Genomic DNA, 105890 nt, shown 5'->3' with positions numbered 1-105890 from the left:
AATACGACCTAAAGCTAAGGCTTGGAAAGCAGCAATTTTTTTCTGTTGCTGTCAATTTAGGCATCAGATTAAAGCACCTGTGAAATTATCTGGACTGTCCGATTACCATGCAGATAGGGCCAAGCAAGCAAGGAATACATTGGTGGAAGAAATAATAGCCTCTTTTTGTTAAGGATTCAGAAACAAATTTTCAAGAGATGAATGTAAGCAGCAGTCCAGTTTCGTCTTTGCTGTCATGCTAACTACACATATGAGAAATCTAGTTGACCTTACCAAGTTGGCAGCAGCAGTTATTTAGGTAACAACTGTTACATTTTATAAAGCTTCTGGGGAACCCCAAGCTTCTTGTTCCTAGTGCGCTGAAATGTAAGGTTAAGAATTCCACTGATACCCTATTTTATTGGTAAGAATTGAGTCAAGTGCCAGAACGATTAAGGAGGGATATACTTTGACTCATTGCTTTCCCTGGGTAGTCTCCAAGCAGTAATATTGAATCAGACCTTGGGTTACTAAGCCAATGAAGAACAGGTTTGTGAGCTTCAAGGAGTTACTTTGTATTTTTTTCTGCCTTGCAGTGTCATTTTGTTGGGCCTGTGTCAGCTATTTCTCTGACATAATCTCAGTTCAGGATCAAGGGGCTGGAGCACCTCTGCTACAAGGACAGGCTGAGGGAGCTGGGGTTGTTCAGCCTGGAGAAGACTCTAGGGACACCAAATAGTGACCTTCCAGTACCTGAAGGGGGCTTACAAGGAAGCTGGAAAGGGACTGTTTATAAAGTTCTATAGTGATAGGACATAGGACAATGGTTTTGAATTAGAGAAGAGCAGATTTAGGTTGGACATTACAAGGGAGTTGTTTACCATGAGGGTAGTGGAACACTGGAACCACCCTTGGACTTATTCATGGTGAGGCTTGACAGGGCTCTGAGCAACCTGATCTATTTAAGGATGTCCCTGCTCACTGCAGGGTGGGGGTTAGACTAGATGACCTTTGGAGATCCCTTCCAAACCATTCTATGACAAGGAAAATACAGAATCTGAATTCAGCACAAAAGGTAGCCTGCTTAGGCAGCTCCATACATAACAAATGCAGAACCAGGCTGGGGAAAGGATGAAACCTACAGAACTGCATATGTGTACTGGCACATGTGTGAGGTGGATTACTTATTGCTGGGCATGAACAGTTGGAACCTCTGTTGACTGAATAGCCTGAACCACTGTAAAGTAATCTCATCCAATGCTGCCTAAATTGTCATCTGTGTGCTGATGTTGTGAATGAGGACAGAAATACTCCTCTAAGTGTTTACACAAACATTCCAGCATCTAATGTGTGATTCCTACAGCATGCTGCAGGCTGATCTGAAATTAAACCATTTCGGATCTGAATCTTTGAACACCTTGGATAAACAAATTTTAGTACACAAAGTGGTTTTGAGGAAACCAGATCTCTGGGAAAGCTGATTTAAAGTTTGATCAATACCAAATAACTGCTGTAGCAAGATTATTTCTGTCCAAATACAAGACTATTATATTCTCAGTTAACTCTTGTGGTAGTCAAAATGAAGCAGGGAAGAAACTGAAAGACCATAGCATTTGGAGTATTTGTAAGTGTCCTGAAGTTGCTGTTTAGCATTGTGCTTAACACAGCTATGCTCTGCAAGCATTTTAAATAGATTACTGTTGAGAGTACAATTCAAATTTTAAGGTGGGCAAGCCAAATAGCAAGGTCTGTTTGTCGTCTTTTTTATTGCAAAAGTTTTAAGAGATTTTGGGGAATCTTTGTGTGAAGTAAGAAAAGAAGCTGATTGCATGAAAGTACTATTGACTTTGTGATGTCATAGTAGCAATGAAACATCCAGCCAAAAGCACCCTTTGTAGTAATATCTGTATCTGCACTTGAAATTCTGGAAGTGCCTACCCTTAACAACTTTGATATAAGAGATTAGAAGTAGTTTCCAAGGATGAGGAAATGCATTGTACAGCAGAACTCAAATAGCTTCAGTGCGTTTGGTAGCCCATCCATTTTATGGAAGAAAACTATATCCTGAGGATATTTATGCTGTCTCTAAACCAAATACATTTTTTTGAAAATAAATATTATTGCAATTGTAGAAGATGTGGAGTTACTACTGTGTGGTAAGCTTTGCAAATGTGTGATAAACTGAACATGTAATATGATCTCTCACTTTCTGTCCAGAGGACCTAGTTATTTAAATATGAATCAATCTTTCCTTGAAAGGAATCATTCATAAAAGTTAATCTTTTCCCTTTTACCCAAACAAGCACTCTGGAAAAGTTAGTCTACGTGAAAGGCAGAATGTAAATAGAGTAAAAATTACTTTGGTAATACTCAACAAATCCCTCTTTGATATCTCAGATGATACAAAACCCTCTGTTTTCAATTCAGACTTGCCATTGTAGTGGAAATTTCTAAGTATATTTCTAAGTAATTTCTAAGTATAACTACTAACAATTTTACTAAATTGCCTGAAAGCTATGAGTAGTCTCTGTAGTAGGAATAAAAAGAGTTTGCAACAAGAGAGACAATTAGAGCAGTCCTGTCTTGCAGGCCGGATGATTTGGGAGTGGTGGTGCTTGTAACTCTCCTCAATGGTTTATAAAGCAACTCATCAACTCATTTGTTTACAGAAACCATATTCTTACGTGCTCCACCCAAGTACATGAGGATAGGGAAAATGATCCTGATGACAGAAAGTATAATTTGTAGCTTTGAGAAATATAAAGTGGGGGCTTTAAAAAAGTGTTTGATTTTTGTCTTAAGTGTAAAAATGCAAGTAATATTTCTAACATAAACAAAAATAACTTTTTATCGTTACTAATATCTCATAGTTAAGCAAATATAATTTTACCAAGCAGTTCCCCAAAGAGTTGTATTTTCTTTGAGGACAGGAGTGAAGACTCCACTGGTAATATTTTGAGATTCCCCAAAATACTGATCTATAAAATTGATGCCTACATGGCTCTGAATAGAGTACTGAGCTGTGCTGGACTATCAAGACTCTGCTGGAGCACTGAAAGATGTTATTCAAGGAAAGAGGAAGTAATATGTTTAGCCACATCCATGATTCAACTCAATCAAGAACATTTGTAACTAAGCAGGAAGGCCACAAACCACAGAACAAGCATTGAGTTATAACAGATGAAATACCTACGTGAATCTAAAACCAGGAAGTTACATTTCCTGTGGCAGTGAATACATTCTGTCATCTGATTTGTCAGTGGAACATGTGACAATAAAACAGTTCAAATGTTTTTAAGTAGTTTCAGAGCATCCATCCTCTCTATCCCTGATACACTGATGGAGAAATTAATAGCCTGGTCTGTCTGCAAGATCATGCCAGGCCTACATTAAAATAATTCAAATGTAGGGAAGATGTATCTGAAGAAATCTAGATTGCCTTTTGGATGAAGAGAGTGACTTGAAGACCACTTTGCTTTTGACCACTGTATTTGGTTTACGTGGGATTTGGTAGCAGAGGGTTGCTTGTAATATGCCAGAAGCTTCCTCTATGTCTGACAGAGCCAGTGCCAGCAGGCTCCAAAATGGACCTGCTGCTGGCCAAGGCTGAGACCATCAGAAATGTAGGTAGCACCTCTGTGGGAACTTATTTAAGACAAGGGAAAAACAAAACAAAACAAAAAAACCCCAACAACAACAACAAAAACCAACAAACAAAAAAAACCACACCACAAACACCCAAACACCACAGCAACTGGAAGAGAACATGTGAGAAAAGCAACTTTTCAGACACCAAGGTCAGTGAAGAAGGAGGGGGGAGGAGGTGCTCCAAGCAGTGGAGCAGATACCCACACTGCAGCCTATGAAAGATCCTGTGCCAGGGCAGGTGGATGTGCCCAGAAGTAAGCCATCAGCCCATGGAGAGCACCTATTTGAGCAGGCACCTGTGGACCCTTAAAGAGGACTCCATGCTGCAGCATCTGTGACCTCACAGGGGATCCAAGCTGGAGTAGTCTATTCATGAAGGACTGCTTCTCCAGTTTGTGGAGAATTCTAGCCTGTGGGAAGGATTCAGATTATAGGAATTCATAGAAGACTCTCCCCTGTGGGTGGGACCCCATGCTGGAGCAGAGGTAGAGTGTAACAAGAAAATAGCAGCAACAACAATGTGTGATGGAATGACTGCAACATCTGTTCTCTGTCCCCCTGCACACTTTGTGGAAGGAGGCCTTTATCTCAACCCACAAGCTTTTAATTTTAATTTCATAGTCTCTTCTGGAGCTGAGGAAGGGAGTGATAGAAAGCTTGGTGGACACCTGGAAACCAAAGTAAACTACAGCTGCTTATCTTTTCAGTGTGTGAGCCTGTCATTTTCCATAAACAAGTAAGTTGTTATTCCTTTGGTCTGACAGAGCAAAACTGCACACTGAGCCATTCATATTTCCAGTATGTTTCCAGGCCGTCTGACCCCTGCAAGATTCTTCAGGGCTTTATGTCACTGCATTATATGCTGGCTGAGATGAACCTAACCAACTATTGCAAGCACAACCAGTGCTGTTCACATGTCACAGTTTGGATGGTGAAACCTCTAAAAGGCTAAGAATAGACCGAGTAATGGACATAAATTGCTCACTTACATGGTTTATGGGTAAGTGGTCCATTTCTAGCCAATACTGAAGAGTTCTTAGCTCAAATATGAAAAAAAAAATAATTTGAGTGACAAAAATATGCACTTGGCCAAGAAAGCATCAGTATTTGTTTGTGGCATTTGTGGCTTTCAAAGCCCTTACCTGACAATGAATTTGATCTCCAGTCAAAGTCTAAGTCTTCAGGAAATTGGTCTTTTGCTGTACAATTGATGTCATTGCTCTCTCTACATTGCTCAATTATCAAATTTATCACAGGAACACCGTTATGTTTTATTCCATTGTTTAGCTTTCTGCTCCTCTCTCATACAGGTTGGGAAAGCTCATAAATATTTACTGATTTTCTTTGTTATTCACTGAGCTATGTCAAGGATGCTCATTGTATTTTGAGTCACTTGCTAGCCTCACCAGAGAAAATGGTGTATCTCAGCCTGTATGTAATCTCCTTGGTATGTCAGCTATACTAAATACCCAACTTGCTTATGTTAAAGCTTGTACGCATTTGTGCAGGATTCAGTCACAGCTCTGGCTGCAGTTTAGTCATACTTAAGGCCTTTGAAGAGCCACAGCTTAGAAAATTAGTTTTTGATTGACACAACAGAAACAGTATTCTAAGCTTGGGTCAGAAGCTGAATCACAAGGCAGACTAAAACGGATAGTAACAGGCTTCAGAACTTTGAAAAAATTTACTAGACTTGAGTGATGTTTCCTAAGCACTGAGTATTTTCCTAGGCATTTTGAAAATTCTGTCTCCTAGTAAAGTGCAAGTTAGCAGGTTAGAGTGAAGTTTGAAGGCTTACCAGCTTTGGGGCAGAAGTATCTACTGATAGCAGAAATAGTTTGGCAGATCTGTGCTAGCGTTTTGGGATTCAGTGGTATTTGAGATGGAGTATGTTCTACTGGGTAAAGAAATGCACCTTATTAAGAAGGTCTTGCAACAAAGTAGTCCAGAGTGCTATGTTGTGGTGGTTTGAGCCTTACCTGAAATTTAAGAGCTTAGATGATAGAAAACTGAGAATTCCTCCCTGCTTCCCCTTCCTTTTTTTTCCCCAATAAGGAAAAAAAAGGGGAAAGAAAAGAGGAAAAGGGAAAAAAAAAAAAAAGGGGGGGGGGGGGGGGTGGGGAGGGAAGGAAAAAAGGGAAGGAGGTAAATCTACCAAAAATTTAGAGTCAGTTTGTAAGTAGAAGTAAAATTTTTTTAACTATATATATACATATATAGTAGTAGCAGAAGGGTTTACAAGAGTAAGGAATAAGGATGATTAGGAAAATATACAAACCCAAAGTTGGATGGCCTTATATCTCCCTCCATGTATGTGGATTTCAGTCCTTTAGGGAAGCATGGATGCCGCAGGGAGAAGACCAGGCCTGACCATGTGGCAGAACCAGGAGGCTAGCAGCGGCTGTTGATCCTTTCAAACAGGCAAGGCAGGAGCAAAAACAGCAAATGGTTGCAGAGTCTTCCTTTTCATAGGCTTGCTGGACAGGAAGGGGGAATGGAATAGACCACCTTTGGCCCGAGGAACACCTCCTCCTGGGAGGGGGAAACCAAGCCCCTCTCTGTTCACCTGGATCAGGTTTCTTTTTTCCCCTGGGCAACCAGGGCTCTCACAGCCCTCCCCCAGGATGGGTGTAACCCAGCACAAAGGAGAACACTCCACACGATGACATGAACTCAGCTTACGAAGTGAAAGATCAAAATAATGCCACTAACAGTACAGATAAGCCTTCATCCTGAGTGTTTATATCAAAGCATGTCAGAAAAAGATCCCTGCATCTAAGAGATCTGAGGTATTATCCTCTGTGCACCAGAAGAAGGTGTGACATTTATCTTCACTTAGTAAAGTTCTTCTTATTAAACTGTTCTGGAGAAATACTGGATAGCATCAGCTGCTGTCTATAGACATAGTTACACCCAAAGCTGCTACATAGTTGAGTGAGATCCAGTGACTCAGTACAAGAGAAACAGATGGTATCTTCATGTGGTTGCATCTTCAGCTGAACAGCCATGTGATTCCACTGCCATCATTGAGGAAGAGAAATAGTCATGGTAAAGAGAAGTCCAGCTCTTCTGTTGATGGGCTTCCATGCCTCCCAGCAGATGGATAGAATCCCTTCTTAAATACAGATGATCAGATTTTGAAGAGTAACAAAGTCTGAGATAGAGTATATGGAGCTGTAATTTGTAGTTTAAATAAGGGTGAAGAAGAGACGAATTTTGTTTCTTTTTGTAATGGGCATTACTGTTTGGCAGCCTCTAAGCAGGCATTCTGCAGTGAAGCAGCCAAGTTTCAGGGATGTGGGACGGAAGAGGGCATAATGTTAGAAGTAACACACATTTGTGATTCCAAATACTGTTCAGCATTTGTAGAAAGTGGTTGTTTGATTCTTTATTAGTGTTGCATGGTTGTTGATGAATAGCTGGGCCAAAAGAAAATCCAGCTTGTAAAAAAGGAGAACAGCTTTTATTTTTAGAAATAAATATTTTTCCTCTAAAGCAGTAGCTCAAACTCTTTGCACAGAAATCCACCTTCTGAGTTCAGGCCCTTCAGAATAGAAAGAATGTCTATATCATTACTTTATAGCTTGTATGCAGAAATGGAATTTTAAACTGTAATTAGGTTACCTGTCTCAGATTTTATGCTATTGTTCTCTTCCCCATTTAATGAGTTTTATGGTCTCAGCTCTTATATTTATGGCTTAAGCAAAACAGTTTATTCTTCAAACAATAGAATATTCAAAACTTTTTGTACAGATTTATATTCTATGTCCTCAATTCAATGTCCTAACTCAGCCTCACAAGGTGCCACCCCATCTGGGCAAGCGTCAGTATGTACTGTGACTCACCTAAAGGTGCTTGTGTCTTAGTTGGCCAGTCAGGTGATGCAAAGCATAAGCTCTGTATATATCTGTATGTTAATAGCACATTTTTTTGAAACTTGTAAAAAGTGCTTTTACCCATTGACATGTTACCAGCTGAACCAGGTGACCTCTTGAGGTCTCATCCAATCTGAATCATTTTGTGATTCAGTGTTGTTAAAATCAATTTACCAGTGGATACTTCAGCTGTTGGACTCATCCAGCCTGAATTATTTTGCAATTCAGTGCAAAAATTGGCTGGGACATTCACATATTATTAGGTGTGGAGTGGCAGGGACGCGGGCTGATGGGTAGGAATTACATAAGCCTTGTTTTCTCAGAAGATCTGACTGGTGTAACATACCCAGGAGTTGGCTCTGAGGTTGGCACTTCAGTTTTGCTATCTCAGGCTCTGCTTCTCATATTGCCAATGTTTAAATTCAGCATCTATTAGAGAAATTGGCCCCATACCTGACATTACCAAAGTGAAACCTAATGACAATATATGCAGTTATCCTATTTGGATATGCAGTTAACCTATTTGGATTTAACATAATATACCATACATAAGACAAACCATTTTTTATTTTGATGTTGTTATTTGCCTTAAGGCTGTGTTCATGTTTTCTTTTGCAGAGAAGCTATTTATCCAATGGAATAGTTTACTGGTGATTTCTCATGAACTTGTCATTAATTACCAGCTGACACCTTTTCCAGACAGTCTTTATTCCTACAACTGCGTCATATGACAAGCACATCTTAACATCCTCTGCTGTTGATGCAAGTTCCAAAGAATTCTCAGTTGTTGTTCAAGTTCCTAGTGGTTAATTCTTGTCATTATACTGTGGCAAAATCCTTCTGTCCTTTTGGACATGTTCAGGTTATCATAATAGTAGTTATAAAAAAAATATAGATTAAAAATGTTTAAAATAAAGGAGAGATGTATTCTATTAGACAAATATAGCTGGGGAGAAAATGTGCTTTTCTTTAAATATTGTTAATTGATACTATCAGTAGCTGTTAATTCTACTCTTTTCCCTTTACAATGTTCACAGGATCATACTGTGTGATTTTTGGTAGTATGAGGTTCATTTTCTTAATGAGAATAGAATAGACCAGGTTGGAAGAGACCTTCAAGATCATCGTGTCCAACCCATCAACCAATCCAACCCACCTAAACAACCAAACCATGGTATCAAGCACCCCATCAAGTCTCCATTTTTTTCTATTACTATTCTCCATTATTTTCTATTTGTTCAACACTGAAAGATGGCCCTGTTTCTTTCGCTTTGTAATTCCTCGTTTGTTTGCCAACACAGAAAAATAATTTCTTCATTAATCACAATTGTTGTTTGAAATGTCACTGGTTTGTCTGTAATTAAAAGCTGCATTCTTTTTACTGGCTTCCTGTTTTCTGCAAGTTTTGATGGACTTAAACCTACTCAATATTTTTATAATTTTCTGCCAAAATTTTGAATATGTCTTCTGACAGAAATTAATCTACTGAAGACCTTCACCTGTTGCAACTAATTCAGGCCAGCTGCAATGTATTCTGATTTTATTGGACATGTCAGAGGAGTTCAACATCTTGAATCAAAACTTTCTGTAACCTCATCTCTCATTTACCTTTGCTCTAGTGAGATTCTGGTTATTTTGTTCTGGGAAGGAATGTTTCACTAACCTTGTTAATAACAGAGATTTCCTGTCTGGTGTCTTTGTTTAGCATCTCTTCATTCTAATTTCACAAATTGCATTTGGAATTTTCCTGAGGATACACCAAGTGTATTTTATATGACAAAGTTATTTTTCACTGTAGGACCCAATTTTTAATTTGTGGAATTTCAAAAGCTTCAATGTCACTTTGTACGTCAAAGATTAACTTCAGTGTAGTTCATTTGTAGTTCCTTATTACAGCCATCTTGAGTCTCCACAGTTGCTCCAATCTACATTGTTATTACACTAATACGTTATAGATGTGTACGTGCTTAACTTTACTACCCTGAATCGTCTTCCATCCCAAGTAGTATGACAAATATTCCACATAAGCTGCTTGTTTTAATGTGTTTTGCAGTCAGAGCACCAAGAAGCAGAGGAGGGGATCTGAAAAAAAAAAAAAGGTTAGTCCAAAAAGGGCAGCCTGCAATGGGACCATAGGTGGTGGCATCATACTTATAAAAATAATTACCAAGAGCCTGACTTGAATGTAATTTCAACACAGCTTGAACAGAACTAAGTGTGAGCTTATCTGCCTTAAGCGGAATTAGATATTGGTAATTTTACTACAGAATCAGGAACTATGTCTGGGAAGGATCTTAACAGAGCAGGTAGAGCATCCATTCTCCCATAACATAATCCACTGCAGGTAACCCATTTGTGCCAGATGTTCCTGCCATCTTTTGTCTGATGCCTCCAACAGAGATTTCTCAGTCTTACTAGATGGAGCAGAAAGTTTTAATACCATCTGAAAGGCTGACAAGTGTAACAGTTTCTCTTACTATAATATACAAAACAAAGTCAACAGCCACTACTGTAGCTATGGAGAAATTAAGTAAGGATGCTCTTTTTGTGTATGTGTGTGCGTGTGTGTGTGTGTGTGTGTGTGTGTGTGTGATGGGACAGGCTTTCCTTGTGTCTAACTTATCTACCTTCTACAGTTTTAATACTGGGTGACGTCCTCTTGCTCCCTATTGACTAGAGTGTGTGACATTAGCAAGGAACAACAAATTGGGATGTTTGGGAGCCTGGGCTGCATAGAGTCTTTCCAAGGAAAACGGATACACAGAAGACAGGACAGAATGATGTTGTGGGAAGAAATGGGGATCCCATAGTGGCTGCTGAGGCCAAAATGGAGGGGCAAGCTTCAACAGGGTAATAAACCATACCATAGCTATAGACCATAATCTTGAAGGCAAAAATATGAATGATCTGGACTATAGAAAGGCACTGTGGTCTCATTTCATCATTATTGGAAGAACTGTGTTTTCTCAGATATATGTAACCTAAAGTAAAGATTCTGAGTTTTAACATAAAGGACTGCCTTTCATTTCAGTAAAGCATATCAGAGTGAGAGCAGCTCTTCCTGGAGGAGAGCAGAGATGGTTGGTGCTTCTAAGAGAGTAAGGATAGGGAGGTAACCAAAGAAATGGCAACTAAACAGTGAGAGGAAGAATGCTGGTAAGAAGAAGATAATGAAGAAACAATGGGACAGTGTTTATAGAGTCATCTGTGACGGCTGGAGAGATAATAGTGGCATCCTGTATTAATTAGAAGCGTTAAGCCTGTTTTACTGGAACTAATGAGTCAGGAGGGTCAAAGGTATTTATTTATATGACCTACTGTACAATACTGAATAGTTAAAAGTCTGGGCATTTAGACACTCGAGTGTCCTTCAACAAACATCCACATCTGGGAAAAAAAAGGGAAAAAACAAACCAACCAAGCACCCAGAAGTTTAAACCTTTATTAGCCACAAAGAAAAGAAAAAAAAAACAGGGAATGTGATTGAGGAAGATTTTTAACTCACCTTTTCTTTATAGCAGTAGTGGATATTGGGTTTATTTTGTATCTTATAATAAAGGAAGCCATTGTATTTGGCAGCCTCTTAGGTGGTATTAAAGGTAGGAATAACTGTTCTTCTTTGATGAAGATGAGGTGAAAATGATGAGCCAGACCTGGTGTTATTACTGTTGTGGTAAAAGCCTCCTCAATGATAACAGGGTGGGGGAAGTTAGAAAATGTACCTTCTGTTTCTGCTCCTGACTTTAATGTGCAGCATTGCTAGAGGAGGCTGAGCTTAGCACATAGTGACTCCAACATTTGGCTTTTATGAGCAACGAACTATTTTATGGCATTGCTTTACTCTGCCTTCTGGTTTCAGACTTGCATCAGTGCTGCCCAAAAGAGTGATCCAGCCTGCTAAGACATAAGCTGAAGATGTAGGAAGAGGTGCAGAAAGAATGTGTTGGGGAAGAAAAGGTGGAAAAGTGAAAAGATGAGAGCAAGAATACAGGTTGTCTTCCAGCAGCTACATTTGCTGAAGCTGAAGAAAGAGGCAGTATCATGCACTTACCCCTCCTTTAGGCACTGTTTTAGTCAGGGTCTGTCTTAGGACTGAGGAAAGAAGACCCATGCAGGGTCACAGCCTATCTACTTGCTTGACACACAGTATGGAATATATACAGGGTAACCATCAGCTAGCCCTCATTAATTGGGTTAGGAACTGACTGTAGGGCCGAGCCCAGAGAGTGGTAGTGAATGGTGCCACATCCAGCTGGCAGCCAGTCACTAGTGGTGTGCCCCAGGGATCAGTACTGGGCCCCATGCTCTTTAACATCTTTATTGATGATCTGGACAAGGGCATCGAGTCCATCATCAGTAAATTTGCTGACGACACCAAGCTGGGGGCAGGAGTTGATCTGCTGGAGGGTAGAGAGGCTCTGCAGAGGGACCTCGACAGGCTGGACAGATGGGTAGAATCCAACGGCATGAGATTTAACACATCCAAGCGCCGGGTTCTGCACATTGGCCACAACAACCCCATGCAGAGCTACAGGCTGGGGTCAGAGTGGCTGGAGAGCAGCCAGGTAGAGAGGGACCTGGGGGTGCTGGTTGATGGTAGGCTGAACATGAGCCTGCAGTGTGCCCAGGTGGCCAAGAGGGCCAATGGCATCCTGGCCTGCATCAGGAACAGTGTGGCCAGCAGGAGCAGGGAGGTCATTCTGCCCCTGTACACTGCACTGGTTAGGCCGCACCTTGAGTACTGTGTCCAGTTCTGGGCCCCTCAGTTTAGGAAGGATGTTGACTTGCTGGAACGAGTCCAGAGAAGAGCAACAAAGTTGGTGAGGGGTTTGGAACACAAGCCCTACGAGGAGAGGCTGAGGGAGCTGGGGTTGCTTAGCCTGGAGAAGAGGAGACTCAGGGGTGACCTTATTACTCTCTACAACTACCTGAAGGGAGGTTGTAGACAGACGGATGTTGGTCTCTTCTCCCAGGCAGCCAGTACCAGAACAAGAGGACACAGTCTCAGGCTGCACCAGGGGAGGTTTAGGCTAGATGTTAGGAAAAAGTTCTATACAGAAAGAGTGATTGCACATTGGAATGGGCTGCCTGGGGAGGTGGTGGAGTCGCCATCACTGGAGGTTTTCAGGAGGAGACTTGATGGGGTGCTTGGTGCCATGGGTTAGTTGTTTGGGTGGTGTTGGATTGGTTGATGGGTTGGACGCGGTGATCTTGAAGGTCTCTTCCAACCTGGTTTATTCTATGTATTCTATGTAATAATTTTATTTCTTACCATGAGAGGAAAATATAATTTTATAAGAGAAATCACAGAATGGTTTGGGTGGAAAGGACTTTTAAAGATTGCCTCGAAAATGCCCCTGCCATGTCAGGGACAACTTTCACTAGATAAAGTTGCGTCATTCAACCTGACTTGGAATACTTCCAATGATGAGGCATCCATAACTTCTTTGGGCAACCTGTTCCAGTGTCTCACCACTTTCATCATAAAAAATTTCATGAAAGTTTATTTCATGTTTACTTTATTGTGCCTCCTCTAGGGCCAAATGACTTTTCTTCTTTGTTCTCTGGTTTTCAAAACAGTTTACCTAGCTGGGCTTCCACACAGGCAGCCAAGCTCTGTGTTTTCTCTTCAGCCAATAGCAAATGATCCCTTAATCCATGTTTAATGATGTTTGCCATTCTATGGTCTACTTAGTACTTCCCATCTTTACCACACAATTTCAAATTTACTGCATGTCTTCTTCATACTGACTGAGCTGAACTTTTTGTACATTGAACAACCTGGGACTGATTTTGTATTACAAGATTTTAAGAAAAAACAAAGACATTTTCTGGTTTTGTAAATTTTCTTCAACTCTTTGTCGTTAGATAGAAAAGCAAAGAAAATTATTCTATTATTTTGATTTATTTTCAAAGGTCAGAGGAAAACATTAAAATTACTTTTTAGGAAACTTTTAAATAATGTAAACATTTCCCCTGTGAAATGCTGAGTGGTTTCAAATTTATTTTGCTACAAAAATATCTTTGCCTTCAACCTAAAAGTGAAAAGAGTTTCAAGGCCCAGGAGGAATTAATTGGTAACTGTGAGAAACTAACTCACTGCTGAAATTTATAACCAGTTTATTATAAAATAAAGGCAACACAGTACTGGGCGCATAGCGAGTTTGCTAGAGGCGCACCCCAACAACACGAGTTGAACTTATATAGACGGCAAACATACATATTCATATATTAAAACGTACATCTTCATATATTCCCCAGCACGCTCCCACCCCTCTCCATCAGGACTGAGACAAAACCTGCACTTTTAACCTGGCCAGTCTTTAGACCTGTTGGCGCCTCACCTTTCTTTCCCAATGCCCCACACAATACAGACCATCACCCACCAATCAGCCCAACGACCGAACCCCGCGGTCCTTGCGAAAGCCAAATATTAAAGGCAACACAATTTCTCACAGTAACTGAATAAAGGCTAAGGACTGTTGGTAATGCCCTGAAAGAAGTGTTTTCTCCAATTTAGTTGCATGAATACATTTTACCACCTATGAACTGCCAACGAGAGCAGCTGCACCCTGGAGGGAAATGGAAGGTGCTGCTGTAGGGGCAGGAAATTGCTGGGTGGGAATCTGCAGTGATGAGTTTGTTGGAGACAGATTGATGTTTCAGAAATGCACTCTATGTAATTTTAAGGGATTGTAGTCAATGATGGAGCAAGTTGAGAAAAAGGAAGGCTGAAAAATGTAAGATACATTGTGATGCAAATGCATTTTCTTTACGATGAAGTTACCATTCCGCAGTTATGAAATGCTGAGGTCCTTTGGGAAGACACAATGAGTATGAGAGAGGTACAAGAGAAATGTTTTCAGGGCACTTCATCAAAAGGTAAGGTGCTTGTTTCACTGTTTCCTCCTGGTCTCATTTCACTGCTTTTGTTTTCTTCTTAATTTGGTTACTGTTTTTCCCTCTGATTCCACCACTTGTATTCTGGTTGCTTAGCTGTCTTTGCCCCAATTTAAACATGATTTTGGATTAAGAGAGAGTTTTTCTCTACTACATTTTCCTTGGTGTAATTTCACTTTAAATATTTTTTGATGTATGAGAAAATGGAATTTTTGAGTCTATAGTATTTTTTAAATTTCCATGTTGTTTTCTCCCTTATATAAAGGAATAAAAATAATTAATTTTATTTTCTTCTTCTTTTCAAAACCACTAAAACTTAAATCAAAGCAATAGTTTTTGTGCCTTCATCTTTGACCAGCTCTTCTGCAGCATAGATACCCCAAGACACAATTTAATACATGGATCTGGTTAAATCACTGGGCCCTTTCTTCCTTGTATCTTTGTTGGTGCTGTTGATAACAGAAATCAAGCATACTGTGTAATTAATTTACAATGTATATGTGTTGTATTTTCTTTTCCAATATAATGATTTTGTTCAGAAACAACAACTGTTCCCATGCTGTTGGCATGTGCATTCAGTTTGTTTCCTGATAGACAGATGAGACGAGGAAGGGGCTGGCAGGACCAAAACAAACAGCAATCTGCATTCTGGAGGTTGCAGTTTGGCTACTAGAGAAAGCAATAAGGAAATCCATCTGCCTGAAAACTTAATTCCAACCTAGTGTTTTAGGGGTTATTACTCAATGGTTTTATATAGACATAAAGGATGGGCTTAATGTTGTGCAATTTTCATAAATCAAGACATTCCTTATTTCAATCTCAAAAGTATACACCCAAATCTAAGAAATTAAACTAGTTGCAGCTACATTTACAGTTAATATTCTGATTTTAGATTTTAATCCCAGTCTCTTCACAGCTTCCCAAATTCCCTACCTTAATTTTTTTCTCCATTTTGACATGAATAATTCCTCAGCTTCCAAGGATTCACAGAGTATTTCCAGTAAAAGAATAAAATGAAGATGCAGCTAGGTATTTTATGATGCAGCCCAGGGCTATTGGAGAGGCCAAGCATATTTGTTTGAGTATACTTGAACTCAAATAACAGAAGCAAGTTTTTATCTTCTCCATTCCAAATCTTTCAACACAAACAGCCAAGAAGCTACTTTTATTTTGTTTATGGTTTTGTTCCTGCTGCTGTTTTGCTGTTTGTGTCTTGATTTTTCTGCCAACTTACTTGTCTGCATCCCCAGAGCTTATCTTCATGGTTGTTTGTTAAAAACATGTATACGTATGAGTGCCTGCACATACACATATTGTTCTACATTCGAATCAATTCTATATCTCTGTGCTGTTTTTCATACTTGGGGAGAACCAAGCTGTTGCTGCACCGTCAGTGTGGCTTAATCGTTGTGTGACTGATTTGCTGCCGTTTTAGCCATCTTGAGCATAAGGGTCCCTCTAAATTGTTTCTCAGAATAGGGTCAATGGAAGACAATTATCATGCCAACAACTTCAGCGAAGTGCTGCAATTGCCCACAGATCAAAGACTCGTTTACTGGGAATTTAGCTGGAGAGTATTCTTTACGACTATGTCATAGGACATTGAATCTAAAGAGCAGCATTACCTTGAAGTTTGCTCCATGTAGTCCTGCTTCAGCACACTCTTCCTTGTTGTTCAAAGTTTCAAGAGTCAAAAATCCCTTTCTTGATTTTTAGATTTTGTTTTCTGATGCAATTTTAAATTTTAAAGGAAAGTCTTGTAGGTTCTTCTCTGATAGATCACATATTTGGCCACTTTTATTTGTGACACACATTTGAATGTATATTTGGAATAGTTTTCCTTCTCTAGCACAGAACACTCCTCATGGCTGAATTTACTTTTTCTCTGGCTCTCAAATGAAGTATTTTAGTTAGGGCAACTTATTGCCTAACTTAGAAGTAGCTTGAAACTGCTTAGACAAGCAGTCACTTAAACTATTTCACTTCCAGAGATTTAGCAATAAATATGAAATGCATATTGATTCTTGGAGCAAGCCTTACTTCTTTTTGATGAAGAGGTCTATTTAACTGACACCACTAAAATAACTTGTTCCCTTGTGATGTTCCTTACTATGAAATGGGCTAAGTTATACTTTTCATCCAATTATATCTATCAAGGCTAGGAAGCGTGTATTTCTGTACTTACTCAGTTTTACAGAATTTATGTTTTTTGCCCTCTGCAAAGTAATGATCATGTAGTTTTTAGATTTTGGATTGGATGTGCCTTATTTGATACATGTTCTTTTATCTTGCTAATATTAGTTTCTGGTTTTGAGTGCCACTGAAAGAGGTATTCCAGAAATTTGCTTATTGCTGTCACAGCCAGAAGCTTCTCAGCCCATGGGGAATTTATTATACACCCTGTGTCACAATTTTATGTTGTCATTATTAACTGAAATTTAGTCCCGATGGTAGGAAAAATTTCTCCACTGAAAGGGTTATCTAGCAGTGGACACACTGCCCAGGAAACTGGTTGAGTCATCATCCCTGGAGGTATTTAAAAGATGTGTGGGGTGATGCGAGGGACATGATTTATTGGTGGCCTTGGCTGCTCTGTGTTAACAGTTGGACACTATGACCTTGAAGGTCTTTTCCAACCTTCATGATTCTATGATTTCCAGGCTGTGATTGTATAGATAGTGATTTCGAACAAGGCTGATCTGGCCTACTTGTGTGTATGTGGAATACAAAAGGGTTTGGGAAGCCTTTCTTTCTTCCAGTTCTTGCTACCAGCAGAGTGAGTGGAGCGTAAGCAGATATAGGTGATAGTAGCAGAGGCAGACAAAGCTACTACTAGTTTATTACAAGCAGTTCCTATATAGGTGCTGAGGCACTTCTGACAGAGGTGGGCCAGCTAGTGCATGTGTGTTGGCTGTACCCTGGTTAGGTGCCAGATTAGGTAGCAGTAGTATGGCATACATGCAAGAATCTCTTTCTTTCCCAGAGTAGTGGAAGGATATGAAAGGGGAGAATCAGAGGACTATGGATCTAGACTAGACTAGACTAGACTAGACTAGAATTAACCAGGTTGGAAAAGACCTTCAAAATAATTGAGTCCAACCAATCACCCAGCACTATCTAATCAACTAAACCATGGCACCAAGCACCTCATCAAATCTCTTCATAAACACCTCCAGTGATGGCGACTCCACTAACTCCCTGGGCAGCACATTCCAATGGCCAATCACTCCTTCTGTGAAGAACTTCTTCCTAACATACAGCCTAAACCTCCCCTGGTGCAGCTTGAGACTGTGTCCTCCTGTTCTGGTGCTGGTTGCCTGGGAGAAGGGACCAATACCCACCCGGCTACGAGCTCCCTTCAGGTAGTTGTAGGCAGCAATAAGGTCTCCCCTGAGTCTCCTCCTCTCCAGGCTAAGAAATCCCAGCTCCCTCAGCCTCTCCTCATAGGGCTTGTGCTCCAGGCCCCTCACCAGCTTTGTTGCCCTTCTCTGGACACGTTCCAGCAAGTCAACATCTTTCTTGAATAGAGGGTCCCAGAACTGGATACAGGACTCAAGGTGTGGCCTAACCAGTGCTGAGTACAGGGGCACAATGACTTCCCTGCTCCTGCTGGCCACACTATTCCTGATCCAGGCCAGGATGCCATTGGCCTTCTTGGTCACCTGGGCACACCACTGGCTCATGTTCAGCCTACTGACAAGAAGTATTCCCAGGTCCCTTTCTGCCTGGCTGCTCTCCAGCCACTCTGACCCCAGATTGTAGCACTGCATGGGGTTATTGTGGCCAATGTGCAGAACCCGGCACTTAGATGTGTTAAATCTCATGCTGTTGGACTCTGCCCATCTGTCCAGCCTGTCAAAGTCTCTCAGCAGAGCTCTCCTACCCTCTAACAGATCAACACTTGTCCCCGGATTGGTGTCATCTGCAAATTTACTGATGATGGACTCAATGCCCTCATCCAGATCATCAATAAAGATATTGAACAGGATGGTGCAGTTCCTAGCCTACTGGTGGGAAGAATAGGTACATACTCTTCTAGCTGTATAGGTTGTGTCAGGGTCAGAAGTGTCTTTTGCTTCTTGGGAAAAAAAGAAATGTGAAATCAGGAACTGAGAAGGAAAGGGCTTTTTCCCAACAGTATGATAAATATTGCAATAGTAGCATTCTCATTTGTTCTTTCTTACCAAAGTAAATTATGCTCTGCACTACTCTTGCCTACTTTGATCTGAAGCCTCCAGGGATTTGACCTGAAGATAAAGTCAGCATTTATGTATTCCTTAAGTACTTCAGCTACCATTGTGCTCTGGTATGTTCCACCTCTTACTGCGGCATAGCCATTACATCTTCTGTCCACACAGTAGGAGTATTGATGAGGATGAGAAGGATCACTGTAGCAGCCCTTCGCTGGGCTTTCCGTACAGGGAAATTTATTTCTGTAAAATGTGATTCTTCTGGAATCATACAGACCCAGATGTTGTAGCGGCAGGGAAACACATGCTACTGAAGAATGAAATGGTGCTGTGGAGTATTAGTGTTCACTCTCCAACTAGTGCTTTCAAAAAGAAAGATATTAAATGGTGAAATAGAAGAGAGAACACAATTGAGAATTAGAATCTTATTGACATCTGGATCTACAAACATTGCACTGTAGAATGGAGGTATTCAGGGATGTGAGAACAAATGACTAACATGTGAGAACAAAATTTTCTCGATGAATTATAGTAATTTCTTGTAGGGGGATCTAAAATTGTTTCCACCTTTTCAAGTGCAGAATGATTATTTAATTGTTGAGAAGTCTCCAAATGTGTCATCCTGACAGGATGCTTCAGCTGATAGAGATGGCTGAAGACATGGTCAGGTTCCTAAAATAAAATATTAGGCTTCTAAGATTTCACTGGAAAGTTTGAATAGATCATCCTTTTCTTAGCACACATGATATATATATTAAAAAAAACTTAATTAAATCTAAATGCTTATTTTCAGCCTTTTCTACAGTGTTTGAAAATATACTTGCTACATTTTCTGCAGATTTTTATGTCTGCAGTCAGGATCAACAGGCACTATCCCAGAAGATGTCAAAACAGTCCTGAATTCACTCACTGAACTTGCAGTGCTGCAAGGCCATTTGTACCGGCAGACATTTCTGCCAGCATTAAGATTCTTGCAATACTGTGTTCTTAAGCAAGAAGTAATGTATCAAATAGAATAAAAGAAAGGAACCAGTGAAATATAAATGGTCTTACTCTGCATTTGTTTCTGTTAATATAGACAGATGAAGATGTTCATAGAATCTAAAGGGCTACATTTTTGGCTTTGCCACAAGCTGTTTTATGTATGAGCTGTATGTAATTATATTGAAAACAAACTTTGTTTCAAGAACATTTTTGGCTCCACTGTGCAATAACACAAAGGGCCTTTGTTATGCTCTCAGCAGAGTTATTTGTGGATTGCAAAGGACTTACAAAAGGACAGTTTCATCTCATGGTATTCATCCACTGACTCAAATTTTAATGTAGAGACTTATATTCATATAAGACATGAATATGATCAGCCAGACAAAGATTTCTGAAACTAGAAATGGGATTGGTCTGCAGATTCAGACCTGGAACAGCAGTACAGCTTGATGGTTCAGATCCAGGGCTTTGAGTGTGCCAGAATGGAAAATGCAACAAAAGGGTTTGCATAATTCACATCAATTATAATCATCTTCAGTTGAACTGAAAATGAGACTCTTGGTCTCATAAATGGAGGGGGTGGGGGGTGGCAGCATGTCATAGAGAGCAGAGAGAGCTAACTGGCTGTTGGAAAGATAGAAATCCCAGGGCAAAGTGAGTTTGTGAACATCTGCCAGAAGCTCATACAGGACCTTATGATGAAGCTAGATAGGGGGACTCTGCTTTCCTCTGACTCACCTAGAACCTTCACTACTTTAAAGGATTATTTGCAGAAATTCTGCTTCCCACAGATTTTTCCTACCAGCCCTGTGGGGCTTGGGAAGCATCCAACATCAACTTTCTGTTCTACTTCAAACTCAGCATGACTGTGGAAAAGCTCTTTAGGGCTGTATTCAGACCACTTGCTATCAGTACAGACCTTCGGTTTCACAACTGCTGTGGCATCTAGGTTTGAAAGTGTGCTGCTCAGCAATTCACGACACTGTTTATACAGTGGAGTATTGTGTGCGGCTCTGGAGCCCTCAATACAGGAATGAAATGGAGTTGATGAGTGGGTCCAGAGGGGGGCCATGAAACTGATCAGGGGATTGGAGCATCTCTGCTACAAGGACAGGCTGAGGGAGCTGAGGCTGGAGAAGAGGAGGCTCCAGAGAGACCTAACAACAGCCTTCCAGTACCTGAAGGAGGCCTACAGGAAGGATGGAGAGAGGCTGTTTACAAAGGCCTGCAGGGACAGGATGGGGGGCAATGGCTTTAAACTAGAAAAGGGCAGAGTTAGATTGGATATCAGGAAGTTCTTCACTATGAGGGTGGTGGAACACTGTAACACGTTGCCCAGGGAAGGAGGGGGTTGAGGCCCCTTCCCTCGAGATATTCAAAGTAAGGCTCAACAAGGCACTGGACAGCCTGGTCTAGTTGAGAATGTCCCTGCTGACTGCGGGGAGATTGGACTAGATGACCTTTGGTGATCCCTTCCAGTCTGGACCATTCTATGATTCTGTGAAGGAGGTATGTGTAATAGGCTCAGGAAACAAGTAGAGCAACTTGTTAGTTCACTGCCTACAAACTATTCCTTGGTATCATGTTGTTGTTTAGTTATTAACCAAATAATTAACTGATAATTTAATTTTTAACCAAAAAGATTGGATTCTAAGCAGCTCATAATTGTCCTGAGAGATCAAAGCCATTGTTCTGTTGTTTTCTTAGAAACCACTGAGGGGCAGCAGGTTTTCACATGGAAAATACTGTTTTTCATGTGTAAGGAAATCTTGAGCTGTGAGTGTCACACCTTTTATTATTTTAATTAATTCCATGCACCAGGTCACAGCAGATTATTACAAAAATGTACTTTGTGCTCCTGTAAATTAGTGTGATTTTTACTGGCTTATGGAAGCTTGATCACAGAATCATTAAAGTTGGAAAAGTCCTCTAAGATTATCTCGTCCAGTTGTCAATCCAACACTGCAATAATGTATACCATTGATGTATACAATACCTCTGAATAGGAAAAAGAAAAAGAAGAACATCCTGCCAGATATGTCTGCAAACCACCTTTTATAGCTGCAGGATGCCCACATGGTTGGATTCCTAAGTAAGTCTATCACATGCACCACACAACATTTAGGCAGTACTTTTAGAAAGGAGGCCAAGATATTAGGACAAAAGAATGAGAAGAGCTTTGATTACCTAACTACAAATAGGTAGCTGAGTAATGGAAGAGTCTAGGTTAATCCAAAGTCTCTTTATACTTCTGATAAATGATTGTTAACTAGACACCATATTAAAAGAAGGTCCTGTTCTAGCCAGACTCTTAAACTGAGTCACAACCAGAAAAGACATACCTAATAGTAAACCCAATCCATCCTTACTTCAGGTGTTTCTGCTATAGTTAGCTACTCTTTGTGACTATCTTCTTCTGATCCTTGCCTACTCTGCTATGCCACAGGGAAGCACACAGGCCCAGAGGTCTGAAGTGAAGTGCTTTAATCTGTCAGTGTTGAATGCTCACTTGTGTGATAGCCCAGCTATTAATAAACCAAGGAAATACTGATTTAGAGCCATGATTTTCTGCAGATATCAGTGAAAACAGAATAGTTAATTAGGTTTACAGAGGATTTCTGCATGGTTTATGCATGAAACTTTGAACCAAGGGCCAAGTTCTTGTTTGAGCAGTTTTCTGCATACAGTTTGAAGAGTGTTGGCAGCTACCATTTGGACATACTCCTACCTCCTTTTTATCCTCAGCTGAGGGCAGCTTCCTGACAGAACTTTCAATAACACCTCAGAGTTCTCTAAAGTAAATATTCTGATGAAAATTAGAAGTAAAAATCAGAGGCCAGAGTTGCTATGCTGTTGTGCCTTGGGCAGTTTGCAACAATTCTGTCCAGCGTAAATGTAAAGCATGAACAGACCAGAATTCTTTACTTGTGTAGTCCTATGCAACCTTCCTTCCATAGACTCATATGTCAAAACTGATGAACTATTTTAATTTTCCAGACAAATGTGACTGGTGTGTGAGCTGTCCAGGCCACATCTCACACTTTTGCAATGTTCCATATTCCCACATGTGGGAAAGAAGCTGGTAGGTAAGATTCAAAATTATCATCAGTATGCCACCTAAGGATTGCTTCACTCCAGGCGAACACACAGCCAACTCAGATTCTGTCCTTTTGTGCTGTTGTATCACTGTGAGTGGAATGGGGCACAGATAGCTTCAGGTCGGGTGGGGGAAAAAAAGAGCAAATTGTTTTTCAGGTCAATGGTGCAAATACTAATTATCTTTAAGAGTCCTGTCTGCCCAGCAGAACCAGCAGAACCAGTCACATTAAACACAGGTGTAGCAGTATGAAAGCAGGGTGGAATAACAATTATTTGTCTGAGTCAGGAATTCTTATGAATAAATGCATCAAGAAAGGCAGCAGACAGTTTAAAGAATATAGGTTCAATTTGCTGTCAGGTTATTAGGCAGCCTTGCTAGGATCACAGAGAGAAACATGGCAAAGTCCAGCCTGGCAGAAAGCATTTGTGCAGTGGATGTGGCACTACATGCCTGTCAAATTGTCTACATTCTGCTCTGCTTTGTGGTAGACGCAGTGCTGTACTGCACAGATTATACACACGGTGCCTCTTTGCCTCTGTGTTACTCACTGTGTAGGACTAATGCAGAATTAGGCAGATTTGAGGTGATCCAGTTAAATTTCTTAACTGCTAAGAATGGAACTTTGGAAATTCTGCACTCTATTAATGTCAGGACTTTGGAGTAGTGTTTGACTGGCGGCAAGGAGAAGGCAGGATTTAGATACAGTTTTAGTTTTGTATTTGTTAACTACCTTCCAACTTTTTTCTCCACTTGTCTGTGGTGGAGACAGGACTATTTGTGTGTCTATTTAAAATGTCTGTCTAAATTACATGCTGTATGATTTTTTTTTTTAAATAAGAAAGAGCTGAGCTGGCCATAGTCAAAGGAAAACTCCAGTCTAGCCCTTTTGTTGTGGCTGTAAAATAAAGACTGAAATGTTGCACAATTGGTGACTTAATTAGCTTTCACAGTTCTTCCAAAGAAAACACTTCCTTGTTAAGTAACAAATACAGACGTAATTAAGCCTGTTCAGAAATTAATTATTCTTCTGCTTTCTGTGTATTCAAACCTTAGAACCCATCTGAGGCTCCAACTTCCCCGATTTTGTAGGCATACAATGAGTCGCCAGGAGGCAGCATTTACACAGATTACAACAAGCCGATGTTTATTTAAAGAACAATTTGATGAGATTTCAGCATACAGGAGAAAAAAATGGGCAGAAATTATACAGTGAAACACAAGATTTTTAAAAGGCTTTTCTTTGACTTTCCACGCAGCTGTAGTACTGTGATAGCAGTGAGAAGTGCCTTTCTACAGAAAGATTTGTAGGAAGAGCAGGAAGGATCTGCTGATATAATGGAGAACAGGCAAACTTTCCTGTGTACTGGCCTTTCCTTTTACGGGAAAAGACTTCCTTTCCAAATGTGGCAGAAGAACGCTGCTGTGTGACCCAGATAACAGCTCAGTATTTTTATTCTTTTTGTTTATTTTTTTTTTTTTTACCTTGAGTGGAGCAGCCCTACTGTTTGTTTGTTTGTTTGTTTGTTTGATTAGAAATAATAATCAGTCAAGGGATTTTGCATAACACCTCTTCTAAAGCTTGCTACTCTGCCTGCCAAAAGGCAAAGATTAGCCTACTGGGCTCAACAGGTTTCATCTCTTTAGCACTCTGTTGATTTGCAGACAGATAAATTGCAAGTTTGCCTTTCACCATTTACCTATTTCAGTTGTCACTTGATCTCTTTATTCTGTTGCACCGAAGTGATGTCATTCGAATGTTTGTAAACAAATGCTACAAAACAGTCTTGAACCACCCACCAGTAACAGGTTATGCTTGTAAGGCTTTTTTTTTTTTTATGGATGGTGTTTGCTATTGTTTTGTTAGTCATGAGATAGAATCATGCTGCTTCTCCCTATTCCAAACAGACATTTCTTCAATGTAGTTTGAAATGAATTTTCTAGCAACTACCCTCTACTCTTATTGCACCAAGTAGTGTTACCCAAATTTGCTTTTCTTTTCACGTTTGCAGCTTCACTTGACACAGAGGTGAAACTGACCAAAGTATACAGAAAGTCTGGCCAGATTCTTAAAGCTGCTATGCAATTGATTGCGATCTGTCTCAAGAGCTGTGTACAAACAGAGGTATACACCATTCAGCAAATTTAGTATCATGATTCCGTAAGTGTTATGACATGTAAAACTTAGCCCAGTTGCCAAAAACCAAATCAAACCAACCAACCAACCAACCAAAAAAACCCCAAAACACAAACACCACTCCCCACCGCCAAAACATAGAGTTAGGAAACTATTGGAAAGGATCTGATGAAGGTTTATGATGGTTCATGATGAATCACAGACAGGGAAAGCATGAATGTACAGGGTAAGTTCAAGTTAGAGAGAAATAAGGAATATATGCAAATCTTCAAATGTATAAAAGACTTCAGCAAAGATAAAGGGAACAAATTCTTTGTATCTGGAATGAACTGGAAAGAAAGAACGGATTTAAGTTCCATCAAGGAATATTCAGATTAGGAAAAAAAATAAGCGAAGTAACCAGGCTAATGAGGTTGGCACAGAAGGTTGACCATTGTGTCTGTTTCCAAACAGATTAAACAAATATAGTCCCTTATGAATGGCTAATCCTTCTTTAGAGTAATAAATACAGGAATTGGCCTTCTAAAGTCCCTTTCACTTCCTGTTTAAGGCAGTCTTTTTGAAGAAACAAGTTTCCTAGGATTGCACTGTGACCCTGTCTTATTTCTTTAACAATTTATGTATTAAACCATTAGAAAGCTTTAACAAATCTAAGTTTTCCCTCACAAAGATGTTAACATGGAAAGAAATGGGAAATGAAGATTTGTTGTGTTTGCTCCTTGGGTTTTATTTGTTTAGTTGGGTATGTTGGTGATTTTTTTCCCAGCTGGTTTTTGTGGGAAGTGTGTGTTGGGGTTAGTTGTGGGGGTTTTTTTTATTTTGGGGTAGTGATTGATAAAACACTCTGCCGACTTGTTTTCATTTCACTGCCAATTTATGTCTAAGCCCAACCTGTGATATGAATCAAACAGGGATTGTATAGCTTCTGTCTTTGGTCAGGTCTCATTTTGAATGGCTTCAAACAGCCTTTAAAATATTTCTCATCACTGTCAGTGTCTGCTACAATCCATCCATCTTGAAACTGATATTAAAAATGGATGCTGATAATCATATTTGATCATCTTCTTAAATACCATGGTTCTTCAGTATTCTGTGTTGTGAATTGAAAGTCACTTCTACACAGATTTCTCAATGTTTGGACAGTTGAAAATCAGTCCAGCTGCTTTTAGAAAATATGATGGTCAAGCTGCATCGTAGAATCATAGAACAATAAGGTTGGAAAAGACCTCAGAGATCATCAAGTCCAACCTATTACCTTACACCTAACACCTCATGACTAACTAAACCATGGCTTCAGGTGCCATGTCCAATCCTTTTTTGAGCACCTTGAGGGACGGTGTCTCCACCACCTCCCTGGGCAGCACATTCCAATGGCCAATTACTCTTTCCTCACCTTGAGCCTAAACTTCCCCTGGGGCAGCTTGAGACTGTGTCCTTTTGTTCTGTTGCTACTTGCCTGGGAGAAGAGAACATCCCCCACCAGTCTACAACCTTCTTTCAGTTATAGAGAGCAGTAAGGTCTCCCCTAAGCCTCCTCTTCTCCAGGCTAAACAACCCCAGCTCCCTCAGCCTCTCCTCATAGGGCTTGTGCTCCAAACCCCTCAAAAGCTTTGTTGCCCTTCTCTGGACTCGTTCCAGCAGCTCAACATCTTTCCTAAACTGAAGGGCCCAGAACTGGACACAGGACTCAAGGTGTGGCCTAACCAGTGCTGAGTACAGGGGCACAATGACTTCCCTGCTCCTGATGGCCACACTATTCCTGATCCAGGCCAGGATGCCATTGGCCTTCTTGGTCACCTGGGCACACTGCTGGCTCATGTTCAGCTTACTGACAACTAATACCCCAGGTCGCTTTCTGCTTGGCTGCTCTCCAGCCACTCTGACCCCAGCCTGTAACACTGCGTGGGGTGGTTGTGGCCAAACTGCAAAATCTGGGACTTGAACTTGTTGAATGCCATCATGTTGGACTCTCATGTTGCCCCCAGCTTGGTGTCATCTGCAAATTTACTACTAATGGCCTCAATCCCCTTGTCCAGATCATCACTAAAGATATTGAACAGCATGGGGCCCAGCACTGATCCCTGGGGCACACCACTAGTGACTGGCTGCCAGCTGGATGTGGCACCATTCACCACCACTCTCTGGGCTCGGCCCTCCAGCCAGTTCCTAACCCAGCACAGAGTGCTGCTGTCCAAGCCATGGGCTAACAACTTGACCAGGAGTTTGCTGTGAGGGACAGTGTCAAGACCTTGCTCAAGTCCAGGTAGACTACATCCACAGCCTTCCCCACATCCATCGGGGGGGTCACCTGATCACAGGAGGAGGTCAGGCTGGTGAGGCAGGACCTGCCCCTCCTGAATCTATGTTGGCTAGGTCTGATCCCTTGGCTGTCCTGCAGGTGCGCTGTGATTGCTAGCAAGATGATCTGCTCCTTAATCTTGCCTGGCACTGAGGTCAGGCTGACAGACCTGTTGTTTGCAGGCTTCTCTATCCGGCCCTTCTTGTGGATGGGCATCACACTGGCCAGTTTCCAGTCATCTGGGACCTCTTCAGTGAGCCAGGTCTGGTGGTAAATGATGGAGAGTGGCTTGGCCAGCTCATCTGCCAGCTCTCTCAGCACCCTAGGATGGATCCCTTCTGGTCCCGTGGAATTATGAGTATCCAAGTGGCTCAGCAAGTCCCAAACTAATTCCTCATGGATTTCAGGGGCACTGTACTGCTCCCTGACCCCATCTACTGGTTCAGGAGGCCACTTGTCCTGAAGCCCTCCTGTTTTACTGTTGAATATAGAGGAAAAGAAGGTATTTAGTACCTCAGCCTTTTCCTCATCTTTAGTTAACAGTTTTCCCCTCCAGGTCCAATAAAGAGTGGAGGTTCTTCTTGCCCTCTTTTTGCCATTAATATATTTATACAAATGCTTTTTATTGTCTTTCACAGCAGTGGTCACCTCGAGTTCTAACTGGGCTTTTGCCTCTCTATTTTTTCTCCTACATGATCTAACCACATCCTTAAACGTATCACTAGTTGCCTAGACTCCTTTCCAAAGGCAGTATCTTTTGCAGCAACACCACACGCAGTTCCTAAACTGGTAAAGATTGTTCAAAATAGTTCTTGTCAACTGTAGGTTTTATTTTAAGCCACTTTATTATGCATATGTCTCTAATGCAGCATTCAAATTTGTCATAATCAAAGACCTGGGTTTTTTGTCTTAGATTTTGCATTGCTCCCTGGGGAGCCTGTTCCATTTTCTGTGGGGAGAATATATTTGGGGAGAATATTTGAGGCATAGAAGTTTCATGTAAATATGAGGGAAATTTTTTTCACTGTAACAGTGACAGAGCACTGGAACAGGCTCCCCAGGGAGATTGTGGAGTCTCTCTCTTGGAGATATTCAAAACTTGCCTGGATGTGTTCCTGTGTAATCTGGTGTAGGTGATCCTGCTCTGGTAGGGGGATTGGACTAGATGATCTTTTGAGATCCCTTCCAGCCCCTGAAATTCTGTGATTCTGTGAATATCCAAGAGGGTTTAGGATGAAAAGGAGTTTAATGTAGTACATGGATGCTTTCCAAATATTCTGTGTTTCAAAACTGTCTTTCTTGTCTCCTTTTGCTTTTCAGGCAAAATTTCCAGTTTGTATCTATTTCAGCCTGTTCTAAGCTTTGTGAAAGCAGGTGGTTTTCCGTTTACCAGTCTAAAAAGGACACCTGAAGGTCCCCATTGAAGTGATGTATAATTTACATGTTCCCTGAACTGCAACATATCAACATAAAATGCAGTCCAGTAAAAGCTTTCAACACCAACTTTGAGAATGACATTTTCATAAAGGTAGCAGCTTTAATGTAGAATGGTTGGGAATGAGATTCTAGAGGGAAATGTAAGTTTTGCTGTATTAAAAAAAAAAAAACCAAACTATGGAAATGTGTCCTTTTGGGGTTCCAAGTATAGTGATACCCTTCCTAAGAAAAGCTGTTCTCAGAACAATCAGTGTACAAATGTCCGTGGGTTTTCTTAACTTAGGTGGATTGTTCTTCTTCCAAACAGGGTCTTCCATGTCTTTATATAGTTAAGATTCTAGAGTGAATCAGCTTTTTTTTTAAAAAAAAAAGGAGTTACATTTTAGGAAGCTTCAGTTTTCAAGTGCTATTTTGAGGTAACCAAGTGTTTCCAATGACATTACCATAAATCAGCTAGGTAATTTGAAAATTAGTTGGTTACTGGCTGTATGTTATTCTATTTGAGCTCTTGTGGTTTAAGATATGAAGAAAATACAACATTATTCCATCATATTATTCTTTATTTATTTTTTAAAATTTCATAATAATCTTTTACATCTTCAGAGAAGTAAATCTTGTGTCCATGGTATCTTGGCACAAACAAATGTGAGTTATTTGACTGTCATATTTCTTTCCTAAAAGCTCTCTGAACTTTTCTCCTGCATATAAGAAATATCTGCAAGATCTCATTCTCCTTATCTCTTGATCCCAATTCTAAGGATGTGTTTTCTAGTTTACATTTATTCTCTTTAAGTCAAGAAAGATACTGTAGGTAACTGTGTGTCTGAAGCACTGGCAGCTTGCATGTCCCTGAAGCATTCCTCAACAGATACTGAGGTCTGAGGAAGCTCCTTATAATCCCCAAATGAAAACAGATTCAGGAGTGGAAGTCTGTTGATAATGTACTTATAGATGGCTGTCTCTTATCACAGATAGTTGAGCCAGTTGTTACTTTCCATGTATTTCTGTGCCTGTTCAATTAATGGCACCTAGCTAGCTTGATTACGACATTCCAAACTTCCTTCTGACTGTCTATTCTCTAAACTATTTGTCTAGAGAAATTTTTTTTTTAAGTTGGACATATTTAGGCTGTAATCACAAATTTTTTTTCAGCATTTTGTCCCTTTCATTACATGTTAACTGATAAATCAACATGATTTTCACAGATTTTTCTCATGAAGCATGAGATAGTCTGTAGAAAAATCATTCTAACATTTACACAACTTCAGCAGATTAAAACTTCTTTTTCTGGAAAAGCTCCTTCAGCTGTTGTTCACTTGTTGCTTCTTTCTGTTGCATCAGCTCCTTGCCTCCTTTGGTCACTCCCCAGCCATCTGGCTTTGACACTGAAGGACTATATGGCCTGCCTGAAGCAGGCTTCAGATTCTCCCAGTATTCTTTTCTTGCCCTAAAAAAAGAAAAGCAAATCAAGAGGTTTTCCTAGTACCTCACACTACTAAAGGAAACATGACTTAAATGACCATTGCAAAGGACTCTCCAACTTGCACAAACTGGCTTTGTATTTAGATGCAGAAGTATGAATGAAAGCATTCAGTGAAATGTAACATGCTTTAAAAATCTCTTTTCATCCTTGAAAGGAACACTGTAAGCTACTTACCATTGGAACTTTAACAGCAGTCTGTCAGTTTTTGGTCTTGACTTTCATTACTTTCACATTAATTCAGACCAAATTTTCATGTTAAAGAAGGATAAGAATTTCTGGAGCTCTTCTACTGCCCCTTCACCCCTTTGTCTGGTCCCAGATCAGATTTAGTTTTTCAAAACTACTTACACATAGAATGTTTAGAGTGATATTAAAACCTCCATAACAGTTAAGCCAGTCTGCTGCATCGACCAGTCTTTGCAAGGACTATGTGCATGTTTTCCAGGTCAGATATACATACCTTGCTCTAACCCAGGGTTTGGTATGCATGCTCAGACTTTCACCCCATCTACCATGTTTCTCAGAAGCTTCTGGATAAAATCCTCTTTCAGGAGCCAGCTCCTCAGCTATTGCTCGGACATGGTATGGCTCAAATCCACAGCAACCTCCAATGTAACGAATTCCTAAGTCATAGGCCTCTCTTGCATATTTTTGAATATCCCATCTGGTTACAATTCTTGGCTCCAGACCTGCAAAGATATTCATGTTTTAGGTTTCCACCATGTTCCACTTCAGCACATCTTTTGGTAAGAAGTCATACTGTTGAAACACTTGCACCCTCTTTGCAAAACTGGTTGTAGATGTAGATGTTTTAATTGTCTGTGCTAGAATTAATGATGCAAACTGTCAGAGGTCTGACTTACAGATTCTGCTGACTTATGCCTGTTGTAAGCCGTTTTGGCCTTGCAAAACAGCACCTAACATCTTCTGAGACAGATTAAGCACTAAGTGACATATTTGCTATTCTGCCAGAACTCTTAACTGCAGTATTGAAATACTTTTAATGTTACACCTGCATTTCCAGTATCAGTCCTCTCATCTCTGAAAGGGGAAGAAATCAGCCTACCTGCAACAGGAATAAGCCTGCACATTATTCTTGCAGAATGCCTGCTGCACTTTTCCCCACTATCAGCTAGTGGTATCCATTTGTTACACTGACAGCTGGGATCTGTAGCTATTTCTTAGCCCATACTTTAGTATGTTTACAATCTCAGCCTTAAGTACCATGCTGCCTCAAACCACTTCCGTGAGGAAAATTCTATGTTAAGTTAGGATGCAATCTTTATTTTGAACCCTTCTCTCATTTGCAGGTTGTGGTGAGCAGAGTGAAGGGATAACAGAGCTGAAACTAAGAACTTGTGGAGGGAAAGGAATAGAAAGTGAAATCAACAAGGAAAAGCACACCTCAAGGGGAAAAAGGCACAAGAGCTCTGTCTTGTGTACAGTCCTGCAGATGCAAGAGAAAGCATCAGAAATACAAATTCATTGTTTCCTTGTCTCTCACATACCATCAAGAAGGTCATGCAAAATTGATACAAAATTTTCAACAGTGCTCATTTTATACCTTTATAAGCAAGGAAACTCCAGGAGAACAGAATAGTGTGTTTCCCTGTCTTCCCCATTACCAGTGCTGACACAGCCTATTGGACCTGAGGGTGTGCATCCACAGGTCCTGAGGAAATTGTCACATGAGGCTGCTCAGCTACTATCCATCATATCTGAGAAGCTGTGGCAGGCTGGTGTTGTTCCCAGTGACTGGAAAAGGGGAAACATAATCCCCATTTTTAAGAAGGTACTCATGCAAATCATTTCGTACTGTCCTGCATATCATTATCTCTAAAATGACAAGTCATGGATTTGATGGATGGACCATTCAATGGATAAGGAATTTGCTGGATGGTTGCATTCAAAGAGTTATGGTAAACAGCTCAACACCTGGGTGAAGGCCACTGACAAGTGGTATCCCTCAAGGGTCTACATTGAGACTGGTATTATTTCACATCTGTCAGGGGCATGGATTGAGTGCACCCTCAGCAAGTTTGTCAGCTGTGTTGTGGTTGACACTCTGGAGGGAAGGAATGCCATCCACAGCAGCTTTGACAGGTCAGAGAGGCATGCATGTGTGAATCTCTTGAAGTTGAACAAGGACAAGTGCAAGGTCCATCTGACTCAGGGCAATCCCAAATATGGACACAGCATGTGTGATGAGTGGACTGAGAGCAGCCCTGCAGAGCAGAACTTGGGAATATTGGTGGATGAGAAACTGAATATGGGCTAGCAATGTGTGCTCACAGCCCGTAAAGCCAGTCACATCCTGGGCTGCATCAAAAGAAGTGGGGCCAACACATTGAGGGTGGCGATTCTCCTCTTCTACTGCTTTCTTCTCTGCTTTCTTAAGACCTCTCCTGAAGTATTGTGTACTCAGTTTAAGTAAAACACAGACCTGCTTGAGGGAGTTGTAGTTGTTTAGCCTAGAGAAAGCTCAGGAGATCTCTTAGTGCTTTTACAGTATTTAAAGGAGACTTACAGGAAAGATGAAGAGGGACTCCTTATGAGAGAGTGTGGTGATAGGACAAATTATTTTAAAATTAATCAGAGTAGATTTAGATTAAATATTAGGGAAAAAAAAATATGATGAGGGTATTGAGACTCTGGCACAGATGTGCAGGAGACGTTACAGATTCTCCCTCTCTGGAAGTGTTCAAGGTCCAGTTGAATGGGGCTTTGAACAACTTGATCTAGGGGAAGGTGTCCCTGCCCCTGGCAAGGGGGTTGGAACTAGGCTATCTTTAAGGTCTCTTCCATCCCAAGCCATTTTGTGATTCTATGATTAAAAAACAAGCAGTATTTTATAAAAAGAACTTGCCACATAGATCACTTTTTGTGTGGTTTTTCCCTTCCCAAAACTAATATTCTATTTTCCATGCTTGTCAATGCACTTTGTCTCTTGACTTTATTGAGACTTAAGTATCTATAGCTTAGTTACTTACATTAACATTTATAATAAAAAGAGATTGATATTTTAATAAATTTTTGATGAGAAAATTATAACCCACTCCTAAATTTAGTCCCTCTATGTATCTGTTCTTAATTGGGTATGCTTTGACTCACCAGGACATTTCTTTCTAAAGCACTGTCCTTGCTTAACTGGTGTCACAGGACCACAGAGTGATAGGAATTGGAAGGGACATCTGGAGATCACCTAGTCCAATTCCCCTGCCAGAGCAGATTCACCTAGGGCAGGCTACAAAGGACAGCATCCAGGTGGGTTCTGAACAACTCCAGAGATGGAGACTCCACCACCTCTCTGTCATTTCAGAGCAATTGCAATAACACAGAGAGAAAAACACACAAAACCAGAAAGAGTTCTACAGATAAATAAATACTGCTGGCATCTAGAGTCTGCCAACACAACATGGCTGGTGCTTTCATAGAAACCAAGGTCTAGCTGGCCTGTACAGAGGTTATGCACACATCAAATATCCAAATGCCAGTTTGTGCATATTGCTTTCCACAAAAGACAGAGCTAACTGGGTCAGTTTACCAATGATGTACCAAACTGCTTATCTTCCGTAAAGTGATCAGTAGTTGCTCCTGTGTATTGAAAACATTCACAGAACCAGACTTCTTCAATTGACTCAAAACTTCTGAAGGCTGAGATCTCATGAAAATATCTTATAGCACACAAGCCAAGAAACATAGAATAAACCAGGTTGGAAGAGACCTTCAAGATCATCGCATCCAACCCATCAACCAATCCAACACCGCCTAAACAACTAACCCACAGCACCAAGCACCCCATCAGGTCTCCTCCTGAAAACCTCCAGTGATGGCGACTCCACCACCTCCCCAGGCAGCCCATTCCAATGTGCAATCACTCTTTCTGTACAGAACTTTTTCCTAACATCTAGCCTGACCCTCCCCTGGTGCAGCTTGAGACTGTGTCCTCTTGTTCTGGTACTGGCCACCTGGGAGAAGAGACCAACATCCGTCTGTCTACAACCTCCCTTCAGGTAGTTGTAGAGAGTAATAAGGTCACCCCTGAGTCTCCTCTTCTCCAGCCTAAGCAACCCCAACAAACCAGAATGGCTCCTTCAATTCACTTAATTACTTTCGGCATCTCTTCTGCAACCAGAGGAGTTATAGGAAGGAATGAATAGGATAAATTAATTCCAAACATCTCAGAATATTTTCAGAACTCAGGCATGTTATTATAATTTAATGAATGCCTCAAGCTCATGCTTTATTCTCTTTCCTTTACGTAAAGAGAAATCATCATACAAGTCACATCTCACTTTCAAATTTTTTTTGCTACAAATTACATAGAATACATAGAATAGAATACACAGAATAAACCAGGTTGGAAGAGACCTTCAAGATCATCGCGTCCAACCCATCAACCAATCCAACCCACCTAAACAACTAACTCATGACACCAAGCACCCCATCAAGTTTGTAATGTTTTTTATGGTCTGATCTTGAAAAAAAATGATTGTATGATACCTAAAAAGGAAAACATTTTCTAACTAATTTGTTTAAGCTGATTTTGTCCTCTTCTCTTAAGAGCATGTGATCTTCTACACCCATGGTAGAAGAAAAGCCCTAAATACACTAGTTTTATATACACAAAATGTCCTCATTTTTCAGTCCTTGTGGAATTTCTCCTGAACATACATGTAATGACTCCATCTCCAAATTGTTAATCCAATTGTTAGCAACATCAAAGAACATATTCCCTCTTCTGGTTTATCTCTAACCTTGATAATTACACTTGCAAGGCCATAATCATGCACCTATATCTAGTTCTGCATGTGGATTGTACATTCAATTCCTACACAGGTAAACATTATAGGACTTGTGGGATAGATGTCACAACCTAGAATGATGGGAGGTTTTTGGTGTATTTGCTCTTTGGACTGTTCATAGCTGTCCTGAACAAGGTACAGCATGAGAAAGAGCTGTATTTTTTAACTGAGTTTAAGTTGTGGCACTTCAACTGTTTTGATCATAACTTCAACTTCAGTAATGTTCTGCAACACTACTGAAATACTATATGTAGTTCACCTTTAATCCACAATTGCACTGCAATCCCTCTACGAATAATGACAGGACAACTGGGACTTCAGGCTCACTAAAATCTGGGGGTAAAAAGGAACATACAGTAACACAAAACCAAAACAAACACACCCCCCTGCCTTGTCTTACCAAAGGGGAATTCTGGTAGATCAATAAAGCCTTGCTTTCCACAATCAGGTGTATGGAAGGCAAGTGGCTGGGACATTAGGTGGGCTTTCAGTTTAGCAGCCTGCAAGCCCTCTTTCATCAGTTTCACAGTTTTCAGGGAAGTATCGGGATCAAAATGGCAGTTCACTCCAACAATAGAAGCACCTAGAATAGAAGAAAATAAGTTCAAGTCACATCTCCCCAGGAAGTAGGAGGCGAAAGTTCTCAGCCACAGCACCACAGAATCAGAGCAGTCCATCTTTACACTAGTATTATGAAAACAAGTCAGCTGGACTACAGCCAGTCTCAACTCTGTTGAGGTTGATCATTCCATTTATAACTCAGTTGCACTCTTTTTACTGTCCTTATAATGAATCACAATTCTCACCCTCATACAGTTGCTTTTATCAGTGTTTAATCCTGGAATTGAATCACAGAATCACAAAACCAACCAGCTTGGAAAAGACCTCCAAAATCATGAAATCCAACCAATCCCCCAAGACTATCTAATCAACTAGACCATGGCACTAAGTACCCCATGCAGTCTTCTCTTAAACACCCCTGGGGATGGTGGCCCCACCACCTCCCTGGGTAGCCCATTCCAATGGCAAATCACTCTGAGATGAACTTCTTTCTAAGATCAAGCCTAAACTTCCCCATGTACAGCTTAAGACTCTGTCCTCTTGTTCTGTTGCTGCTGGCCTGGGAGAAGAAACCTACCCCCACCTGGCTACAACCTCACTTCAGGGAGTTGAAGACAGCAATAAGGTCTCCCCTGAGCCTCCTCTTCTCCAGGCTAAGCAACCCCAGCTCCCTCAGCCTCTCCTCACAGGGCTTGTGCTCCAACCCCCCCCCCCAGCTTTGTTGCCCTTCTCTGGACACGTTCCAGCAAGTCAACATCTTTCCTAAACTGAGGGGCCCAGAACTGGACACAGGACTCAAGGTGTGGCCTAACCAGTGCTGAGTACAGGGGCACAATGACTTCCCTGCTCCTGATGGCCACACTATTCCTGACACAGGCCAGGATGCCATTGGCCTTCGTGGTCACCTGGGCACACTGCTGGCTCATGTTCAGCCTACTGACACCAAGTATTCCCAGGTCGCTTTCTGCTTGGCTGCTCTCCAGCCACTCTGACCCCAGCCTGTAGCACTGCATGGGATGGTTGTGGCCAAACTGCAATACCTGGATGTGTTAAATCTCATGCCATCGGACTCTGCCCACCTGTCCAGCCTCTCAAGGTCTCTCTGCAGAGCTCTTCTACCCTCTAATAGATCAACTCCTGCCCCCAGCTTGGTGTCATCTGCAAATTTACTACTAATGGCCTCAATCCCCTTGTCCAGATCATCACTAAAGATATTGAACAGCATGGGGCCCAGCACTGATCCTTGGGGCACACCACTAGTGCCTGGCTGCCAGCTGGATGTGGCACCCTTCACCACCACTCTCTGGGCTCGGCCCTCCAGCCAGTTCCTAACCCAGCACAGAGTGCTGCTGTCCAAGCCATGGGATGACAACTTGACCAGGAGTTTGCTGTGAGGGACGGTGTCAAGACCTTGCTCAAGCCCAGGTAGACTACATCCACAGCCTTCCCCACATCCACCGGGGGGGGTCATCTGATCACAGAAGAAGGTCAGGCTGGTGAGGCAGGACCTGCCCCTCCTGAATCCATGTTGGCTAGGTCTGATCCCTTGGCCATCCTTCAGGTGTGCAGTGATTGCCTCCAAGACAATCTGCTCCATAATTTTCCCTGGAAGTGAGGTCAGGCTGACAGGCCTGTAGTTTGCTGGTTCCTCCATCCAGCCCTTCTTGTGGATGGCCATCACACTGGCCAGTTTCCAGTCATCTGGGACCTCTTCAGTGAGCCAGGTCTGGTGGTAAATGATAGAGAGCGGAGAGCGATCTGGCAATCTTATCTGCCATCTCTCTCAGTACCCTAGGATGGATCCCTTCTGGTCCCATGGAATTGTGAGTATCCAAGTGGCTCAGCAAGTCCCTACTTACTTCCTCCTGGATTTCAGGGGGCACTATATTGCTCCCTGACCCCATCTAAGAAGGCAAAGAACGTATTTAGTACCTCAGCCTTTTCCTCATCTTTAGTTACTGTGGTGGGTTGAGAGAGAAGGCCCAGCTTTTCCTCCCCCACTAAGAAGGAATAAAAAAAAACACAGCTAACTCAGCCGGAAAAGCAGAGGAAATGCTCTATTTACAAGCAATGGGAAAATGCAGGATATGTATGCAATATATACAGTATTTACAATATATATATATATATATATATATAAGAAATATATATATATATCTCATATATATATATATGAAAGATACAGGAACAAGACCCCCTCCTCCGGACAGAGGGGAGCTCCCCCCTGTACCCCCTTCTGTCCCCCTACCTCCCTTTTTCCACAAAGAGGGTTAGAGAGAGAAAAAGGCAGTTATAAGGAAGAAAAAGTTAGTAGGCCTCCAAGCACATGCAGGATTATTGCTTATCTTATCCGCGGTCATTCTGGCTAGATGCCCAGAAGCAGACAGTCTGGAAAGGGAGAGCAAAGATGAACACACTGAAGAAGATTCTAACTGCACTAAAACTTAAAGCTACATTCTTCCCATCAACCAATGAAATTCATTTAGAATACCATGTTTACAAAATATTCAGCCAGAGTATCCCAGCACTGTCCCTTTCTTAAAGGCACAGCCTCAAACGGTCACAGTTGCAATTTTCCCCCCCAGGTCCAATAAAGAGTGGAGGTTCTTCTTGCCCCTCTTTTTAGCATTAATATATTTATAAAAATGCTTTTTATTGTCTTTCACAGAAGTGGCCAGCTTAAGTTGCAACTGGGCTTTTGCCACTCTAGTTTTTCTCCTACATGATCTAACAAGATCCTTAAATGTATCACGTGTTGCCTCCCCCTTTCCAAAGGCAATACACCCTCTTTCTTAATTCCTTCAGGAGCTGCTTGCCCATCCAGGCCGGTCGCCTTCCCCGCTGGCTCATCTTTCAGCACATGGGCACAGCCTATTCCTGTGCCTTCAAAAGCTCCTGTTTGAAGTAGGTCCAACTGTCCTGGACCCCTTTGTTCTTGAGGGCTGCTACCCAGGGTACTCTCAGAATAAGTTGCTTAAACAAGCTGAAGTTTGCCCTCTGGAAGTCCAAAGTGAGGGTTCTGTTACTGCTCCTCCCTATTTCCCTGCATATTGAAAACTAAACTATCTCATGGTCGCTGAACCCTAGACAGCCTCCTACCATCACATCTCCCACCAGCCCTTCTCTGTTTGAGAACAGCACGTCAAGCAGGGCCTGACCCCAGTAGGCTCACTTAACAGCTACATCAAGACCTAGCAACATCCTTAAACATTTCATGGGTTACCTCTCCTTTCTTCCAGATGTGATACACTCTTTTTTCCCCCTTAATTAATTCAGAAGTTCATTGCCCATCCAGGCTGGCTGTCTGCCCCATTGGCTCATCTTCTGGCACATTGGCACAGCCTGTTCCTGAGCCTTCAAGATTTCTTTCCTGAAGTAGGTCCAGCCCTCCTGGACCCTTTGGTTTTTAAGGGCTGTTTCCCAAGGTACCTTCTGAGTTTCTTAATTAATCTGAAGTCCACCCTCTGGAATTCCAGACTGGAGGTTTTGTTGATGCCCCTCTTAGTTCAACTGCATATTGAAAACTCAATTCTTTCATGGTCACTGGACCCCAGACAGCCTCCAACCACATCTCCCACCAGCCCTTCTCTGTTTGTAAAACAAAGGTCAAGCAAAGCCTTACCCCTGGTAGGCTCACACAGCAGCTCAGATAAGAAGCTATCCTCCATTAAGTCCATGAACCTTATAGACTGCCTCCTCTCTGCTGTGTTAAGTTCCCAGCAGCTATCTGGCAGGTTAAAGTCACCCACAAGGACAAGGACTTGTGATCTTGGGACAGCCTCCAGCTGTAAAATATTCTACAGCCTCCAGCTGTAGAATAATACATCAACCTGTTCATCCTGGTTGGGTGGTCTATAACAGACTCCAACCAGGATGTCAACCCTGTTGGCCTTCCCTCTAATTCTCACCCACAGGCATTCAACCTGATCATCCTTCATCTCTAGTTCCATGGCATCTAGAGCCTCCCTGATGTATACAGAGCTACCCCTCCACCCCTTCTCCCTCGCCTGTCTCTCCTGAAGAGCCTGTTGCTATTGATTGCAGTGCTCCAGTCATGTGAGTCATCCCACCACGTTTCTGTGGTGGCAACTACATCATAACTTTCCTGCTGTAACAAGGCTTCCAGCTCCTCTTGTTTGTTACCCATATTGCATACATTAATGTAGAAGCACTTCAGTTGGGCTGCTGATTTCATCCCTGACTCGCTTACCACACTCAGTCTCATGTCTGGAGAGCCTGGTTTCATCCCCTTCCCCCTTCAAGTCTAGTTTAAAGCCCCGTCAGTGAACTGTGCCAACTCCCTTCTTAGAACCCTTTTTCCCCTATGGGATAGGCTGTTTCCATCTGTTGCCAACAGGCCTGGCCTCTTGTAAATCAAGCTGTGGTTAAAATCCCAAACACATTCATAGATGCATTCTTTGTAAGACGCTCTGGTAAAATACACATAAAAGCAAGGTCAAAACTTTAATCAGATATAACTGAGCTACCTATTTGAGATACACATCCATTTATCTCAATATTTAAGGACTTTGTGTGTTCCCTGTTTTTACCAGGTGTGTTAAAATAGACTCTTACCAGCCTTTACGAGTTGGACAGCACATTGTCCAGGGGGCACACCATGCATGTCTCCTTCTGGACCAATGCACATCGTAGCTGCAACTGGTTTTCCAGATTCTTTTAGGACTTCAACTGCCCAGACAGCCTCTTCCACATGCTCAAAATACTGAAAGAAATTGAAAGTTGGCTACTTTTGGTTTGTGCAGATAAAGCTTAAACACATTAATCCAGACTCCAAGTTCACCAGTAATACAATGACTTGACTCTTTTCTGATTCACTATAATAGAATTCAATTGAATTCACTGACCACAGAGTTAAAAAAGGATTTTTAGTAGACAGTAAGGTAGAACTAAATAAAAAATGATACTGTTATTTCAGAGTTAGAATGCCTGTACAGAAGGTTAATCAGGGATTTCTATCCAAATAACTATTTTCATATAGAAAAGTCATCTTAGGTTGATTGCTTACTGTGTCTGGGGAGAAACATGAACTAGTCAAGACCACATTCATTTATCCTCTTTTTACCAGTACAGTTTGACTTCACTGAGGTAGGAAATTGGGTTTCAATGTCCTATTCTAGGATGCTTGCATATGCTGCTGTTTATTTAAAAAAACACTTGATGCTGCTTGCATAAAAGAGTAATATAAAACTTTAGAGGAATACATACTTGTATTCCGTGAAGGAGGCTAGACATCTTGAAACTACACTGTTTGAGTTGAAGGCTGTGTACTTTATATATTTACCTCTGCAATTAGGAAGTCCACGTTCTTCTTCAAAAAGACATCTAGCTGTTTTCGAAAGACTGCTTGAACCTCTGCTTTGTCCTTGCAGCTTAAGTATGATGGTGTTTGACTAACTCCTCCAGCCACTAAAGCATCTCCTTCATTAGCCACTTCTCTTGCAATATCACAAGCAGCTTCATTCACTTTCTGACACTGTATAAATAAATCAGTTTTACCTGGTCAGAGACACGCACGTAATTTCAGAGCACAAAAATGACAAAAACAACCAGAAGGCATAATGTCTTATTATTATTCTCTTATAATTTAAATGAATTTTTAAAATAATATAGATTAGGAAAAACAGTATATTAAAAACAACAACAACAAACAAACAACAAACACTGAGAAACAAATTTCTTGCCACCTCTAAGTTATCATAGAGTCAAATACCAAAAAATCATATTACCTTTATTATGCCTTAACAAAATAGTTTATGAAAAACAAGTAGAATTTTTATTTGCTTCTTAGAAAATGAATTTGTTGTGATGTAGTGAATACTTCTGGCTCACATTTTGACGGTAGAACACAAAATATACAGCCAATGCAATTGATTTTCCATTATTTTAAAAAATTTTACTTTAGTATTTCAATAATTTTCAAAATTGAAGTTACCACATTCATACAGTTACTTAAGGCATTTTAAGAAGATCATGAATTATCTGATGTTCAAGTTATCCATTTTAGAATAGTAAAAGGAAACTTACAACTCTCTGATTGAAAACGCTCCTTGAGCATGCAGGAGCAAATTAAAGACTGAAAGACACACTCCCTCTATACGTAAATCAAGATGACTAAAACAGCTTGAAAAAGAGGTTATGCTGGGGGGAAAAACAAATTTTTTGGGGAAAAAAAAAATTGGGATGGTTAACAAATTGATTAGAGCAGGTTTCTTTGCAGCCTATGGACTGCTTAGAACCCAAACACATTTCACTCAGATTAAGTTTTCCACAGGTGCCTCAAAAGACCTAGGTGTTTTTTAAGACTACTGCTGACAGATGGTGTTCCATTTGCACTTATGTGCAGGTACATGTATGGGAACTCTGGGAGGTGGAGGTTAAAGCCTGGAGGAACCTGTTTCTAGAACTGGTGGCAAACTGATCTTGAAAACTTTACTACAATGCATTCCCAAAACCAGGTGCTCTCCCAGATTTTCTTATAATTTTGGCTGGCAGCAAGAGTTGCAGCATGACATCTTCCAGAGGCACTGTGGTTCAGGCATTTCACTGATGCATCTATTGAACGTAAAGGTGCAGCAATTCATATAAATTTGGTCATACGACATTTTGGTATGAACTCATATTTAAGCTTCAAGTGTTTTTTTTAGTATCCAGATTGTTCTGACTTGGAATATCTCCACAGATACAAAGATATTCCTTTCTGATATCCCAATGGAGAATTTTCTCTGTTCTGCAGAGGTTGAAACAGACAGTAGGACCAAAGGGGAAAGGATTCAATGGCACATCTAGTGACAAAGGAACTGTCTAGACATTCTAGTGCCAGAAATCCTGGTGGAGCTGAGGACTAGTGAGCACAGCCAACATTCTACAACTCCTTTGTGTAGGGGGTAAGAAAACACCAACATTAATTACACTTACACACAAGACAGGGAATATTGATCAGATTGTATTCCTTGGAGTTTTCAGTTGTTATTTTATGGAAGACGTGTTTCTAAAAAACATCTCATTTCATTAACCACTGGTTACTCTCTTGGATTCTTCACCATTTTTTGCAGTTGATTTGTTTTTCTAGATTTTAAAGTTTTGGGGTTTTTTTGTTTGGTTTTGGCGTGTTTTTTTTTTTTCCCCTGCTGATTTTTCTCTGTGCATTTATTCCTCCCTACACTTTTTGTATCAAAACTCCAGTAAACTCAGACGGGAAACATACGATGTAGGCATTGCTTCATCCTTGCCCTGTTTTGTTATTTTTTTTACCTTTAACCTTGTCTTTCTTGCTATTCCAAATTCTGAAATGGCCTCATTTTATTCTTTGTGCCTCAAACATAACTAAAACTATTATGACAAAATGTGAAAGTACTCAATAACCTATTAAAACCTTTGAAAATTAACCCACTTGTTTCATATCACCATCAAAACAGATTTTTACTCACACTTATTTTCTCAGCTACATAATTGCCCCTGTTCTCTAGTTTGTCCTCACTGGCATAAAAGGTGAAAGTCTGCAGAACATTGGATCCAGCTCTAAGGAATTCCCGGTGAAGCTGACGAACTACAAAGAATTAAAAGAGACAAACAAGAGATGTTTGGTACAGTTTTTACTGTTGTTATCAGAAAATAAAATGCTTATTGAAGTAATGTTGTTGTAAAATAAGCGATACTGTGTTTACTAGAAAAGCCATTTTGAGAGAGTAGAAGCATGTACTCCAGGCTGCATAAAGTTTCTTTCTTCTCACTCTCTGAATATTAGGTAGAAAACTTTGCCCTAACTTATTCTTTGCCAAGAATGAGTAGTTATTTCCATTTAGTTTATCAGCATATTCAGTATTGCATGGCACCAAGCCTATCCTCTATTTTCTTCAGTCCTTCAGACCTCCTAGTTTCTTTTTATATAACTGCATAGTGGTGTAGGAAGGAAAAGCAGGTATCTGAGAAAAGAACAAGAAAGCATAACAAGAAATACCAGACAAAAAGATTATCAAATTAAAAAGCTGCATTTTCTTAGGTTCTAGACTATGAAGAAGAAAACAGAATAAAGTATCATGGCAACAAATTGAGGGACAAGATGATATTTTTATGGAAGAATATAGTGGTCAATTGCCTCCCCTGTTTTACATTTTCTAGCTCTCTCCTTTCAAAGCTCTAGCTGAAACTAGCTCTACCTTGCTAAATACATCCCTTAATTAAAAGGTGATTTGTAACACAGACTTAATTCTTCTCTTAAGTCAGCACATGATGATTTTACTGCAGAGCCAACAGTTTTTTTAATGAAAAAGTTGGGAGTATTTTAATGCACAATTTCCCTACATTAGGACTTTAGGAGGTTCTGTAATGATAGTTTTGTCTTCATTGCTGTAAGCAGTACACTGCAATAGCCACAGCAGGAATAAAAGGCTCTAAGACCTAATAAGGACCTTCCAGTACCTGAAGGAGGCCTACAAGAAAGATGAAAAGGGACTGTTTATGAAGGACTGTAGTGATAGGACCAGGGGCAATGGTTTTGAACTTGGGAAGAGCAAGTTTAGATTAGATGTTAGGAACAAGTTCTTTACCATGAGAGTAGTAGAACACTGGAACTGGTTGCCCCGGGAGGTGTTTGAGGTCCCATCCTTGGAGCTATTCAAGGTGAGGCTCAACAGGGCTCTGGGCAACCTGATGTAGTTGAGGATGCCCTTGCTTACTGCAGAGGGGGGTTGACCTGTGGAGGTCCCTGTGATGAAAAGTACCTGTGCCCAGAATTATGCCCCAAATATTGCCCAAACTTGTCTCTACATCTTTTGCTCAACACCCCTACCTTTCCCTCCTTTCTGGAGTGGGTATTCAGCCAGAGCTTAGTAAACAAAGGGCCAGGCACCAACAAGCTGGGGTAAACAACCCAACCTACCTTCTTTGGGCGAAACAACAGGCAATGCCCACCTTATGGGATGCTTCCACTATGCTTGTGCTTCTTCCAAGTTTGGGCATAATTCTACCCATATGCTTTGATATTGGCTAATGATGTTTAACCAAGCATTTGACTATTGGCTAAATCTGAGCCTCAAGCAAATTACATTACCCAAATTGTAAATAACTCACTCTTTTGCTATTGCTCTTTTGCTCTTCTGTTTCTGCTCTCCCTCCTTGCATGTGCTCTAGCCTCATGCATGTGTTCTGCCTTTGCTGCAGTCTGGAGAGAAGACTGTTACCCAGGAAGTGCCATTGTGCCTTAGTTTACCCAGAAACCAGCAAAGAGTCCTTCATGTAAGCTGCACTGAATTACAGCTTAGTATTGTATCTGCAGCCCTGCTGGTAGGAAGAAGCTGCCACTGCACCCTGCAGGGACTGAGACCCTGTTGGTAAAGCCCAGCCAGCCAGGGAGAACTCACCTGAATCCCTTTTGGCAGTTCAAAGTGCCTGCTGCACAAAGCTGCAGACCTACGAGCCAATAGCCGGCCCATGTGCCCCCTGCTCCATGCAATTCAGAGCATCAGCTGTGCCCTACTGGGACCACTTGTGAGTGTCCCAGAGGCTAGCTCATTTCCAAGCTGAACCAGGGGGAAAGCTGTGCAGCACCACCAGCACCTGAGGGAATTGCCTGAGGGCCTGTTATAGGTGATCCAGCCTCCAGTGCACCCCTGCAGAGCTTCTACGCTGAACCCCCACAGTGGCTGGAGAAGGCTGCCTCCAACATGTCCAGAGGGGACTGCCCCTGGAGCCAGCCTCAGCACTGATCACCTATGATCCTGCCAAGCTCTGCAAGCCTCAGCAGCCAGCCATAGCAACCAGTTTAGCAAGGGAAACTATCTCTTCCAGTATTCACAGGTTTAACACCAGTTTTGGTTCTTTTTAAAATCTCCTTGTGGTATTGTGTCTATGGTTTACTAATGCAGTATCCTGGAATGCCCAGAGCCATAATTTCTGAACAAAAATTGATTTAAGTCTCTGCAACGTTCCTTAATTGTATGTGACAGATACTCAGCCAAGCCGCCAGGCATCTTGTCAAGTCGCCACCGGGTGGACAAATGGCAGAATTGCATCCTTGGTTCATATTGAGTAACTGGTTTGTCTTTTTCTAATTTGGTTCAAAATTGTTACACTGTACTAGCTTATGGGATATATCCACGAGTGTACATTAGAATCTGCATAGATATGCTGTTCAAAGGTTATTACTAATTTTAGATTAATAAATATTTTGTATTATTATTTTAAATTGCATAATTTCCTAAGTTAATAACCACAACTATCACAGTCCCTTCCAATCCAGATCGTTCTATGATTCTATGAAAACAGCAGCCGTCAACAGATTTTAAATGTAGAATAATGATTATACCAATTTCTAGAACATTGCTGATCTTGCAAAACAAAGTTAAAGTGCTCAACAGCTTATAGCAAATACAGCAATAATTTATTCCCTAGATAGTGTATACAGACACAAGAACACCACAGTCTCTGTGGCAGATGTTTTGAAAAGTTTTCCTTAAGTCCTGGTTTATCACACCTCATTGTCTGCAGACAATCTGTGTCATTAGGGAAATTCATGAAGGTGTCAGGAGACTGATGTTACTTCCTTTATCTGCAAGAAACACAGCCTTCTATGCTAGAGAAAGTCAAGCAGCAGTTGGAGTTGCTAAAGTCAATCTGTGTACACACGAACATTTCTGTTTTCTTTGAAGTAGCAGTGTTCTGTCACTTGTTTTTCTCTACTTGTACATTATTTCATTTCTAATTACAGCCTTGGGTAACCACACTCAATTTAACGCAATGCTGCTCCTCCTAGCCATCACAAAGGAACACAGATTACAGCTGAGATACAGTTCAAAAAGCCCCGAGAATATGCCTGAACTACCTGGGTCAAATTTCAGTCTTACAACCTTTACTCAGAGTCAAAACATTCCTAGGCAGGGAATATTCTTTGTCATACAGCACTGAAGTAGGCTACTGAACCAGCTAAAAGGGCTGTCTCTGTCTAGTGTTCTGTACCTCGTTTTCCTATTGTCTCTCATGAAAAATCATTAACAAAAATGGGAAAGGGGAAAAAAGAATCTGCAAATATTTTCACAAATGCTCTATGACATTTCCATAATTACCTAGTTTGTTTATTGCTATGGTTAGCTCTGTTTAAACATGGTCCTTGCATTCCTAGAAGAATGCTTGGAATTTGTGAGAAAAAGAATAGTAACATAGGTAAGCAAATGAAACATAACCAAACATATATGAATAAGGAGCTTCATATCCCAAACTATCAGATATGTGAATAGGAAACTCTTGAATTAGTCTACATTTTGAGGAAAAGAATAGTGCCTTATCAGCCCGAATATCATTCAACCCTAGGCACATTGTTTTTAGCACAATACACTGTTACTGCTATCAAGCCCACGGCAGTTTGCACTATCAAAAACCCAAGTCACCCTTTAATTTACTTCTTGTGTGACTTCCAACATGTTACTCAAGTTGTTTTCCTCCAGCATAACAATGACACGTAGGGCTAAACAATTATTAACAATTGGATGCATTTTAGGTGTCAGATGCACAGCGCTGACTTTCATTTCAATCTACCATGAGATAGGCATTTAACAGAAGACACAGGACTAATCTAACAGAAAATGAGGGCAATAAATACCTATGAATATTGCTCACTGTTGAGCAATATTTGACCTGACACAGGGAAATACTTAGATCTCATTTTTAAACTTGTCAGTCTAGCAAACTTCTCTTCTGTAATGGAAATAATGGTCTGGAGCTCACTTCTCCCCACCTCCCACCCCCTTTCTTTTTCTTTCTAAATTCCTGGTTGCATTCTTAGAACCTCTGTCCTTTTTCCTGCTTCCTTACAAAGACAAGAAGGTCTGGTAGTTGAATGTTTCTTACACCAGCTGGCTCAGCCAGTTGCTCCTTCCATTCATCACACCTGCTTTCGAAGTAACATGACCTTGGAGCATACAGGAGCATAAAAGGAGTAATGGAGAAGAGGCAGCACACTGAACAAAAATAAATGAACACAGTTCCAGTGAAGAGTGTATTTATAAATAGTTTATAAGAGATTTATGATTTTGTTTAAACTGTGATACAGAGATGAACAACACATTCTAGCAAATCAGTAGCAATGCTTAGAAGGCGTCACCGTCCCTGGAGGTATTCAAGAGGGGACTGGATGTGGCACTTGGTGCCATGGTCTAGTCATGAGGCCTGTGGTGACAGGTTGGACTTGATGATCTTTGAGGTCTCTTCCAACCTTAGTGATACTGTGATACTGACTACTGATCACTTTTTTAAAGCAAACTTGTGCACCTATTCAGCCAATTTAAACCACTGGCAATTGCCTTTGTCTTACATTCCCCAAGTGAGATCTTCACTTCCCAAAAGCATACACAGAGCAGGTCAAGAGCTTTTGAGGTGTGAAATAAAGTAAGTAGAAGTGGAATAAAGAGTATGTAAGATGGAGTGTGTAGTGGCAGACAAAAGTAGAGTGAAGAGAAACAGACAGAGTGATGATGTGAAGTCTTTTGGGGAGACTAGAGTTATCAAATTAGGTCATCACCCTTTACACCTTTGCTGGAGTTCTGCATTATCTAAGGCTGTCCATGACCCTAAGTTAGCCATGCTACACAGAGTGACACTTGAAGGCTGAGAAGGATTAGGGTGCATAAATAAAGTGTTCAACGTAATGTAATAGCTAACTCTCTCCCTCCTCTGTATAAAGGAAGATTAATTTGGAAGGGGCAACACTTAAAACAGATCAAACACATTATGTTTCCCCAGAATATTCTGAATCGGGTTTTGGGATTAACTACACATTACTACCGTAAATGCTTTCTTGTAATGAAGTACACATAAATAGATAAAAGTATCTCATTTACACTGTGTATGCTAAATACTATAATCATTATGTTGGAAGGCATGGAATGATTGCTCATTTTGTCTTCATCCACTTTAAGAGAGTTACTCCATTAAATGTTTATTGCAATTCTTAGGTTTCTAGGAGATTTATCGTTCCCTATTTCACAGTAGAGTGAGACACATTAAATCCTCCTCTTCCATTCCATTGTTTAAAAGCTTCTATTTCCATGAAAGAATCAATAAACACACTCTACTAATTTATCATGACATGAAAGTCCTAGAATGACTAAACCAACAAAATAGATAGTTAAGTGCAGATCTTTCCCCCCACTCCAAATATTTTAATTTGTAAGCTCAGGGACAGACTGGACACATCTATGAGAGAGAAATCACTGAGTGTTATTGAACACAAAGATACCATACCAGTGTCAAAATGTTCCTGGACTGCAAATGATTGAATACTAGGTGAGCATTCTGGAGAGATGTCACTCTTTACACTACTCATATTCTTACCCAGACAACTGCTTTTGGCCAGTGTTGGAGCAAGAAAAAGGGGTAAGATAAGTATCTGTTCTATAGATTCTTAGGCTGTTCTTTAGAGTGTAATTCCACAGTGTCAAGGAACACTGATAAGACAGAAACCTACCACAACTTCATATATATTTATTATTTAGCCAACCACATTTACATTCACCACAGGATTACTTTTTACCAGTAAAACTGACCTGCTTCTGGGTGTTCTACTGTTGCTTCAGGAGTCCAAGGCCCAGCCTTTACATAGCCCCTCTTTTCAAGAGCAAAGACAAAACCTCCATCTCCAATCACAATTTCTCCAGAGTCTAAGCGCTCTAAAATACCCTGAAGAAAACAGAAATAAAGGTTAATAATTGCAGTTCTTTAATTTTGTGGTCTTCCTTTGTCTTTGTTGCCATTATTACCTGTATTGGCAAAGCAGACACAAATATTTGTGGGTTACAAGAACCACCTTTGCCATAATTAGAAAAAGTATTAAATCTTTTTGAAATTCTCTTTAATGAATGGTCTTTTTTTGCAATATAAGGCTTTAATATGTTTATGTAAGTTAGATAACACTTTCCATTAGTCTGTTTTATTGAATTCCAGATACAGTTGCCAGAACTAGAATAGTCCAGTTCCATTCCTGTGAAAGTAAAATACCTCCTCAAATACTCCTGTAAAATTAATGAAACACTAATATCACTGACCTCTTTAGTAACTTATTTGCTCTTAAGTTACAGATTCAATCTTGACGGAGCCTCAGCACAAGCAGGCTGTAACTCAAATATGACACAACAGGCATCACAAATGAGTAAGCATGTAATATTTTCCTACCAAGAAAGATGCATCTCAAAATAACAGACTCCATTTTCTGACTTTTTTACTGGCCTGGGTTTTCTTACCTAGACTTAAAAAATGAAACAAAATCCTGCTTGTTTTGTACTACCCTGAAACAGTCTAAGATGCCAAATTATGAGCATTACAGCACTCTATGATTAACTTTGCATCTGCCTTGAACTTTGTGCTACTGCAAGCAAAGTGGTAATAACTTTTTGGTAAAATTTAAAAACATGAGAACAACATATAGTGATTACACCTTATATATATATAAAAATGTAGGTATTAGTTTCTTTAATTTCTCCCTTCCTATTACACTAAATGGGGCTAATTTCTGCAGATAGATTACCACTATAATTCTATTTACTTTAAAAAGTGGATGAATGCAAACCCATTCTACTAACAAAGGTAGTGGGTATAGAAAAAGATGTAGTCAAAGGTAAGACTGAAATTTCCCTCCATAGTTATCTTCTCTTGGTGGCACACTAAATGAATTTTGAGGGAGAAGGAAAAAGAAAAGCCTTGTGAGCACAGAGTGTGGGTTTCACTCTGATAGGAATGTTTTTTAACAATGAGCCTCCAACCTTTGGTAGGTTATTTTTTGTGTGTGATAATTTCTCTGTTAATTCAATTATCTCACACCATACATCCAGAAAAGACAAACACAATGTCTCAGCAGCACCAGTTACGCAAGATGAGGGTATACCTTTCTAACAAGGAGCATTGTGCCAGTTATGCCAGCTGCAGTACCACACATAGCAGTGTAAGACTACTTAGAGGCCATGAAGCCTGGCTAGACGGTAAGCATTTTTGGCTCAAGCACTGACATGGCAGCAAGGTGGCAGGTCTTCTTTCAGTCTGCTGTGCAGATATATCAGCTTTGTGAAGTGCTGGCTTGCAAATCTTTGCATCGTGTTCCACCTCCTATCACATTCTTGCCAAAATATTGACTAGATTAACTTCATAACTTTAATTAAGTATGCTGATTTTATCTTTATTTCAGCAGGACCTTGGCAAAAATCAACACCAAGACTCAGCCTCCAAAATTTTGTAATTTTCAATGAGTTTATCAGTCATGCCTGTCTATTAAGGCAATCCTGTTCTAGTGTAAACGTCAGGAGGCACTGCAAACATTGTGTTTTGCAATTAACTTGCAGATGGAGCAGAATGCCTCAAATGGAATCAGAGAAAGGCAGTCAAGGGATCTCTGGCTGAATGTCTGCTTCCTCTGCCTTCCACAGGGTCTTTAAAATGCAGAGGAGCACAGAGGAAAAGGTATCTTAAGCCTACAAGCAGCCTCAGTCATTGCTTGTTCACTGAACATTGTCACAGATACATGTTGACTTCATGTTTAGGTATTATATTTAAATGTACTACAACTAACAGATATTTTAAACTAGCCATTTCTGGAATTTAACAGTGGTTTTCCTTCATAGTTCTAGGTTTGTCTTGGTTTTTTTTTTTTTTAAATCTGCTTTTTAAAATAATCACTTTTGACAGAAACAATGTAAGACATGATATCATAGACCATAGTATCTTAATAGATAATATATTGTGATATATTAAACCTAGCATCAGACCATCCAGTATCAGGTGACATAACTACAAATCACTACAAAGTACTTCATGCAAACTTTGTCAGTTCAGATTGGCTTAAAATGGAAATAACTTTGCTTTCCAAACTTTATTAGTAGTCTCTTAATCCCATTTTTACTTTATCTATACTAGTAAAATACCATCTGGTCAAAAAGCACTCAGATAGCATATGTTCAGCATCAACATTGTTTTGTTCTGCCATGGAAGACTGTGGCTGTAGGTGTGACTCGTGGGTAACCCAGATGAAAACTGCACTATTAGGCTGTCTTATACTGCACAGATCTGGCATTAAATTTAATAAATAAATAAATAAATAAAATCCAACACTAAAAATGAACACCAGAAAAAAACCCCAAAACCAGACACGTAAGGCAGGCTTTTTGAGCCATTTCTTTCACTGCTACCATGAATGAAGTTGAACCACATAGTTCACACATCTATCCAGGGAGAGAGTGCAAATGTCTGTATGAATATATTTCCTGAAACACCTTTCACATATGTGAAAATCTAGCTTGGTCTACCTTTATCCTAGCTTCCCATAGCAGAGAGAAAACAACTACACCAAAATAAGATCTTAACTAAGCCCTCAAGAGAAGCTTGTCTCTGGCAACTGACAGGGGTGGTAGGTTGGAACTTAGGGTAATTGCCTTCTGCTAGGTGTTTGAAGTTGGGTGCTGTGAGCATACACCAAAAAAAAAAACCCCCACAAAACCCAAATACCTCTCCACCTCCTTTCTTTACAACTGATCTATCTCATAGACTTATTATTTTACAGAAGGATATTTCTGTTCTCTTACTCTAGACTTGTATGCTACACTTTAAAAAAGAGTAAAAGCAGTTCTGATAGTAGTAATTAATAACAATGATGATGTCCTCTCAATGATAATACTGTCCTGAACAAAAGGCAGAATACGTGATTACACTCTTGTATGCTTGCCTCAATGGCTAGAATGATTGATGTCTGGTTAACTTTTTATACCAGCATATTTCTGTAGATAAATGAGGGTGCAAAGGCCATGCATATATTGGAGGCTGTGCTCATATTACAAACATTCAGTCACATAAATCAGTTTGGGGCTTTCAAACAGAGCTGGAAGGATGCAGGAAACAGAAATCCTGTCCAGTGATACTTTATCCTTAATATATTTCCAGTTATAATGTGTTGCGATCAGTGCTTAGTTTGTGCATCAAATAATGTTAAGCAAAATGCTTTTGAACTTTGGTGGCTCCAGCCTATGTGGTCAGAGAAATAAAAATTCTATGAGCTGCAACACCATTAAGTTCTGTCTACCCTGTCTCTTTAGGGGTGTCCAACTGTCTTTCATGGCTCGATACTGAAGAGGTAGAGTTATTATTATAGCCTTACTTTATCTTTTCATAGTAAGAAATACCTGAAGAAATACCGAGCACCTTACTGGAGGTTAAGAAGCGCGGTGTGCGGGCCGTGCCCGTTTAGCAGCAGCTCCCCGTTAAAGTCTCCGGGTAGGGCTTCGAGGAGACGGGAGAGGAGGCAGGGCGCAGCGGGGTAACGGCCCGTCCCGGAGCCAGCCTTATTCCTGTCACTCCTCGCAGCACCGACGCCGGGCTGCCTCTCTCCTACCGCCCGAACCCGCTGCGGCAGTGCCCGCATGGCCGCGGGCGGCGAAGAGAACTGCAGCAGGGCACCTCTCTCGGGCAACAGCACGGAGCGAGCCCACGGGAAGGACAGGACCGCGGCGGAGCTGGGGTGAGAGCATTACCCGTTTGCCTTGCTTCGTGGTCTTCCTGATGGGCAGCATCTTGCTCGCCAGGGACGCCGGCTGCCCGAGTCTCCCTCGACGTCTCAGCACCAAGCTCAAGATACTTCTAGCACTCACGCCGCCCTTTTATAGCCCGGGAAGAAGGAGGGCTGTGGTGGGCACCGCTGAGCGCACCACCTCCGCCTGGCCCAGCCCCTGACCCCGCGGAGGACTCTAGCACAGCCCAGGGCTACCCCGCGCCCTCCCGCCACGGCTCCCTCCCGGCTCAAGGTCGGGAGGCGCCTGGTTGCATCTCTGGGCTGCCCTCTGAGCCAAGGGGCGGGCCGGAGCCCTTCTCCGTCAGAGTTGGCTTCGGCGACGGCAGAGAAGGGACGGGACGGGACACTGTGGGGAGAGGCGTGTAGCCAGTGCTCTCCGTCCTTGCTGCTGCGGGGTGGTGTGAGGGATGAGCGCGGTGCTGCGGGGAGCCCTCCAGCGTCTGCTGCTGCCCCGCGGCGGTGGCCGGCCCGGTCCCCTCGCCGCGGCTGCCCTGCGGCCCCTCAGCGGCGGCGCGAGCGCCCAGGGGCGGTGAGTGCGGGTCCGCGGGCCGGGCCGGGCGGGGGGCAGCGAGAGGCACGAGCGGAGGAGCCGTTACCGGTGGTGGTTGTCAGCACGTGGCCTCCGCGGCGCTCCGCGCGCGGTACCCGCGGGTCAAGATGCTTGGCGGGTGCTGCGAGAGGCCGGTGGTAATGAGGGTGGGCTCCCACCGTCGGCTTGGGGTGCTCCCGGGACCTGCGGCCAGGAGGTGCATCTCCCCGTACACCTCGCATTCCTGCGTCAGGCCTGACCCAGCCCCAGCTGAGCCGCAGGCCTGATACAGAGAGATTCCTCATGTTGTCGTCTGGGCTTTAAAAGTGAGAGAAAAATGCCTTATTTTTACTGGCACCATCAAACCTCTGGGTGAGCCGTGTAGCTCACAGGGAAGGCACTTTCTGGATTCTTACCAGGCTACAGTGTCCAAAAAGAAACGGTTTGCAACGATCTGCCAGTCCGATGAGGAAATCTCAATTAACAGCTTAAAAGAAACACAAGGAATGCTTCTGTGCTTGACCTTGGTTACTATGCACCTCAAAATTGAGTGGAGGAGCTGGCGTGTCTTCCATCTGGCTGTTAAACAGATTACTGTTAACCTGAAAAAAATTAATGTGTAATCTCAATAAAGAACGTGTGCGTGTGTGTGGTGCACCAGAGAAGTGGTGTCCACTGCCCCTAATTATTTTAGTTTTGATTCATTACCACATAGTGAACAAGCATGATGCATATTCCTCTCACATTTGTGTTTTAAGATGTCATATGATGAGATCTCCGTTCATAATGCATGCAACTACTTGCTTTGATTTCTGAGTGGAAGATAAGTGGAAGATGTTACACAGTAGTAAGCCTTTTGCCAGACAAGTTGCAAATGTAAAAGGAGGAGGGAGATAAATTTGAGTACTGATTAACTGCCTTGAAGAGATACCACAGTTTCATGATAGTGTGTACTGCTGCTGAACTGAGAGGTCCTGCCTTGTCTCATATGAGAAAAATAAATTTACTCATCTATCTTGCTGCTTTATGGATGGGGCAGTAAAGAAAAGGATCAGATGAGATGATGGAGAATGTTGCTGGCTATGGCAGCAGTTCTGGCTTATGCTGCTTTACAGTGGTTGAGAAAATGCAGTATCATGTAAGACCAGGTGTCAAGCCATTAATAAAAACGTGGGTGTGTAATTTTTACGCCATCAAAGTAGAACATGTCAAAATAGAGCATGATAATATGTATTGTTTCATTGCTTGTTAACACATACACTGATCTAGTCTGCTGACATTGGTTTTAGAAATTTATTAAGGAAACTTACTAAGCAAACTTCTTTTAATACCTGGTGTTATGTATACTGTGGCACTTCTGAGAAATCAGGTTTTGATATTGTTATTTCAGGGGTACAGTTTTATGTTGAGTAAGTGTCTACATTAAAGGTTTGTGGGAGAAGCAACAAAGAATTTAAGTTGTTAGGTGGAAGAGAGCTTACTTTGTTTCTTCCTTTTTAAAAAAAAATTTTTGGTAGTATTACTGTTTATGTATATGACCTTTAAGAGCATTAACTTTAAGGCAAGAGTTAATAGGTTAATTTTTAAATCAAAGGTATCTAGACTCTCAAGCAGGCACCAAGTTGTATTATGTTTGTAACAGTAAGCAAAAGAGATGAATAAAAGTGCAGTTGTCCATTTTTTTTTTAACTCCGTATTTTTTGTTGTTTTGTTTTTACCAGGAAAAAAACTCCATCTTCTTCCTTGGGGAAAGACAGAGCAGACACAGTGATCATTGGAGGTGGTTGCGTTGGTGTGAGTCTAGCATACCACTTGGCTAAGGCTGGCTTGAAGGATGTAGTTCTGCTAGAAAAATCTGAGCTCACTGCAGGATCTACTTGGCATGCAGTAAGAAATATATCATTAATCTCTCAGATTGCCAGCAGTTTGTGTATCTAATGGTGGTGGAATTTTCATTGCCTTTATACTCCTTGGCTTTCTAGAGATTAAATATTTTGATTATCTCATAGACACAAGCTTTAGCACTAAGATCTGTATTGCTATATGAGTTTTGAAAAGTTGGTTGAGCTATCATAGCTTAATGGAGCCATAGATTAGTTTGGGTTGGAAGTGACCTTTAAAGGTTATCTAATCCAACCACCCTACAATGAGCAGGGACATCTTCGCTCAGATCAGGTTCCTGAGAGCCCTGGACAGTGCATATTTCCAGGGATGGGACATCTGTCACCTTTCTGAACAACTTCTTACAGTGTTTCAGCACCCTTATTGTAAAATATGTCTTCCTTTTATGTTGCCTGAATCAATCTTCTTTTAAAACCATTACCCTTTGTCCCTCACTGCTACAGGCCCTACTAAAAATTCTGTCCCCACCTCTCTTATAGTGTCCCTTTAAATTTTGAAAAGCCTCAGTAAAATCTCCCCAGAGCCTTCTTTTATCCAGTCTGAGAAAAAACAGCTCTCAGCCTTTCCTTATAGGAGAGGTGTTCCAGCACTCTGATCATTTTTGTGGCCTCCTCTGGGCCACAACACATTAATATCCTTTCTGTCCTGAGGAGTCAAGAGCTGGACACTGTAATCCAGATGAAATCACTTCAAAGCAGAGCAGAAGAGCAGAATTCCCTCTGCTGACTTGCTGGCCACACATCTTTTGATGCAGCCCAGGATGCCAGCTCATGTGCTGCTTTTCATCCATCAGTATGCTCAAGTCTACAGGGCTGAGAAGGACTCAATCATATCATCCCACAGCCTCTATTGATGCTAGTGGTGGCCCCAAACCAGGTGAAGGACACTTGGCCTTATTGGGTTCACACAGACCCTCTTCTCAAGCTTGTTCAGGTCCCTGTCTGTGGCATCCCAGTCCTCAGGTGTGTCAACTGCACCACTCAGCTTGGTGTCATCTGCAAACTTGCTGAGGGTGCACTCTACCCTACTGTCTGTATCATTGATGGAGATACGAAACAGCACTGGTCCCTTTACAAACCCTGAGAGACACCACTTGCCGCTGATCTCCAGGTGGATATCAAGCCATTGACCAGTACTCTCTGGATGCAGCTATCCAACCAATTCCTTATCCACTGAACAGTTCACCCATTGAATTCATATGTCTTCAGAGAAGGATGTTGTGGGGGACCATATCATGAAGTCCAGAGAGGTGATGTCTGTTGGTTTTCCTTTGTCCACAGATGTAGTCACTCCGTCATGCAAGGCCACTAGGCAGCTCAGGCAGGACATGCCCTTGGTGATGCTATGCTGTCTGTGTTGGATCACCTCCCTGTCGTTCATGTGTCTTTGCATAGCTTCTAGAAGGGTCTGTTCCATAGTCTTACTGGGCACAGAGGAGATTCTAAGAGATTGGTAGTTCCCAGGGCTCTCCTTTCTACCATTTTTAAAACAGGTGAAGTGTTTCCCTTTTCTCAGACTCCAGGGACTTCACCTGACTGCCAGGACTTTTCAGATATTCCAGAAAGTGGCTTTGCAAATACATCATCCAATTTCTTTGGAACTTTGGGATGCATCTCATCGGGCCCCCTAAATTTATGTATGTTAAGGTTCCTCAGGTGGTCTCGAACCTGTTTTTCTCTTACAGTCGGGGGCACTTTGTGCCTCCAGCCCCATCATGTGATCTGTCCACTGGAGAGGTGTGGGAAGAGAGGTTTCCAGTGAGGGATGAAGCAAAAAAGCTGTTGAATACTTCAGCCTTCTCCTCTTCTGTTGTTACCAGCTCGCCAGTCTTGTTCATCAAGGAGTGTACACTGTCTTTCCTTTCTTGGCTAGCATACCTGTAGAAACCTTCCTTGTCCTTGCCAAATTCAGCTGCAGCCTCGCCTTGGCCTTTCTGATCTCTTCCCTACACAACCAGGCAGCATCCCTGTGCTCTTTCCAGGACTCCTGTCCCCAGTTTCACTGTCTTTAGAGTTCATTCTTGCCCTTTATTTTGACCGGCAGATCTCAACTCAGCCATATTGATAGGATAGGATAGGATAGGATAGGATAGGATAGGATAGGATAGGATAGACCAGGTTGGAAGAGACCTTGAGATCATCATGTCCAACCCATCATCCAGCACCATCTAATCAACTAAACCATGACACCAAGCACCCCATCAAGTCTCCTCCTGAACACTTCCAGTGATGGCAACTCCACCACCTCTCCAGGCAGCCCATTCCAATGGGCAACCACTCTCTCTGTGAAGAATTTCTTCCCAACATCCAGCCTAAACCTCCCCTGGTGCAGCTTGAGACTGTGTCCTCTTGTTCTGGTGCTGGTTGCGTGGGACAAGAGACCAGTCCTGCCGGTCTACAACCTCCCTTCAGGTAGTTATAGAGAGCAATAAGGTCTCCCCTGAGCCTCCTCCTCTCCATGCTAAACAACCCCAGCTCTCTCAGCCTCTCCTCACAGGGCTTGTGCACCCTCACCAGCTATGTTGCCCTTCTCTAGACACGTTCCAGCAAGTCAACATCTTTCCTATGGGGGCAAGTGTTGATCCAACCTGGTTTATTCTATGTATTCTATGTATCTGTTAGAGGGTAGGAGAGCTCTGCACAGTGACCTTGTGTGGTGGTTTAAGCCTTAACTGGGAGTTAAGAGCTCAGATGGGGGCAAGGCTGAGAATCTCTCCGCAGCTCCACCCCCCCCCCTCCCCCCAACAGAGAGGGAAAAAAAAAGGTAAAGGAGCAAATCCACCAAACAATAATTTGCAGTCGGCTTGGAAGTAGAGAGGTAGAGAGTTTTCTTTAAACAAAATATATATATATAACAATAACAGGTAAGGTTCACAAGGGCAAGGAACAAGGATGGATGGGAGGGGGACAAAGAAGAATACAAAACCAGTCTCTCTCTGAAGAGGCGTGGAGGCAGCAGGGGAAGGGTCAGACCCAACCACATGGCAGAGGAGCAGGAAGGCAGCCACAGTAGCTCTCATCCAGGAGAGGCAGGAGCCAAAAGGAGAGCTAATTGCTGCAATGTCCTGCTTTTTATACCCTAGCTGCGCAGGGAGCGGGGAGTGGAACCGACTCAGTTTCCCAGGGGGAAAATGCCCTGCAGGGAGGGCTAAGCACCCACAAGCCCTCACCCTGTTTTGTTTTTCAGAATGGGTGTTAACGCACCACACCTTGACAGGCTGGACAGATGGGCAGAGTCCAAGGGCATGAGATTTAACACATCTAAGTGCTGGGTTCTACACACTGGCCACAACAACCCCATGCAGTGCTACAGGCTGGGGTCAGAGTGGCTGGAGAGTGGCCAGGCAGAAAGGGACCTGTGGGTACTGGTTGACAGCAGATTGAACATGAGCCTGCAGTGTGCCCAGGCAGCCAAGAAGGCCAATGTCATCCTGGCCTGTATCAGGAACAGTGTGGCCAGCAGGAGCAGGGAGGTCATTCTCCCCCTGTACACCACGCTGGTTAAGCCACACTTTGAGTACTGTGTTGAGATCTCTCTTGCCTTCCTTGCCTGATTTCTTACATGTGGGGATTGAGAGCTCTTATGCTCTATGGAAAACTTCCTTAACGATTGGTCAGCTCTGTCCTGCCCCCTTGTCCCCTATGGCAGTTTCCCAGGGGGTATCACTGACTAACTCCTTGAAGAACTAGAATTTTGCTTTCCTAAAATCCAGGGTCCTGATCTTACTCTGCCTGATCCATATCCCCCTGAACTGTGAGGCACAGCCTGAATTCTATTTACCCAATGCCTATACAGAACAGTAGGTGCATAAAAAATTAATAATAAAGGTCTCTTTATTGAATAGAAAACCAGAATAATGAATTGGACAACATGGTGTTATACTTCCTCACTCTAGCTTATTGCTTATGACTATGTAATACCTCTTCATCAGTATTCATTTTCTAGTGGAGCAGAGCTCCAGAACAGCAGAGAAAGTGCCTGCACTACCTTTATAGAAAAGGCTTGCCTTGTGGCACTTGTTACAACAGAATTTGATATTAACATAGCAAGACTTCTAGTTATAGGACAGGTTAAAATGGATTACTGTTAGGTAAATTACATGGTATGCTGTCTCTTTTAATTAATTTCAGCATGCTCTGTCTGAAAAGGAAAAAGTTAAGAAATTTGTTTCAGATGATGACAAAGATCAAAACTGTGACTGTGAGTTCTTTGTTATACTAAGTACTGTGCATTCATCAGTGTTTTCCTCACAGTGATACAGTACTAGATACAGATGAAAGTTACACATATAGTTAGAATGTGAAATGGCACACAGTATATTGCTTGTGTCCACAAATATTTAAGTCTGGTTCAGACATTGCCATACTACATCATATTTTCCCTCTTTCACAGTCTGGTGAGTTCAGGATCACATTCATATAGATCATATTCCTGCTAGTATTACTCTAAAGCTTTCTTCTTCTTCTCAGGTCTGAGATAGATTTGGCTGACTTTCATGTGTGTTATTAAGACACCACATAAAGTGTGCACATTTTTGTATTTGCAGTAGTAAGAAGATATAAATTACAACAGAGTAGCTGATGCTCATTTCTGTACCTATCTAACCATTACAAAGTAGTTGTTATTATATGTGTGTAAATTAAGACTTAGGCTTTAAGAGTCCTTAAAGTTGTACTGTTCTGCAGGTCAGATCATGTGCAATCTCACTGAAACCCTCAGGAATGAACAAGGCCTATAGAATTCACTCAGTAAATACATTTGTTGTATTGTTACTTTTTAAAAAGATTTTTTCTGATAAAATATTTAGCATATTCTAGTAGCTGGTTGTGACCGTTTGACGCTGTGCCTTTAAGAAAGGGGCACACTGGCTAAATGTTTATAAAATATTTTGGTATTCTAAACGAATTTCATTGGTAGAATTGTGGGAGGTGAGGTTAGACCCGGCGCAGCTGGGTACTTTTCTCAGTCTTCCTTCCTTCGCTGCCCCTTTCGGCTGGATTCTGCTTCTGGGATTCTGGCCAACTAAGATAAGAACTAACTCCCTGTGCTTAGGCCTCTGTCTGCTGTACTAACTCCCCTTTCTTCTCGTCTTCTACCTCTTTGCGGGAGAAGGGAGGTAGGGGGGTGAAGGGGGCACAGGGGGAAGCCCCCTCTGTGGGGGGTCTGGTTTCTGGTTGAGTTCATTTGCTGTACATTCCTGTATATATTGTAAAATACCTGTATTTGTTGTGTTACATATAATCTGTTTCCTTGTAAAATATAATCTCATTTCTCCGACTGGGTTTAGCCGTGGTCTCTTTCTCAGTGGGGGAGGGAAAGCAGAGCCTTTCCTTTCAAACCACCACACTGGTACTTTTTATTGAAACATGGAGTTGATTTTTGCTGCTGACAATGAAGTACAGTACAAGACTAAAACTCCTCACAACTTGGTCAAACTTGCAAGAAGAGAGAATATAGGGTATGAAAGTGTTAATACTCTCTCCCTCCCTGAATACTGATTTACTAATGGCATAAGTATAAAATCCAAACCAGATTGGAATAGAACCAAACTGATATATAAATAGTTCAACATATAAGAATTTCAACTATAAAAATGCTTTGATATATGTGTGTCAACTCTCACAGCAAAACACCCATTCTTAAAATTATTTTCCCAGACCATGTGCATTTACAATTACAAAATCCCTCCCTTACTAAAAGTAGAGCAAAAGGAATCTCTTTCAAGTACAGGAGTGGTTCACACTGAAACTCAGGAGAGCAAGTAGACATACTGGGAGGCCCACTGGGACGGACAGGCTGCTCATGACTGAGTTTCAAAGGCAATAGAAGCAGGAAAAGGCTATGAAGGAGCAACTTACAAAAAAATGACTGCAGGTGTGAAGAGAATCTTTAGAAAACCAAAGCTCAAGTAGAGTTAAGACTTGTAAGGAGCATTGAAGGCAACAAGAGGACCTTCTGCTGCTGCATTAGTAATAAAAGGCTAAATAAAAGAAGTATAGGACTGGTGCTGAACGAGGCAAGTAGATTAGTCACGAGGTACTACTGTAAGGTTGAGTTACTGAATGCCTTCTTCATCTGGGTTTTCACTAACAAACTTTCTCAGGCCTATGTGCTCTGAGCAGGGTTCAAGGAGAAGAGAAACTACTGGTAGTGGCTGAAGATCGCGGCACAGATTATTGGGAGAACTTGACTCATCTGCATACATTGGACCAAATGGGCTGCATCCAAGAATGCCACTGGTGGCACTGCAAGGCTGCAGTTGTATCACCCTTGAAAGACTGGAGATAGATGGAAGTACCCAGCATTTGAAGAAGGACATATGTATGCCTCCTCATAAAAAACCAAAGGGATAAGCTAAAGCCCAGCTAGGCATACTTTAGTTTTTGGCAAAATCATGGAGCGGGTTTCAGTTCTGGGCTCATAAAGGAGAATAAAGGTGATTTGGAACACTCAGCATAGATTTGCCCATTGCAAATCATGTCTAATGAAACCTGATTGCTTTCTGTGATAAAATGACTGAATTCATAGGTCAGAGGAGAGCAGTTGGTGTGACTTCCCTGGATTTTGGTAAGACTTCAGACACTGTCTCCCATAATATTCCTATATTTAACTGAAGATAGAATGACCTGGATGCCTGGACAACTACAAAGCCTGTTTGGATGGTTGGACTCAGATAGTAGTGGTTAATAGGTCATACTTGACCCAAAGCTTGTAAATAAGTGGAGAGTTATGGGGGTCTGTCCTGGGACTTGCTTTGTTTGATATCTTTAATAATGTGGAGTAAGTGACTAAATGCTCATCAGGTTTGCACTTGACATCAGTCTGTGAGGACCAGTTGACTCACTTAAGACCAGTTGACACACAATGAAAGACCTAGACAGGATGGAAAGGACAGGACCTTCAAGAAATTTAACAAGGAGAAGGACAAAGTTCTGTACTTGGTCATTGTGGTAGTGCAGTCTCTGTCCTTGGAGATTTTCAGGACCAGACTGGAGAAAATCTTGAGCAACCGAGTCTAACCTCATAGCTGACCATGCTCTGAGTATGAGGTTGAATAGAAACGTCCTAAGATTATTTCATTATCATTATTTTATGATTCTATTTTATTAACTTTTTATATAGTCCAGTCAGTTTACAGCTGTCTCCAAATTCCACTCCTGAAATCAGAAACATTCATTATCTGAAGCCAAAGGCATCAGACGTCTTTGAAATTATTTTCTTTATTTAAAAATGTCAGAAGTTTCTGTTTAATTCCTACAACTTAGTACTCTTGGATGTATGTGGTTTGAAAGCTAACTTGCAAGTGATTTATGGTTCATTTTGTTTAAAACTGGTAACAGTGACCACTAAAATCTATTTCCCTATATCTGAAAATTATTTACATTTGGAAAAATAACAGAAGACCAGAAAATTTTTACATGAAAAATACAGTAGGAATAACAGCAGATGACAAAATTTGCAGGTACAGGTGAATCAGTTACTCACAGGTCATTGATTGTATATGGCTAAAGAAATGTAAACATTTCAAAGCCTAGTTTATTTCTTTATTTTACATACATAGGGGGAAAAAAGACACAAAGCAAACCAAACCCAACAAACCGAAAAAAGCCCCACCCAATCTTTAGGTCATATTTGTTAAGGAACAAGTTTTGATTACAAATGCTGCAGTGAAAGAGACATGGGCTTTAGTCTAAGGTAATTACAATTAATATGTTCACAACAGTGTAAAACCACATGTGACAAATGAGATTAAAAAAAAGCATTTAGTCAAATATCTCTGTAATGATCCAATAGGATAATAAGGAAAGGACAAGCAGTGTTTTTCTTGACTGCTTATTTATCCCATGGACTTTCTGAATCAGTGTGTCCACTTTGTGTTTAATATGGCTCTTGGTAGATTCCTCTGCCTACTGCAGGGTTGTGTGATCACTTCTTAAATTCAGATTGTTTAGAAAATGAACAATACCAAACATACTTCAGGAATCAGAGCAAAATTTATTAGTAAAACAGATACAACAGAATATAAAATATAATATTGGTAAATGATTGATTTTGCATTTTTTTCCATTGGTTTATTTTGCTATTCCAGTCATGTACTACACTATGGTATATTATATAGACTTTATGACATCAGAAAGATAAATTCTCATAAACAAAGGTAGGAAAAGATTCTAGCACTATGGCTAGCAAAAAGACATATAATCAGGAATGCCAGACATTTATCATACTCTTGCTTGGAAGATACTGAGTACCTGTCATCTCAGGCAGTGAGCATGATTTACAACTTTCATGGAACTGGTATCTGACTCTGAGCTATTTACTAAGTTAATTGTTTCTGAAGGAAAACATCTGGGGTTAATTGTGAGGCTGTACAAGGAAAGACGGGTCAAAAGAGACCATTGTTTAACAAAGCGAGGATATGGTGTCTAATTAATGCAATATATGTTGATATTTCACAAATCATGAAAATGTAACATTTAGAAGGTTCTTAACATAATTAAATCACTTTGAATTAAAATATATGTTTAATACCCACTGCATCATGATTTTGTTGTTCTCATACGTGATTATTCCACCAACTTTAAAAGATAAAGTCTTAAAATATTCAGCTCAGAGCATAGCTTGCAAATAAAATCAGGAGTAGTTAATAGATGTGCATACTAAACAACTTAGAAGGAAGCAGTCAAAACTTTGTGTATTTCTTTTCAACTTTTTATTTCCTTCTTTTTTTTTTTTTTTTCTCAGAATGGCAGTGAATTAAAAGGTGGACTCTGGTGCCTAGCTCCCTTATGGGAAGTAACCTTAATTCTGCCTTTTTAAAGTGCTAACCAACAGTTTTAAGTGTTATTAGATTGATGCTCTACTAACTGATTGATGTAGAGGAATAGTTTCCTTCAGTATACCAGAGGCTGCAGTATGTTCTTGATTTTACCGTTGCATGAACCCAAAAAAGCTTGACAGCTTTCTGAAGTCAGACTTGGTAAATGGTATGCAAAATACATATAGTAATTTCTTAAGCTTTTTCTGAAATGCAGAATTGCTTTTTAACTTCCCCAGGAGACAGCTGTTGAGAATAGAAGAATATTGACTTCCACTGGCCTACTCTTCACACCCCAGGAAAAGTAATAACTCTTATTAAGAGCTGGTCTTTGTAAAGTTTTAGTTTCTCTCCCATCTACATTTTCCAAAAGGAAAAAGGACATTTGGAGTTTCTCAGTTGATTTAGGTGATCAGAATTGGGGTTGTCTGTCTCTTACAAAAGATTTGAAAATGACAACTGAATTACTTAACAAGAACTGTAGAGGAGAATGACTGCAATAATAGCTTGACAAATTTGACAAGAAAAGACAGGTGGTAAAGCACATGTTCAGAGAATGTCATAAGTAGGGAAAGAATTTTATTTTTGCTTTTGGAGCAGTTGACTCTATCCATGTGTCGTTTCTCTTTACATTATCTTGACAGTTCCTTTTTGAATGACGCTTAGAATAATGTCAAAAAATACTGCATTTCTAATCATATCTCAATATTGTTGTTCGTATTTCTTATTTGAGGCTGGCTTAACTACTTATTTTCATCCTGGAATAAACCTGAAGCAAATCCATTCTTACAGCATCAAACTCTATGAAAAGCTGGAAGAAGAGACTGGACAGGTAATCTCCTTAACCTTTAAAATGTTAATTCATTTACACCCTAACCTTAATAAGAATCTGTCAAAAAAAAAATGGAGTTGACAAGTTGTATATGTCTGTGCATTCATGACTATCAAAATGCTCCCTTTTTATAGAAATATATTCTTCTGACTCAATATTCATGATAATCTCTTGGTTAGTTGCTAAATATTGTAGATGGTTTCCCAGATCTCTCTAATGTGTAAGGAAGTTGTTTTCCTAAAGCATCTCAGAAGCTCAGCAGACAGAGAGTCTTTAGCTTGGTATAGGAGTTAAAATAGCATCAAGGATCTGTAATGCACAGATTGAATTATAATACATTCCTGCTTTAAACATGTCCACTATATGATGTAATGCTATAGCTACTTGAGAAAACTGCTGCAGTTCTTCCCATCCCTTTCAGGAATGTGTTTTTTTAGTGGTCTAAGGAATGATTATGCAGAGAAACACAAGAGTAATCTTTATATGGCATCACTGAGCCATATAGATGTCATGTTAAATTCAGACTTGCTCAGACTGCAGCAAAAATTGCATGATCCTCGCTGTATTAGTCTACAATTAATAACTGTAATAAAATGCTTTCTTCTTTCTTCTGCACACTAGATAAAACACTACAGGAGATTATAATTTTGAGTTCCACTAAAAAAGTTATTCAGACATATTAGTATTTTGTGAGGTAAAATAGAAAAGATGAAGTAAATAGTGTATATCTGAAAGTGAGCATTCAGTGCCCAGCTGTATAAGGATTTCTCCTTTTATATTAAAACAACATAAAGAGGTATTTGGTTATTCATTGCGTCAATGAAGATGACTAGTCAGATAAACTTATTCTGCAGCATCTCAATAGAAAACTATGCAAGTGATAGACTTCATTATAAATTATTACATGTTTTTAGATGTATCTGTTTTTGAAAGCACATGAGTGCTTAAATTAAAATATCGCTCAACTATTCATATAAATAATACTATCATGATATTCAAGCTTTTTACAACTCTTTTCAGGGTAGGATTAACCTAAAAAGTTAATTTGATAAGATCTAAGTCCTGTTCCTTCAAGGACCGGACAGGAACATGTGTTTATGGAGATAAGTCTCTGTAATTCACTTTTGTCTTTGTTTTAGGCTGTGGGGTTTCATCAGCCTGGAAGCATCAGAATTGCTTCAACCCCTACTAGGGTGGATGAATTCAAATACCAAATGACTCGTGTTGGTTGGCACCCCACAGAGCAGTACCTAATTACACCTGAGAAAGTACAAGAGCTATTTCCCTTACTGAACATGGATAAGGTATGGATATTTTATGAAAAATAACTTCCATTGCAATTAAACATTGGTCTTTTGGATACATAGACATAAGGTATGTTTCCTTTATATAAAATGTACAAGAAATCGTTTTCAGTGAAAAAACTTAAATCAGATTCACATACACTTTAGAGCATACTGTATGTCAGTGTGCATAGTATTGATTATATTATAACATTAAAGCATTGCAACTTTTGATTTCATGGGAGAACTGAGCAATTTTACTTTGTTAGACAATTGTGAAGTTGGATAGCTGTAGCCATGATTCTGTTACACATTCTGAAACTTAAGTTTTCTATTTGACTCCTTAAGGTTTACTTGCACTCAAGAAATAAGGGATTTAAAAAAAAAAGTTTATTTTGATAAATTTCATTTTATTTCATTTTGTGTAATTTTACCTCTACTTAGGTTTTAGCTGGCCTGTATAATCCTGGAGATGGTCATATTGATCCCTATTCTCTCACTATGGCCTTGGCTGCAGGAGCCAGAAAATATGGTGCCCAATTAAATTACCCTGTTGAAGTGACTAATCTGAACTGCCGATCAGATGGAACATGGGAAGTTGAAACTCCACTGGGAGTAATTCTAGCAAAGAGAATTGTGAATACTGCAGGTAGGATTTAATATAAACATTTACATACTCTTCAGATTTAAAAACTAGCCAACGTGGCACGACTGTACTGAACTGTATATTGCCATAAGTAATAAATGTTTTTGAGCATTTGCTTGGTTTGAAGTAAATTGTACTTTGCACACTTTAGTTTACAGTATTGTGAATATTTACCTCTTATGTTAATTGGCCTTGACTAGGCATTACAAATAATTCTTCATGGTTTGTCTCCAGCAGTTACTAGTCAGATTCTCTTGTTAAATTTTAATAGCAGAAGAGACCTTAACTGGTCTATGGTGAATTGTGTAGAAGAGAGGCTGTTGTCTACGAATACTGTCCTCTAGAATCTTGCAAAAGCTACAGAGGAAGGAAGATGGAATGTACAAACGATGTATAAAGATCTCGCTGTTTTTTGAAGAGACTGAGGGTTTGCAGCAAGAAGTATAAAAGTGCCTATTCCAATATTACCTTTCTCTAAGATTTAACTCTATCCGTATTTCCTTAAAACATAAGGGTTTTGTTGCTCTTTGAGTAGTATTTTAAACTTGCACTTGTCTTAAAAATGCATTTTTTTCATGTAACAAAAATCTCCTAACTCAAAAGAGCTGTTATTTATATATGCTATTTTTATTCTTCATTGTGTTAAAGAAGCTAAACTGATTATTTCTGCTTCAAAGAGCTTTGGAGCAAGAGTCTTTTTAATTCATGTTTGTTTTCTAAACAAGTTGATAGGTCTAAAAATTTGTATTCAATCTAAAATTCCACTTATTTTTGTGGTGCTTTATATATGTTGTAGAAAAATACTGTTGAAACCGTTGGTGTGTCCTACATTAAATTTTTGCAATCTCAAATTGAATCACACCTGCATTTTCAGGGCATATGTTTCTCATACATCCCATTCCAGTAAGTAATCAGGGTTCAGTAGGAAACTGTGATGGCTCAAGAGGACTTTTTTTTCTTGCTCAGGTTGGACAAGTGACCTGAGAGTAAGGAAGTGTTCTTATAATTCCTTTCTACATCTCTGCAGTGAAAAAGAAGAAGAAGAAAAAAAATCTATTTCTAGTGCAGAGCAGATAAAATTGAGAAGTGGAGTGGGAAAGGAACTCTTCTTGTCAATGGGTAGAGTAACCATGTCTGACAACTGGAATTAGGAGTGAGTTGGACTTGAAGATCAATACACTGGGAGAGTGACATGCTTGAGCAAGGTTCCTGGGGGTGGCTGGGAGCACCGTCAGCAAGTGGAACACCTACATGCTGGAGGGCTTGCTGAATAAGGAAGCTCAAACTAGGAGATACTTGTTTGGAGGGCAACAGTGGGGATGAATCATGAAGAGGGACAGGGGAAAGGGGAGAAGGAGCTTTGTAGACAACAATATTAGGAGAGATTCTTGGTTGTGTGTCAGGCTGAGACTGGAAAACTGAAACTGCCTGGGAATGAAAGACTGGCAGAGTAGCAAGGAGAGGTAGATGGAGTAGTTTGAAAAGAAGAGAGTGCCAGTGGAACAAAATTTGGCAAGTGAGGGACACTGACTTGCTCACAGAGATGAAATAGGTGAAGAAGGATATAAACCTTGGAGTAAGAAGACTGGAGATTAAAACACTGGAAAAGAAGAGCAGGTGTGGGAAGAAGGATGAAGAAGATAAAAGATTGGGATGGAGAGAAATTTGGAACAAATGCGATAAGGGGGCTGAACTCTGAGAGGATGAGCTTTACTAGGTGATATCAGTTCATGGCTTTCAGGCATGAATTATGAGACAGCATTCAGTCGCAAAATCACAAGCTGTCATGCCAATAGGATATTTATGTCATTTTCTACCCAGTGTGCATATATTTGTCTAGGACTGATCCAAAATTATGGAATGGAAAGGCAGTTCTTTTGGCAATCAGAGTTCTCATTTAGACCACAAACTTCTAGGCACTTATTATTCCTAACTATTAGCTCTGCATCATATGCATGAAGTATCACAAGTGTGGCAATTTCCTTATATTTTGGTGGCATACTTACCTTACTTTGGCTTATGTACCAAGTTGGCATTACAGAAGGTTTTCTAGTAAATGCTTCTCAAAGTTTATTTGCAAAAATTACAGTGCACTCACATAAAATTTTTGTGGTTTTATTATTTAGTAAGTTATTAAACCAACAATATGTTTTGTTAATTCTCCTGTGTAGTTAGTTAACTGTTCGGTCAGAATGCACATTTGACGCACGTATGGCTTAACGTCCTGGCTAAGCATATGAAATCAATACTGTATAACATATGTCTCCTATAAATGTTCTCTCAGCTAACACACATTCTTTGCAGCCTTGCTTCATTCCACTACAGATCATGACTGGGGTAATTCAGAGCTTGTATTTTGGGCTCATGCTGCAATATGAGGAGAAAAAAATGTATCAGAAGACTCTCTACATAATCTCTCTCCCCTCATCCTCCAACTGACATCTGCTGAGGAACTCGAACAAACTGGTTTCAACCAATCTTTAGCTGTTCCTTATGTGATATTTCCATTTTGGATGGAAGCAGATGCTTAATAAATAATCCCTGACATGAACTAACTGGTTCTGTGCCTGCTGAAGTAATTTGCAGCTTATTTATAATGGAATGTTTGATTAAAGTCTGCAAAAATAGTGAATTTAGTTTATATCTACTGTATGTATTTGTATCTAAGCATGCATTTGCAGACATGGATGTATACACTTATAGATGCATAGTGATGGAAGATTTTATTTTTAAAAAACAAGATAGTCAGATAACATAGTTCAGCAGATATTCTAAGTAATACCACAATAAACATTTCAGCATCGGATGTTTGCAATCTTTACAGTTTAATCTTCACAAATGTCCTAGAGATATAATTTAAGCCTTTATCTCTGCCATGTGTGATAGGACTTGACATCTGCTTCCAATCAGAATTTTGTTTCAGAGGACATATCCATCCTTTTGCCATTTTTGTGTTTGTAATAGATTTTGCACATGGTTCAAACAAAGAAACTGTAATATTTTTCATTTAGTAAACGTCAGCTGTTGTTATTCTCAGGGATTAAATAAGCATTTACTATGTGTGATTTTTCTAGAGGTACAATATTTAGGATTTGATTTTGAGCAAATCTAACCTATTTGCCTTTAATTCAAAAGCAATTTAAAATCAGCTGTGTTTGTAAGGTACTTCTGCATATTTAATGCCTAAGAAATTTGTTAACTTGGAAGAAACAAAGTTAAGTTTCAAAGACCTAAAATGATGTCTATCATGTTAATTTTGTTTGAGAAGATTGAATATGCTTGCTTTCTGTGTTTTCCCACTGTTTCTGTTTTAATGAGTCCTATTTATTTTCCAAATATCTCTTTAAGTCAAAACAATTTTTGAAGGAAAGCAGAGATGGAATTTGCTGCTGCTTCACCTTTCCTTTGTGGATCATTAGCTGACCTTATCTTAAAACAGTTTTCTTTGTAGATGAAATGTCCAAATCAGAATAAGTTCCCTAGAGACTGTTAGCCTCCATGTAAACCCGCATTTTTATTTGTCACGTTTAATGGAGGAAAACTTTTCAGATGTGTTAGAAATTCAGCTTTGTCAGGATTTCTTGATTGTGTTTTGTATAAGGAAGCATATATCAGGTTTCAGTGAAGGATGTTTTGGTTCACTCACTGTAGGACTACAGCATGATCTTCCTGAGCCAATTGAACTTTTAAGACTTAACAGGTGTTCTGTCAATAAATCTCCTTCAAAGTGGTGAGGATGCCATTAAGAAGCCAAAACTTTACAGATGATAAATGCAGAACAACAGATACTAGGTTTTAGTATTTTCAGGGCAGAGGCTTTTAATTGAAGAGATCTCTGTCATGATCCTGGATTTCTTGCTCCCTTCCTTTAGGTGGTTATTGGCAATTGTCATGAGTCACCACGGAAAACTTTTCTCCTCAGAAACTTGTGTCTGTTAGACCCTGAGACTGGTTTGTAATATTTAAATAAGAGACTGACAGCCTTCCTGACATGGGTGAATGGCACAAGACCACCGCAGCCCAACTCAACTTTCCTAATTCCCCAGGCTTTAGGCAGTGTCAGAGAAGAGAGGATATACTCCCCAAGTTAATGTCGTCAAGCAGCATTGGCCAGCTGCTTCCTGCAGATAGGGAGCCAAGCATGGTGACAAGGCTGATGGAGCAGAAGCCAAGCCAGCAGGGGCTCTGTTGTACAGGGTGCAAGAGAGAGAGAAGGTCAGGCCCAGGCCTGGTAGCTGGAGTTGGCCCACAGTCCGTATCTACAGCCAGGTATGTGGGGATGAGGCACAGAGAGAACCATGGTGATGAAGCCAGGCAGAGGCCAAGTCAGGCAGTTGATCCAAAAGTCAGAAACAAGTCTGGTGACAGTAATCAGGATCAGATACTGCCCACCGGTCAACAGACAGAAACACAGAGAAGTAGTTCACGGATCAGGGTCTGGATCAATGAGGTCCATGGCCAAACACAGGCATGGTTGTGACAGAGCGGTAAACAGACACACCTACAGTCAAACCAGCTCAGACAAGTTCTGAATGCTCTGAGATGACCTGAAATGGGGCTTCTGGTCCTATGGGCAGTGGTGTGGGCAGAAGTCCCAGATGAGGCTGTTCAGGATTGCTAATGTCTGGTAGTGCCCTCAGGGCTCTGAGGGTTGAATTTTGACCAGGTTGTGAAGAGTATGAAATTGAAGAGAAAGATAAGACAAATATGCAGCCAAAAGGCAGAGAAGTTGTGCTTCATGTTAAGCTAGGCAACGTGTCCCAGGAGAAAGGGCAGTTACGTTAGGCAGCAAATCTTGCCGGAGATTTGCGCCGATTGGAGTCAGTTGGTTATGTAGGAACCAGGCTGACTTGCCTTCCTTTTTCAGATGGTGTACAGTACATAGCCTTTTATTTGGAAGGCCCTGATACTTCGTCTGCTTTCATTTTGCCTTCCCCCAACCCTTACTTCCAGACTCCTCAGAAACTCCTGCTTCATTAGATTTCTCCCCTTCATTTCCACTTCTAAGACCTCTTATCCTTGATGCAGAGTCAGGAGACCGGGGCTGAGGTATATTACAAGCTACACACGGCAGCTGCCATTGCAGTCAGTTTTATCTGTCTGATTTGAAAGTCTGTACGTTCTAACCTCAAGGCAGATGTGGGCTGTCACGCAGAACCCAAGCTAGTAAGATAGTCACTCCTCGAATTTGACTCAGGTACCTCACTAAGTCAATGTATCTTACCAGCTTAACCTTAACAGAGAAAAATTATATATTCTTTAATTTATGCCTAGTAGTATACATGAAGGAACTTGAGCAGACTTCAGGGGCAGGAAAGTTGTTACTTGCATTCTCTTGTCACAGTTTGTATCAGAACTTTTAACCAGCCATCTACAGGAGAGCATGCTGATTACTCACCAATAGGAACATTGTAATGAATTGATTGCTATATGAGAGCCATTAGTAATACAAGTTTTATCATGTATGTGAAAGAGGAGGGAAATTTACATTATTGCGATTAGACGGCTGAAAATACTGTCTTTCTCTGTTGGGGTTTCTTGGGAAAGCATGGTAGCTCATGTGGTTGATTGTAAATAGGATACGTTAACACCTATGGTGCAAGCTAATTTATTCCAATTTTTAAGTGTCTCTTACTTTTCTAGGGCTACATTACATTTCCCTTACTGAAATAAACCATGGGGCTTGTGAGACTGGTAATTAAATTATCTTCTAAACTTGTAGAGACCTAACTTATATTTTACCAATTATTTCTTAGATATGTGTATACTAGAATAATACAAGGTAGTATAATTAGAAACAAGGATGGGGAATTACAGAGAGAAAATTGCCTGGGTAGTACAACAAATAATGGGCAAATAAAAAGTATGGAATAAAAAATGTGGAAAGTATGGAAAATAAAAGTATGGATAACAAAGCACAGTGCTTCCTGAAAATGTGTAATTGTTATTTTACATTCACTGAAATTAGTATTTGAATTTTTTTTTTTTTATTGTTATTTTTGGTCTTCTCTAGGCTTCTGGGCTCGTGATGTAGGCAAGATGATTGGCCTGCAGCACCCTCTTATACCTGTCCATCATCAGTATGTTGTAACATCAACTATCCCTGAAGTGAAAGCCCTAAAAACAGAATTGCCAGTGATTCGTGATTTAGAAGGATCTTATTATCTAAGGCAAGAAAGAGATGGTCTTTTATTTGGTCCATATGAAAGTGAGGAGAAGATGAAGCTGCAGGACTCATGGGTGACAAATGGAGTCCCACCAGGTAGGTGCCCAGGGAGGTGGTGGAGTCGCCGTCCCTGGAGGTGTTCAAGGGGAGATTGGACGTGGCACTTGGTGCCATGGTCTAGTCATGAGGTCTGTTGGGACAGGTTGGACTTGATGATCCTTGGGGTCTCTTCCAACCTTAGTTATACTGTGATACTGTGATACTGTAGTTAAGAATGTTAAGTCTTTAAACTTGATAAGCGCTAGCAAACGTTGTAATCCCTACCCATCATGCTGCCTTATTGGATGGAAAACAAAAAGTATTTGTGGTGAGTGACTGTAATGAAGAAACTTTTTTCAAAGAATAATTGTTACTTTGAAGGCAAGAGTGAACAGAGTTTAAAATGTAACATAAAAAAAATTTGAATAGGCACAGAGTACACATCTATCATGTAGTCTTATCCTACTCTTTCAAAGGGTGCTGAAGTGTTGTGATTAGATGTAGTCACCAAATCTGTTATTTAGACATTTGCATCTGAATAGGGACTTTTCTAAGCTACAGTTCTCTCCAGCATACTGACAGGGACACTGAATTTTTGCTGTTTCCTCAGAGGTAATGTGGTTGTCAAATAGGAACACAGGTATAGCAAAGAAATGTCTTGGAAAAAATGCTGTGCTCAGTTTTAAGAGCAAGAGATTTGTAGATTTGTATTGAATTGCTGTATTACAAAAATCCTAACTATGACATGCTGCTTCATATAATAGATTTTTTAAAAAGTTATGTTATATTTAGGCTCCAGCTTTCCATTCACAAGTTATATTGAGTCAATAGTGTTCCTGTTTCAAAAAGACCAAAATGCATTTCCTGAGAAAGTGCAATCAGCACTGCTGGGCTTTGGATTGCACTGGCAAAGCTTCCTGAACTTACTGTCTCTAGCAGTTATCAAGTCTCTCTACAAAGTGATGTTCAGTAATGCTTAGAGCCCATACTGATGGGTGAAATATGTCTGGAAATTCACTAAAACCCGTGGAAATCATAAGGTGGCACAGACAAAATATTTCTTCCCCTCCTCAAGTTGATGGCTTATTGAAAAAAAAAAAAAGTTTTTATTAACTTAGAAGGAAGTTTCTGTGTTACCTCACTTCCTTTCTACTTCATTGTTAAATTAGTGTGACCTTAGGGTTAAACAAATATGTATAGAGGACAGTATAACTGCAGTGACAATAAACTTATCCTGCAGGTAACTCGGGATTTATGCATGCCCTTTTTCTTGTGTAGGATGGTAGAGGCTTGAACATACTGATGAATTCCATATAATTTTTATATATGTAGATCTCATAATTCTATTTAAAATGTAAACAAGTGTATCAGTGTAATTAAGTATGTAATGAGTCAAATATTTGTGCAGGTTTTGGAAAAGAGCTTTTTGAACCTGATTTAGACAGAATAATGGAGCACATTGAGGCTGCTATGGAAATGGTTCCCATTCTGAAAAAAGCAGATATCATAAACACAATTGCTGGTCCTATCACCTATTCTCCAGACATTCTTCCTATGGTGGGGCCACATCAGGGTGTCAGAAATTACTGGGTAGCTATTGGTTTTGGGTGAGTATATTCTTTGTGACAACTTTTAATGTCGTATTCTTAAAGTGTCAGCTAAAGCTTTGCATGTTTTGATGGGTTTGCGGCTTATTTGGCACACGTTTTATGTAAAATGTAATTGGAAATAGTCTTACTTACTGCTATCTACAGAGCACTACAGAAGCTCATCCTTCTATCTTACTTCTTCTTCATAACTCTCACTATTTTTTTCAGTTTGCTTCCTTCTTCCATTCTGGAGGCCAGTATCTGACATTAGTTACTACTTCACAAAGCACCACAGATACTGGTACTCTCTGTGTAGCAAGTTCTGGGTTTTACAATACACTTCCCAGGTAATTTTGCATAATACTTTTCATTATAGTGTGCCAACAATTGTTTTGTCTATGACAGAAATTGAAGGTGTGCAAGAATGAGTGGTACAGGGAGAACTTTTAATATGAAGTGTTAACTTTCTGGTGTAGAGTTGAAGGTACACTAAGCAAAAGGCATTGCCAGCATACTGGGTAACTGCTCTAGGGATACAAAGACAGTATTGGTCTTGGCTGTTGAAGATTGAGTTGAAAAATTATGATGCTGCATGTCAGAGAAAAGAAATGGAAAGGGCAGTGTGGCAGCAGGAAGGAGTGTTTTACTGGTCTCATTCTCCTGCCCATTGTCATATTTTCTTTGAATGCAATTTATTTCTTATGTACTCTGACTGCACTAAAGTCAATGGTAAACCACTTCTCATTACTTACCTTAATTTGACCATTGATTCAAGATGGGTAGAATGCACTAAATGCAACTTCAGATGCATGTTATTGAACACATTCTGTTTACATTGTCATTCCAATTGCCTAATTTGCTGTTCAAAATCCAGCTCAGCTTTATCCAGGTTTGTTTTAATCCAAAACAAGCAAACGCTCAGTTCATAAGATAAGGCAGTATCACTAGCATGATCTTTGAGGCCCTCAAAATAAAAAGGTTTGGTAATTTTGCAATGATTCATTGTGAAAGGTATTCACCTTTGCTGCTTGGATTTTTTTTTTTTTTAAGTTGTTATCTTTTAGTAACATTTGCAGAACTTATAGTTACAAAAGTGGTTTATCTAGTCCTTGCTCACCAGAAAGACTGTTTAAGTTCATTACTCAGCTGCCAAAGTCTGGAATCTGTTTTCCCTCATCGGTGTCAATGGGAGAAGAATCAAAGTTCCATACAGGAAAAAATGAAAAGCAGTGTTGTATGTTTAAGTTTCTTTAAACAACTTATTTCAGGAATTTGATTAATCTCTAAATGTTTAGACAGAAGTCTCAATTATGTTGCTGTGAGAGTATTGCATTGTCTGCTTTTCAGGGACTTTTGACTCTGTTCTATGCTTATGGATCACCACTGTGTTTCTACCAGTGTTGTAATTTTTTGTGTGCATTAGCAAATCCTTATCTTGTAGTCAACTAGCAGGGACATTGTGACAGAGGACTTAGTGGTGTTAGTTTAGGGGATTTTTATTATCTAAAATTAGCAGTTTGCTATGCATTTTAATGTGTAAAGAAGTTAATAAGTATAGTTGGCAGAGCTTGTGGCACTGCTTATTATTAAGGTTGCTCAATGCTTCAAATTTTCAGTTACTCACAGCTTTGAAAACTTAAACAAGTGTAGACTAGTATTTTATTCAGAAAGTTTAAGTCAAATCAGCGTAACCATTCTGAAGACTGACATTATTGGATGGTATGTATTTTTGCTGAGTTAAAGTTTTAGGGGTAAAGTCTTTTTAAAAGCTCAGCTCTCTTTTCTGAAAATGAACTCAGCTTTTGGAAGAAGTGACCTTTCTCCCAAGTCCTGTTCACAAGCCTTCATAGAGTTACAGCTCATAAATACTTCCTAGAGGTTTACTAATCATGCACAAAGATTCCTGTTTACGGTAGTATTCCATAGCCAGAGACTCAACAGGAGTTCTTCTGCAGAAAAATTACCAAACTTCAGATATAGACACTAGAAAAGGAACCATGGTGTGCAGGGTCTGAGATTTCATAGGGAAAAAAATCAGTGAGAAGCAAGGACTCATAAACTAGTAAGACAGTATGACACAAGACTAGAACAGGGGTGAAGCAGAAGGTGATCTGGCAGGGATTGGAAGGAGAGAAGTAAAACAGAGAAGGGAGTTTGCGTTCATTAAGAATATTCTCACTAAATCCACATATAAAGACTATACCACTCTTTAAAGCTGCTTGTAATAACCTTTGCCAGCACATCATGTGTTTAATTCTTGTGTAGCAGAACTATAGTGGATATATTAATACCCATTAGGTATCAATGGGTAACATTCATTTCTGAGGTAATCACAGATTTGGGGACCCTGCTGTAAGTTAAAATTTCTGGGAATGCAGGCCCAGCTAGAAGCACCCAAATCAACTGTCTGCACAGAGTCAATGTTGAAAAGCTCTGCAGAGTGCAGAGACCACTCAGCCTGTAGCAGGAATTCCACATTTCAGGGTGGCCTCCCAGGCTCTCTTGCTTCACTCTTCAGCTGAATTTTAAAAATATAACATATTTGGTCTGTCACCACTCATAGTCATGCAGCAGTTTCTGTGCTGTGTTCCCCTGTGCTCTTGGCTGCAGTGGAAGGTGCAAGGTAGAATTAAACTGGCTAAAACTTTTGAAGGTGGTATAACTGTGATCACATAAATTATAACCATAAATAACTTACAGCTGACAAGTTAAATGAACACCAACGATGGACAACTTTTCTGTAGTACTTGCAGAGTGGCAGTTTAGAGGCACTCACACTTACTCCAAGGTAATAGAAGGTTGTGCTTGTAGTCTGAAGAGTTGTGCTGAACCGCTTTAAGCACTGTGTTTGGCAGAATTACTTCATGTAATCATCTGTTTTATTTAAATAAATAATTTACAGACACAGCCCCAGTATATGAGTAATCTCACGAATATTAGGAAGTCAGGCTTTCTGAAAGAGCTAGAACTAAGTTGTCTGTATATTCTGAATTAATTCCTCCTACGTACATGAATTAGAATGGAATTAACGTGTAATTATTTTTTGTAAGATCTGTGCCTATTTAACTGAGGACATAGAATGCAGAATGCAGACTCAATGAGCAGCAGCACAGGTTTGTTTTGGCTTCACTATTCACTGAGTATCTGTCATTTAATGGCTGTGTGCTAATCTAAACTTGGTTTTGGACAGACTTGCTATTCCTTCAAGGATTTTTCTGTTGTGCTTATTGGAGCATTTCACAAACTAAGAATTTCTTTTCACATGGCAATCTAATTCACAGAGACATTAAAATAATTTTTAAAAAACATTTAGTATAAATAATTATTTGTCATTAAATGTTTCGGTGTCAAATAATTATTTGTCATTAAATGTTTCGGTGTCAAATCTGGGGTGTCTGTAGACTGAATAGTGACACATACTGCAGCACAACAAAGATCCATGTCCCCAGCTGTTGATGTTGTCCAATCCAGGTACCTTGCAGGAGCACATTTCATGCACAGCTTTTTCCCTGTGATTGCCAAGATGTCAAGGGTATTGAAAGTTTGAGTTAAATACAAAATGATTAAGTAAGGAGACCTTTATGACTTCATAACTTTTGGACATCAACCTTTCCTGTCTGATGTGGGGTCTTTAAATATAGGGTTTCTAACAAGAGATCTCCTCTGCAGTCTGATCCTTCACACACTCTTTCTGTAGAGACAGGGCAGGCTTTTGCTACAGACTGGTAGGAGAAAATTTCTATAGGTTCATTTTGTTAGCGTAAGTTTTCTTGGAACCAGTTCTTTTTGTAGATGTAGTGAAGAACAGAGAAGGTAAATCAGGTTAGAAAAGACAGCTTTCAAACTCTGGCACCCCTGGAAACAAGTTTTCTCATTTTATCCCTACTTCCTCAACATTCCCTGGTTTTCTGTGGACTGATGGTAATTCAGCCTCTTTAAAATCTCAATAGCATTGTCTTCTGACTTTTACTGCTATTTTTCTTGTCACTATAATATAAATACTCACTGTAACTGCTAGACTGTCTCAAACAGACTTTCAAATCTGAATCTGGTTTAATCAAACCTGACTGAAAAAGACTAGAAAATTTATTTAATGGATGTCAGGGTTTCAGAACTTTCTTTGTCCCTGGAAAAGACTGTTAAGTTCTGAACTTTAGGGAAAGAAAAAGCTTGCTCTAATCTCAAGCACCACAACTGCTGTGCATTAGCAGTGGAGTTGTGCTGCTAACAGTGGGACAGTAGAAATACCTGTCAGTAAAGTATGTAGAATTGGAAAACAAGACAAAACAGAACAAACAAACAAAAACAAAGGGAAAATTAGAAGTGCTTTAGGGGTGTATTAGCAGTATACAATAGTACTGATTTTTAATAACAAGACAAAAAAGACTTGTCATTGCAGTACTTTTTTTCTGGTTTTAAGGTATGGTATTATACATGCTGGTGGCATAGGAAAATACCTCAGTGACTGGATCCTTGAAGGGGAACCTCCATTTGACCTGATAGAATTAGATCCCAACCGCTACGGAAAGTGGACAACCACAGAATTCACAGCAGCCAAAGCAAGAGAGTCTTACGGTTTTAATAACATTGGTAAGAAGGCATTTTTAAAAAGAGGTTTCTATCCTGAAAACGTGTTCCATCAAAGCCTGCCTGTGGATTTCTCTCTTTATACATGTCTTCTAACTTGGTGATGATCTTGATATGCAATGGGGTTTTATCTGGGCTTTTTTTACCTCCCTCTAGTTGGTTACCCTAAGGAAGAAAGATTTGCTGGGAGACCAACAGAGAGAACCAGTGGGCTGTATGATTTGCTGAAATCAAAATGTTCAATGGGCTTTCACGCAGGATGGGAGCAACCTCATTGGTTCTACAAACCCGGAGATGAGACTGGATACAAGTAAATGAAAGATTAATTTTTCATTTTTCCCCCCAGATAAAGTGTCATGATAGTGAGGGCCAGATGAGTTACATTTAATGAGAAACATACATTTACTGTTACTTTCAGCTCAAGGTATCTATTAGGTTGGTTTTCCATTCTTGGTTTTGCCATAGTTTAGAATCCATTTCATTCTGATCATGCAGACATTTCAAAATACACATCAACATATCCTGTAACTCTTAATAGATTTAGGGTACCAGGGAGCAGTCTAGCTCAAAGAAGAGATAATAGAAGAATTTGTTCATTATAAATTTGGGGTTTTTTTTCTCCCTTTCTTCTACTGTGCTTCTGATCAAATAATAACGCTTTTGTGAAAAAGCCCATTCATCTCTGTATAATTCTTAGGAAAAGAGAAGACCATTCCTTCTTTCTTTTATTTTATTTTGTTTTTCCCTCTGTACCTGCCCACCTAGTTATGTGCTTGCACAAGGGAGCAAAGAAATGTTTTTCACCAAGGTACTAGAGTCCCAGTGTAAGTGAGGCTCATAAAGGCATAAAGAGACACACTTTGCTTCAGAAATAAGGCCTTTGACACCTTAAACTCAAATAAACAATTCATCACAAATGCTGCAAATTTACACTTGACAGACTACTACTTCTTCTAACATCTGAACAGTTCACAGTTTATTGAACAAAATGGTTGATAAAATCTCTCTCTGTGTGTTAAAGAACTTTAATAATTAAGCTATGTTAGACCAAGGAAAATATTGGGTAAGCTACCTACAACTGGTAAAGTCTATCTCTTTTGAGTGATTATTAAACTGAAGAAATGGAAGACTACTTTTTGCTGAAAAGAGCACAAAAAAATCCATATAGTGTTTTATGTGTGTAAATGCTCTGTTTCAGACCCAGTTTTCGGCGCACAAATTGGTTTGACCCTGTGGGTCGCGAGTATAAACAGGTTATGGAAAAAGTCGGTGTGATTGACCTGTCACCATTTGGCAAGTTTAAAGTAAAAGGCACAGATTCTGTTAAGCTGCTGGATCATCTATTTGCAAATGTTGTTCCAAAGGTAAATGGGACAGTGATAACTGATTTAATGTAGGATTAGACAAGAGAGATCTCTTTCAGACATGGAAAGTGAAGCATAATATTGGTCTATTTTTCAAATGCCAAACACTCAGATCCTTTGGAGAGGTTGCTGTGTCAGGAGATGTAATTCACTCTGTTAAGAGCACAAACAATGGAGTTATTACAACTGTAACTAAATGTACATTTTGGCACAGATCATTGAACCAGAGAATGGTTGAGGTTGGAAAGGGACCTCTCTAGGTCATCCTGTTCAACCCCCTGTTCAAGCATGTCACCTGGAGCTCATTGCCTAGAATTATGTTCATATGGCTTTTGAGCATCTTCAAGGATGAGGACTCTACCATCTCTCTGGGTCACCTGTTCCTCTGCTTACCTGCCTTTATAGTAAAATGTTCTCTTTCATTCAGACAGAATCTCCTGTGTTTCAAATCTTTGTCTAAGGAAGTCCAAGTGACTCTTACCTCCAATTGTTTTACAGTACTAAATAGCAGAATAGCTTGGCAACTGCCTGCCTTTGCCTGTGCTGCACTGTGGCAGCTTGAGGCAACAGAGTAGAACAATGGAAGGTGCTCTTACCTGACCACAGCTGGATGACCTATTCTTCTTGGATGCCCAAGGGTTTTGTTGCCTTTTTATGTTTGTTTGTTTTGTTTTGTTTTTCATATGACCTATGCTTGTTTTCCATCCTTTCACAGTGACTGTTTTTACAGCTGGCTGCCGGGAGCAGGGAGGGTTGCAAGTGTTCAGGATATTCAAATTTCAGCTCACACCTGTCCACAAGTGTGACTGCTCACAGATTCTCAGAATTTGATCTCATTTTCAAAACTGGCATACTGTAAAAAACTACTCCAGGTTTCTTATTCTTGGTCCTCAGCTTATAGCAGTGCTCCATGAGTCCTTTCAGGTTCCTGCTTGGGCAACCATTCTTGTGTATTGTCTTTGACTTCAGAGATAAATCTTCTGGTGTGCTACAGAGGTTTGCTCATTTCATGTCAGAATTTAATTGGGTTTGTTTGGGTTTTTTTGCTGTAGATGATGGTTCTAGCTGCTTCAGACACCAGAGGGAGGAAGTATAAGGAAGTAGTAAACTGAGGCTGTAATTACAGGGTTAGATAACTTCTCAGAGGTCAGTACCAACTGAAGGGGAGGGCTGTACACAATAATGGTATCCTACAGGTTTAGGAGAAAGAAGAACCTGAACTACCATGTGGTCTTTTTAATTTTTTTTTAATTAATTTTGTCACAGCAATACAAAAAAATTTGCCTTCTTTCTAGATTGTGCTAGAGGTAAGGTAACTGTGTCATTGGTGGCATGGATATTTATGTGACAGAGGGAAAACAAGATGAAATGGAATTATGACAACACAACGATTGTGTTCTATGGACATTAATCAGTATTATGAAGGGGGAAGCGAAATATAGATCACAAAATAAAACAAACAAAAACGAGTCCACATAAAAATCCAGCATTCACAGCAGTTGGTTATTTAATCCATCTCATTTTTGATACCATTCATATTTGTCTGCATCATAAAATAATTCAGTAAAGTTACTGAAGATAAATTTGTATCACAACTAGGCTGACTGTGACTGGCATCAGATCCTGAAAATTCAACTACGTACCAGTAATATGCCAGTCCCTACATTAATGTAATAGGACCTTGCAAAAGAATGTTAGTATCTGCAATATTTTTCCTTTTTCCCATTCATTGTCCAGAATCTGGGTACTGAATGAGTGATTGAAGAGCTCCTTAAGAAAGCCAAGTGAAGTAAAGAGAGACTGAAGTTCTACCTCTGGAACCAGATCAGCACAATGCTATGGCATATTAATATTTATGTTTCTACGAATGATATCTGTATGAACATGTATATATTTTATGGTCACAAACAAGTAACTGTTACTTGAAAGTCTGCCTCTAGAGAGGCAGATTAAAATCTACAGAGCTGCAGCTTCTCAATGAGCAACAACATAAAATATAAAAACATTCATAAATTTGTGCCACAAAGCAGAAGCCAACTCAGTATTTCTTTCTTTAAAGTAAGGGGCAAAATATATGTTATTCTTTTGAGATCTGAAAGCCTTGTTCACATGATTGAAAAGGAATATTTAGATCAATAACAGAAACTTTTCTGATAAGAGAACAAACTAAAATTGATTGACTAGAATGGAATAGAATTAACCAGGTTGGAAGAGACCTTTGAGATCATTGAGTCCAACCTAACACCCAACACTATCTTATCAGCTAAACCATGGCACCAAGCACCCCATCAAGTCTCTTCCTAAACACCTTCAGTGATGGTGACTCCTCCACCTCCCTGGGCAGCCAATTCCAATGGTGAATCAATCTGTCTACGAAGAACTTCCTCCTAACATCCAGCCTAAACCTCCCCTGGCACAGTTGAGACTGTGTCCTCTTGCATTAAAAATGCACTCTTAAATGTAGCCTGGGAACATCTTGTCTAACACAATTCACAAGTATTTATAAAGGTCTTGATTAATTTTTAAACCATCAACATTTTCTGCAAGAAAATTTGAAGTTTCCACTGTAACGCTTTAGCGTGACCCATTGTGATCTGTCCACTCATATTATGGCATAGCAGAACAAACATAAAACATTTATTTGTTGAAGACACATTTCTACTTCATAATGTTTAAGAATTCCAAAGTTTTATTTTGCATTATAAATATTTGCAAGTTTTACTCTGTAGGTGGGTTCCACAAATATAAGCCATATGTTAACACCTAGAGGAAAAGTTTATGCTGAGCTAACAGTCTCTCAACTGCATCCTGGAGAATTTATGCTTGTGACTGGATCAGGATCAGAACTCCATGATCTGAGGTTAGTTTGTTTTTGATACAGTAAGTACATAGTACTATACAGTCACATTAATATAGAAACCTGTATGCTATGTGCCAAATTCTTAATAATTACTCAACAAACTTGTCATTAAGTTCACGAGAATTCTACTTATTTATTGATTTTGGTTTCTTAGAAACTCAACTGACTTGAAACCTGAAGCATAAGCAGTTACATGTTGGATTATTGCAGATGTAGAAAAAAATGGACAATTTACTCATAGTTATGTAATACACTTTAATAGGGTAGTTCTTGTTTTGTTGTTGAACCTGTTTGTGTTTGGCATTGTATGATGGAACACAGCTTGGTTGTTCCTTTCTGTGTTTTCTCTTACGCAAAGAAGAAAATTGGCTTTAAACATGAATGAACTTAGAGGCACTGACCTGGCCAATACAGATGGGTAGTGCAGTATTCCTGATACTGTGATACTGACTTCTGCTTTGGTCTCTGAGGTCACAAAGTGAAACCACAGAAAGAAAGGAAGTAGAAACAGTTGCAGGATGACTTCATTAAAATGCTTTACATATATGAGCATTGGAAATTACATTTCTGGTGATATTAGCAGCTATACATATGCACAGAGAAACCCAGTGTTTCTTATTGGAGATTGCTGGAAAAACAGTTACTGAAAATTAATCAAGTCATAAAAGGTTGAAATTTGCTACCCCAAACACATAGTGAATAATGTACTGTTCCATAACAGTCCCATGAGAATCAGTAGGACCATTGGCACATTCAGGAACAAAATGGCAGAACCAGATTTACTTCTACGGAATTTGTACAGTCCTGTTTGATGCTCCCCTGTGCCTGAGATGTTTTAACAGTGCTTTAGAAAGTAGTACTTTGTAAGGGTCTAAAATATATTTGTAAGTATAGGATCAAACTTGGTTGTACATTTCTGTTTACACAGGAATTTATTTGGCGATCTCTTGCATTCATTGTGTTTATTCCTTATTCTTTTTATTAACACATTTTTGATCTAAAGGCAAATCAGTGTTCCATTGGTTTTGAGAAGGTGTGGGACTGGAAGCTGCTGTGAGGAATTATTCCCTTAAATTTTTTATTTAATCAGTTATTTTTTATTTAAAAAAATACTATCAATGTTGTGTTTTATGTGCAGATGGATAGAAGAGAAGGTAATGAGTGGTGGATACAAAGTTGAAATAGAAAACATCACAGATGAGATGGGAGTACTTGGTGTAGCGGGTCCATATGCACGACAGGTCCTCCAGAAGTTAACAAATGAGGATCTGAGTGATGGTTCATTTAAGTTTCTCCAGTCTAGACACCTGAAACTTTCTGATATTGCTACTACTGCCATTAGAATATCATACACAGGTAAGGAACAGAGAAAAGAGCTCTTAAGGAAAGCAACAATGACTAAAATAATAACTGTAACTATGTTGAAAACTATATCTCATCATGTATTCAGAAGCAAAAGGTTCATTGTGGTTTATGCAGTGTCATCAGCAAATTTGCAGATGACACCAAGTTGGGAGCAGATGTTGATCTGTTAGAGGGCAGAAGGGCTCTGCAGAGGGACCTTGACCGACTGGACAGATGGGCAGAGTCCAATGGAATGGCATTCAACAAATCCAAGTGCCAGGTGCTGCACGTTGGCCACAACAACCCCATGCAGAGCTACAGGCTGGGGTCAGAGTGGCTGGAGAGCTCCCAAACAGAGAGGGACCTGGGGGTGCTGATTGACACCCACCTAAACATGAGCCAGCAGTGTGCCCAGGTGGCCAAGAGGGCCAATGGCATCCTGGCCTGCATTAAGAATGGTGTGGCCAGCAGGAGCAGGGAAGTCATTGTGCCCCTGTACTCTGCATTGGTTAGGCCACACCTTGAGTCCTGTGTCCAGTTCTGGGCCCCTCAGTTTAAGAAGGACATCGAGACACTTGAACGTGTCCAGAGAAGGGCAACAAGGCTGGGGAGAGGCCTTGAGCACAAGCCCTGTGAGGAGAAGCTGAGGGAGCTGGGATTGTTTAGCCTGGAAAGGAGGAGGCTCAGGGGAGACCTCATTGCTCTCTACAACTACCTGAAGGGTGGTTGTAGCCAGGAAGGGGTTGGTCTCTTCTCTCTGGCAACCAGCACCAGAACAAGAGGACACAGTCTCAAGCTGTGCCAGGGGAAGTTTAGGCTCGAGGTGAGGAGAAAGTTCTTCATGGAAAGAGTCATTCGCCATTGGAATGTGCTGCCCAGGGAGGTGGTGGAGTCACAGTCCCTGGAGGTGTTCAAGAGGAGATTGGACGTGGCACTTGGTGCCATGGTCTAGTCATGAGGTCTGTGGTGACAGGTTGGACTCAATGATCTTTGAGGTCTCTTCCAACCTTGGTGATACTGTGATACTGTGATGTATACATGTCTGAGGAAATACAGTACATTGATTTTCAAACGTGATGTGGTCAGGGTCTGTGCTGAGTTTTCCAAACCCTTTTTTTCTCTGGAATACCCTATAGTGTAAATATTTATTTTACAGAACAAAAGGCCAATTCTGATAACCTCTGTGGTATTTGCTGCAAAACCAACGTCAAGAATTGGTTTTGGATTACCGTATACTAGTGTTTGTCAAGTGCCTTGAAAATGTAACACTGTAGTGCTGAGTATTTGGGTTTTCTTAGTTACTTTTTACTTTTCCTTCTTTTTATGCCCATCTCTACTGCAGCAGACTGAATTCAGAGCATTCTGAAGCAGCTGAAATAACTGTAATTCAGATTCTCTTTCTGTTGTACTAAGTATGATATGATAATTTTCTGCTTACTTACACTTGGTTACATTTGCTGTTCAGTGGTCACATCATCATCTATTTGCAATGCCCTTAAGCTTCATCTCTCATTTCGACTTCATTAGACGACCTTTTATTATTGGTTATTATGATTTTCCACAGAGATTTCAGTTAACATTGAATCAGAATAATAGTACCACTGTTTAAGATCTAGGGCATAATTCTTCTTGGGGTTCTTTCAGAGAATTGGTCTTGCTATATGATATCAGAATTGACTTTAGAATGTGACCTTAGAGTATTGATCCCCACCAGTGACAGGATGGTATTTATTAGGAATGTTTCATTGATGATCTCATGAAAACATTAATCTTTTTTGTATTATAGGTGAATTGGGCTGGGAGCTCTATCACAGAAAAGAAGATTCTGTAGCTCTTTACAGTGCAATCATGGAAGCCGGCCAAAAAGAAGGAATTGACAACTTTGGCACGTATGCTCTGAATGCCTTAAGGCTGGAAAAGGGTTTCCGAGCATGGGGAGCAGAGGTCAGGAAATACAACTTCTTTATTCTTATCTTTGTTTCTTATGACATTATGAATCATTATGACTACACAGCTTGTAGTCAGTTAACACATATGCCATTTATTCTGATTTCTCAATTTAGCATGAAAATAAAAATTACCTCGAGCGGGAAAAACTGCTACAATTCTGAACAGTGTATGTTCCAAATAAAAATACCTAGTATAATTCATTGCACTGCTGGCAAAGAGACACTTCAATAAACACTTATGTTTTCCCTCTTATACATAACAAAATTATGACGGTTTAGCTGATCTCTAGCATTATGAAATCAAAGGTTTGGCTGATCAATCCCAAAAATGTTTTATTTCTGTAATAAATATGTCATGAGAGGCAAATTATTCTTACTTAAGACTGTATTTCAAACTTTTTAATTTCCTGTTAATTTGTTCCTGCTGATTTTTTTTTTCACTCACAATAGAGTATATTTCTGCTTGCTTGAAATTTTTCCTAATTCCTTTGGAAATGAGAGGACTCAAGAAGGTGAAATAGTGGCCATTTAGGTGTCCTTTTTTTCCCCCTTCCCTGTGATAATTCTTTTATTTCTTGCTTCATATGCTGCCTAAGAAGTCATAACCCCTACACCTAATGGGAAGGTGGTGAATAAAATTGGCTTTGCTTTTCACTTCCCTCTCCAGTTACACACTGTCCTCTCTGTCACAGCAGACATTCTGTTGTGTTGCAATTAATGTACATACCCCAGTTACTCAATCTGCTGCAGGTTCCATTCTGCTTTGGTGAGAAATCCTGTTTCTTAGCTAAATGTGTTTACTTTGTGTATTGAAACTTAGATGAATTGTTGACCTATCTATATGTTAGGCATAATTATAGATAATTTTGTTGAAATTACAGAGTGGAAACTTACAGTCTATTAAAAAAAAAAGCACATGTGCAATGTAAAAGACTTTGACAAAGGAGCAAGTAGGGTGTATAGCATGAATAAACTCCCCAACCCAAAGGCTGTGATGATCCAACATGTATGTAGGGTGAATTTGTGTATTTCAACAGATGAACTGTGACACTAATCCCTTGGAAGCTGGACTGGAATACTTTGTAAGACTAAACAAGGTATGTCTTGGTATATTCAAAGTTTTTATTACATCCAAGTTTATTCCTTTAAGCATTTCAAAAGAAAAATACAATAGGTTTAGAAAACAAACTAAGCTATAAAAATAAATATAAGTACTTAACTGATTTGTTTAAAGAGTTTCATATTTTTCTATGTTTCTTGCTAACAAAAGTATACATTAGATCAGGAAGTTGCAAGTGTTAAATGTTATCTGCATGAAAAATAACTCTTTGTTTGAGTTGTGCCTTTATAAACAGAGTACCTGTATACAAGCTGAGTAAGCCTATTCATATTGTGAAGATGTGTTACCTGCTTATTCTTGTTAAAAGAAGATCCTTGTCTACGGGATTGTTTTCCTTGGCTACCACTCTTCTGCAGCAATTGCTGAAAAAATAATACACTTTTTATAAGAACCAGATGCTTTTTTTTCCAGGTTTGTCAGATGAAATTCTCTTATAGTCTAATAGAAACATAAATTGCTCGTAATTATCTTTTTCATTTCAAATGGATCCCAAACCAAATGTCTAAACTCTGTCAAATTGAGGACCTTTCCATGAAGCCTAGTGAAATATTTTCCTGTGAAGTTCTAATGCCACCTGTTACTACCAGTTAGCCCACCAACAAAAAAGCCTGCACAGTGGATGTGCAGTTTCTAATGTTAAAACTCAGGTCGTAGATATTTCAAGTCAGGTGCCCTAAATGAGGGGCTGTTTCTGACTTTATCTCTTTACCTGTTTTTTATCTGTGAAATAAAGTGGTAACATTTTCACAAGTGACACCAAGAAGAAAGATGAATGTTTTTTAAACATTTCATCTTTACAATGAGGTAATGTGATATAGGGACAAACCCTGTTCTTATTTATGTTCTCTTTATACCTGAAATGGTAATAAATCCGATAATAAATGACCCTTGATATTTGTTGGCATGTTATGTGGAGGCACTGTAGAACTGATAGAAATAATCACAAAATGTGAATTACAGCTCCAAATAAGCAACAGATCTTAAACTCTGGGTAAACAAGAATTTTGGAGGCATGTTAAACCTAACCAAAAAAAGAAAGACACTTTTATCCTTGCAAAACATTTCTACTGACCACAGTAGGGACAAACCCATAAAGATGCTTTTCCTCTCCAAGTACTGAACCTGTCTATAGATGTTTAAATTCTTTAACCTATACAAGATTGAAGCAAGGTGCTTTCAGGGATATCAGTGGCAGTCCCTTCATGTAGTAGAGTTACAGCTGTCTCCACTGGGTAGTACATTTGCCTTAATCAGAGTAAGAGACACATGTAAGGGAAATACATGTCTTATATTGTCTTACAGGAATACAGTCTTATGTTGTATTTACTCACCAAGGACTTTTTTTTTTTTTTCTTGATGAAAGCATTAGCAGGATTACAGGGGAATGCCATAAAAAATAATGCTACTATTATTAGTTTATCTTTCCACTTCATTTAATAAATCTGTTTATTTTCTACTTTTTAATTTCTTTAATTTTTATGAGTATAAGCAGGAAAGCAGCCATAAGCAGGGAAAGTTGCTTCTTGCCAAGATGCCCGTGCAGAACATATGAAAGCACTAATGTGCATGAAGCACTTAATTATTGCTACACACACTTCTCTACATGGTTGAAATGCAGGGTTGGAACAGCGCTCTGGAGCAGATAGTCACATTGTAGATGAATGGGCATAAAACGAATCTCCAATGTAGAAGCAGGTTCTCAGCCTAAAGCATTTGCCAGTTTTGTTGAACTAATGTGAAAAAGGAAATAATCCGTGTTTGTTTATTGACTCAAATGAGGGCAATTGTGACTCTATGTTGACACTGCAGAGGCATCTGAGCTAATTCAGATATTGGAAACAGTCTAAACAGTGTAGCATGAAGTGCAAAGTGAGATTATTTACTCTACTTCTTGGCAGTTTGGGGCTGTGAGTTCCTATTCCATGCCTGTGGTTTTGGTGTCCATTTGACATGACATAGACTTCAGAATTCTTTACAGGCCCCCACAGCTGAAGAGAAGCAAAACACTCTTTTATAACCTGTTCCTGTTTTTAGGGTAACTTTCTCCCCAAAAGGAGCAAACAAGATGAAACCTAAAAGCAACAGAAACTCAAATATTTCTTTTTGACATATTGATCTGTTCAGTTCCTGACAAGGATTATTCCTTTAAGCATGCATCCCCAACTTGGGAAAAAGTGCTGGTTTCTCTGCAAGTTGAAAATAAGCTGCACCGTTCTGTTAATCGCTATGGTGTTTCTTACTGTGTAACAAACAGCTAGAATAGTTCACAAAATAGACAAAAAGACTTCAGCAGAAGTAAGTCTGGAGTTGTACGCCATGGAAAATGTAAACGGTTTCTAAACAAATTAAAGCGAATGAAAAACCAAAACCCAGTAAAGGTAATCCAATCAAAAAGTATTTCAATTTCCGCAGAAGAACATTCAGATATCTGGGGAATAAATAAGAAGGGACGTAAATTCCCAATAAAGTCCTGTTATTTCTATGTAATTACATAATTTAGTGTATGCATCATTTTCGGGTACATACAGGCTAGTAATTTTTTTGTGATGAGTAATAGGAAACAGTCTTAAAATGATAAGTCTCTTTTTAGCTACAGTCTGTTAAATTATAGCATGACAATAAGTAGATTCTGTTTCCTCAGGATTTCTGTGCCAGATTTCATTTCATCAGTAAGAATGAAGAGATGGTTTTTATTCTAGGTGATTACCTCTAAACACTGCTTGATTCACTTTTTTTGGTCTAAGGTTTGTGTTAGTTCCTTCTTTGCTCAGATGAGCGGGGTTATCTCTGAATAAATCAAATTGGAAGGACAGTAACAGGACTGATTTCTGATTTAAAGTATACAACATTTTAATGAATTCACCAAAAAAAATGTTCATTTCTTGGATGGTCTTTTTTTTTTTTTTAAAACCCTGTTATCTTTCTTTTGGTTGCAATTATGTTTAGAAAGTTACATAACTTGTTAGATAGCCTAATCCCCTGAATAAGCACTCTGTTACTAAGTAACTGGTAGAGTCCAAATGGTCTTTGTGTCAAAAAATTCACAGTGTATTTAACTTACTGGATTTTTCATACATTGTCACAGAAGATGATAAGCAATCACCAGGTTTTAATTTACTCCAGACCTTTGTTCTATGTCAGAATCACCAACATTTGTGTTACCTTGCCATATGCATAAAAATTTTGTGTGTGAAATGAGAAGGACCTCTCAGTCATGAAGATCCTATTCCAGACTTTCTGGGCAGTGTCTTCTAGTGATTTGTTGTCCTTGTGTTAGAAAACATTATCTTGCCACACTTTAAATGTATCACTGATAATTATGTTCACTGTGGACATACAGAAAAAATAATTTCTTGTTTCAGAAGATAGCTGTGTCTTCTAAACCTGCTGGCACATGTTGTCTTGTTCTTCTGAAGTGGTTGATTATTTTTAGCTAATTCAATATTCTTAGAACAACCTATTTTTCTCCTGAGCTCAATGGAACAGATGTTCCTGTAAAACTTGAATTTAGAGTTAAAAATTTCCACGTCAGTTTGAGCTGCTCACAGAAATGAACCTTTCAGAAATGTTCTCCACACAAATCCCATAGTGCCGACAGCCATCCAGTAACTGTTCGTAGGTTTGTGACTTATTTTGCTGTATCCAAGACCGCCATCTGGTGGTCATTCCCCTCTGCAGCAGCAGCTCACTGCGATTTGGGAAGAGAAAGCGGCAGGTGATGGAAACCCGTTGGGACTAATGCACTCTTCAGACGGGGATCCGAGTGCTTAGCTAAGATTTAGAGTTCGTTTCCAGTAGGAGGAAATAGTGTTTATCAGAGGCAGTATTTATGAAGAGTGACTAAGGGAACTGGGTCTCTTCAGCTTGCAGGAGACTAAGGGGTGACCTCATTGATGTTTATAAATACATGAAGGGTGAGTGCTGAGAGGATGGAACCAGGCTCTTCTTGGTGATGCCCAGTGACAGGACAAGGGCCAGTGGGTGGGCGTTGAGGCATTGGAAGTTCCATGGAAACATGAGGAAAAAAATTTTCACTGTGAGGGTGATGGAACACTGGAATAGGCTGCCAAGGAGAGTTGTGATCATGCTCTGGCTGGGGAATTGAACTAGATCATCTTTGTAGGTCCCATCCAGTCCCTAACATTTTGTAATTCTGTGATTATTTGTTGCAGCTCTGTTTATTTAGTAGGAAAGGTTCTTTATTCTCCATCCCAAGTTTCTTAACATATTTTAAAATACCCAATAATATTTCACGTTTTCTTTGGTCTAATCTATCAACTTTGGATTTAGTTTATTTGTTTTACCTTCTTCTTGCTTTCATATTCTTTTCCCTCTCTGTTTATTCCTATTTGTATCTCCACACATGACTATTTAATTGCTTCAGCATTCAGTATGAGTAGAAGTTATGGTAAGCTCAGCGGTTTCACACAGACGGGTGAATGACAAGATATTTACATTGACTATTGACCAAACCTCCAACATATCTATACATAAATTGTTATCGCATGGAAAACTAGGATGAGTGGCTCTAAGGCTGAGCCTCCACCTTTTTTTTTTTTGACTTTTGGAGGCAGGTTTAAACATACAGTTTCATGACTGCTTGTTTCCCTCCAGGCCACTCTGCTAGAAGTGCCTCTCAGTTGTGTTAGTCCATCTCATTTTGTCCGTCTTGTTATCATGGTCTAAGGTGATAAGTCCTGATTTACTAAAGCACAAAGCAATATTTTGGGTTGGTTTTTTTTTTTAGGAAAAGTATTTCTTTTTGTCATTTCACAGGTGCAGTTTTGAAAAAGAATGCCAAAAAAGTTTGAGCTGGCACAAGTGCAGAGAGCATGTCCTCCAAATTGGAGGCACTAGCTGAAATTTCAGTCTCATCACAAACACTACCCAGCACTAGATGAAGAGAGAGCCTGGTGAAAGTGTCAGAAAAGAAGGTGTACCTGTTGGGTCTAGGTGTCTGCAACATTGCAGCATATGTAGTAATTTGTATCATTACCAATGTGAAATGCTGGTGTTCTGGTAGCACCCTATGCTTTTAAAAACATGGAAGCAAGGAGTGAGTAGAAGCAACCAGAACAATCACATGTAGCTATTTGCTTGTGTTTTCCACTTTTTTATTATTTATTGTTTGGTTTTGTTTGGATTGTGTCCCCCCATCCTTCACCCTTCCTTAAACCATCACTGACTTAAATATGGAAGCTGTTTGTACAGGACCATAGCAAATGATTCCTACAAAGATGCAGAATAGGGTGTATAGGGCGGGCTTAGTGAGTGGAATATCTAGAACTTGCTGTCCAGGTCTTCCAGAAGCAGTGCTCCCTTTTGGTGCTGGACAGCCTGACCTTCAAGAGTTGCTGTAACTCCACTGTATTGCCATTTTCTGCCCTTCCTTCACTTCTCCAGCTTGCCTCCCTGTTGTTCGGAGAGGAATGACTGCAGCAATCAGCTCCATAGCCTGGTATAAGGTTGTGTTTTGCACCAGCACTACTCCACACAAGAAGCAAGGAGGAGGGAGCAGAAAGAGCACAGACTTTACTGAACAAGGGATAAGGAACTCAGGGAAAAGCAGGGAGATCTGAAAATGTGATGGAAAGATACTAGGTATTTGAGATGGGGGAAGGCTACTTTATTTCTCCCTCTCTCAGTCTGCATTTATTATCCCTATAGCATCTATTCAGTGTACCTTTCCACGTAAATCCCTTTCAAATTAAAATTTCGTAGTAAATCTATATTATGTGGTTGCTTCATATCATGATCAGAAGTTCATAAACCAGAGGATGTATTCCATAAATTTATACAGACTATCAGACACACTGGAAAGAACCTGCAGAGCCTCTGTGTGTATGTTTGTGTGTGTTTATATATTTGTGTTTATTTTGCAGTTTGAATTAATGGTTATTTTTCCAAGCCATGATTCTAAAAAGACAAGAGAATTCTTAGTCTTTAAGGAACATAAAATAACAACAATCCCATTAAATCCTCCAAATCTATCTCCAGTTAGCACAAAAAATACATTGTTTATTCCAGGTGGCTAAAAGCCTGTCCCAGTTAAAATTAATTGGGTAAGTATTCAATTTTTGTGTCTGTAGCCAACAGGCAAAAAATGCTTCAGAGATACATAGATTCTAAAGCCTGCTAGCTGCTTGCTGTAATGGTTGCCATATTTAAAAGGTAATTAAGAAATGGAAATCAAAATTATTGTTACTATCAACCTGAAGGTTCCAGTAATTAGTATATAAACAGGAGTTAATTGTCATCTATACAGTTAATCTGGAAGTGACCCATTCAAGCAGTACACATCTGTTCCCAGGTCAAACTCAAGGTTCTGATTATGATTGCTGCATTAGCCCTTATGGAAAACGTTTTTGCATTTCTAAATGACGAATTCATAGAGGTAAAAATCAACCAGAAATCTTGAGTTAAAAAAGCTCCACAATTCCAAATATGAAAACAATCAATTTTTATAAGGTTTTAATCTGTGCTTTATGCACATGCAAGTATCTGAATACACCAGAAAACATGAGACATATTTTTAATATAACTGTAGCAACATTCGTGCCCAAAAGTCACCAGTTACAATTCTGTGAAACTCAATGGTGACTCAGCCGAGGAAAAGGGCACAGCAGTCAGAAGCTGGTTCTGAGAGAGCCTTCTCTGTTGCCTCTCTTTTATTAGTAAGAGACCTAAAGATGGGACTTTACATTCACAGTGCTGTTTTAGATGCCTTATTGCATCACTGACACTGGGTTGGTGCACACACGTTTAAATACTTTTACTTAGTTCCACAGTTATATTCCTTGCAATTACATACCAGACATTAGATTGGGATGCAGAGGGAGGAGCTGATTTGGTGCTAAGTGTATTGTAGCATACCTTGATACTTATTTCTGTCATGCAAAGCATTTTAGTCTGTGTGTCATCGTGTACAGTCTTACTTGCGTTTCTAGTTGTAGGTATTTGCTCTCACATAAGTTCCTGCTTAGTAGAAAGTTAATTCTATGAAAAGTGAGAGGGAACTACCAGTAGGGGATTGTTGTCTGGTCTGAGCTCTTCATACTTTCCAGCAGCGTCTTGACAATTATGTTCTGAAATGAATCCTCACAGTCTTTTCCTTTTCTGATCTGAGCTGTATTTCAAGCTCTTTTTTCCCCAAAGGATGCCATCTGTGATCCCTGCATGCAATATCTGCTTCGTTCTCAGCTGATCCACCATGATTTTCTGACGAACTAGTCCTTAACTGGTTTATAAGCTGTTTTCCAAAATTGCTTACAGAGTCTAACCTTTTAAAAGTTAAAAAACTCCTCTTCACTTTAGTAATTTCTTTTGACCTTAGACACTGAGGTATATGAAGCCGAACAAGAATCACAGAAACAAGAGCACATGAACTAACTGTGTGATAATCTATTCCAAGCACAATATATGTTGCTTGGGATTCTGACTATGCAATATTCTCTACAGAAATGAAGGAACTTTACCAGAAATAATATTTTTTATGTCTTCAACAATATTTCCCTTCTTTGCTCTTAAACATTCATCAAATGAATGTAATTACTGCTTCAGACCTAAGATCAACTTTTAAATAGCTGTCACTGCTAGTCATCTTTTCAGCAAAGGCTGGAAAGCTAGAGGACCTTCTAACAGCTGTTCCATTTCTTGCCCATGAGGCAGGCTGGTGTGGATCTGGCAAATTCATTGAATAATTTTTTTTTTTCTCTGTCTGATCTGTACCTTTGAAGAAAAAAGGAATAGGAAAATTTTGTAACTGTTCCTAATAGTTGCTGCACATTTCTTAGAAATAATTATAGTCAACTTAATTACTATTTTATCCTCAGTCCAAATTGTCGGCACCTTTGAAGGGGGCTTTCTCTTGGGTTTTGAGGCATTTTGCTCAGAACCACAACTCTTTTTTTCCCCTGTAACTTGTTTTCCAATGTATTTTCTTACCTTCCAGATAAGTAAAGAAGTTGTCTGACTTAGGAGATAACAGTGAGACACCAGTTGGGTTCACAGCTACTGGCTCACTAAATAAGGTCATCTGTGAACCTGGCAATGGAATCAAGCTAGCTCAGTGAAATCAGCTCAGCAATAGCATATACAATAAATGCTGTCTTATAATACCCTTGAGGGTTCAGAGACTTAGTGATGGTTCTTCTTGTACTTGTCACACTTGCTTGCTTCTGGAAATACAAGAATATACTACCTTTCTAGCCAAGCTGTAAAAGATAACTCTAAATGACAGCAGTGTTCTTTAACTAACATGCTGCATTATCCCATAAAATGGTATATATGGGAGGAAAAAAACATTAAAATGAGAATACAGAGCAAACTGCCAGCTCTGGAGCCTTACAGAGACACCAAAATGGAATAGTAACAAGTCACTATGGCATCAAAAAAGGATGTATGCCCACGGCGGGGGGGCTGAACTTTAGGAATCTGGGTATTGGGATTCCAGTTTCTCAGTAGAAGCTGAAATGATACACAGTCTTCTTGCTCACACTTTACTTGTGTGGTCTTTGTAACACATCTCACTACATACATATTTCTACTACACTAGGAGTTACAGATACTAAAGGATTAAGATCTAGAAAAAATAATACACTGAATAAAGTAACCAAGATGTAACATACCAGTATAAAGATACTGACATAGAGTATCTATCAAAGATTTGATTTCATCTGTATTTCATACAGAGTACTTAAGTGATAGGAAAATAAGTTAAGATAAAGTTAAATGCTGGTATCTCTAAAATATTTGCAGAACACAAATAACCATATATCATCATTACTGTCTATTTTTTATCAGCCAGCAGACTTTACAGGAAAGCAAGCATTAAAGCAGATTAAAGAAAAGGGGCTCAAACGACGACTGGTATACCTCACCCTGGAAACAGATGATGTTGATCCAGAAGGAAATGAAAGTGTGTGGCACAATGGCAAGGTAAGGACTAATAGATCATATTAAAAGAAATTATTGTTGAGGCTCTGTAAACAGTATCTAACTTTGTGTTTCAAATGTGACTGTGTTACTGTTCTTTCACTGGCACAGAACAATTTGTCATTATGGTAAACACTTCACAGGAAGCAAAGACTAAATATCTGCAGAGAAAATGTGAAATTCCATCACATGACAGAAATTAAGGGTTAGAACAGACTAAAGTATTGCCATCCAGTCTTTTATTCTGCAAGTTCACCATTCTCTTAACAAACTGTTGGTGTTCACTTCAAAGAAAGAAAACAACAGGAAGTTTGGGCCTCTACACTTCAGCTCAGATTATGTGTTGAAACATTCACTAGCAGCTAAATTACTGTATGTAACAAAGCTATGTATGTGTGTCGCGTATGTTAATTGAACACAATCAGAATAGTCTTCTTTCATGGACCAAAACTTTCCATCTTAGGGTGATGTCACCCATGGCAGAAAAATATTTTGGACTGCATGACACACTTGAAACTTGCTTGATCACTGAAGTGTGCAAACCAAAACACGTATATGAGATGTGCAGTTGTTTGGATTGTTGCTTTTTTAATCATTATTTATTTATATTAAAGAAAATGTCATTGCGTCTTGAAAATAAAGATAAATGCTTGTGACTTTTTTCCAGGTTATTGGCAACACCACATCTGGAAGTTTCAGTTACAGTGCTCATCGGAGTCTGGCTTTTGCATATGTTCCCACAGAACTCAGCAAAGTTGGACAGAAATTGGAAGTTGAACTTTTAGGAAAAAACTATCCAGCAACTGTTATACAAGAGCCACTGGTGCTGACTGAACCAACAAGAACACGCCTTCAGAGGAAGGGTGAAAGTCCCAAAATGTGAACACAGATGAGGGTACTGCAAAGTGTGCAAGGGGAAATGGTACCATTAATATACATAAAATTAAAATAATCAGACTACTCAGATTTGTTGTTTGATAAACATAACATGCTTATTGCCAGTGAGAAATTCAATGGTGTTATCCTCTTGCTTCCTTGTATGGGCTGCTCATGTCAGAGATCTGGGCAGAGTTCATGAACCCTTTCTCAGTAGCACTTGTGCATAGAAAGGGGCAAGGCAGATCTTTGACTCGTGTTGCCACATTGGCTGCCATATCTGAATTAATGCAAAGAAGAAAGTTGCTCTTGGTGTTAGCCAACAGCAAATTCTTCCATGTCTTTGACACAATTCCTCCTTTCCCTGCCTTCAGGGTAAATCAGCTTATTCTGGCTCCTTACAACAGGACATTATAAACTTATCATAAAAATAACTTTACTGTTCTGCACAGGAATGCTTCCTAAGGAATTCAAATACATCCTGGCAACTATTACAAATAATAAAGGCAATATTGAAAGCAAACTGAACTGTTAGCATTTTTTCCCAATGTGTAAGCATAGCAGAAATTCTCACAGTAGATCAAAAACTAAGTCTTCTTGTGGTAGGTTGAGAGACCAATTAGAATAGAATAGAATAGAATAGACCAGGTTGGAAGAGACCTTCAAGATCATCGTGTCCAACCTATCATCCCACACCACCTAATAACTAAACCATGCATCCAAGCACCCGATCAAGTCTCCTCCTGAACATCTCCAGTGATGGTGATGCCACCACCCCCTTGGGGAGCCCATTCCAATGGGCAATCACTCTTAAGGTAGTTGTAGAGAACAAGAAGGTCACCCCTGAGTCTCCTCCTCTCCAGGCTAAGTAACCCCAGCTCCCTCAGCCTCTCCTCATAGGGCTTGTGTTCCAAACCCTTCACCAACTTCATTGCCCTTCTCTGGACACACTCCAGCAAGTCAACATCCTTCCTAAACTGGCACAGGACTTGAGGTGTGGCCTAACCAGTGCAGTGCATAGGGGCAGAATGACCTCCCTGTTCCTGCTGGTCATACTGTTCCTGATGCAGGCCAGGATGCCATTGGCCCTCTTGGCCACCTGGGCACACTGCAGGCTCATGTTCAGCCTACCATCAACCAGCACCCCTAGGTTCCTCTCTGCCCGGCCGCTCTCCAGCCACTCTGACCCCAGCTTGTAACTCTGCATGGGGTTGTTGTGGCCAATGTGCAGAACCCGGCACTCGGATGTGTTAAATCTCATGCCGTTGGACTCTGCCCATCTGTCCAGCCTGTCGAGGTCCCTCTGCAGAGCCTCTCTACCCTCCAGCAGATCAACTCCTGCCCCCAGCTTGGTGTCGTCAGCAAATTCACTGATGATGGACTCGATGCCCTCATCCAGATCATCAATAAAGATGTTAAAGAGCATCTGAGGGAGCTGGGGTTGCTTAGCCTGGAGGGGTGCTGTCTACAACTACCTGAAGGGAAGTTGTAGACAGGTGGATGTTGGTCTCTTCTCCCAGAACAAGAGGACACAGTCTCAGGCTGTGCCAGGGGAGGTTTAGGCTGGATGTTAGGAAGAAGTTCTATACAGAGAGAGTGATTGCCCATTGGAATGGCCTGCCTGGAGAGGTGGTGGAGTCACCATCACTGGAGGTGTTCAGGAGGAGTCTTGATGGGGTGCTTGGTGCCATGGTATAGTTGTTTAGGTGGTATTGGATTGGTTGATAGGTTGGACACGATGATGTGGAAGGTCTCTTCCAACCTGGTCTATTCTATTCTATTCTATTCTATTCTATTCTATTCTATTCTATTCTATTCTATTCTATTCTATTCTAAACATGAAGTGCTAGACTGACAGAGAAATTCTGTTCTTCCTTTTCCTGTTAATTATAGTAAGAGCCATATGTTGTTACACAAAAATATTAAGAATGACAAAATATAATCAAATTCACAGCAGAAGAACTTTATTTAGGTTTAAATATTCAATAACCCAAATAAACAGGATCAGGATAATGTATATGATTGGAACACACTAGATTATTAAAACACTTTTCCAAATTGCACAATATGCTCAACGAATCTTTTTAGTAGCAACGTCACAATTTGCAGGATACAAAGATTAACACACTCCTCTAGGGCATTGACAAAAGAATTCCAAAGTGCATACAAATAATGTTTGAAATGTACTTTCTTCAAAGGAGCTGGAGCCTCTAAATCTTCAGAAAAGAATCACAGAATGTTAGGGGCTGTAAAGGACCTTAAAAGTCCTAGTCCAACACCCCTGCCAGAGCAGGATCATCTATACCAGATCACACAGGAACATATCCAGGTGGGTTTTGAACATTTCCATAGAGGGAGATTCCACAACACCCCTGGGCAGCCTATTCCAGTGTTCTGTCACCTTCACAGTGAGAAAATGTTTCCTCGTGTTTCCATGGAACTTCCTATGCCTCAGCTTCCACCCATTGCCCCTTGTCCTGTCATTGGGCATCACTAGGAAGACCCTGGCTCCATCCTCTTGGCACTCACCTTTTATATATTGATAAACATTAATGAGCTCACCCCTTAGTCTCCTCCAAACTCCTCCCTCAGTCTCTCCTTGTAAAAAAGATGTTCAACTCCGTTAATCATTTTTGTGGCCCTGACTGGACTCTTTCAAGCAGTTCCTTGTCCTTCTTGCAGTCAGGGGCCCAGATCTGGACACAATACTTCAGATGCAGCCTCCTCAGTGCAGAGTAGAGGAGGAGGAGAACCTCTCTCAACCTACTAACCACACCTATTACACCCCAGAATGGCATTGGCCTTCTTGGCCACAAGAGCACATTGCTGGCTCATGGTGAATCTTCCATCCATTAAGACCCCCAGGTCCTTTTCCCCTTCACTGCTCTCCAGCAGGTCAGTGCCCAACCTACACTGACACCTCAGTTTGTTCTTTCCCAGGTGCAAGACTCTACACTTGCCCTTGCTGAACTTCATTCAATTTTCCCTGCCCAACTCTCCAGGCTGTTTAAATCTCTCTAAGAAGCAGAAGTATAAATAGAATATACTAAAAGAAACACAATTTGAATAAGGAACACTTACTCACGTGTGATGGTTTAACCCACACACATCAACAAATGCTTGGCTGAGCGCAGTCTAGGAAGCAAATGAAGCTGTATTTTACAAGCAATAATGGAATGCAATGAATATGTACAGAGTATACAGTACTTACAATATTATGCAGGTGTTTACAAAAAGAAAACAGCACAGAAATCCTCCTTGGGCAGGAGGACACTGCCCCACTCCCCCCCAACCTTTCCCTCCCTTATCCTCTGGTTAATTAGAAGAAAAGAGAAGAGGGGAAATGTTAGGGGAATTTCAGTTAGTTCAAAAGCTTCATTAGAAAAGCTAGTAATGCTTATCTCCAGTACGATGATAGAGTCCTTCAGTGAAGCAGCCAGCATGTCAGCAGAAAGACAGAAGAGAACAGAATGAGAGCAGAATCGTAAAACTACATCCCACTCATCTGACCAATGAAATTCACTTAGAACTATCTTTCTTGTTTTCCTTTTTACTCTCAACTATTCAGCTAGAGAATTTGCAGCTATCTTTCTTAAAGGCACAGCCTAAACTATCACACTCATGTTAAAGTAAGCTGACAATAGATTGTGGGAGGTTTGCATGTAGTTCCATCTTGAGTGAAAAATGCATTCAGAAATTATTCTCATTTATGCTTTTGTAAGTGATTAGTTGTAATCTGCTGAACCAATCAGAGATGTTACTTTTTCTAAAGGTGACATCATTTGTAACCAGTCATGTGGCTGCTATGCTTCCACTCAAGGAAATCTGCTTTAGGAACTCTACAGTACAATACAACGCTGTATGTTTCTATTTAGACTATGAAGGAGGAAATCAATTCCTAGGAACATAGTTTTGAATTTCAGTATTTCCCAAGAACATGTGGTTTTACTAGATACCACATCCTGTAGTGTACAGTTAACAGTTACCCTGAAACAGAGCCTCACATATACTTTCCTAATAAGCTTTGCTATGCCGAATCTCTGGTAAAATGATGCCTTCCACATCCCAATCTTAAAGCTAGGATCAGGTTTGCCACTTCTTTTCCAGCTTAGAAGAAAAGAACTATTCGTTAACACATCAACCAGATCCACTTGCCTATGCAGGAGAGGCAGGCTGTCTGCAGCCAGAGTAAAAGCTTACAAATCACAGATGTAACTGCTCCATTCGAGTGAACTCGGAAACTCCATCCTCCATGAGCTTGTACTATGTTTCTGTCTGTAACCTCCCAATATCTAATTTTTTCCTTGTAGCTGATGCAGAGACCTGCCTGTCTCATTTTGCAGCATTGTAGTATACAGACCCAGACACTGATCTCCTTATGGGCTATTGTCATCTACAGCTTACAAACTGAGCCCTGGCCAGTCAATTTTAGTTTGCTTTGAAGATTTAGCATGGCAGACAAAAGATGTCTCATGATGTTTCTGGGACAAGGCAATGCAAAGTACATTTTCTTTCCTGCAACCAACTTGTAAGACCAAAGCAACTCCCTTTTCATCACTGACCATAAATAAGACAAATGGAGTATCCGAGAGTGTGTCGCAGTGTGTTACGTCTTCAGAATGGCTGTGCTTTCTGTTTAACTGCATTCAGAGGCATGGCTGAATATTACAAATGTTATAGGTATGACAGTTGTATGTCTCATAGGGCTTCCTAGTTGATCTAGCTTCTTTTTTTACTGCTCTGATATGGAAGTCAGCTTACTGAGTATTTATTAGATAGCTGAACATTGCAGTATTTTGCACAGAGTGGATATAGTAGCATGTAAGGGGATGGAGCCTTACAAACTAAGCCCACACAGAGGTTCACAAACATATGAATAAATAAATAAATTAAACCCAAACCAAAAAGTAATGAGAAGGGGGATGTTCAACAGCTTTTGTAGCTTCCTGTCACTGCTTTTTATTACAGATAGTGATATGGTATTGCATAACCTTGCAGTGTCAAGACAGAGCAAGAGGAAGTGAATGAGAGCAAGAACATTTCAGTAGTACATCCATGTTTTAAAAGGGATTCTAACTAATCAAATAGAAATTTCAGGGAAGAAAACTGACAGGAACATCTTTTAAGTCTGTTGCAATTCCATTAGCTAACAGAGGAGACACCCCTGTAATGAAGTGGAAAAATGTCAGGGTGTAGAAAGGTCAGGACATGTCGAAAAGCAGTTTTGTTGGATTTGTTCCTTTTTCCTTTTGTCATTTTTCCTTTAGTTTTGTTTTGTCATTTTTCCTTTAGTCTCCTTTTGTCTCCAGAGGGTTTTGTTACACAAAACAGTAGACATTACTGTCCCCACATGAATTTTTGTTCCAAGTTCACATGTGCTATGACAAGAAGTGCCATGTTCATGGTTTGTCTGAAATAATAAATCAACATGGATACCAAAATCTTGTGTGTCACTCTAATGAGTTCATTAATCACTGACCCAATTTAGAAAAGTTAGACTGAAACACAGGGGACTGAACACAGACCATTCCCAGGATTTTTTTTTTTTATTCAAGAGAATAATGTCTTTGATATAAACAGTACTTTCTGATGGGGGTTTCAAACCCCTCAATTAGTTATTAAAAACAAATAAAGAAGAGAAGGCTCTGAGGAGACCTAATTGTGGCCTACCAGTATCTTAAGGGAACCTACAAGAAAGCTAGTGAGGGACTCTTCAGGATGTCAGGTAGTGATAGAACAAGGGGCAGTGGAGCAAAACTAGAAGTGGGTAGATTCAGGTTAGATGTTAGGAAAAAGTTCTACACCATGAGGGTGATGAGACACTAGACTGGGTTGTCCAGGAAGGTGACAAATGCCCCATCCCTGGAGGTAATTAAGGTAGGTTGGATGTCGCTGTGAGCAACCTGATCTAGTGTGAGGTGTCCCTGCCCATGGCAGAGGGGTCGGAACTGGATGATCTTTGAGGTTCCTTCCAACACTGACAATTCTGTGAGTCTGTGAAAACACACAAACAAGCAAACAAACAAACAAATGTTGAGAAATGGACAGGCAGCAACATCCAGGTTGTGACTGTGCAGTTTCTGCTGCATTTGTTTCAGATAGTTCAAACTAACATTTTAACTCTTGCAGCTCAGGCAACCAGATCACCCACTTCTGGTGGCGCATGATAACCAGCAAAAAAGTCTCTACAAGGGAATACAAGTTCCACTGTAATTGGATATCTTTGGAAACATTCCAGATGGATTGCTGTTACAAATTTTACTGCAAGACTTGTATTCAACATTTCTGATTTCACCAGCACTGTGTAGATTTTTGGAGTAATTATTTTTCAGGAACAAGAGTGCTTTCCATGGGAATTTTCTAACATTTGAATGGAACTTTAGCTATAATAAGGACATGGAAGAAGTTAGTAACATAATCAGTTCAGTGAGACAGCTGTGACTGGTGATGGGATCTGAGCTAAAACCAAGATAAAGTGGAAATTTACAGCCATTCAAACAGTATGAATCACATCCCAGCAAAGAAGATACAACTCATAGTCACATACCAGAGTGTTTCCGTTCCTGTAAGTTACTTCAGGGAAAACTGACCTTAGGACAGCATTGCTGTTTCTTATTCCAAAACTAGCTGCAGACTATAGCACTATATAGTACATTCTTATTGTAGAAAAAAATAGATGCATCACTCATCACTGCTCTTGTTTTCAAACCAGCAGGGAATTATTTGGGATTTATAAAACCAGTATCTGGTAACTTCATAGACTTATCTGCTAGACTTAGTCACAGAATCACAGAATCAACCAGGTTAGAAGAAATCTCCAAATTCATCAAGTCCAACTAATCTCCCAACCCTATCTAATCAACTAAACCATGGTACTAAGTGCCTCATCCTATTTCTTCTTATATACCTCCAGGGATGTTGACCCCACCACCTCTGTGGGCAGCCCATTCCAATGGCAAATCACTTTTTCTGGGAAGAACCTCTTTCTAAGATCAAGCCTAAATTTTTCCCTACGCTGCTTGAGACTTGCTCTGTTGTTGGTTGCCTGGGAGAAGAGAAGAACTCCCACCTGGCTACAACCTCCCTTCAGGTAGCTGTAGACAGCAATAAGGTCTCCCCTGAGCGTCCTCTTCTCCAGGCTAAGCAACCCCAGCTCCCTCAGCCTCTCCTCATAGGGCTTGTGTTCCAGACCACTCACCAGCTTTGTTGCCTTTCTCTGGACACATTTGAGCAACTCAACGTCTTGCTTGAATTGAAGGGCCCAGAACTGGACACAGAACTCAAGATATGGCCTAACCAGTGCTAAGTACAGGGGCACAATGACTTCCCTGCTCCTGCTGGCCACACTACTCCTGATCCAGGCCAGGATGCCACTGGCCTTCTTGGCCACATGGGCACACTTCACCCATAGGAGCAGGAACTATTTTTCTACAGAGCTTTGTCAATCTCCTTTTGTGATCTTAGATCTGGCATCACAATTATAACTAAGGTAGTAGTCATTTACAGTATTGCTTTAGAATATTACATGTTTCTTTAAAACAGCCCTGTTGACATATCTGTTATTTCTGCTTCTGGGTTGCTTCACTTCCTTCCTACAGAGTAACAGTCACAAATACCATTTTACAGCCAAGCCTAGATTAAGGCTTCTCATTCACATGGACAAAACAGAAAAAACAAAACAGAACACTGATTTTGTAGAAGGGGCAGATAGGAGGAGGAGTGAGAGCAGTGGACGATGATGACAAGGAAAGAGGCCATGCAGTTTCTCCTGCAGAAATAACTGCTACCACACACTACTCAGCTGCACTTTCAGTAGCTGTGGCAACTCATTTTTCCCAGGCTGTAGCACATGTTGGCAAGCAGCTGACCCATTTTTCTTATGCACAGAATAAAGGATATCAGTGAGCTACTGTGGTCTCATGTATGAAGTAACAGTCCAGTTACTTGAGGAGAATGCACTGTCTCCTCTACTCAAACTGTTGTATTGGCCTCCGTGGAAACAGAGTTGACTTGGAACACAAGCTTGCAAAAGTTTCCTAGTTCCACTGGGAAAGGCTCCATGGTTCAAAACGGGTGTTCAGTGTAGGAATCAAAGAAAGG

At 40.1% G+C, this 105890-nt stretch overlaps 2 protein-coding genes across 2 annotated transcripts; one reads left to right on the top strand and one right to left on the bottom strand.

The window, feature by feature from the left end:
- Positions 1-29356: 29356 nt before the first annotated feature.
- Positions 29357-53022, bottom strand: LOC104309462 (betaine--homocysteine S-methyltransferase 1). Its single transcript, XM_009910789.2, has 8 exons — positions 52915-53022; positions 48952-49084; positions 42844-42962; positions 40698-40889; positions 39971-40118; positions 35235-35417; positions 30490-30718; positions 29357-29993 (listed from the first exon to the last, which is right to left on the bottom strand). Exons 1-8 carry the CDS (start codon positions 52951-52953, stop codon positions 29819-29821), a joined length of 1218 nt encoding a protein of 405 aa, XP_009909091.1. The 5' UTR covers positions 52954-53022; the 3' UTR covers positions 29357-29818.
- Positions 53023-53315: 293 nt separating this feature from the next.
- DMGDH (dimethylglycine dehydrogenase) lies at positions 53316-97829 on the top strand. Its single transcript, XM_054178236.1, has 16 exons — positions 53316-53481; positions 55203-55368; positions 64935-65033; positions 66173-66337; positions 66761-66965; positions 72976-73224; positions 74576-74774; positions 79177-79346; positions 79500-79653; positions 80542-80707; positions 83437-83567; positions 84706-84923; positions 86698-86855; positions 87898-87957; positions 96783-96917; positions 97582-97829. Exons 1-16 carry the CDS (start codon positions 53360-53362, stop codon positions 97795-97797), a joined length of 2613 nt encoding a protein of 870 aa, XP_054034211.1. The 5' UTR covers positions 53316-53359; the 3' UTR covers positions 97798-97829.
- Positions 97830-105890: the final 8061 nt, after the last annotated feature.

Source organism: Dryobates pubescens, chromosome Z (assembly GCF_014839835.1).
Source record: "Dryobates pubescens isolate bDryPub1 chromosome Z, bDryPub1.pri, whole genome shotgun sequence".
Classification (NCBI taxonomy): Eukaryota; Metazoa; Chordata; class Aves; order Piciformes; family Picidae; genus Dryobates; species Dryobates pubescens.
This window is presented reverse-complemented; position numbering and strand designations above follow the sequence as displayed.

Excerpts from the sequence above, each read along its gene's own strand:
- LOC104309462 (XM_009910789.2), bottom strand. The coding sequence starts at position 52,953 with ATGCTGCCCATCAGGAAGACCACGAAGCAAGGCAAACGG. Across the intron at positions 42,963-48,951 it reads AGTAGAACACCCAGAAGCAG|TTCGTCAGCTTCACCGGGAA; the intron begins GTCAGTTTTACT and ends AATTCTTTGTAG. Across the intron at positions 35,418-39,970 it reads TGTCCAACTCGTAAAGGCTG|GTGCTTCTATTGTTGGAGTG; the intron begins GTAAGAGTCTAT and ends CTTCTATTCTAG.
- DMGDH (XM_054178236.1), top strand. The coding sequence starts at position 53,360 with ATGAGCGCGGTGCTGCGGGGAGCCCTCCAGCGTCTGCTGCTGCCCCGC. Across the intron at positions 74,775-79,176 it reads TGGGTAGCTATTGGTTTTGG|GTATGGTATTATACATGCTG; the intron begins GTGAGTATATTC and ends TCTGGTTTTAAG. Across the intron at positions 79,347-79,499 it reads TTACGGTTTTAATAACATTG|TTGGTTACCCTAAGGAAGAA; the intron begins GTAAGAAGGCAT and ends ACCTCCCTCTAG.